The 121,896-nt window shown below is 29.4% G+C and overlaps 3 protein-coding genes across 4 annotated transcripts; all 3 read left to right on the forward strand.

Moving 5' to 3' along the window:
• Window positions 1-22,028: 22,028 nt before the first annotated feature.
• Window positions 22,029-97,030, forward strand: LOC129963818 (lissencephaly-1 homolog). 2 transcript variants are annotated; one of them, XM_056078391.1, is made up of 13 exons: window positions 22,029-22,187; window positions 22,923-23,097; window positions 82,628-82,706; window positions 83,198-83,272; window positions 83,396-83,602; window positions 85,020-85,116; window positions 85,270-85,341; window positions 85,465-85,567; window positions 88,696-88,792; window positions 90,713-90,844; window positions 93,219-93,320; window positions 93,406-93,562; window positions 94,651-97,030. In XM_056078391.1, exons 2-13 carry the CDS (start codon window positions 23,060-23,062, stop codon window positions 94,722-94,724), a joined length of 1,233 nt encoding a protein of 410 aa, XP_055934366.1. In that variant the 5' UTR covers window positions 22,029-22,187; window positions 22,923-23,059; the 3' UTR covers window positions 94,725-97,030. The 2 variants fall into 2 exon arrangements, with proteins under 2 accessions (XP_055934366.1, XP_055934371.1); XM_056078396.1 differs by lacking the exon at window positions 22,029-22,187 and adding an exon at window positions 22,258-22,402.
• A 7,489-nt stretch (window positions 97,031-104,519) lies between these two features.
• LOC129980620 (uncharacterized) lies at window positions 104,520-106,293 on the forward strand. The gene is made up of 2 exons (XM_056091004.1): window positions 104,520-104,869; window positions 106,092-106,293. Exons 1-2 carry the CDS (start codon window positions 104,600-104,602, stop codon window positions 106,215-106,217), a joined length of 396 nt encoding a protein of 131 aa, XP_055946979.1. The 5' UTR covers window positions 104,520-104,599; the 3' UTR covers window positions 106,218-106,293.
• A 3,923-nt stretch (window positions 106,294-110,216) lies between these two features.
• LOC129977868 (uncharacterized) lies at window positions 110,217-119,197 on the forward strand. Its single transcript, XM_056090590.1, has 5 exons — window positions 110,217-110,383; window positions 112,788-112,871; window positions 114,712-114,770; window positions 115,643-115,742; window positions 119,033-119,197. The coding sequence occupies exons 1-5, from the start codon at window positions 110,274-110,276 to the stop codon at window positions 119,112-119,114; spliced, it is 435 nt and encodes a 144-aa protein (XP_055946565.1). The 5' UTR covers window positions 110,217-110,273; the 3' UTR covers window positions 119,115-119,197.
• Window positions 119,198-121,896: the final 2,699 nt, after the last annotated feature.

Raw genomic sequence — 121,896 nt, forward strand, 5'->3', positions numbered from 1 at the left:
GTAATACATTTTATAGAGTTCTGTTATAGGGTGTTTGAGTACTCTAGTCCCCATATCCTGGTACGTGTTTACCCTTAAGACGGGACCAGTTTTGAGATGCCACAACTGAGCCCCCCCCCTTGTAACTTTTTAATACTATTAAAGGCAATTAATTAAGGGCAGTTTAATACTATTAATTAAGAACAGCAGTGAATTTGAATCTACCTAGTACAATCTTTTAAGTAATATAGCTTTTTACTTTTTTGTAAACACAGTATAGAGTAAGTATAGTAAACGTCAAAACATTCGAATTCGAGATTTTAACGAATCTCCACGCTTTGGACCTCCCTGCCTGTGACAAAGATAACTCAAAAAACACTTTGAGCTAGAGGGATGAAATTTGGTATATGGTCTTTATCAAATTTTGAGCAAAATCCGTTCAGAGGAAGTCTGTTTTTCTGGTTGTTCGAATATAAGTTAACACGATAATTACAAAACGAAGAGAGCTAGATGGATGAAATACGGCTAACAGATTTAATATCTATAATGAAGATAGTACATATAGAAGTTTGAGCTAAATCCAACAGGGGATGGATTGTCAGTATACTTGTAGAAACGCAATGACTTAACTATGTCAAATTTGGTACCCGAATTGTGTGATTACAAATGTAGTTCTGTGTCAACTTTTGTTTCAATCGGTTCAGAAAAACCGTATCTGAAACAGAAATTCGATTTTTAAATATTTTTAACGCATGTTGGGGATTAAGCGGGAAATAATTCGTCAAAAATGATACGACAGATTCAGTAAAAATACTGAATTCAAGGTTAGTATTTCGTCACTTTTGTACGCTAATGCTATGCAAGGCGTTCTCTGGGATAACACTTTTCTTGAGAGAATAAAATTCACTTCACAATTCAAGATAATCATTCCTATTGATTAATTCTATGTAAAGAAGTTGAATTTAAATCAATCTACCTAGCTTAATCTTTGAAGTAGTATAGCTTTTTTTTTTTTCATCATAACTATAAAATTATTTTTTCCAGAAAATAGCTTGGATCGAGTAGTATCTCACTTTGTAATCAGTAAATTGTTTTCTTATCAGTTGTTGGAAATCCTGGCTTTAATCTTCCGAGTCCAATTTTTCCATATTCAAATCTATAATAATTTATTCTCGCCTCTACAAATCGATAAGCATTGACAGTATTGAATTTTTGCTTTCTTACGCTTATGCTAATAAGACTTTTCTGTAAATACGAGGGTTAAAGCTCGTCGTTACCATTCCTGTCTGCGACTCCGTTGGTGTGGTGTAGAGAGGGGGGGGGGTGCCAGCTCAGGTGTCGTCCTCGTCATCTGACCGCGGTTCAAAATTACGAGGTCCGTCCCAAAATAGCCCTTGTGTTGCTTTAAACGGGACGTTAATATAACTAAACTAAACTAAACTAAAACTAAACCTGTCAGCGACTCCCTTTGTTTATATTTCAGTGTTGCTCTACAGAGGCTTATTTGCTATTACGCAAAATATTGATTAGATTTTAAATTGTTAAAGAAGCTGCAAATTTTGTCAATCATTGTTATCAAATATTAAACATTTTCAATTTGCATTTAATAGAGGTGATTAAATTTTTAATAAATAATAATTAATTTAATAATAATTGCCGAAACTTTCTAGCAATAAAGATGTTATCTCGAAAATAGCATTTGCGTACAATGTTTACGAAATATTAATCTTTGACATGAATTTACCATTTTTTACTATCGTGTCATCCTTGACATTTTTTTTTTTTTTTTTTTTTTTTTTTTGCCTATTCATCTGTGGCATGCAGTTGATAGTATCTGAAAACCGAATTTGTATTTTCGTTGCGTATTTCCCACCCGATTGAAATGAAAACTGGACCCAAAACTTAGGAGGGTGTAAGTACAAAATTCCATAGCAGACTTGATGTATTTGAATAATTCTGTTTTTTAGTGATAGCGTTTACATGTTTTTAAAAATACAGACCGACAGATGGTCAACCCATTGTTAGATTTGGTTTAAAATTCGATAGATGTTAACTCTTTGTGCCGAACATTAATTACCTAGCTGTCTTTTTTTTTTTTTTTTTTTTTTTTTTTTTTGTAACTGTTGTATATTCGAATAGCCGAAGAAAGAAATCTGTTCAGAAGTCTTCTGAACAAATTTTTTCCTCAAAATCTGAGAGAAATTTGCAAATTTACCAAATTTCGTTGAAGCGTTTGTCACAGACAGAAAGACAAATTGATATTTTCCTAAAATGTGATTTTCGAACTCAGGGAGTTCTAAACCGTGGAGATTCGACAAAATCTCGAGTTCGAATTTTTTGACGATCACTATACTTACTCTAAACAACGTTTATGGGAAAGTAGAAAAGCGCAAAATAGGTAAATACACTCATGTCCAAAATTAAGGTCACAAACATAAAATCTGCGAAAAATGAAAAACTATTCACTTTGTTGCCACGAAATTTGGCACAGAGGTACACTATGATGGAAGAAAGAACATAGACACATAACAACATGGAAAATATTTTAATTGGGAATTAAAAAACAGGGTATGTCAAAAAGTGTTACATTATGAATCAGAGAAAAAGCATTTATCTCGGGAAAAACCTGTTTGATATGGAGTGTGACCACCGTTCACTGCTATACAGGCTTCACAACGAGCTTTCATACTTGTTTATGAGGGTGTCAATAAATGTTTGGGACAACAAAGCCCATTCTTCCAAAAGCGCGACTTTTAACTCTTGGAGGGTATTAGGAGGGGGGGGGGCGTTACGCTATGCAATGGCTCTTTTGAGACCATCCCAAACATGTTTAATAGTATTGGGATCCGGAGACCTCGAGGGCCAGTCCATACGTCGAATATCCTATTTCTCAGGAAAATCATCAACGATCTGGGCTCTGTGTGGACGCGCGTTATCGTCCATAAATATGAAGTCTGGGCCAAAAGCACCCCTGAATAACCTCACATAGGGTTCAAGGATCTCATCCCTCTAGCGATGTGCATTGACAATACCCGCATGGAAGACGTGCAGTGATGTACGACTGCCCAACATTATGCCACCCCACGCAAGGATTCCTCTGCCACCAAATCTGTCGATTTCTTTTACGTAGGAGGGATGATAGCGAGCTCCTCGCTCTCTCCAGATGAAGATTCGACGAGTGTCCCTCTGTGTGCTAAATCTCGACTCATCACTGAAAAGAACATGCCCCCATTCTTGCTGTGCCCATGACTGATGAGTTCGTCACCACAACAACCGTGCTTTTCTGTTGGATGCTGTCAAAGGGACGCACTGAACTGGTCGCCGGGCATAAAGGGCCCTCTCTGCTAGACGTCTGTATACTATTTCTCTAGAAATTTTTATTGCACACGCAGCAGCAAAGTCAGAAGCAAGTTGAGGGGCCGTTTTCAGCCTATGCCCTCGTGCGCTTAATGCCAAATAGTGATCCTGTGCAGGCATCGTTGCTCAGTGACGGCCTTGGCTGACCTTCCTGGTTACAGTACCACTTGTTTGGAATGATTCCACAACCTGGATACCACTTTCAGGGCCACTTGTAATCATCGAGTTACTTCCGCTTGAGACTGCCCAGCTTCAAGCCTGCCAACGACTTTCCATCTCAAGGAATCGTCTAAACGATTATGAGAACTCATTCTCACTGGAAACAGGTTAAATTTTTTTGTTTTAATGCAATATTCATAAAATTGCAGACAAAATTCCCAAATGCCTAAACGGTCTAATTTCAGTAGTTCCTCAAAAACTAAACAACAATTTTTCCTTCAACAAAAGTTAATATCGTGTTACCGGTCCTTCATAATATATAAAATATAATTTGTTTAAATTTTACTGGTAGCCATTTAGAATTACTTTGAAAAACATTTTTGTGACCTTAATTTTGGACATGAGTGTATGTGCCTTTCGTATCCATTAATCTAGCCTCACCTGATCACCTTTATATACATACAAATAGACAGACAGAAGGACATTCAATACATAGACAGATTTGTCTAAAATTTAATACAGGCTTTTAAATCAACATCTAAAATATCGTTCCGACTTTTAATTTTCGTGCTCACAGACAAATGATGATGTCGTGTCCGCGTTACCACGGAAAGGGGTTGCAGTAGCTTCTGTGGGTAAACACAGATGAAGAACAACCATGTCCGAACCGGGGTTCGAACCCAGGACGCCCAGATCACGGGGAAGACACGCTACCCTTATGCCAGGACGCCGGCCACAGACAAATATAATTCCAAAAATAGAGAGGTTTAAAACTTGAAAATTTATAGTGTGCAAGAAAGTAAAAAGAAGTTAAACTATGCCATTTATTGCGTCTCTCCTTCCTTTACATCTTTTTTTTTTTTTTTTTTTTTGCATCTTTTTTTTCTAGTTGAATTTTTGGCCAATAACATGGCACGAAAAATCTTTCTTCCTTTTTTCTTTTCTTTTGTTAACATGATTATGTTTTTAGGTTGCCATATTATTTTTAAATCATATCATTCATGATTTTACTTAGATTTTAAATTAAAATTGAATCGAAATGACAGAATGTTTTTCTTAATAAATTCAGAACCCATTATTATGCAAAAATCATGTATGCATTCTTTTAAAATTCAAAGCATAAGCGTTTCATTAATACCAATTATATATCGATGCATTCTTTATTCTATAATTTTAATAAAAGTGTAAAGATATTTTTAAATACATTTTATAATATTTTCCATTGTTTTAATTTCTGTATTTATGCTCAGGCATGTTGTGATATAGTAAACATATTCATCATTACAATAATTAAGACTAAGATTTTTGAAACAATGCGAAGCCAGAAGACCAAGCCTTCAATATTATCATACTACGATGTTTCTAACTAAACGTTCGAATCTTCTTTAAACTTTTTTTACCTCTTAAAAAATGGTTACATCTAATATGTATGCATATGTTTTAAGCCCATCATTGTGTTTTAAAGCTATATACATTTTTAAACCACATTTCAAGCATTTTTTCAAGTACTTTCCTTGCATATTAGATCACTCAATAAATGGCGCTGGGATCCTACAATTGCTTTTTACCTCAAATGCGTTAGCTTATAGGTGTTAAAAGCGAGAATCACAATCGATAGCTTAAAATTTCTTTGCCCACTGCTGGTATGTGCTTTCCTTTTTGTTTCATTACTGATTTGAGTGTTATTATATGGTATTTTTGTTTTAGTGTTATTTTTGTTATTGTATTTTGCTTATTAGTGGTTATTTTCTTCTAATTTATTGTTTTACATTTTCCTTTCTGTTAAAATGGTATATCTCTCGGGCCTAATTTCAAGGGATTTTCGGGTCACGAGGAATCATTATTAGACTATCTAGTCTGTATTCCTTCACAGAAAAAATCCTTTTTTTGAATCTCTGCCTGAGGGTGACCCTTGAAAAAGTCTTCACGCCGGATTCTTTTTTATTTGGTTTAATTTGATTTTCCTATTTACTTGATTTTTATTACTTTTGTTTTTACATTTTTTCAACCTATATATATATATTTTAAATTAACGGTTTCTTTTTTTTTTTTTAGTCCGCATGAGCTTATATTAACGGTGTGCTGTTAACGGAATATTAACATACTTGATGTAATGTTTGAATTTTCAGTCTTTTATTTTTTACCTTATCGTATACTCAGTGTATTATAATAAAAGTTGTAAAAATAAGAATCGTCATCGCGAAATAATTAGAATCTAGAATTTTGAAGAATGTCCGCGCCTTTAACCTCCCTCAATCCGAGTAAACAGTTTTTATTTTCTCGTATGCGAAGTATAGAGAAAATACTATAATCGCAAAAAAAAAAAAAAAAAAATCGATTTTGAGATTTTGATGAATCTAAATTCTGTAAAACTCCCTGAGTTCAAAAAACACGTTCTTGGACTTTTTCTGTCTGACTGAGACTAAAATAGCTGAAAAATGCACTGAGCTAGACTGATGAAATTTGGGCATGAAATTTGCAGATTTCTATCAAATGTTTAGTAAAATCCATTCAGATGAAGTCTATCTGTTCAATTGGAACGCAGTAAAGTTAACCGATAACTACAAATCGAAGACAATAGATGGATAAAGTTTAGTATACAGATTTAACATCTAAAATATAAATATCGATCTAATTTGGGACTAAATCCTTTAAGGAATTAGCTCTGCACTTTCAAAAGCATGTAGACGGAATAGCTCAAAAATGGAATGACTTAAATATATGAAATTTGGTATGCGATTTTATGATAAGTTCTGTGTCAAAGTTTTCTTTTCAATCGGTTGGGAACAACATTCTAAAGCATAAATTTGATTTTCAAGTATCTATTTTTAAATATCAGAGATTAAGAGCCAAAAATATTGTCAAGAATCATAGGAAAGATTAAGCAACCCGTGGGAGTGCTCTCTAATAAAGGCGTTATCTCAGAGAAAGCCTTACCATTGGCGAAAATAATTACGAAATGCGAATCTTTGGCATTGGTCAATTTAGCATTTTTTCTGAATTTGTTGTGTGGTCTTTGGCGAGTTTTTTCGGCGATTTATCACTGGCATGCTGTATCCGAAAAACGAATTCGTGTATTAGACGGGTTTTTCCCTGCCGATAGAAATAATTTTACACAAAGCTACTCTTGCAGTGAAAAAATCCAATACCAAATTTGATTATTTAACTCATTCCATTTTTGAATGATGGCATTTATACATTTCTGAAAGTACAGACTGTTTATGTGATTTTATTATTTATAATATTTTGTTTTTATTTAATTACTTTATTTGTATTTTTTATTCTTTGTATATTTATTCATACAGTAAAGATTAATACTGAACATAGATGGCGCAGTATGCGCTAACCCATATGTATGTTTGGAATGTGGGGGAAGCGCACTTAAGCTGTTTTTGTAAACACTTGACCCTGAGAGTTGGTGTGAAACTGGTGCAAGTAGGCACTGCTCGATCTTTTGTTAGCGGCAAAAAGAAGTATTCGTTCGCTCTTTGTTAGCGGCAATTTCTACTTTAATTGTATATAGTATTATGTGTTACCTTATATATGTGAAGTCATCGTCCATGTGTTCTTATATGTGTGTGTGTGCAAAATAAATAAGAAAAGACAAGAAAGCATCTTTCCTTGGCTTAAATACACACAACCAGCTCTACACACAGACCGACGGACGGTAAACCCCTTGTTCGATTTTGCTCAAAATTTGACAGAAGTCTAAACTATCGACGTTAATTCTGTGTACCGTAATTTTATCTATCTAGCACTATTGCTTTTGTAATTATTGGGTTAATTTATATTCGAACATTCGGCCAGACGAACTTATTATGAACAGATATTACTCAATATTTGATAGAAAAAGGTCAACCGTCTAGCTCAAACCGTTTTTGAGTTATCTTTGTCACGGACAGATAAACTTATTCCAAAAATGTGTTTTTCGAATTCAGGAAGGTCTATAACGTGGATATTCCTCAAAACCTCGAGTTGACGATCTCGAAATCTCTGTTGACGATCTCGAAATCTCTGTTGACGATTACAATTCTTTCTCTACACTACGTATAAGATAAAGTAAAAATGCTAAATTCTCACTAAAAGTCAATATTTCGTAATTATTGTTTACTAAAGCAACGCAAGACATTCAAAATCTTACTCACTCAGGGTCCATAGTTTTATTCGGGGGGAGGGGGAGGAGGATAATTCCTTTTTTAGACAGTATGCGAGAAAGTTTTGAAGAGTCTACACCTGCGTGTTTAATCATGCCTTCTTCGAATATGATAACTAAAAGGCAAATGAAATTTAGTATGTGCTATTCTAAAATCATTGAATTTATCATATTTTGGGTAAAATCTGTCAATCTTTGGGGGAAGTTTGCCATCAGTCAGCATGCATCACGTGTAAACGATAGCTTAAAACAATTACTGACTTTGTGGATAAAAGTTGGCTTATAATAATTCATCACTAAAACCTTAGATGCAGTATATAAAATTTTGAACGAAATACGTTGAAAGGATTGACGATATATTTGTACTGGGACATATGAAAAAGATAGATCGAAAACGCCACAAGTTCGATAAATGAAACTTGATTTCAGTATGAAAATTATAAATTCTTGCCGCTTTTTTTATCCAATCGATAAAAGAGAAAAGTTCGAAACGCATACTCGATTCTTTTATTTGAACTACGAAGCACAAAACGCGCCACATTTTGTGATACGAAAGAAAATGGAAGTTCCGCTAGTTTTCTATATTTTCTTTATCCTTAAATTTCCCCTTCGTTGTATTTATCATTTAATATCCCATTCTGAAGCAACACCTTGGCTATTAGGGGGGAATCTCATATTTTAAGTCATAATCGGATGAGAATATGCGTGCACCAACATGATTTCCGTATTGCTGGGTAAAATTAAAGTATAACCCCCAAAAGACTTAACGTGCACGTTTATACAAAACAACTTGTTTTATTTTATAAATTTATTTATTCGAAATCTTGTAGGGAGTCCAGTTATTTCGAGCTTAAACTTCAGAGTTTGCTGTTAGCTTTGTAACTTCTTTGCTGTATAAAATTATTTACTTCCTTTTATATATTCAAAGGGTCATTTTATTTTGGTACTATTCTTCATTAAAGGTCACTGATATATACGGAGGCCATAAAATTACTTTCCATGTTTGGTAGAATCTGTGGATAAAAATAACGAACGGAATAAAACTAAATCTTATATACAGACTGTAGAAAACACGAAAAAAAGAATTACGCAAAAAAAAAAAAAAAAAAAAAAAATGTTGACGATATAATGTGTTACACTTAAAAATATAATCAGTACATAGAAAATGCAAAACTAATATTGATTAATTAAAAAAAAAGTATTTTCTGTGAGTTTTCATACTTTATATCATTTTTTCCTGAATTTGTATTTTTTTATCACTTATACCTTTTTTTTCACTCGAACATTAATGAAATTTTGCATAATCTATTTTCCATACTATACTGTTAATCTATTTGTTAATTCTGTTCTCTTTTGCTAAATTATTTTGCACAATCTAGTTTTTACTTTCTCATATTTTTTATTTTGTCAAATCGGAACTTTTCAGACATCTCTCAGTTCACATTTTTGGCATTATATCTGTCTACCTACGTGAAAACATTAATTGAAAATCTCTTTCATCTAAATGGATAAAATTGGGTATTTAATCTTCCCACCAAAATTTTAGGTTTATGTAAAATTTTAAGTGAAATCCATCCAGAAAAAGTATGTAACTTCAGGTATCCGAATGACAGATAACATAATAACTATGAAACGAAGAAAGCTAGCTGGATAAAATTTGGTGCACATATTTCGTATTTAACCCGTAACTGGAGACCGGAGTCAAAATGACTCAAAGTTGTTCATTAGCCCTGATTATCATGTGGTATTTTGTCCTTGAATACAATCATCCCCTCAGTACCTTCAAGTTGTTTTTTCAGCAGTGTGTTGGCTAAAGTCTAAACATGAAGACATGCGTATAGCCGCGTTATTTACTCTTTTTTCACCGTTTTTCTTGTTATTTATGGAGTCATTGACTCCATGTCTTTGAAAAATGCTTTTAATTTGAATAATGAAAAGAAAAAAAAATAAGAAAGAAAGAAATATTCTTAAAATAGTATTTCAAAATATTGTATTCTTCATTTTTGCTTGTTTGATTTTAACAGTTATTAACATTAGTGTCATTCCGTAATAACTAAATGAAGTAAATACTCATTAAAAGATTGTTTAGATTTTTCTTATAACATCTTTCCAACATTTAATGCTATAACATTTAACATTTTTAATATTAATATTTTTAATATTTTTGGTTAACTACATGATTTTCAGAGTATATTGTATTTTCAAAATAAATTCCAATGCTGTTTACAAAAGATAAAAAAGGAAAATAACAATGCTGACATTTTTGATTCCATTGTTTCTATTCGCGTGGGGTAGTTCAAGTCTCCATTTACGGGTTAAAGACTAAGTACCTTTCAGAATTGGAACAAAATCCGTCAAGAGGGTAGCTTTCTGTCCAGTACTTTCACAAGCATGTAAGAGATGATAATTAAAATACTCAATGATTTAAATAGGTATATTAGATTTGGTACGATCTGACAAATGCAGTTCTGAGTCAAATTTTGGTTTCAATCGCTAAGAGAAAACCTTCTAAAAATTCAAATTTTAAGGTACTATTAACCGAATGCCAGGGATTAATTGCCAAAAACAGAAAAAAAATCGTCAAGGGTAGCACAGTAGATTCAGTAAAAATGCTAGTTTCACGCCAGTTATAAATATTTCATAAATATAATTCGCCATACAAGACATTTGCATCCTCATCGAAAGTTCAAAATTTAATGCGTGATGACGCATGAAATTCACTAATTAGAAAGTAAGCGAGAAAGTTTTGCCGAGACCACTCCCGTTGATTTCATTTATTTCAGTTTCATAATTTTAGGTTCAAATGAAGACAGGATATAATTTCAGGCCCAGAACTGCCTCAAATCTACTGAGATATTCATTATTAATATATTCCAGTATGTTCTTTTCAGAAGTTCACATATTTGGAAAATATCCGTCCGTGACAAAGATAACTCAAAAACGGTTTGAACTAGACGGTTGACATTTCGAATATGGTCTTTACACCAAATTTATAGATTTCTATCAAATGTTGAGTGATATCTGTTCATCTGGCCGAATGTTCGAATATAAATTAACACGACAATTACAAAAGGAATAGAGCTATATGGAAAAAATCTATAGAATAGACACACCTGTCGAATCTTGAGCCAAATCCAACGAAAGGTTGATTGTTTGTCAATCTATACTTTCAGAAACACGTAAACGCGATAATTCAATTCTCGATACACAATGACTTAAATATATCAAAATTGTTGTGGGATTTTATGGCTATAAATGTAGTTTTGTATCAAATTTTTGTTTCAATCGGTTGTCAAAGACGTATCTAAAACACAAATTCGATTTTTGTTGTTGCTTATGGAACAAGCCCGCTGACAAAGTCAGTGATTTTAAGCTGAGTTTTAGCGTCTCTTATTTCAGTAGCGCCATCTAGGGCCATGAGTGCGTCTTAGCTACTCATCTGTCATAGCCCTTTTCACGGGGAGGACTTCATCCATACATTTCATTCACTCATCGACAGATCTTAATGTAGTGAATAGCTTATAAGCCAGTTAACAGCTACCCTACATGAGTAATTGTTTTTGTATTGTGGTCATGTTACTCGACTGTGAACCACAAGGTCCCAGGTTCTATCCTCGCTCATCGCAAATCCGGCGCATTGGTGACCTAGGACGATGAACCTTCAACCTTCGTACAGCTGTTGTGGCGCCATCTACCCACAGCAACCCGAAGTCGTCAGACTCACTTGATGCAACAGCAACCACTTGGAGCTACTCAAATGGGTACAAGACTCAACAGCTAATACATCACCACTCAACAGCCATATCGTTCGACTCACTGGAGAGAGAGTCTGTAGTGAATAGCTTATAAATTAGTTAACAGCTGCGTTACACGAGCAATTGCTTTTGTATTGTGGTCATTTTACTCGGCTGTGAACCACAAGATCCTTGGTTCAATCCTCGCATCACAATTCGCTACAGTAATTTAGACCTGAATCAGTGAACGATTACCTCTGATCCAGTACCCCCAGTAGTATCGTCCCAACTTGGAGGACTTTGTGGCTACGACTGAGTCCAACACCCTACCAACCAGCCTATCCTGGCGGATTCATTTTTTGTATACTATTAACGTACGCCAAGGATTAATCGCCAAATAACTCTGCAAGGATGACACGATAAGTTCAGTAAAAAAGTTAGATTCACTCCAAAAGTTAATATTTTCGAATGATATGTAAGGCATTCTTTGGCATGGCAAGTGTATTATAGAGTATGCGTGAAAGTTTTGGGGAGACCATTTCCGCTGGTTCTTTTATGGAAATCAACCTTTTCGGTGGCATGCGGCTAGAACACAAGAACTAGAAAATCGAATATACATATTTTCGGAGCCTTTCTTTTCCGATCAATTGAGGCTAACATTTGACATAGAGCTGCAATCGTAATCACAAAATGACATACCAAATTTCGTCTATTTAATGACATATCGACAGACGATCAACCCTTTGAGAGATTTGGTTTGATAAGAATACGTACTTTAGATTCTAAACCTGTAAATTAAATTTTATCTACCCATCTTTTTACATTTTTGTGTTTTTCAGGTTCACTTGCACTTCGATAGCCGGGCGGAGAGTCGTTCTCCGCATGGATTTCGTTCAAAATTTGAATGTAATTTACACTTCTATTTTTTATGATAAATTTCATCCGTTTTTCTGTATAATCATCCATTTTTCATCCTCAAAGTGTTTTTGAGTTATCGTGTACACAGATAGACAGAGCAACAGACAGATACAATTACAAAAGTGTCCTTTACTATCACGTAGGGTTGGAATAGCCTGGTTGGTAGGGTGTTGGAGTCGTTTCCCTTCGGTTGCGAGTCCGAACCCAGCCGGCCGGAGACTCCTCGAGTGTGTGGTGGCTGGTGCATGTATAAATCTGTCTTGGTCACAAAGTCCTCCATGTTGAGAGTAATACCATTGGGGGTGCTGGATCAGGGGTGATCGTTCTCTGATTTAGGTCTAAATTACAATCTGTGGATGAGTGAATAAAATGTATGAATGAAGTCCACCCCGTAAAAAAAGGTTGTGATGCGTGTGCCTAGATGACGCTACTGAAAAACTCTTGGCCCTAGATGGCGCTGCTGAAAAACAAGAGACGCACCCTTGGCTTAAAATCACTGACTTCTATAAAGTCAGTGGGCTTGTATATGACAAGTGCAATTAGAAACAACAAATATCAGGTAACTCTGAAACGTGGAAATTCGTCAAAACCTCGAGTTCGTATTGTTGATTATTACAATACATTCTCTGAGTATACTTCATACCTTCTTCTATTTTCAAATTAAAGAAGAATCGACTACAGATTTTGTTATTGAATGTATGAAAGATTTTGAAAAGTAGGAATTCACATGCGAAATTGAAAGTTTTGAGTAATGGCTCTTACATAAAATATAGAAACTGTTTCTCCGCTTAATATCCTACAGGTTTTTCATGATTTAGATTTAAATAATTCTAACCTAAACCTCAGTGTCGCTCTTGGAATATTTTTAATTATTTCCATTTCTACTGCTTAATGCGTGAAAATTTTTAGCAAATTGAAAAGAATAAAAAAATATTTATAATCTCTATTTAGATATAAAGAAGAATCCGTTTCTGCCATTATTTTAAAAGAATACAATATCATTTAAAATATTAATTTTGTTGGTGTAATTTAATGATTTTTCTGAAATGAAAAACAGAACAAGCTAAATTAAAAATCTATTGTAAAACATTTGTTTTTATCATTTTGACAAATCTAATTTTTTTAATTGGCTTAAATGCCATTTCTTGTATAGGACTGTTGATCCACAAAATTAAAATCATTGGCGTTGTATCACCCACAATTGCAATATATATATATATATATATATATATATATATATATATATATTCCCAAACCCTTAAATTTGTCTGATTTTGATTAGCTGTCTCCATGCGAATCAATTGCAAGCATGTTTCGAAAACTGCGAACGCGTCATAAGCGAAAAGCCTTATTCAAATCAAACCTCGAGTTTTTAATGAATATTTAAGTTATAGAACTTCTCAAGTCAAGTATTTTTCTTTTCTTTTTCTCCCATAGAACTTTTTTAGACTTTTTTTCTTCTGTGGGCCCTTTAATTCAAAAACACAAATAGCTGGAAGGATGAAATTTCATATTTAATTTTTGTTCTTAATATGAAATGTATGCATTATGTTCTAGATAAAATACATTAAAAGGAAAATCAGTCTGTCTGTATATCCGTCCGCTTGCATGTGAACATGATAAATCAATCAGAAGTGCTCTCTCCGAAATTTTCTTCTGTACCTGTTGATAAAGGTGCCATCTCTCTCTTTTCTTGAAAATCGTAGACCTTGTGCAAAACTGAAATTGCCACGAGTACTTAATGTAACAAACAATTTTCGTTCCAATGAAATTTGTCCTGTACGTCTAGCATAATTTACTGAATGTACTTTAATTTTTTCTTTAAATGTTGAAAATTAAAAAAATATCATTCCTACAACCGACATTCTTATTTCTTTATCTTTTTCAATTTTTATGAGGTTATTATTCCAACATTTCTTCTTATTTTAAAATAAGAACGCATTTAAAGATAATAAAAATATTTTCCATTAATTATTTTCCGGATGAATTCATATATTATCGCCACAATTTTGCTGGATAGAGATAATTTTTTTTCTTCACTACAAAAGGAAGAAATAATTGTGAAAGAAGTGGTGGTGAGAATAGAAGAGCTGCTGAAGTATAAGTACCTGAAGCCAATCATGAATTTAAATCGCAGCGGAAAATACAAAAATTATTGAGAAAACAATCAAAGTTTTCGTTGAGCAGAGCGACACAAAGTACAGATACCTTTATAGTCTGTATATCTTCTGTAGGCGGTTCAAGGTCACATTTTCTACCGCGTTACTGGTACCAGACAACCAATAACGAGGTAGAAAATGTGATCTTGAACCGCCTACAGAAAATACACAGACTGTAGTTATAGAGTATATGTTTTATATAGGGAAATAGTAAATAGTTCTCCTATGACAAACTGAAAATTTAAGAATGCAACCGGTTGTGATTTGAAAAACAGTTGTTTAAGTTCATGGGTATACTTTCATTAAAAATTTGCAGGCGAAACTGAAAAAAATTATATGTGTCCTATATACATAATATGACTTCAAAGTTGGAATGATCAATCTGAAAATTCTTCCTTTTTTTCTTCTTTTTTCTTCATATTGACATTGGATATGTATGAATTGCTTATTTCTGATTATATGTTTGCTTTTATATGGCATATGATAAATGTGATTCAAAATGCGTAAAAGAACTGCTATTTAAATGCTAAAATTTAGAATCAAACTTCATTTTATCTAAGTTAATGTATTTTGGAATTATTGCGTTGACACGCACGCAAAAGTAAAGACCGATAGATAGTGAATCCTTCGACGGATTTAGTTGCAAACCTTATACAGATATGCTCTTTAGATACTAAATCTATAACTCATATTTTATTTATCCAGCTCTTCAGGTTTTATAGTTATATTTTAATTTGTATTCGGTTAGACAGACTTCCTTGAATGGATATCATTCAAAATTTGACAGAAATCTAAAATTTGGCTCCAAAACCACATACTACATGTTATCCCATGTTACATGTCTAGCTCAAATCTTTTTTTTTTTCAGTTATAGGCAGACAGCAATGCGATCGCAAGACGTATTTTTTAAAAATATATTTTTTATTTAAAAAGGAGATCTGAAACGTGGAAATTAAAGCAAACTCTATTGTTCTGCATATTCGGTGCAATAGCCTCCATCAATCCATTCATCATCAATTTTAGATTCATTTCAACATTTATTACATTATCAACAATATCACACTCAACCTAGTGTGTGGTCTTCTTTTTTGCCGTTTTCCTAGTATTCTTAAACCTTCATTTTTTTTTTTACGTTAGGGATGATTCATCATATTTAGATATATGACCGAACCCTCTAATATAAGGGTTTTTTTACTGTTTATTGTCCAGATTTGTCATTTAATTTTTTTAATTTATCATATCAATTATCATATTTAGCATAAAATTGTTTTGATTTCGGATTGAATTTCTACTAAAAATACTGAAAACAAAGTATTTAAAAAGAGGTTTTTGTTTATATATTAGTTATTTTTATTTTATGATGATGTAGACAGAATAACCACAGAGTAATTACCCCGATGGCCACATGAAGGAATATGTGTGGGTATCTAATAAAAATAATTGAAAGCGATTGATATTTTTTGATGACCCATCCATTGCATCCAGTCACAGTCACAGCCGCTGGGTAACGACCTTCTTAGATGAGCCCTTTTTGGTGAGACCTGGACAGACGACGATAGTCAAAGATATTGAAAAATTATCAATACAACACTCTCTCTTTAGATATACAGAGGAACAGGCATTGATTTCACACATACCGGTCAAAGGAATAAATGCTGTTCTTCGCTCAAATCAGTTTATGGTTGGAGTTGTCAAAACAGATACCTATCTTAAAGTATTAAAAATAATACAATTTTATTATATGACCAGCCGCCTTTGGCGTCCAGCCGGTTCGCCAATCTAAATGTTCGTTAAAATTTTAATAATTAAATATTTTATGCAATTCCTACTTTAATAGCTTCTTCATCAAAATATTTTAAAACTTCAAATTTTGATTGTCATAATTCATTCATAATATTATAAAGGCCTTCAGTCATAACTTAATATGTATCTCTCTAATTTTCTGTTAGCACCCGTAGAATTTATGCTTTAAATTAAAGTGGAAAGAATTAATTTTCAATTAATATAACATTTTTTACTGAAACAAAGCATTTTTTTTATAATCTGATTACTGAAAATAGAGTCACTCAGTGTTTAAACTTTATGGGCACTAAAGAATATTTTTTTTAATTTATTTAATATCTCAAGAATTTGTCAACAAAATTTTTTTAGATTCATTATGAACAGATCGATTAATTAACAATGTTTAATTTTAAATGCATCAAACACTAAGAAAATAAAACGAATCGTTTAAAATAAACGGTTGAAAACAGGTTTTAAAAAAACTACTTAAAAAACGATGTACTTAAAACTATAAGGATATACAAAAATATATAACTAACATAAATACATTTTAATTACAATAGCATACAACGAACCTAAAAATAATTTAAATCCAGTCCGCTTCCGTTGATAATAATTGTCAACACAATGCGCTTGCGTGAATTTTCAACGCCAGTTACGTAACGCAAATACGTGATTTTTTCTACGCCAGTTGGGGTAACGCTATGCGGATTAGAAGTTTTTAATTTCCTTTATTCTGTTTTATTTAAATTCAAAAGTACTTCAGAATGAATCTGAAAGATCGATTCATTAACAATATTTAATTTTAAATGCATCAAACATTAAGAAAATAAACAGAATCGTTTGAAATAATCCGCCGAAAAATGTTAACCCTAGTCTCATTACTGTTGGGAGAAAAAAAAACTGAAGCCTTACTCATTTGGCGGTGGGGAAAATGGAATATTTTTTTGGCGGAAAAGTTGGCGGTGGGGAAAATGGAAGATTTTTTTGGCGGGAAAGTTAGTTTTTAATTAATAATTAAAATTCTAATTAAAAATTCGAAAAAAGGAACCCCAGGGGCACATTCCCAGCCTCCAAGGTATACACGTGCCAAATTTGGTAGCTGTAGGTTGAATGGTCTGGCCTGTAGAGCGCCAACACACACACACACATTGTGCTGTATTATAAGTATAGACTAAAGAGGGGTCAATTGTGTAACCTTAAAGTATTAAAAAAACATAAAAAGATGGCCAATAATAATAAAAAAATCCAATGATGATTTTTTACTAATGCCGCAATAAATATACAAATCATATTTATAGACATTAAAAACAAAACTAAAACTCGGTGTTTTTTTTTCTTCTTTATTATTTAGCTAATTTACAACAGGGTTGGCCTTAGTATGTACAGCATCTATTGAAATTTTTCGAATTAATGTTTAAATGCCGATTTATTTTTATTTATTCATTTAGTTATTTACTTAGCTTTAAAGAGGGAGAATTCTTCGTCGAATTTCTCGCTTGCGAACACGATGTGGCAGATACTGTGTTTCGCAGCGAAGTGAAAGGGACAAGTTTATGTTTGATACGTCCTCTTTTTGCTTAAATGAAGCCGAAATCTGATAAAGATCAGCAATAACAAAACAGCTTATCAAATTTTATTTAGTTAGTTTATTACATTTATGAATTATTTCCTTGGTATACGTTTGATGAATAATTTAAAAGAATGTTTTTTTTTTCCCCCTCACTCAGGAAGATTTAAAAAGTAGAAATTCATTAATATCTCGAGGTTGACATTTTTCGACCATCATTTTAGCTTCAGAATGAGAGAATTATTAAAAAATAATTTATTAAATTGTTAAATTCAATTTTGTATCCTGTAGTTATGAGTCTAGGGCACATCCCGAGCCTGAACAAAATCGAGTGTAAATAGCAATCTGTTCTAATTGGGAACAATTTGTTCATCAGTTCAAGACGAGTACTGATTGGGAAAGTGTTAACAAAGGCATCTAAAATGAAATAATATCTTATAATTTTCCCTCGCATCGATCTAAATTTTTATCTCAGAGTAAATTCTTTTCTTGTTCACTTGAAAATATACTCCAGTGAAAATCCTACCAACCCAACATAAAGCATGACTACAGTAAAAGAAGTTTACTTATTATGAATATGATCATTGTTTTTGTTTGTAAAAATTGCATATTGGAAAAACCAAATCTTCAAACGTCAACCCTTTACCTAATCGATATAGTTTTTATTTAATATGAAAGGGATACCTGGGATAGGGGTACCTCAGGATACCTGGATATACCATCAATGTTTCCTGACCTCATTCCTACCCCATTCATAAATAAGGCTGATGGGAGATTTCTCTCCCTTTTCTTTTCCATTTCTTCACTGTATTCTTCACTATCTATGTCTTCACTGTTGGAAAGAACCACTCCAGAATTTCCTAACTACACCCATAGCTCCTATTTTAAAGTATTTTGTATTTCGCATGAAAGCATATGACTCTTACATACGTTATCAATGGTTCTCTGCTCTCCTAAATTTCCGAGAGAAGTTTCAAAACATTATTTCGCTGAATTTTCTCTAAAAAGAAAGATTTTTACCGAATCCTTTAATTACAGTTACTGTGCGGATTTCTCGATTTTTTATTTCATATCAAATCTCTAAACTCCTCGTCAATGTCTGATCCCCACTTCCCTAAAGTTTTGAGATACATAGCAAAATAAAATTTTGGCTGATACTTAGTCCTAATAACAGGATCGAAATGATTAATTAATATCGTCAGCTTGTTAGTTTAAAATAGCACTTCATTTTGTTATAATGAGATACCGTTCATCAAACAATTGGTCGCCGAAGGCAGTTAGTAATAATATAAAAGGCAAAATCAATTGTGTGAATACAGTCATTTGAGGAAATGATGAGTTTGAATAGAAATTTTTATATTTCAATTTTTTTTTTTATTGTTTCTATTTTTATTCCTGATACTTTTTGATTAGCTGGCTGCAAGCGAAAAATCACCAAATAATTTAGATTTGCAACAACAACAACAAAAAACGTAGCCAAAACCTGCACCAATTTGCATACAAATCTAATGTTATAACATTTTTGGAAACGTTCGATGGCGCAGGTCTAAATTATTTGGCGACTTTTCGCTTACGCCCGGTTAACAAAAAAGTAATTTATTATTTATATTTGATATCTGTTATGTAGGTTTATTTTACATCAAAATCGTTGATTATAATTTGTGATTAGTTTAACATTCTCTGAGCCTATAATTTTAAATAATTTTTTTTGTTTACTTTATTTATCTATTATTTTTTGCAAACTTATAGTAATATAAATAATATAAATTAAAAAATATATTTCCAGTATGTAAAATTAAATCGTTGACTACAGTGTTACCCACATTCGGATGACGGCAAAGATCCTCATTCGGTGTAGAATTTGATGAGAGTAAAGCACATATATGTTTAATTTATATCTACTTGTTTTATATCATGTTGTTCACCAAGTGAATCGCCTGTGATTCACACCAACTATCTAATTACATATTCTCTTTTCTATTACAACTATTAGAGATAACGAAGAAGTGAGCATCTTATTAGATAGTTGGCTGAATCATGACAGTGAATGTGTTAAAAAAATTGAGGAATATGGGAGATCCCTATGTCTACTAGGAGACATAAAACATTTGTGTTTAATGGATGCTTGAAAGTCTATTGAATCGAGAACATGAGAATATACTTAAAAAAAGAAATTAGATAAAATAAATTTGATATACAATCTTGAAAAGAAAGTTGTAAATATGTATAAAATTTTTGAATCCAATTGGAAAAGGGCAGAGTTCCAAAGAAATGTTCATTTTTTTTTTTCATTATAATATGAAGCTTAACATGAAGCACAATAGACTATAAATATACGAGGAATTCAAGAGTCTACTCCTGAGTAATAATGTTAATCATATAATTGCAGCACTAATTATAAGTAAAAAAAATCATACTTTATGACAGCTTTGTTAAAAATTATTGTATTTGAAACAGTTTTTACAGACAAGGAATAATACCAGAAGCAAAAAACAGAGGCAATAATTAATTAATTATCTAAAGCGTCAAACTGCTAAGATATTTTTTGCATTAATTCAGTTAATATCTATAAAATCTTTAAAAAAAGAAGCCCATAACCTTATTAACTTAGCGCAAAGTGCCTAACACTATTGTTGCAGTACCTTCTCGATATTTTATGGTGCTCAATATTTCGGACAACATCCTGGAGATATCATGTGCTTACAGGGTTGTTGTTGTGTTTCGAACTATTTAATTAGATTCACGATTTATAAATTGCAGTTTGCAGGAGTCGAGATATTTGGTATACCCTTTATAAAATTCTAATTTAAAATAAATACGTTTTAATTTTCTCAAAAGAGAAATTCTAAATGAATAGACAAAAAAATTCTAAATGAAGGGTTGTTTCCGATTATGGGGAATATATTGATGTTATAGAATATTATAAGTCATTAGCTTGTTTTAGATGCGTTTGTCAGCATTTTGCAAGCGAGGATCTGTCTTTAGCCGATTAGGCTAATTGCTTCCAATTGGCTTGTGCTCTGGTGTTTTGAGTTTGCAATAAGTAGTCTTTCTATATAAGAAATCTACCAAAAAAGTATGCCTCGAGCTTTCTTATAAATTTCCATATGTTAGACCTCGAAGATTCCGAAAAATACATTTTTTATAATTACATCTGTGTTTTTCTATGATTCTCAGATTTCTGAATTCTGGGGGAGAGGAGGAGGGAGGAGATTAATGTTTGTTTGTCTGTGTAAGAACGGAACGAATGAGGATTGAAGTTCGGCATATTGTATTTGAAGAGACGAATAGAATTTGATTCAAATATTAAAATAATAGATTTATTTTAAAATTTGATCCATATAGGTGAAATATGAATAAAGTGTGAAAGCTGAAGGGACAATATTTCTGGATTTCTTTACATATAAACTAGATTGTTTTTATTCAACATGATATTTTTCTTAAATGTGGAGTCCATGTTCAATGCATTTGTTTCATTCTTTTTTTGAGACTCCGATAAGAAGAATAAACACAGATGTTACAACGGCACGAATCTTGAATTTCGTCTGTTTTAGTAAGTTCAAAGGATACAAATTTCAGAAAAATATCCAATAATGAAAATTAAGTACGGAATGTAATTTTATGTCTATGCTGATGTTTTTATTGTATTATTCGAAATCAATCAAAATTCACACTTCAGGAAATCAATTCTTAATCAGATAAATTCTTGTTGATGCTATAGAAGAATTTGAAATTTCAAGTTCTTGTTGAATGAGGAATGTTGATTTTCAAATGCCAACTTTCATAATAAGTGTTTTTCAAATTATTGATTATTAATACATTAATGATCATGGAATATATTTTTCTGATTCTGTTTTGTTCCATTTAATTGCTTGAAATTTAATTTTTTAATATTAAATCTGATGCATAACATTTCTGAGATGTTGCTGAACGTTTGAAGAAAATTGATTACAGTGCGACATTTCTTCAATATCTCACCAGATTCTTCTCTAACAAACATTTTCTTCCCTATTTAATAATACTACATTGATTTGATAAAACGCATCTAAAAAAGCTTTTGTTGAATATGTAAAATTTTTACTGTATTTCAGAGAAAATTTCAAAATTATATTTTTGTAAACGTAGACATTATAGTATCAAAGGACAAATCCCTAACGTTTGGGATTTAGGACAATTGCAGCGACATCTACTGTAGTTTTATTTAACTATTCAGATTCGTAAGAATACTTTATCGTACGTAAAATGAAGATTCTTGAATGTTTGTAGTAATTTAATGTTTACATATTAAAACTGTGATACAATATCTTAAAATTTCTTAAAATTTATTAGGTTTCTACTTCTTTATTAAAGTAATCTTCCAATGGATAAATTAAAAGGTAAGATATACTTAATAAGTTGATACTGTCTGGTCCAAGACCAAGATACAGATGTATCGATCGACTTCTCGGCATGCTAGCATGCCAACACTGTGCTAATGGCGTCACCGACTATGCGTGTCCATTTAAACTATTTTATGATTCAATAAATAATAAGCTATTTAACGCTTCTTCAAAAAATACCTGAGATTCCAAACATTAGAATGATTACTGAGGTAAATTTTTCTTGTTTTTTGGGTGGGATGTATCAATCCTTGAAGGTCACAATGTGTTCTGATGACAATTTTTACAGATACTTCAGAGATTTTTCATTTAATTTTAATTAATAACTGATTTCTAAATTATATGTATGATAAGTCATAAATGTAATAGTTTAGATTTCGTTTGACTTTTCTTTAGGGTTTTCCTGTTATGCGCAATTCAAAAAGGATTTGTTGACATCTGTCTGTCATAAGAAATGATTCATCCGTTAAAGATATATTTATTCATCTGATTTTCTGTTTGTATTTAATTTTATAAATGATTTCTGTATAGTAACTTATATTTCAATGCAATAATTCTTAAATTGTAGTTTCGTTTTGCATTTTTCCTTGTATAATCAATCTACCCTGCAACGATGAGTTCTTTGAAAATATGCTATGAATTTAAACAGATTTTCGTTATTTTTCAATCTATATTTATATAAAAAAGATTTTATTTTCTAATATTTATTTCTTTTCTTTTTTTTTATTACAGAGTTATTATGAAGACATAGCTGTTTAACCATTTAACTCTTGTGTGTTGTGATAAGTGTTTGGATAAAAAAATTTTTTTTTAAATTTCTTGGATTACACTTGACCGCTTGGAATCCCTGTTCTGGCTTGTGGTAAACTATGAAAATGGTTTTATCTCAGCGGCAAAGGGATGAGCTGTAAGTAAATTTTTATCATGATTTTTTTTGTGTGAATTTCTATGATTTTTTTCAGGATGTTGCCTCCCCTCCCACCCCTAAAAAAGACCAGTTTGAATCTGTATACTTTGTAATTTCTAAAAGTAACTACGTAGTTTTTAATCATTTTATTCGAAAAATCTTTTACTCTGTAAAAATGTTGTTATTCATGACAATGGGATGATAGGTGTTGGCTGCTTAAAATCATTATTAATGGTTGTGATTTGCCTGGAAATTATTTTAATGTGTCTTAAGTTAACAGCTTAATATAATTGTAAATTATTTAATAAAAAATATTTAACTGTTGTGGAAGAAAATTATTTATTTAATTGTTTTCAGTTGGTTAAATAATATCTTATGAATAGTAATGTAGTTGTAATGAAAATTATATTTTGTCTGATTAATTTTTGTATTTAAGTTATAAAAATTAATTCTATTTCAATGCTGAGTTTCATCATTATAATTAAATCTAAAAGTTAATTATTAAATATAGATTTTATTTTTGCTTTGAATTGAAATATGTGATTTTAAAAATATGCAAAAATAGAGGAAAATTTACATCAACTGTATAATTATTTAAATTATGAAGTGACAGTAAAAATAGATAATACTAAAATGTGATGCATATTCTTTTTGCATTGCTTTATTAGATTTCTATTTTTAAATTCATTTATTATTCTCTTTAAATATGAAGAAAGATTTTTTAAAAAATATTTTCTTGTACTCGATTAAGAATTTTGTTACAAATTTTTATTTAAAAATAAATATTGTAAATTATAATTTATTTTTATTATTTTCTTTAAATAAAGTTTAAAAAGAAATTTCTAAAATTATAATTAAAAGAATCTGATCCATGAAAAGATTTCTAAAATGTAATTAGACTTCATCATTAAAAGGACAAAATACAATCAAAATTTACTTGTAGAATGTGCCCAAAACTATTTCTTTCTATTTCTTTATTGAATTTATAAATATGTAAAATTAACCTCTTATTACAATCATAGTGAGTGAGAAGTGATTTTAGCAAAGTGCTTTCTAAAATATCTACTTTAAATGTAATATCTAATTAAAATGTATTTAAAATTTTTTCTTAAAGCTAAGGCAGTGGTTAAGGGCATTTACACAGTTCTTCAAATGTACTTTTTATTAATGATTGATTTACTGAGCATGTGAAGGAACTTTTGAGAAAAATGTTATCTAAAAAAAGGTTAATTTTTTTTTCCTTTTAAAGAGTATTTTGTTTTATAAATGTTTTTATGTATTAATTTTAAATTACATTTCTGTCTGCAGAAATTTAGGCATTAAACATAAATTTTTAATACTGAATTACTAAATTTTAATAATTTTCTTTTATATTAAGATGTTATAATTCTTATAAAATTAAGAATTTTTCTATATATCTTGAAATATTTCAAGAAAAATTTATAATTTTATTGAAAGATTTTAATTTTAGAGTGTCTTGAATCAGTATTTGTAGTTACTTAAGTTTGTTTATGTTAAAACTTTATTTGTTAATTTTATATATATTAGAACTTTAAGAAAATTCTTAGATAACTTTGTGTATTTGCTTCGTTAAATAAATATTTTTATATAAATAGGACTTGGATATACAAACCAGCTATTCGAAGGTTTTGTTCCTTTTATTCTTCTTGAAAGTTTATTTGAAGATTTTATTTCGATTGATTTTTTTTTACTTTTTAAAAATTATCTCTGCAAATTTTTACATTCAATCATTCTTTTAATTTAAAATAGGGAAACTATTTTACCATTTAAAATATTATTCTGATCCTATTTATTAGATGGATAATTGTTATTAGAATACATTTGAGGAGGATTCATTTCATTTTTTGGAATTTAAGATTAGGATGGATGCCTGCTTATGTTTTTCTAAAAATAAAGTTAAATACTTATGTAATGCACTTAATACCTTATTTTTGTTGTTTCTTTCTTTGTAATGGAAATAAAATGAGAATTATAAAAAAATGAGTAAACATTACTGTAATATTTTTAACTTAAACTCAATAAACATACAAGAAACATCAAACAAGTGCTTACCTTATGACATTGATAATGAATTTCTTTCAATTTTTTTTTTTTTTTTTCAATCCTGAACTTAAGCATTAGCTGTAGATTTTATTTTATTGTAAATATGTATCAAAACATAAAAGATATGTATTACTGTCTCATTTTTAAAAAAAATTTTTTAAATAGCATTGGATCACTGTTTTACCCAAAGAAAATTGTGCATGTGAAGATTATGTATAAATCAGGAATTTATTTTAGTAATTGTAAAATTACAAAATATTGATTTTAAGAAATTAAAAAAAAAATCTGAAACCTTTTGATAGTATTATTTGATACCTTGACTGGTTAGCATTTATAAGAGAATAATTGAGATCAAGAGGAAATGTAATGATTTTATAAGTGTCAAGAATTTAGTGTGGTTAAAGGCGATTATTAGTACCTATCAAAATATCCAGGTGAAGATTTGGTATTTTGATAGGTACTAATGGTTAAAATCCAAAAAGCTAATGGGATTTTGCTTGAGAATAGATAATAAAGTAGAATCAAATTAATATGCTATTGTTTGGTTATGAGTGAAATTTATAGTGCAGTGATATAAAAAATAGTTTGTAGTTTGTTTGTATTTTTGGTACAATTTTGGTACAAATTTGAGTAGTTTAAAAGTGAAGTGCACTTTAAAATGTAAAATCATATTAAACAAACATTATTTAGATTAATTTTTACAAGTAGGTAAATAATTAGAATGCTGGAAAAAAGACAGTATGCGATGAACATTGTTAAGGAACTCAGTATTTCTTACAGATTTATTTCTGGACTAAATTACATTTCAGATAGATTGACTGTGTAATTTGTGGGGATCATCACAGTGTGATTCCAAGATGATAACATTTTGCGAACTGTCTAAAGGAACTAGCAAGCATAAATGTTCCATTGGTAGATCAATTCTATGCAGGCATATAGATTCAGATATTGCGGTAAAGAATTGCAAAGCCTATACATCAAATGGATCTTTATTTCTTTAGAATATTCTGTTTGCCTCATTTAACATGCCTTGCCATCATGTACTATGTAGGATTGTCTCAAGATTAACCTGTACCATACCGTTCAGCTAGTATATTCATTTGGTGTAAACTCTGACATAAATTTTTTATATGCGTTGATCTCTTGTTTTTTATGCATAGCCTGCGACAAATAAACTGTCACTCATCAATTCAGTAAAAGAGGCATTTCTTTTTGATTGCTCAATTCAGAGCTAGTCACGATAAATAGGAAGGTGTGTTAATCTGTGTAGTGGACATACTAACTTTTCTGTTTGGATTACCTGTTATTAGTTGTAGATGCTGATGAATGTTAATTATCTATAATCAGCATTCTTTCCTTCATTTATCAATATGTATTTTTCCCTGAAGCAGTCTGTTTCAACAGCTTACATAATTCTCATCACAAAAAGCCTTGCATTATATTTTACCTTGTATTTTACTTTAATCATTTGTACTACTGTACTTGAAGCTGTACTGTATATTGATCTTTAAATGAAGCTACTTTTTCCACTTCTCTTATGTTTTGTCCACCAGTGTATTAGCAATGATTTGCATACCAAATGAATGCTATTCCATTTTGTAGAACCCTTGTAAATCTATCTAGTTTAAATGTCGTTACTACTTTTGGTATTTTTTGGAACAATAGTTTTCAAATCAGCAGTATTTATTGATTCACACCTGATCGTCTTTTTCTTATTATCTTTCCTCAAAGTGATGAACTTTAAGATGGGATAAAAGAAAAGGGTGTTTACTTCATTATTTTCTGAAAAATTTATTTAATAATATTATAGATATTTGGATGGTTGAAGAATAATTATAAGATTATTTACTGTATTTTTAGCTTCATGCTATTTTTTTTTATTTCCTAAACTTTAGCAAAAAATCTTTTTATTATTGTAGTTAAAAAAAAAAAAAAATCTCAGCTTTGTTTGATGTTTTTTGATGCAATCTCAAAATTTGGCTTACTTTTTAGACATTTCTCTAAACCTTATTTTGTAGATAGTCTGATTCTGTTCAGTCCTAAAATGTTCTTTTGCTAAATCTCTGAGTTTTAGATTTTTTTTTTCTCTTTCTTTCTCTTCTTTTTCTTTTTAATTTGGATGGGGGGGGGGGGAATGCATTGACACAGACACTTGGAATAAAGTCCAGTAAAAGAATATTTTAGTTAAAAAGCAATTGAATGAATTATCCAAAATGTTCGTCTTATGAATCAAGTTAATGAATATATATATAATATTTAAAATCTCCAGTTAAATAATATCTTTAGGCCAAATTGTAACCAATAGTAAAATCTGAGTTATAAATCCTGATTTCTTTGTATCTTTATTTTAGAATATGTTGTTAGTGCTAGAAATCTTTTAGATTAAAAATTTTAATTTGAAATATGAAATTTTAATTTTTAATGTTTATGAAATCTGTTTTCAAATCAAGAATAATTATTTGAAATATTATTCAGCCATTTAATCTGGTTATCCTTTCTTATAGTCTTTAGAGGTATGTTGACTTGTTGCTAGTTATTTGGCATGTTTACTTATACTTAAAAATGGGGGATAGCAGGAAGAACAATGCATGATAAACTACATTTTTTTGCAGCATTCATAATTATATTCATTTTTTTTATTCTCTGTATTTTAATATAATATATTTTAAAATATATTACTCTTAAGTATTACTATTTTCTAAATAATATCAGTAATTTAATTTGAATTAAAAAAAACATTTCATATTTTTAAAAAAATCTACTGCTTGGATATTGATTTATGCACTTTTCATTTTGAGTGAGTGTTGCAATTTGTAAGTACTTCAATAAATTTAATTTAATTGTATATTTTCTGAGTAGATTTCATACAACAAGTAAAAGAATTATTTCAAGAATTATTACATTTTAAATATATTTTTTAAGATGCATAGATATGCTTTTAATATTCTATTAATGACTGAAGCATTACAATACTATATAAGAATGAAATGGGATTTATTATCAGATATTTTGGAATTTTTTGGAGTGTCTAAATTTCATCAAACAGAAGTATGTGAATTTTTTAAGGACCTTATTGTTATTGGAATTTTTATCACAATTTGGATAAAGTTTTCTTCTTTTACCATAAGTTAATCTTTTAATTATCATGTATATAATTTAATGCACATTTTTATTTCAGTATATCATTTTAATGAAGTACTATTTTTTTCTCTCCACATCTGGTGTAAACTGTCTATTTTGTAATCTTTTTAAATCAGGTTTTATAAAATTATTTTCTGTAAAAATACTTGCTAAAAATGAAATATACGATTGCTTTCAATTTAAAATTATTTCTTAAAAATATTTAAAACTTTTTTATATTGCATGGGAAAATTTGCTAAAAAAAACAGTACATCATAAAGGGTGAAAAAAACAATAAATGCTGTTGAAGGGGTGAACAAATACTGAGCAAATGTTTTCTACATTTGCTCAGCAAATCTTCCCTATTGTGATTGAAATTTTTTGTTACTAAAAATATTTTGTAATTTTTATTTGATGCTTAAATAGTATAACTATTACAATTTCTGTCCTTTTTGTGTGAAAAATAGCAGACCCCCCCCCCTTTTTGTGTCTCCAGGCTGTTTCAAATATTATTTCATTGATTTGTTATCCTTTATATCCTTGCTATCCCTTTATATTATTTGTTATCCTGTTCATCCTTTATAAAAAACTATCTGTATGAGATTAACCATCTATAATTTTATCCCTTTTCTATCTTATTATTTTGCACACCTCATCATGATGACTAGATTGATTGTTAATGTAGAAAAGGAAGAATAAACTTAGCAAATGGTAGGAAGGAGTTACAGATCCTATGAATTGACTTGTTTATTATTAACTCCCAATTTTTTTTCCTATACTAACAGAAAATACCTTGCAAATTAGAAAAAGTGTTGTTATGCATCTAGTGTGTAATGTAAAATTTATTCATATTTATAGTTGAAAAGTACATGATTTGGTTGCAAACTCTTCTGCCCCTTTTAAACATTAGTATAGTTCATATTATCTTTTTTTATTCTTTACTTTTTTTCTAATGATATCGAAACGTTTAATATTAAAACAGAGGCTACCAATATCTTTCTAAAACAAAGTCACTTGTAAAAAAATGAGAACTAAAATAAAAAAAATAGTAGAAAAAGTAAATAAATTATGAAAAAAGCAAAGAATAATTAAAACATGACTGAAATGTTTTAAAAAAATATGGTAATACAATAATGTTACTGAGAGTTAATTTGCTATTTTTGTTGCCAGAGCATGTCTGAAATCAAATAAGTTTTTGGCATTTTGAAGTTGGAATATGTTAAATGGGATTAGAATTTGTGGCAAAAGTGAAAACTGAGTTTAATAAGAACAAATCAAAATTGAATGAAAAAAGAATGGAGAAATTTCTTTTGATATTATATCTGGAAAGCAGTTTTGTAAAATATTGTTTCTGTAACATTAATCTTTAAATTCTTGATTTGTTCACTGTAAATTTATTTATTAGTTTTCTCAATTTAAATGGATTATTAAAAATGGTGTTTATATGAAATAATTGGGAAAATGTGTGTCTGTATCTGTAAAAAAAAGTTCATTAGTTCATTTTCATTTAGTTATTTTTATTTGTCAGTTAATAGAAAATCTTTTGGATAGGAATTTTTTTTTTTTTTTTTTTTATGGTTCACGAGTTCTTTTCTTATTTTAACTTTGTTATCTCTGTGCCTGCAAAAATTAATCTTTTTCATACTTTTTGCTTTGCAGTTGAATATTCTGTTCACTTTGTTTCGGTCTGGTCAAATCCTTTTAAACTATCACCTTGTTTTTCTTTTCAGTATTTAAACATTCTTTGGGATTAGAAATGGTGTCAGATGAATTTTGATGAATCATCACCCATTTCTATAAGATATAATCAGAGTATCTTCAGGTTATGGAGAAGTGAGTGTTTCATGAGATTATTACGCTTGAGAAGGTTTTTAAAAAAATTATCTAAATATCTTTTTTTTTAAAAGTCGGTCTATTTTTTATTTTCAAGTTGCTTGGTTATTGATTTGCGCTAAGCTCTTTTTAAGAAATAACAAAAACATTTTGTAATTATTTTTATTGCTGATTTTTTATTATTTAATTTTTTGTTGAATAACATTAATATTTAATTTTAAAATAAATTGGCGAAATTTTTCTTTATTGCATAATAAACATCGTTATTTCCGGATTCCTCTACCACCGCATGTATTGATTGCAAAAGAGCATTCATTATTGTCAGTATTCCTTCTCGCATGACATACCAAATTACTTCTTTTTCAAGTGCAAATTTCGTTGTCATGTGTTATAACAGTTTTATCCTTTTTCTCCAGAAAGTTATAATTGTCCTGTGAAATCATATTGTTTCTCTTAAAGAAGTTTTTTCCTTCTTCGCGTGTACATAGAATCTCCGTGTGCCGTAAATGCCGACCTTCAATTCTGAAAGAATAGAATACCTTTTCCTTGTTGGTGGATAGACCATTACAGTTCTTCTGCGCCTATTCAGTGGTCGTAACACAGTGGAAGCAATTACATTCGTCGGCAAATGTTACTCACCTTTCGCTTTATTTTAATTAAGTTGAGCTTCACACAGCCCATTGTGATCGACAGTTAACGAGCTGTTGACCCTTGGAATGCTAATGTCCAGCTCTGTTGGGTTTTCTGCCATGCCTGTTGTCTTCTGCTTTTCGAATGATGGTTTGTCATTAGTTGACTCGCAGGACTGCTTTGATTGGAATTTAGTACCCTATCATTCTGTTATTTATCCATGAGTGGTCTTTCATTTTTGTTCAGAAATTCCTTAGGATTAAAATTGACGAGAGGTAATAATAATAATTTTGCCTTTTATTGTTGTTGTTCTGCATTGGGGATTCGTTGTTAGTCGAAATCGCTTGTTATGGTTTGTTAGTTAGGATGGTCGATGAATTCGATTGTTCTGAACTTTTTCTTTCCACTATTTATTTTCAGTTTATAGAATTAGAATGGAATTAAGTACTGTTTCTTGATGGTAGTCATTATTATTAAACTTAATTTAAAGCATAATTCACTGGGTAGGTATTTGCATATATTTTTGTATCTTTTTAGAATTTTATTCACGTTGGATGCTTGATTATAACATTTCGGGAGAAGAAACCTTAATTAATTTGTTTTAACTATTTATATTTCTTTAATCGGAATTGCTTTAAAGATATGATCCAGTTTCCTTATAATTACATATGCGAACGAGCATAAAAATCACAAAGCGATTAACACCAGTAAATCAGATATATTTGCATTTCAGTCATTTATTTAGTGCATCATTATGATGCATTAATCGTTTCCCTCTTCAAAGAATTAAATATCTAGCAATGACACCTTAAGTAACTTTTAACAGTCGCTATATGTTTTTCAAATTTTTCTGAGTTTTTCTATGCATCATTTAAAAACTTATAAATTAACGTGATTATTAACAGCTTTGATATCGATAAGCACGCATTTAATATATTTATATTGATACATTTAATAAACTACTTGCTGTTTAGATTCTTAAACGTTATTTGATAATTTTTAAAGTTCCTTTTTGAATAAAAAAAATCACAGCTGCAGTTCTTTGTGCTTTTTCTTAATGAGCATTTTCAGATTTTTAAGCTAAAATTTGAATATAAGATTAATTATAAATCATCACTTTGAATATACACAGCGGATCTATAATCCTTTGCTTGCAGTGACTCACTTTTCGTGTAAAGCAAAAAATGTCAACTGTCTTCCCACTCTTTCAGTACTTGATGTAAATGAGGTGCAATTTCTGCTACTGATGTCACAGTTATTCATAGAAATCTCGGATTTTATAGCGGGTATGTTTTTAATATGCAAACGTAGTCATATTATCGCTTCCAATCAGAAGCATTATTAAAAAGAATTCTTAAATATAAGAACATTTTCTCGAGAAGAAAAATAGAATAAGTTATTTTTTATCAGTGTTAGAATTTTCCATATGTTTTTATGAAGCTGCGATTTAAAAATTCCGACCGCTATTTTTGTGTCATTTATTGATGAACTTTAGTCTTTCAAGTCGTGACTTGAATAAAAATCATTGTACAATTAATTATATTATTTTCATTACAATCTTAATTGATGCGTTACCTATAAAATTTGAATTATAAAGTCAATGAACTATTTACATAATTCATTTATTCCGTAAAAATGAATTGTGTAAATAGTTCATTGACTTTGATTTGAAAGCAAAGTATGTTCACACCTGGATGTAAAATTTAGTTCTAGATTCCAATTATTACGATTGCAATAATAAGAAAATTATTTAAGCATTTATTAACTTTTAAGCAAAGTTAATAAATGCTTAAAAGAAATAGATCTATATTTTAATCATGGGAATCATCAAATTTGTGATCATACTTTTTTTTAATAGAATTTTTCGTTTTTTACAGTGCAATTCTTTCAGTCATTTTTTAGGATTTTTTTTTATAGAACAAAAGTAAATTTTGGCCATTTAATTTTTTTAAAATTTTTTTTGTATATGAAAACAACGTAGAGCATATATTACTTTCGTTAAAAAAAATTATTACAAGATTTTGACGAATCGCCAGTTTTTTATATCCCTTTAATCGGAAAAACACATTTTTTTCGAAAGTAAATTATCGTGTTTACATTTGCACAATGAAGTAGATGAATGGAATTTGGTATGGGATCTGTGCATGAAAATTTTGAAATTATAAGAAACTTTCGACCTTCAGCGAAGACTGGTACATTTCTCAAACACACTTTCTACTCTTAGTAATATGCCTTTCAAGAAAGATAATTCAAATATTCCAAACATTTTCAGATTGATATTCTATTTTTATTATTTCATTTACATTTTATTGGACTATTTTTAGTGATTAATTTTTATAATGGGAAATTTTCTAGCAAAATAATATATTCGATATTAACTTTTTACTATGGATTGCTTTAAGATTTGTTGATTATTCGATATCTATAGAAAAAAAAAAGCAAAATTACAATCAAATTGTCTTTATTTTCATCGATTCCGAATTTTTTGTAATAGTGACTGTTACATTTTTTTTTTTTTTATGTATATCAGATTGACTAACTCTTCTTATATAAGAATTTCTTTTCCCCATGAGAATGCAGAACGAATTTATTTAAAAAGTAAAACAATTAAATCAATTTCTGGTATCGAATTATGGCAAGAATTTTAATTATTGATAAATGTTTAACAGTTCAAAATAAGTTTGTTCCGATAAATGATTAATTCCTTATTCGGTTAACAGCGTTTTGCGCGGTATGTTTTCATACTTGCATTATCAAATTTTTTAAATGTCTTTTTAAGAGGTTAACACCCTTCCATTAACGTGTTTAGTGAACGTTAAATCGAGGATTTCGTCACATTTAAAGAGCGCTTGCAAGAAGTTATTTGATGCTGTTGCTGAACCATCGGCTCTTAAAAACTGATCTGTTCGTGAAGCTTGTTTTGATGTTCCTTCCTAATCGCGTAGTCGTTGAGTGATGCCACTTCTATCTATGTAATTGAAAGATGCGAAACAATGAGCAGCTGATATCATTTTCTTTTGTTTCTGCATCATCGTTTTTTGTCGTCTTGACTAGGAGAAATGAATGGTTATTTTTCTTTCTAGGTTTGCTTGATTTGGTTTAATCTGTATAAATAAAATTGAAAAACTGAAACGCCAATTATTTTGTACGCATCCAAACAACTAAATAGGGCTTCTACAAATTTTGATCAGAAATGCGATGAAGTATAAGGTAGATTTAACTGAATTGTCATTGTCATATTTAAATGACAATAAAAAAAAAGCCTATTACCAACCAGCATACGCAGTACCTCGACACCTACGAATGAAGTAATTTTTAAAATAACCTAATATAAGGAAAAAAATATATCTATTGAAAAAAAAACTTTCTTTAACTTCATTACTGTCGAAAATTATTTTCCTTTAACTTGAAAATTATTTTTCGGTTTCCTGTTTCTTAAAAATGGAATCAAAATATTGCTTCTAATAATCGATGATGATTTAAATTATAATTTATTATGTCTCGTTATATTTTCTTCTGTTAACTACTATTTAAGTTGTCGCTCGTAATATTTAATCTTATTTGTATGTTTTTTAAAAATATTTATATCTTATGGAAAAAGTTGTTTTCTAAAATTTTTAAAAATTGTTTCCTTGGTTCTGTAATTTGAGAAGAGACGCGGTTTTAAAATGCTTTTATTAATTATAACATATTTTCACATTTTAATGAAAAAACAAAGTTGTGCGCCTCAGAAAAAATTTTGTGTATTGTAATATTTTATATGAAGGTATCTTTTAAATTAGAAATATTTTGTATAAAAAGCGTTTTCTTACGGGCAACCTAGGACTCCACCGAGTCAAAAGTTATGAGAAGCTATTTAACGATTGATATTGAAGGCATTTTTTAAAAAAAAATTCTGTGTGTTATTTGATTTCGGTTTGTTTCCTTGTGTCGTTTGTAATTTGATTTGAAAAACAGGGATTTAATTGAATCATTCTATTACAAACTATTGCGAACGCAGATTGAAAATTGTATATACTACGAAATAAAAGCGATAGTAAAAATGCTATTCGGAGTTAATTTCATAGACAGCAATTTTTTGAATCTTAATTTTAACATTGGTAAAAGCATTTGATTGAATATTTAAATGGACGAATTTGAATTTCATCAAAGCATTAGAAACATTGTTACGGATTGTATATTAAATTAAATTTAAAAAGATTATTAAAAATTTACTTATATGAAAGTGATATCAATAAAAAGATAATTTCTTGCAATAAAAAGATAATTTGTAAGGTAATGTAAAAAAGATTCTTGCGAGATAATAATTTTGGACGATATAAATTTCAATAGCCAAATCATAATGATTATCTATCTCATGATGTCAAAACCCATTTTCTCATTCAATTCAACTTTCTGTATAACGCCCATTTCTTTCATTTTGGTTTCTTTTTACGATTTCTACTCTCTGATTGGTTGGAGTTTCTGGTGACGCGGCGAGTTCTCTCCCAAGCATTTCTAATAATATTTAGCATCTCCATTCATTAGATCTGCGAAACATTGAATTAAGAGCAACTGTAAAAACGTTAAGTGAAGTAGTCTGAAATATTCGTGTGGCGATTTGTTTATATTTAATTGTTGCCATTTGACAATAAGTAATAAGAACGATTTCTGTGCCGCACATGTTGGCATTATATATATAGGTTAGCAGTACCAGGAAGTATTTTGGGTATGCGAAAAAGAATTATTTTTATTATAAAATTGTATATCCTGTAAAACTATATATATAATGTATAAACATATACATTATTTTTATCACAAAGTTGCAAATTGACAGAAACTTTAATTCTTTTCTGTCATATCATTGAAATAAATTTGGTCTTCTCACATTGTTGTGTTGGCGACACAACACAACAACTTCTCACATTGTTTCGTTTGATTTTATTACGTAATCAAATGACGTAGTTATTTGTCTTATTTTTTTTCTAGCGGAAATTTTATTTTATTGATATGTTGAACCATAAAGCGAATGTTGTCATATAAATGAAAAGGCATTTCTCGCTCTCCATCGAAATGGTGGCCATGCCGCAGTCATTACAAATAAATAGTAAGCATCATTATTCAAAAGCTTTTTTGCGATTGCCTGTTTTTCTTAAAAAGATTTAATAATATAGTGGATAACTGCTAATTTTATAGCTGCTGATAATGGCGTTTTAAAATTCTTTTGGTATCTTCTATTCTATACAAATTCTCTCTCTCTATAATATATATAATTTTAAGTCTGTATTACTGTCACAACATTTATTTCCTTAGAGAATTTTGAATTGAGCATTGGGAATATTCTCCATCTTTCTCCTGTAAATTCCATAATGTAGATTATTTTGCGTCTAGTTTAATCTTCAAGTGAAGCTAGCGTATAGAAAGATGGTGTATCTTTAAGTTGTTAATCGATTCAAATTGCTGAAAGTTCACATTTGGAATATCAAGATCATATATGATGTTACACTCAAGTATCTATGGTTGTTGTATTTTTGATTTGTTACGTTCATATGCAATTGAAGACATGCATCGACAGATTAAACTTTTGGCGGTTGTGGTCCAATATTTGGTACAAAAATAAAATTCAGATGTACCAACGTGTGCCAAATTTTATCTTTTTTTTTTGAGCTGTTGTGTTTGCCTGCACTTAGATGGACAAGATAGGACAAACAGGTTTCTCACTGAAGAATTTCGTCCAAAACTTAATATGTAGTCACTGTGTTACATTGCATAATCCTCTTCACATATACAATTAAAAAAATACTCCATTTTTTTGTAATGTATAACTTTGAAAATCCATCCAAATGTTAAGATTGAACTTATTCACGATTGCAATACTTTATCGGATACAAAGTAAAAATAAGAGCACTGACAGTTAGAAGAATAGATCGAAAACATTTCAATGTTTTGAAAATTATAAATATTTCCAGTCCAGGTAGGTTAAATTCTGTCCTCTTTGTCTCGATATTTATTCTCATGAAATTCAAACTGACGACCATCCTTCAGACTCAATAACATATCCCATTGTGTATTGTTGAAACCATATGATCGTCCGTTATACATCCGTGTTGACATTCTTATCCAACAAGCAAATTTTAAACATTTTCTAAACATATAAAACTCTTCTCGATAGACATATATTTATGTCTTGTTTTATCTAGATCGGATTTAGTGTCTTTGTCTCCGTACGCACATAAATTTATCTGAATTTCATGATAGCTTCCTGCTGCTGTGGCTCAAGAAGTTATAATGTTATTTTTAAATACATTTATCTCAGTTTCTATTGTATTGAAAGATTTTTTTTTGTCCCTTTGCTTTCTATTGTTTATGAATTGTATCTAGAAATAGGTTACGAAAGCCTTATTTCAATATTTTGTTAAAGTTTGTATTAAAACTAATTCGTTATACTTTTTATGGTATTGTTTGACCCCGGACCAAAATTAAGCTAATCTTCTTTTCATTGACAAAATGTATATATTGTTTCCTTAATTTTTTTTAGGTAGATTCCTATAGGAAGACTACCTATGGCCATGGTTCTCATGACGAACTTGAGAAAATTTCTTCAGTTCTTTACCGATCATGGTCCCTTGAAACCAAAACCACCCTTCGTTCATCAATTATATATATAAATATGCATACAACACTTTGGTCATGTTGTCTTGTAAACAGGATTAAAGTAATTTTGTTTGAATTTTAAGTGGTGTGTTTGGAATATGTTGTTAGAAATGTAAAAATCTCGGATGGTAATAAATGGACCATCTAGCTCAAAGGGGAGGGGGGGGGGAGTGAGATTTTCATTTCACTATAACTTCCTTATTATTGAAGGTAGAAAAATAAATCCAGTTAGCCAAATGAGTGCCTCTTTAAGACGAACTACTTTTGTATTTAAAATTTTTCGATAACTGCAATATCTTAGACGTTAGGGACTGAAAAGGGATTTTCACGCCCTAATTTTGTCTGCTTCTAACATCAACAATTTATGTTGCCAGATAGTAAATCAGATCTAATGGAGTCTGCTTTTGCCTTCCAGCTTGCCGAGAGGATTTTTTTTTTAGTTGCTGTGCCTTTTTGTATTCATTTGTTGTTTAATCGGATGTACATTTAAGAATTTTTTTATTTTTAAAAAATATTATTCGTATTTTGGATAATTTTTAGAATTAAAAAAAATAAATACGAATGTGCTAATTTTTTTTTTTTCAATAAACCATTATTATTTTTTCACCTTATGAAGCATTTGAATTTTAAAATTCTGTTAATTTCTTGCGTCAAAATGATATAAGTTAGACGTTAACTGAATTCCTTTTTAAATGTGATCAGAATTCTTGAGTTTGGCAAAACCTTGTGTTTTGATGATTATTTTATTATTTATCTGTTGCAACTGCAGATGCAGTTTGGGAGCTCATTGCAGTTAGAAATTGGAAGTGAAATGAGTGAATGAATGCTATGAACTCCCCAAATTGGGTGTTAAACTTATAGAAGGGTGCACGAGGAAACAGAACCACCTCATGTCTTCGAAAATCTCCCTAGTTAAATCAGCTCAACCAAACAAATTTATTTAAAAGATTTGACAATTTTGCATTGCCCCTGATTTGAGCAGTATTTAATTAAAATATTTGTGTGAGTAGAGAGAAAGACACAGGTTTGAAAGTGAAACAAACAAGCAAAAACAAGCAACAACAACAAAAGAAAAAAAATCTTAAATATTTTGTTAAGTATTTAGCCTCGGAATTGCGGTATTTTTTGAGAATTTTTTGTTTATGCGTTTAATTCCGAACGCCTGCCTTTTCGATTAATTCCGGGACTTGTAAACGTCTTGGGAAATTTATATTATCTTGTTCACCATTTGTCAAGTTTCGAAACGAAAACATTCTGGAACTGCATTTTACTGCTATTTGTTTTATCTTTCTTCTCTGCAATTCGAAATTGAGGCCACATGTATTGATGGTCCATGTTCGAAAGTGGCTGAACTAAACGTGCTGTTGTTTCGGACAGCTTGGGAAGGGCAGGTGTGGATGTGGAATAGATAATTGAAAGTTTCTTCCAACACCCACGTGGGAAAATATCGCAGCTCGTGCGCGCAAAACCCCAAATAGGCTAAGCCTTTCTCGAAACGGGTATTCATTATTCGTGGCACATAAGTGGTGTTCTTATTTTCCCCTTCGCTTCACTCATTCACAGAACACAAACTGGAGTGTCTTAAGGTTGGTGGTACATGGCTTCCAATTGGTGTGTGGGTGGACCGGATTTCATGTCTTTCCGTGGTGGCTGTCCACTTCCTCTATCAGAGCTTGAACTTGGGCGTCCCATTCGTGCCTTAGTCCAGATTACGTATCGAGAAAGCATGTGACTTAGCTTTTAACCTTGGTACGGCGAGAGGAAGATAGCATTTGTTTAGGATTCCATTCTTCCTTGTGAGAAAGAGTTGTGCAACATCAGAGGGTGGTCGAAGGAGTTTAGAATTCAGTTTGAGTAAGATTAGACTACAGGTGATTTGACAACTGCTTTTGAAAGTGGTTTGTCGAGTTGAAGGAAGGACATGTGAGTTTTTTATCCTGCAAATTGGCTGGTAAATAAATTAAAATCTTTTTTCGATTGAGACAGCCTGGCTTTTGCAAAGAAATTTCCTCTCAGAGTAAAAAGTGTTAAAATTACATCTGTAATCAACTGAAGAGAGAGAGTTTCAGTTATTGGTACTATTCAAGTTATGTTTTTTGGAAATCTAACTTAAGAATACGACAAATAAATTGTGCTTTTTCAATATTTTTAAAAATTTCAATTTCCATTTTTTTATGTCGAATACTTTAGGTAATAAATCTAAATGATTGTTATTTTAAATAATTAAATCTTTCATTTTAGATATATTGCAGTGAAATATTTTCTTAAGTTTGTATGTTTCTAGCTGCCTGGGTAACCGAGAGGTAAAATCCTCAGTATAGAAGCTTTTAGGATGTTACTTTGTTTCATTTCGGGTTTCAGTATTCTATTAATTGAGAATGTTGCTTTTCTTCTTCTTTTGCCTTAAAGAGATAATCTCGAAATAAAAATAAGTAATAATAATAAAAACGCTAGAAATTCTTTTTTAATTCAGTTTAAACAAGCAATGTAGAATATACACGTCCTAGAGAAGGAAGTAAATGAATATATCATTAAAATCGTAAACACTGTGAAAATAATAAGTAAGGAAAGCAAATTTATATAAATAATAAAAATTGTAAAATTTCTATTTAATTGAAAGTTAGGGAAATTATTCATTTTATGTGATGATTATATAGCATAATCTATACTTATATAAAGCTCAATGTGTGTGTGTGTGTGTGTTGGCGCTCTACAGAAAAGACCATTTGACCTACAGCTACCAAATTTGGTACGTGTATACCTTGGAGGGCGGGAATGTGCACCTGGGGTCCCTTTTTTTTGAAATTTTAATTATTAATTAAAAACTAACTTTCCCGCCAAAAAAAGTCTTCATTTCCCCACTGCCAAATGAGTAAGGCTTCAGCATTTTTTCCCCACGCTAATGAGGCTTAGGCTTAACATTTTTCGGCCGATTATTTCAAACGATTCTGTTTATTTTCTTAATGTTTGATGCATTTAAAATTAAACGTTGTTAATTAATAGATCTTTCAGATTCATTCTGAAGTACTTTTGAATTAAAATAAAATAGAATAAAGGAAATTAAAAAATTCTAATCTGCATAGCGTTACCCCAACTGGCGTAGAAAAATTCACGCATTTGCGTTATATTATGAGTGAACTGAAATTTGAAAATATTTTAATGAAGAAGCTATTAAAGTAGGAATTACATAAAATATTTAATTATTAAAATTTTAACCAGCATTAAGATTGGCGAACCGGCTGGTCGCCAAAGGCGGCTAGTTCAAAATAAATTAATGTGTATAATATTACTTAATCATATAGTATGTAATTATGTCTTCATTCTCAAAAATAGACAGGAAAGCGAAGAGAACTGCTTAGTGTGCTTTTTAAAAAACTGCTAAGGTCTGACATACGCCTGCGGCTGTTGATTCTAAATTTTCCGAGAAATATTAAGAAGAGTTAAATGAATATGGTAGTTTATTCTAATATCCTGAAGCGTTCATTATGCTTTCTTATCCAGCGTAATCTTAATAAAATTGCTTTGTTGTATTTCCTGTATTTTGTAATGCGGAAGTATGTTAATGGGCGAAAATTAAAAGGCGTGTTAAACGATTTAAACTGAAAACGGTTGATTCCGCCTTGTCATAGTGTGGATTCGTTGCTTTCTTTTTTCTGTTTAAAAATAAACGTTATTCGATTTTTAAAATTTTTTAACGTTTTCTTTGATAATGTATTTTTAATCAACCGATTTGACCATAGTCCTTTATTTTTACTGATATTTTCTTGTACGGGAAATTAAATCTGCTTTTCTTTTGACTTATATTTGAAATTAGCTGAAAAATTCAATTCTGAAACCGCCTTTGCCTTGAACGCTTACCCCATATGTCATGTATATGGACACATCATATTTGTTCGTAATGTGTGTTATGATTCTAAGGCGGGGGTGGGCAGACTTTTCCAGGGTACAGGCTATTTCCAATTTTTTTCAAGGTGTTGCGGTCCACCTAATAGCGTAGGTCTAGGAAGCTAAAGAGAGAGAGAGAGGAAGAAAAAAAAAAGGTTTACAATATTTATTATAACTTAATAATAAATACGGAATATGTGCTTATCTGCATAACTACAAACATAATAATGATAGCAAGATACAAACATAATAATAGTCACAAATATAATAATATCCGTTGATGCATTTAATATAGAATAATTCGAAGTACATTAAAAATATTTTCATCTAAAGTTAGTTCTCATAATTATAGTTAGTATAGGACTTAATCTGCATACTGTCCACCAATCTTGAATATCTCGGTATGCAATTACTGCTAATTTTGCGCTGGATTCTAAATGTCCGTCTCCGAGACGAGGACGATGTGTTGTCTTAATTATATTCATCGTTGAAAATGCAGATTCGCACAGGTTGGCAGATCCAAAGGACGATGTTAAATGATATGCAACTTTTTTTTAAAAATTAGGATACTTTGCTTCGTCCATTAGATTCCAAAAGTTATTCTTTGGTTCTTTACTACGTGCTTTTAAAATTTTTTCATTTTGATGGGGAAAAACTTCGTTATCTTCAAGGGATAAAGAGAATATATTATTTATATTATATCGGTGTTCTTCCATAAATATGTTTCTTTTAGTGTGGCCATCTTAGGTCTTAGTAAAGGCCGTCACTCCAAAATTGGTGGTCCACGGTCGATCCCGATCGACTTAATGCCCATCCCTGTTCTAAAGGTTTAGTTTGAATGTTTTAAGCATACTCTGTAGCATTTTAAACAGTCATCTGCTGAATTTTAAGGTATTACATCTCAGCTTGTTGTTGTTACTTATGACACTTTTACAAGCCCGCTGACGAAGTCGGCGATTTTAAGCCGAGTTTGTACAGTGGCTTCTGAAGGTAAAAGCCCCCGAGCACCTGAGGGCAGAAATCTGACTTCTAGCTCATATGAAGATGGCACTCACACACTCGCTTGCACAACCTCTTTTTACAGTAGTTTTTTTTTTTTTTTTTCACTCGCCTCACAGATAGAATACAGGGTAAAGAACAACCATGCTCGAACACGGGACGCCCAAATCACGGAGAAGACGCGCTACCCCTAGGCCCTTGAAATAATCTAGCATATTTATTTCATTCACAATTTTCCTGTAAATAAATATGCTTTAATAAATTTTTTTCAATTTGGTTTCGATTGCTTTAAGGATAAATTAAACATTGCTGTTAAAAGTATTCAAAGCTGCCAAACACTGGTAGGAGTTTCCTCCCCTTTCTTTCCTTTCTTATAAAAAATGTGATTGATTACTTTAATTATGTACTATTATCAATAAAGAGAATAGCCGATGTGTGTTCTGAAACGTTTCAACCATTATTCGCAATGATGCAATCTATTGTAAACTTATTTCTCTGAAAGTAAGATCAGTTATAAAAGCTTTTTTTCGAGCAATTGTGCCACTTCGATGCGATTAATTCCATAATAAGTCGGGAACATTTTGACTGCCTCTTTAGCCACATCACAAAAGAAAACTATTTCAGTCATTATATTCAGCTCGGACTTTTCTTTAATGTAAGCTCACCAATCCATCTTCATCTTTAGAATCACGCTTTTTACGTAAACAAAACATTTCACGATAAAAAAAAAAATAAAGAGCTTGCATCTGAGGAAATGATTAGTTAATAGCTCCCACTGTGCATCTTTTATCCTCTCTGTTAAAAACCCTCTAAGCTCTCTGCTATCTGTTCGCCGAATCGCCCGTCTTCGCGCTCCAGCTAATGATCGCTCTCACGGAGAGAGCTTTTTCTCGAGCTGGGAATCAAATGCTGCAGGCATAATTAATGTACCAGATTCTGGATGTGCTCGAGCTCAACACATGAGTGGAGACATGAGTCATCGACTGCGCGTATCGTGACGTCTACGAAAGCAAGGCTTACTTGACGTGATGGAATTTGATTGTATTATGACGTGTTGCTGCTCGCATTTTTATTCTTTTTTTTTTTTTTTTTTTTGCTGGCTTACTCTCTTTTTCTTCTCGCTGCTGGTTTTGATATACATATTTGTCCCTTTTGCTGCTGCTGCTGTTATTATTTGGAATGTAGTAACGCTCTTCCCATTTTAGTTGCAGACGATTTCTTCATGATCTTGTGGATTTTAAATCAAGGGTTTCAGATGAAATTGCCTGATATCGTCTGCTATATTTTCGTTTTTTTTTTTTTTTTAGTATATCTAATAACAATACTAAAATCCTTTTTTTTTTCTTTCCATATAATACGCAAAAATAGATTTTTGTTTTAATTTAACCGAGCTTATACAGTACACTTCCGAGTATCCGGTTCGCTACTGTCCTGCTCCCATACTATCCGGTCTAGTTTTCTTTTATCGTAATTAAATGAGGAGGGCAAGACATCTATTGAATCATCTATTAAAGACTTTTTCAAGACATAAAAAATGGAAGTTTTGACTCGTATTTTAGCGTTACCTTTTTATATTTGTGCAATCATTTATCAGTGAAAAAATAAGTTTAAGCCGATTTTCTTAAGAATTCGGCCTATGATTTATGCTAATGCTTTGTTTATGTTTTCTGCATTTAAGTTGGGCATTACAGAATATAGCTTAAAATGTGAACAGTTCATATCCTTTAATTTATTTTTTCTCTAATAAATTCTTGAAACGTGCAGTGCAGTATATAAACATATATAACTACCAGTACAGAGCCTTCTATTTTAACTCGACGTGTTACTGCAACTGCTTCTATGATTCAAGGGGCTGCAGCTGCACTCACATTGAGATAAATGGAAGGCTTAGTACTCAATAAGAAGCTGAGAAAATACGTATTATTACAGTGAGTTTTGGTATAAAAACTTTGTCTTCTGGTATTGGTGGGCAAAGAAATGAGCTCATAGATGTTCGGCCTTTTTGTAATTCGACCTGTCCTTCCGGCACATTAGGCCGGATACCCGAGAGTGTATTGTATTTGAAAAAATTGATCATGTTATAGGCTTCTTAGTTTAGCTTCCTCATTGCTACATATTATGTACAAAACTGTTATGAAAAACAATTGAATTAACTGAAAATAAAATCCTATCATAAAATTGGCAATTTGCTGTGGTTTAATGTAGAGCGCGGACTTGACAAGACTTTCAGATTCAGAGTCTTGTTATGGCTTTGAGAAAACGGCATTACAATTCCTTGTGTACACAAAGATTTACTTTTTTTTTCATTGGATGCATTTTTAAAGATTTTAGTGTGATATTTAATGCTTGCTATCTCGTAAATGCAGTCTATTGTCAGAAAATTTTATTTCCAGACGTTATCTACTTTTATTCCAACTTCCACGATTTTTGTCAGTACTTATAAAATTGTAATTCCAGTAGAAACTGAAAAGAACATTGACTGCTTTAAGATATTATTTACAACTTTCCTTCTGAGGGAGGATTTTTTTTAATTTTATTTTTATATTTTTATTTTTTGTGTTTTAAAAAACTAATTTTAAAAATCCTTAAAAACGTGAGATTGTATTAATTTTCGCGAAAAATTCTCAATTTTAGAATACTTAATGTTTTCTAGAGATTAAATAAATTTCACTGGCTTCTATATATCCCGCATTTTTAATTAAAAAAGCAAAAACCTTTAATCCATTCAAAAACTGATTATCAAAACTAAAGCATTCATTATTAGTGTTAATCTGAAGAAATCTCTTCTTCTGTAAGGGAAAATTATTCAGTAATAAGTAGTTTTTATGGAAACTGCGTGCGATGAGTATCTCAACAATCTGTAAATGATATTTTAATTTATTGAAAAATATTTTTGTACTAAATGATTTATTCATATTCTGGGTAATGTTATTTAAAATTTCATCTTAAAATCACAGTTTTGTGAATGATCGTTTCCAGATAATAAGCATCTTTTTTGTTAATCAAGCATGATAAATTTTCCCTGTGATTAGCCTAGTTTTTGGATGTGTTTGTCCCGTCATTTTTGCTGGTTGATTGTTGTTAACAGCATTTCTGAATTAAAAATGGTTTACAAACTGCTGGTATGACACGTATATATTGAAAATGCTTGCAAATGTCTCGCTGGGCCTTTTTATTTCGAAAATCGTTTTAAAATAAGTAAAGTTCAGTATGAACACGAAGCCTTTTTATCCATTACGTTTCCTTTCTTTTAATATCCTCCCCCCCTCCCTGAACATTCCTACATATAAAACACTTAACGTACGTGGCACAGAAATCGCTCTTATTACTTATCACGGAATGGCAGCAATGAAATGTGAACAAATCGATGTGCAAAAATTTCAGCAGACTGCTTTATTCTGCGTTTTTTACAGCTGCATATAATTCAGCACTTCGCTAATTAAATAAGCTTTTTGTATAATAAATGCTGCTTGCTGTGTCCAATACTTCATGCAGTCAGAAGATGTAAAATAAATTCAAAATAAACTTTCATTGGAAAGTTTGATAATCGAGAATGAAATTAGCCTTAATCATCATTACAGTTACTCGCTACGACTTAACTATCGGAAACAGATGACTTCCAAAACTATTAATTTCTGAAAAATGCTTTTGCATTATCTTAAAACTACAAAAAAAAAAAAAAAAAAAAAAAAATTAATGATATTGATTTAATAAATTCTTCAAGTTTAATTTACAACGTTACGATGCTTTTAATGTTTGGTTTCGTTTGAAAAAAGCTTTTTAAGAGTAATGCTCACTTCAATTTTTTTTTTTTTTTTTTTTTTTTTAATGTTATGATATTCAAGCTTACCTAACAAAATATTCGGTCGCGTGCTTTTGCTAATGTCAAAAATTAAAATAAAAAATTACTTTTTTATCATTAATTCGGAAATAGGATTTTCACTTCCGCTTATATTTTATAATATATATACTTTTAATTTGTGTGCACAATAATTTGTTGCAGAATGATTCAATTAAAGTCCTGTTTTTTAAATTGTATCAAATAAACTGAAATTAAAAAAAAAATGTTTTCCATATTAATTATTTAATAACCTAAAAAAAAAAATCAACAATTTTGGCGAGCAAACTAATCGCCAAAGACAATTAAAATTTAAAAAAAATGACAATTAAAAAAAAATGCTACCACCTATTATCCTTAAAGAAATTTGAAAATTTTAGTCCTATTAATACCTCGTACCTATGGGTTCTAAATAAAGCCACTATCGCTGCGATTTCGTTTCCTTTTTAACCTTTTTAACTTTCGTAACATAACCTAGGTAGACCTTTTTTCCCTCTGTGATGTTTCAATTTGATTGCAAACTCGTTCTGTCCTTCGCAGTTAGGTGGCCGGCCTCACAGCTCAATGGCACGGAACGCTGATCAGCTGCTCTTCTGTCTGCCCTTTTTATTTTCCCTTGGAGTGAAAAGTAATAACGAGAGTACATCTATTCCGGATTCTTGTCAACTGGTGACCGGACTCTTTGTGCGGGGGATATCTGAATTTTGTCTTCCATTTAGCATGCAGATATGTGTCATGGAGGAAGATTCATGTTAGAAACTGTTCGATGTTTCCCGTGTGCCCATTTGTGATTTTGCAAAATCATTCGTACCTTGATGTTGCGTTTGAAGTTATTATCGTGGACAACCGTGACGGAATTTTTTTTTTTTTTCTTCTTTTGAGGTTGTGTAGGGAATGAAATCATTGATATTGATGTAGAAACGAAATATTCAGCATTGCCATGAATGGAATGCTGAAAGCCTATTTTAAAAGTCTTGCTTTAAATTAATTGATGTTAAAATTTGTAGTTACAATACATTAATGGCCAATGTGAAACCATATGCATGTAAAGAATGCATGTAAATTAAATCCTATTTAATTTCGTAATTTTTATCTTAATTTAATTCTAAATTAATTCTAAAATGTTCTCGTCTTTCCTGATCCAATTCCACCTTTTTTTTATTTAATTAATGCTAAACTAGCTCTGTAAAATTGCTGAAATCCGCACTTTCACACGCTCCAAGTGAAAGGATGAAATTCTGTCAAAGTAAACGAATTCTTTAAAAAGATACCTATGTTCCCCTTACTTAAATCGACACGTGTAAAGAATTTTCTATCAGAATCTCACAGTATGTAATCACTGGGGATAAATATTTCGGTCTCTTTTACCTCTTTCGCTCTTGTGTCGTGCTGTAGATTGGAGTAACTCATCGCTCCTTGCTTTTACATTAATTATGCCTCCCGGAATGGAATAAAAGAGAAGTTTAAAAATTCTAAGTGTCTGTCTCTTCGGCCACGTAACTGCTCAAAAATGTGTGTTTTACATTATATGTATATATATATATATATATAATATGTAACAATTCCTAATCTAATTTAAATTTTAATTAATTTCCAAATTTTCACCATAATTTAGTCCATATTAACTTCATTCTAAAATGGTCTCGTATTTTCTGATCCAATTCCATTTTTTTTTATTTATTTATTTAATGCTACGCGCACTCTATAAAATTGCAAGTCTCAGCATTTTCTCACGCTCCGAATGAAGGGATAAAAATCCTTAATGTTTACAAAATTCTTTTAAAGATGCCTAAATTTCTCTTTCCTAAGACTATCGTGTCAAAGAAATCCTTATCAAAATTACATAGTAAAACCATTAAAGGGAGAAATTTTGGCATCTTCTGCACTTGTGTCGCGATGTAAACGGACGTCAGTTTTATCGTCGCTTCTTCTACATAAAATGCCTTTCATAGTGAAATAAGTCAGTTTAAAATTTTAAAAGTTTCTCTTATTCGGCCACGCAACTACTACATATATAATATAAAATAAAATAAATTTACGAGTTTTCGTCATTTAATTTCATTAAGATGTACAAACTAGCACTGTCTGTACTAATAGGATTTTGGTATGATATATTAAAATCATTCAAATTCGCTTTAATCATTTATGCTTTTTATTTATGTAGTGTGTCATTTTAATGTCGAACAACACCACATATTGTTTCTGTTTTGCATCTTCCAGGGCATTAGATGAATAAGGGTATAAAACTGTGTAAACCTCTGAAATTATCATTTAGAGTTAATAAGAGGAGCCCAATAAAAAGTATTGTGAACGAATGTTAATGAGAGGTTATCTTGTATTAAAATTCTTGCCACATAATTTCTGATTTTGTAAACGTGCTTTCATTGAGTATATTCAGTTAAACATATTTGTTAGTTTGAAAACGAACGTAATGGGTGATAAAAACCAAAATCATATTTTAATTTTGATCTTTAGATATAGAATTTTCAGTGATAAATTCAATAATTTTTGTGCTATGAGTTGTTCAGAAATTCCACTGAATTATGAGATTTTAAAATGTCAGCTTTTTAAACCATGTATTCACCTACAAAATTTTATATCGATAAATAACATGAAATATTCATTTTGCCGCTTCTAATTCTTTTCTTTTCTTTTTAAATTATTTTATCCATGTAATTTAGGAAATAATTATGTAAGATGAAAGCATTTATTTCATATACGTGTAAATTTTATGAAGCCTTTTTTTTTTTTTTTTTTTGTACTTAAAGTGATATGATTGCCCATGTCGAAGTTTTACTTTAACAGGGATAGTAGTTTATCAGACTTCTGAACAGGTCGGATGGCTTAGTGATATTTTACTCTGTCCTGTTGAGGATTTTTAATCGTGTTCATTATCAGAAGCATTGATAAATCCGAATCGCTCCATTTATTTATTAATCATCGATCTGACGCGCCATAACCAAACATTAGAGGTCTTTAAATCAATTTTAGATAACCGAAAGCTAAGAAATAAATTCTAAAAGCCTATTTTTGCTTTCTGATATGATTTATAAAGAAAATATTGTAATCCTCAAAAGAATTTGTGCTCGTGATTTTGACCTATCCGAATATCCTAGACCTTCCGCAGTTTGAAAAACACATTTTTGACGTTATGGCTGTCTGTCTGTAAACAAAGATAAGTCATATGCTTGATTGTTGAAATTTGGTATACAATCTTTACACTGTTCTTTCAAGTTTTGAGCAAAATCCGTTCAGTGGAAGTCTGTCTGTCCCGCTATTCGAATATGAATATAACCACAAAATGAAGAGAATTTTTTGTACAGATTTCACATCAGTAGTGGGGGCCGCGGTGGCCTGGTGGTAAGGTCTCGGCTTGTGAGCCGTAGGGTTTCATGTTCGAGACCCGATTCCACCGAAGAACCGTCGTGTAAGAGGGTCTGTTGCACGTTAAATCCGTCATGCCACACGTCCCCCCGCTGGTCTGGTCTGGTGTGGCGTGGAGAGGGGGTGCCAGCTCAGGTGTCATCCTCGTCATCTGACCGCGGTTCAAAATTAGGAGATCCGTCCCGAAATAGCCCTGGTGTTGTTTACAACGGGACGTTTATATAACTAAACTAAACACATCAGTAGTGTAGACATCTGTGAAATTTTGAGCCAAATATAACAAGGAATGGATCGTTTGTTGATCCGTACTTTCAGAAATATATAAATGTGACAATTCTAAAACATAATGACATAAATATATCAAATTTAGAATGGGATTTTGTGACTACAGATGTAGTTTTGTGTCAAATTTTTGTTTCAATCGGTTGAGAAAAGCGTGTTTAAAACACAAATTCGATTTTCGAAAACTGGTTTCTGGTATTATTAACCACATGCCAGGGATTAATCACCAAAAAGGATCCTCTTCAAGGATCACACGAGTGGCTAAATAAAAATATTAAATTTATGCCAAAGATTAATATTTCGTAACTACTATGCGTCTTTGCCATGTAAGGTATTCTCTGGTATAACACTTGTATTATCGAGTATACGAAAAAATTTTTGGGAGACGATTTTCGTTGGTTTAATATTATTTTACTAGGTGAATGCTATATATAAATATCTAAACAAAAGATTCGAATGTCAAATAAATCTTTTGTATCGACCAGTTTTGTACTTTCTTCCTTTTTAAGTTAAAATAGCGGCTCCGGTGTGAGATTTGCTTTTAATTTTATATTTTTAATCTGCTTTTACTGAATTGTATATGTATTGGGTTCTATGCATAATCCGGAAATTTGGATGATATGGATATGACGGTCAGAGTACAACTTTTCTGATTAGATAAATCAAACGTAGGTGCTATTTTTAGAACCAAGTTATATAAAGGACATTCGTCTTTTGAAAAACAGTTATTTTGTTGAATTCCTTTGTTATTAAATAAAGGTTTTTCTATTGATTCTGAGAAAATCTGCTCTTTAATTGCAATTTATCTGAAATTTTGTCTTGAAATTTTTATTTTTCGTTCTTAGAATGTTTTAAATGAGCAAACGATTTTTTAAAGGAAATATTTGAGAATTAATAACGTAATTCTGGTTTAGCAGTCATTGAACAAAAAAATATTACAAGTGAATTATTTTTGCTAATCACCCAAGTATTGATAGTTACAATTCTTTAAATTAATACAGTGTGTAAGAATTTGTTTTCATTATTCAACTGGGTTAGATAACTTAGTCTTCGCAGTGAAAATTTTAAGTGAGTTTAAGGCTATAAATGTTTTATTCCCTGTATTTATTCGAAGTATATCAGTTAGCAATAATTGAATGATTGTATTCATATGATAGTTTTAATAGATTTGTACTTGTTGATTTCGGAATTTTTGGCGAACTCATTAAAATTTTTTTTATAAGCTTTATATTAACATTATAATAAAATCACTATAATTCTAATTTTTAAAAAATTATAAATCATAACCAGACATATACATTATATAGACTTAGTTATCGTAAAAGAATTGTATTAGGACTTTAAACTGACTACTGTGTCACTGCTTTATTCTGTTAAATCAAACAGCAATAACACAATCTCGTCGTGAAAAACTTTATAACGTGTTAGATACGAATTTACTGTTTATTAAATGTATTATTTAAAAAATATAATCATTAGAATTTTTACTATTATTTTTAATTTTTTTCTTTTCTGTGCACGTTATTAGATTTTTTTTTAAATTTGAATTTTTGGATTTTTTTTTTTAATAGCTCCAACGACTTTCGATTAACGACTTTCCAAATTAACGACTTTCGATTTTCCGTTGTGGTTAACTCATTGTATAAGTATGCAAACGCACTTCAAACTTCGATTTAATGTTTATAGGTTGGTAATTATCATAATTGTGCCCGCATGGTAAAAAAAATAAAATAAAAAGTGTTTAAAAAACATTTTACAATGCAGACATATCTTTAAATCTACGATGTTTTAAAGATAAATTATGTCTAATGTTATTATTATATATTAGTTATGTCTAAAAGTTAACGTTTTTCCTTAATAATTTCAAAGCATATTATTATGAGAAAACCATTTTTACACCGCTTCAGGATTAAAGAAATGAATCGATTCGAAGTCAAAGAAATTCATCCATTCATCCATCGAAGTTTTTCATCGATACCAGCTACTTTCGGTATATTTGTCCCTTTTAACTTTATTAAATTAAAAAAAAAATAATTTAATTATATGCTGCAACAACTTTTCGTTGTTTTATTTTCTGGAATTTATCCTCATGCGGTTGCGACTGTATTTAATACATTTGTATTTGTTTTGTCGTTGGTATGTAATTAAGAGCAAATTTTAAAAATAATATAAAAATGGAAGTATCAAACTCTAAACATAATTATGTTACGATGTTTGGGACTTAAGTTTTGATTTTTTTTTTTAAATTTTCATTCAAGTCTTGCTTTCATTCGAATTTTCGAATAAATCGGATTTTTAGATCGCTTCTAGTGAGCTCTTAGACGTTTTTGACTCGTGTGTAAGTAAACAAATGTAGAAATTACTTCTAATTTTTCCGTTTACAAGTTGGCCGTGTCATGTGACGAAAATGGATTGGATGTTTGTATCGCTTCTTTGCTTTAAATGTCCTTGGCTCAAGAATCCGTTTTTGTAGGACAGGGTAGTGTGCATGTTGGATCGATGTATTGCACTTTCTGATCGTGGCCTTGATTGCTAGGATTGCACCGAAAATTTTCATAAAACTGTTGTGTCTGAACAAAAAACACCTCAAATGGGTGCGCTTATCCGGAGAAAGTAATCGATCAGTTGTTACCAAACGCGCTGCATGAGTCATGTAAGCGGAATTTTCCTGTGTATCAAACGAATTGGAAGAAACGAGGTTGAGGAAAGGGGGAAAAAATTAATGCTAATGAGGATTGAAGTTGTTTTTCTCTGCGCTTGTCTTTTGTTCTCTACTAATTGAATTGATATGAAAGTGGCATTTGTTGTATCGCGATTTTTGAGCATTTAATTGAAGCTCGATATTTTGATATTTCTTCTTATCTAAGCTATATTTTTTATCTGCTTTTGGTTTCATTCATCAACATACGAATTAATTGTTTTAACATCGAAAATGCTTATTCTTCCGCCTGGCTTACAAAATGTGATTCACTTTAGAATGTTTAATTATTAATGAATTGTATTTGGCATTTATTATAGTATTTTATATTATTCATTGTAATAGTTTCGATGCAGTTAATAATTGTATAAAAACGTATTTTGCATAATAAAATATTTTTTTAATTTTAAAATCGATGACTACGTTGAAAAGGCGATTTTTTTTTTGTTGCGAAATTAAGAATTTTTTATTTTATATTCTTATTGCTTGAACAGGCTTCTGTATAATACCGTTAAAATTTTGTTTCTACTGTGGGAAGTGATTCTGATTTTTATATTTGCACTTACTTACGTTTAAATGTTATTTTACATCATTAGATACTATTTCCCCAAATTCTAGTCTTTGCTAGAATTTTCTTTTGAAAAACCTCATAAATGCAAATCTAATGCATATTTTTTTATCAAATTTGGTATGATAGTTTCTCTATGTTCTACAGTTCCTGAACTAAGAATAAATAAATTTAGCTGCAAATTTAGAACAATTTTCAGTTGTTTGAGTGCTCCACAATGTTTTAAAGAATATCGAAAATTTCAAGTTATTTATCAGTCGAACTTCAATATTTAAAGAATGGATGGAAATACAGCTTTTTTCTTTTAGCTCCGGAATTGGATAATATTTTGCTTAAGCTGTCTGCAAAATTTTAAGCAAATCATGTCAAGATAAACCTGTAAGCTAGCAGATTTTTGCTTTATACTTCTTTTTAGCGTCCCTCCTCAATAAAAACATTTTTTTTTTTTTTTTTCCAATTTGTTTAAAAAAATTTCTCCACATAACTGGCATATTTTGGCTTCATGGATGGTTTTTCAATCTTTTACGCGAAAATTCAAAAATACAACTATTTTTGAACTTTTTTCAAAAAAGAAAAAAAAAAAATCTATAATGTGGCACATTAATCGGTTCTCATCTGAATTCATGTCTTCAATAACATATCTGGAATCACTAAAATCTTGGATATAATGAGATTGTTTATGCAATTGCAATGCCCAGTACAGTGCGATTTCCAATTGTTTCTTTGTTCAATTCTCTTGCTATGAAAAAATATTAATAAAAGAAATTTTAAATAATAAGTAAACAATTTTGAATCCAGCTTTTGAATATTACTGATATACCACCTTTGGCAGGTTGGTTCGCCTGGAATATAGTTTGTGTTTTAATTCCTGTTGAATCTGTTATGTGTAACTCGATGATCATGGTTTTTTTTAAATAACTATTTATAAGCATCGAATTGTGTTTATTAAAGTCGTATTATTTGTTTTACAAATGCTCTATTTATTATGTTCAAGAATCTTCTTAGCGCAGTGGAATCTATTGACATCATATATCTTTTAATTGGTTGTTTTTAGCAGCACTGGAATTTTTCTTTCTTATTTCACATGCCATATGCGCAAATAGTAAACTCTTTCTTTCCTAATTTTCAACCGTATCAGAAATCACAAGATTGAGGAAACGGTGAAAAGGTTTAGATTTCATTGCAGCTGTGAATTGTTGTTGAAAATTATGCAATGATATATATATATATCAATAAAAGTCAGTGTTTTAATTTTTAAAATGGCGAAAAACAAAATCAGATTTCAGTATTTATCAGTAAAAATCAACTGCAATATTATTTTCGGAAATTATTGTTCAAAAATACCAAAGTATCGCTTAACTTTTACTTAAAAATTCAAATAAAATTTTTAAAAATTGTTTGGAGCCCATTTCCACCCTTTAAAATGTATTTGTAATTCTTTTCGGAAGCACGATTCTTGTATTCTTGTATGATTCGATTATTACGATTATTCTTGTTCTTATTCGATTCTTGTTAGAAGATATGCTAAAAATATATATATTTTTAATGAATTAAACATAAAAAAATAAAAAAAACATTTATACAGTAGAAACATTGGTATCATTGAAGAATAAGTTTTTGAATTTTATGATTACGTAAAAATCATTTTTGTTCTCTGTTTTCGAAAGTGAAAGAATAACTACATTTTATTTAATTTTTAATTGTAATTCTAATTATAGTTTTTAAAAAATAGCTCAGAGGTGCACATTCTTATCCTACAAAGTATATATATGCCAAGTTTGGTAACTATAGATCAAATAGCATAGCCTATGATGTCACAAATGTGATATTGGAACATATTTTCTATATTTCTTTTTTCATTATTAGCCGAGATTAAGACGGCGAAAGATTGCCACTAGACACTTATGTAATAAGATTGAAGATATAATTTCCGTTATGCTTTGCGGACGGTTCATTCAACATTTTGTCGCAATGACACATCCAAGTTCAAGGAGACGAATTTTATGTTTTATGTCAAGCCAGCTTGGGCATATTAGCAGAATTTTTTTTTAAAATTTTTCCTTAAGATATGGAACGAGACATCGAGGAATAAGGAAGTTGGAAGAAGAGATGTTTGATTTTTTATTATATTTTGTTTTTATGCTTTGCTTTTTTTTTTATTGCGTTCAGAAAATAGTATCCCCGCATTTGTTTTAAATGGCGGGAATATGCAAAGATATCTTTATTTAATTGTCTGCTTTCATATTTTTTTTGACATGTAGATTACTCGATTGATTATTTTAAATTTCATTTTGACTGATTTCGAAAATATTTAATTTTTCATACTCTGTGATAGATCGCAACGATCTGATAACAGGGTAAAAGCTCTGATTTTGTGAGCTTAGAGATTTAAATATAAATTTTGACACACACAAAAAAAAGTATCGCCCTTATTTGGTGCAGGTTAAAGACTCCTTGAACTTTTGAACTTGAAGACTTTTTGAACCTAGGCTCCATCGCTCACATACTAGTATGGTAGAAAAAGTTTGGATTGTATGTGCAGATTCAAGTGCAATCTTCGTAAATGATGTGATAAGATAATAAACAGTACTTAAAACAGTACTCTTAGTACAACAACATAACATTAAAACAGTACTTAAACAGTAGTCTTAGTACTTAAAGTGCTGTTCCACCTTAACGTTAAATTAACAAAACAAGTCAAATCAAATTTCATTTTTTCAGGTAGCATTTTCCCCCCCCCCTTCTTCTTTATATAGTAAAAGACGAATTAAACCTTCGACTCGGGACCTTTTTAGCAGTTGAAACCTAAAAATTCAGTTGTAGTAGTATTCCTTCTATAAAATTCTTGGAAAACATCTTGGCTTCTTTAACTTTTGGCTTCAGGGCTGAAGGATCGTGGGTTTGAGACCAGATTCAGTGGAAGATTGGGCGTACATATGGGTTTGGTGTACATTAATACTTTGAGAATTCCCGTTGGTTTATTGAAGGATAAGTTTGGTGAAAACGGGGGCCGAACTTGTCATTCGATCATAGCTATCCAAAATAATTCACGTATTTTTCAAAATGGGATATAATCTATGCAAAACCCAATTTATAATTTCTAGATTTTTGAATAAAAGTAAAATACTTAATTGTTTTTATGTGTTCATTTATTATTATAGTAATACTCTAATTCTATATCAACGGAATGTGTTATGATGCTTTATTTTATATTACTTCGGTTTTTTTTTTGCATTTCCCCCCATAATTTGTTTTTTTTTTTTTCGCAGCGTGGCAAATGATATCTTTGAACCTAAAATCGACCCCCCCCATTGTAATTTCTTGTTCCCTTAAGGAGACTTGGTTGAAAATTTAAGAATCCTTGAATAACACAATAAAAAAAAGGGGGGGGAATTTTTTTCTATTTTTTTTCTTTTTTCTTTTCTATTTTTATTGTTCATGAATATAGAAATGCTGAGCGCAATAAATGTAAAAGACTGAATTTATATCCTCGTATTTCTAATATATTTTTTTTATATTTAATAACCCCTATTCCGGATTTTGAGTTCCCAGTTATTGATGGGTGGGCAGTTACCAATCGATGCGTAATCGGAGGTCATACCCATCGTTATCGGTCGCGGGCGGACAAGTTAACTCGGTATCTTTGGTTGGCTTGGCAAACGCATCGCTAGATTAAACCTTCAGAATGAGTTTAAAAAACCCTTGGGATGCCGGGAAAAAGCTTTCTCCAATTGGTTTTTGTCATATAAGTGCCCAAGTTTACTCTTAATAATGTATTTTCTGTGTACTTATGAAGCAGAGTGCTGATTATTTTCAGTTCGCGAAATGTACTTTCGTTTCTTTTGTATTTAGGGTTACACGTAGTTTGTGCATGTATCTTCTGAAATATAGATAAATTTTTTAACTAATTGTTCTTTCATTTGTCAAATACTCTTTTAGTGTAAATGACTCGATTTCAGATTGCAGAAAATGTTACTTTGTATTATGCTTTCATATGTCTTTCGTCACAGTATATTTCATTCTTTAGTTTATTTATATTCCAGGTTTGATATTTATCTTATTTTTTCACTTCATTGAGCAGCAAAATTAGTGACCGAATAACGGGAGCCGTCAGTATGAGCTCTCTCTTTATAGGATTTACTATACTTCTCCAATATATCAAATCTTTCAGTTAGATCGGAAAATTCCATGAAATTACTTTTTTAAATAAATTCATCGATTTTTGTTTAGAAACATGAATTTTTTTTTCTCACTTTGTTCTAGTTCATTTATCTTGTTTGATTATTTTTTTTTCTGTTGGTCATATTATTTTTTTCTATTTTGAGTTTGATGAGAGCGGCTCATATGTCACAGTTGCATGGACAAATCACCGTGAATGACATCTAATGACATGATGTTCTTATACAGGTTTGTGATGTCACGACTTTCATCTTTTTGCACGAATCTAACTAAAAACGCTTGAGCTGTATCACAAGGCGGCATGAATTAATTGTATTTCTTAATGCATGCTTTGTGCAAGGATTGAGTCGAAATTTTTTGCATTCTATTATTTCTGAAGTTCTTTTATGTCAAAGTAAACAACCAGCCAAAATCTTTGTTTCCAATTTAGCCATTTTGACGAATTTTTTAATTTCACCTCTTAATATATTTGGAGAATCAATGTCCTGGTTAAATTGGTTTTTAAGAAATGTTTACTTTTTCGTATACATAATATAAATATTGCTGTCGCCAAAACGTTTGGCATCGAAATTTTGATTCATCTCCTCATTTCAGTACTACCTGGATTCTTGAAATTACGTCTATTGCGCTAAAAACTATCTATCCTAAAAATGCAACGAGCTAAAGGCGTACCATTTGATATATGGTCTTGCTCGCCAAATCTGCATAGTTTGATCTAATTTTGGATGAAATGCATTTATGCAAAAACTCGTTTGTTCGCCCATCCATGTCGATGTCAGCATGGTAATTCAAAAACCCATCTTAAAAAGGTGAATGAAATTAAGCATATAGGTTTATTATTGGAATTGTAGATGTCAAATTTTTGACAAACCTGATTATTGGAACCTGTTATTCGTAAATACACAGACAGTCATCCCTGAATGATCAGGAGTGCCAACCTGTGTATTTAAGAGTCTAACGACGTGCCACTATCTACTATACAAGCTAAACTCCAGCGGCTCTCACTATCTACTTTGCCAACTGGCCGGCTGGAACTTAATATTTTTCCCATCTACAGTAAACTGCTACTGTTTATTCTTTTAATTATTATTCTTATTCTGGTTTTGTTCTTTTTGTGCAAAAGAAAATTTTAGTCTTGTTCTTATAAATACCATGACATTTTTTTGAAGTTCTCGACATTTAGTAATCTTTAATAACGAATATGTGAATGTGATGGCTTGAAAATGCAACGGCTTAGGCAGAAGAAATTTGTTATGTGGTTTTGGTAACAACATTGTAGATCTGCATCACGTTTTGGATTGAATCTGTTAAAAGGACAGAATCCATCCCATACTCAATTTTCTTCGCCTCAAAACATTCTACTTTATGTTAGAATTTGAAAGAGTTGAAGAGAAAATCATTCCACTGTTTATTTTTATGAAATGCTGTATAAACAACTGCGTAAAGTTCAGTCATTGACACGCATGCAGTCTGTGTAATTCAAACAAATCTGTTAACAAAAAGAAAAACCATACATTTCATTAAAGTTCGGTCTTGAATAGTTTTGCCTAGCAGTCAGTCCATGACTGTTTCTTTGTGTATTGAGTAGTCGCATGTTTTCTCATGACACGTAATTTGGAGAAGTAATACAGTCAATTCAATTCGATTGAAGCGTCTTCGACTTAACTGTTATCTTGCTTTTTATCTTTATTTAAAAATCCTTGATCATGCACATCTATGTGGTAAATTTACCGTGAAATGTCTGTATTTAAATGTCCATGCATTACAGTTATTTAGATTTAAATGCGCTTTGAAATTTTGGTTAAATTATTCCTTTGTTTTTAAAAACAGTTATTTCCTGAAGTTGTTTTTGCCCTGTTTCTTAAAAATATTCTCTTTAAAAATAGTCAAAATATAGGATGCCCTCAATATCTCTTTGCTGTTCCATAAAATAACTAAATTTCAACTAACGAGATATCCTATTCAAATTCGTGTCATGTATCAAAGTTTATGATGTATTTTTTAAAAAATTATTTAATGTGTCATATTGATGAAAAAAATGGTTTTCGAATAAATCCCTAAAAAATGGCTTCTTCCCTGGTAAAAGGTACAGCATCTGTTGTGGTTTATTGAAACAAAATTTGATGTGTATATTCTGTGAAAATATTGAATTATTATGAAAAATGTCTCCCATCGTCCAGAAGAAATTTGACAGAGAAAGTAGCGGTACGATATCGTTGCTGCCATTGGTGATGCTATACTACAGAGAGCATGTAAAGAAAGCAGCTTGATTTGTTTTGTGAGACCAATGAAGTCCATATTAGGCTTAAGTGGATACTGTTTTGCTGTATCAAGTACAGATGGATACTGATACTTGATTGTAAATGACATTTTTGTACCTGATACAACTGGCAAACGATTCTTTTCAGGAACACGAGTATAAGTTCTGGCACTTGCATCGATATTAGTAATTGATATCAATATGATTCCAAATTTGAATTTTGCTTCATCGAAAAAGAGACATTGATAATGCGTCGGTAGCTTTGGTTTTGACGAGGATTGGCGGGTGGATGAGAAGAGAAAATAAAAGGGGCTTGGTAGAAGGCGAGAATTCTTAAGTGATATATTCAATATTACATGGAGTAAAGGGCATTTACGTTTGGGAATAAAACATAAATATAGTTAAATAAAACATCATATAATTGCTTCGCCGAGACTGAATGGCGAACTAGGCTGTACCGATTAATATCAGTCGAATTCAAAAACTGATACCAAGTTACATAATGCTCTCAGTGTGTATCAGTTTTGTGTACCTGATACTTTTACTTGAAACAAAATATCAGGTTGATATGGTATTAACTAATCCTGACCCCTATAGAACTGTATTAAAAGTGGAAAATACACATATGAAATCTTCAATGCCTATTCGTCTATTTTATAATAATTTTCATTGCATCCGTTTTCTTAATAAAATCTTGAAATCGTAGACTGTCGGTCTTTGTACATCCAACAATGACAAATATTGTAAGTTATCGATAGATTGTATCGTTGATTGTTATTTATCTTCGACAAGTGAGTTGCGTATTGCTGCGTCAAAGAAACCTTGAAGGTGAGACAAGGATGCGAAAGAAAATTATTCTATTCTTTTTCGAATGTATTTGCTTGATTTTTTTTATATTTCGGGAAGAATGCTGAAAATGCTTTTGTTAGTTTGCATCGTTGGCTGCCTGCGATCTGAGATATTTTAAGTTATCTGAAAGCTGAATTGCAGTGCATAAAAAATCAACTAGATAAACCTTGTATTTTTATTTTATTATTTTCTATAAACAAACATGTTTATTTTCAGGGCTTTTTTGTTTGTTTGTTTTGCGTCCGTTAAATGGCGCTTAGATGTGATGAATATTAGTGTTTTTAATGATTATGGGTACATTTTATTTTTGCAATTTCTTGTCAATGTTGTTTGCATTTTAACTTTGTTATTTCAACGTTTTCTTATAAAAGGAGAATTTAAATTGAATCATATTTGTTTGTAATTTTATATCTTTTTATTATGCAGCTATAAATATAGTTAATTATTCTAATTTAGAATAATTGATAAAATGGGAACATATGAATCGAGTTGCTTTTAAATTTTTGTTTGCCTTTGAACCCTGCTTTGTCTGCCCTCAAAATATAAGTCGCTGATGGAATTGTGAACACTCTACAAAATTACACACAAAAAGTGAAATAGGTACTCTGGCATTTATTTCGACTTCACGTGTTACTAACATGCTTTCTAACATTTTCTTCCACAACATTATTTTCCAGAAACAAGTTAGATGGCTCTAGATGTGCCCTGATGAGGATTGTATAAGAAAATTTCTTGTAGTCATGTCATGCGATCTCCAGATTTAAATCTCTTTGATATTTTCCCTTTTGGCTTATGTGATAGGTTATGTGTATCAGATGTGTCGTACTAAAGTGTAGAATTTACATCATCTGATTACACTCTTATTTAATCAATAACTCATTAGAAGTTTTCAAGAAGTTATAGAAGGGAGAGATTGGTAAGAGTTGTTTCATTTTTGGACATGCTATGGGCAATCAAGAGGCCTTGAATTAAACTTTATTTACTAGAATTCTGTTGTTTAATAAAGGTACTTCATTTCTGTACTTCTAGTTTTTATTCTCGGGCAATCTACTGGGTGCATGTTTGTGGTACATAAATATTGTTAGTTATAAACATTGGCTCATAAATGTATGGATCAGTATGGTTATATTTTTATCGAAATTGTTTAAAACGACATAGGCAATAGTTTTCATCTAAAGAAAGAATTTAACTTATTTTAATGTTTTAAAGTAAAGTCCAAAATATATTTCCTTTTACATTTTTTTGTTGTTGCTATTTTAATATTTGTCATTCATATTTTTTAGATGGGAAGCAAATGTGTTAATTGTACGTCTCGGATGGCATCGATATTTATCATATGTTTCATGGTTAAGTAAAACAACTTAACGATTTTGAATTCGGATTGTTGAATTACAATTAATTAAGCAAGATAAAACAAGCTTTCTTTCAAAAAGCATTGATGAATTCTAATTGCACAATAAATTAAATTTTATCGTTAACTCGCAAACTGAAGATTAAAATGAATGGCTTTATAGTATTGTATTGAAACCTTCATTTTTGATTATATATATTAAAAATTATTTATTGACAAATTAATTATTTTTATGTTTCTATTCATTGGATTTTCTCAAAATGATCGTTTCAAAGCTTCCCATTTCATTTGAAATGTAGGTTACAACCAATAATGTACTTAATCTTTAATGAACACATTAACATCGGAATTTTGACTATATTAATTCATAACACGAATTGTCGATGTTTTTTAACTTTTGATCATTAGTTTTAAGTGGCACATGCTCGGACTGGGTAAACTAATTTTTCAGCAGTGATGTTCTGTAATTGTTGCTAGGTTACCTGGCATGCAGTGTTGTGGGCCGTCGTGTTGGTTGATAGGAACGCCTTTGTATGGTGAAGTACCACTAATTGCTACGCCCTTTTTGATTCACAGACTCGTGTGCGCAGCGTAGAAAACATCTACATTTGTTGGTATTCGTTGCGTGCTTTGTAATGATGGTTTTTTTAGTGCCTTCTGAATTTTTCAACAATGTTTCATTTTTTGTGATTAAGATGTTCCGTTCCCGCATTTAAATAAAGTAGTATTTGATGAAAATAATAATAATAAAATGAAATCTACTTCGAAAATTTCAAGTTATCATGTGAGAATATCATTTTTTTTAAAAAAGTCACGTGGTATCAATCCGGCAGAAAAACGTGTTTTCACATGTCTCATTTTTCGCAGTCGCCAACATTTGGAAAAGCAATGGTTTTTGACCATCTCAAATCAGTCGAGTTCTAAAATTTGTTTCTTGAGGCCAGAATTTTTTTTGTGTGAGAAACCAGTTTAAACCGACTTTAAACAATCACGTGACTATCAAATTATGCATGCGTAGATATTTAGAAAACAAGAGTTCCTCCCCCTATTTCAAAATCATTCCAGCTCCAAAACTTTATCTTGAGGCCAGATTTTTAAATTATTTTATTTATCTATTTATTTATTTCGGAAAATCCGGTTTAAACTGGTTTGGAATAATAATGTGACTTGTATTGCGCAACCGTCAACTTTTAGAAAAGCAATGGTTTTTTCCCCCCATCCCAAAACCATTCGAGATTCAAAACCTTTTTTACTAGTTAGAAAAATGGTGGGGGGGGGGGCTTTCTGTAACTTTATATTACCTCTCCTCGCTGTTTCGCGTTCATTTCTATTTTCTTCTCTTTGCTTCTTCGGGCGATAACTTCTTACGACCATGCTCTTTCCTGACCAGACAGGGGAATCGGGTACATGGCGAACATTCGCGTCAAGTTGTAACTTTTTGTTGGCATTTCCTGATAACATTAAAAGCGAAAAGTTGATGTCACAAAAGTTCTAATTCGCTTATATTCTGCCCTGCATTTTGAGGCTTCGAAAACCCCAAACAAGAACATCTTCATGTTCTCGTATGATAATAACGTGACGGGATGTTTTATGCCGGATTGATGATTTGGGGCATATAAATCTGTATAATTTAGCCCTTCCTTCCCTTTTAAAAAATGTGAAATAAAAATTCTCTACTAGATGTGAACCACCATTTCTAATAAACTAATTCCGTTTCCTATTTTTCGATGTCCACGATGTCTTACGAATTCGAATTTGAAATTTCACTCGGCAACAATAACATTGTGAAACTAGCAGAAATGAGGTCTAAAATCGTGGCAGGAAGATATACTCGTTAAATTTCTCCTCATTTCGTTGGAATGTTTCCTGTTTGATCATTTGCTAACATTCCATTGTGACCGCAAGGTACAGCGAGTGTCCAATGGGAAGTCGAAGAATGTCAGGGGGGAAAAAAGCATTTTATTTAATACTTGCCACCTTTTACGACCATTTGTTTTGCCGAAAATATTAGTTGTGTTTAGTTTCAATTAAATCTGTTGCGCATTGTTCATAGTTTGCCCATTATTTTCATTTTAAAAGTAAATTTATAATATTAAAGTAATATTTTTAAGTATCAGATTGTATATGGATATATATATACAATTTGATATATATAGCCATATACAACTGATATATGTATCAAATTGTATGTATATTCATACACAATATTTTTATATCTTAGGATATAAAACTATTGTACAAACGATATTTTAACATCTCTTACCTGTTTTGTTTATTGCATATATGAACTTCCTTATAGGAGTCAACTCAAATGACGTCACATTTGCTCGCGAACGTAACTACCCACGTCATCTAACATCTAATTACACATTATCTAATATGGTAACTTTTTTTTTTTCTGTTAAGAATTGAACAGGTGATTCCAACAGTGAAGTGGTACGAAGCATTTTCTTCTTTATACTAGCACGTTTTATAATAGAAGATAACTAAAGAAAGAACATTGTAATCTATAAACTTTTAGTGACACATGATTAGATATTTATAAGCAATTACAGCGGTTTATATTTCATTGCAATAATAAGAAATATTTTCGAAAATTTTGCAAAAAAATATTTTTTAATATAAAATATGAAAGAGTGTTGTACAATTATTTATTTTCCCAACTTGAATTATTTTCTACCCTTTTAAATTTTAAAACTTGCACGGTAAAACAATGAACTTGGGAGGAATTAGAACATGAGAAGCCTGATTTTCCCCCACTTCATTGAGTTTAATTTCTGTAACTTTACCGTTCATATTAAGCTGCAGTATCACTTGAAAAACCACGCGGTTAAAATAAATGCTGCTTCAGCTAAATTTCGGTAAAATCTCTTTTTGAAGGGCATACAAATTCTTAGTGGTTTTAAGCGTCTCTCTCTGTCTGTTTTTTTGTTTGTTTCCAACTTTGCCATGTTGAGCGTGTTGCCCTGGTACTTGATCTAATTTGACAGCAATAGTTGCTAAAAATGAACTATTTGTTTTCATCATGAAGGACGAAGCCATAATTTAAAGAGAACTTCTCTTCTGCTCATGTATGAGAAATTTCATTATGTATTCTTAATTTGGAGATGGCGTAAAATCCATATTAATGTGATATTTTTGGAAATTATATGAAAACATTTTTATATTCTCTTTAAATCAGTGGAACACCAACATTCTAAAATCTGACCCATTAGCTCGTTTTAGTACCCTGAGACTCCCACATTTCGATGATTCTATTTCACTAAGGGGTGAGATGTAGAAAGATCAGCGCGCTTCCGGAATTTCCTTTATTCAGAAATGTAAACATGTTTCATCTTTTCCGTCACCCCTATTTTGTCGAATTAAACTCAACCTAATGCAAAAGCGCGGAGTGTTTTAGAATCCGTCCGCAATTACTTACCTACGGTAGGAATGTTGAACATTGAAGAAGTGTAGCTTTACTGAATAATATGAAAGACTCTGAACGTTTGCAACATTGCGTATTTTAGAAAATTCAAATAGAATCTTTGTTGGGCATGAAGCAAAAGGTGATGACAAATCCACAATTTTAAAAGTTTTCAGTTTCAAGATGGAAGGGGTTTCTGGGAACTAAGATGAATGAAAAACAAAGACACAAGTTCCGAACCGTAACTCAAAATCGGATTAGAACACATAATTATATTAACAATGATCAACCTGAGTAAATCAGCTGGTTGGTTGCATAAGCTTTGTATTTTTTTCCGAATATCAATTATTTGCGTGGGTGGGCACTCTGATATTCATTTTGGTTTGTTTTCAATAAAAGTACTTTGTGTGCCATCCGAAACTGAATTGTCCAGCTGATCTTTTCTCCTTGCTTTTGAGTGTTATTTTTGCAAACATGGAAATGGTAAAATCCACCTGCAGCTTTTACTTTGCCGAATCCCCAGAAATAGATTTCGAGTATGACCAGGTTGCTGTTTCACCATTTTTCATTTTTCTTCGCTTGCGAGTTTTCATCTGAGCTTACACTGAATCGTTAATTAGAATTTTACCTTAAAAAGATATATGACACGCATCTAGTTTGTTAATTGTATAGTATAAAGCGGACGTTTAAAGTAAAGTTTGACGTATTATTCTGAATACAATTTTTAAGTCAATTTATGCCATTTTGAATTTTCAAAATTATTCGTTTTTAAGGTATCCGATTAGGTTGGAAACATGAATTTTAATGAAAATTCGCATTTTTATGTTATTTATTTTTTGCAGTTTCAAAAAATAAGTACATTTTTGTTTCCAATGTTATCTTTATTTTATGTCTAAGCCAATTAGAACCCAAATTATAGCAAACTATTGACATGTAAGTAATGCTAATTTATATCGTCATATCTCAAAAAAAAAAAAAAAAAAAAAAAAAAAAAAAATCTAGATATTTTATTGAAATTTATAATTAATGCTCGTTATGTTATGCAAAATGTAATGAACTATGGATTTTATGTTGAAGAAGTAGATTTATGATTAATGTAAATTTTGTTGAAAAAAAAATTGTAATATTTAATAGATAATTTCGTATATTACATACAAAAATTTTATTTTGGGATATAATTCTTAAATAATAATTAGTCATATTCTAAGATATGTTACACGTGTAATGTTACAAAAAAAAAAAAAAAAAAAAATTAACAAATTTTCTTTTTGCAACAATGCCAATTTCTTAAATGCAAAAATGTACATCAAAATATGCCTTTTCTTCAAAAGCTACATATATATTTAAGTAATTTCTCTGTTATTAATAATTTTATCCTTATAAGAATAAAAAACACCATATGAGCATTAAAATATTTGTTTGTTTTTTATTAAAATTCCCCCTCCGAACCTAGTCGGAAACCTTAAGTTAAGCTGAACTTTAACATTTTTCCTTAGTAATAATATTTGTGAATAACTTCTCAAATATTATTGCGTTAAAATGATTTATATGCCATTTTATAGAGCTAACAGTTATCTTTTTGATAATATCTATTCGATTGCTATATAAGTTATTTATTTACATTTTTTAAAATTGTTTATAAGCATAAATTATAATTAAGTTTTCTATTATGAATAAATTCAGTTTTAATTGTTTCATCAGATTTTTCTTATCCATGCTTTGTCACTGTTAAAATTATGATTAAAGAGTTGCTTTCTTTGGACTTGAGATGGCGCAGTAGCCTAATAGTTAAGTCGGTTTCTGCACTAATAGATAAGTAGCCTTCAGGTTCGAAACCCGATTCTCCTAAAGATCCATGGTGTATATGACCCTGGGACATCATAAAATAAATGTCCTGGGTCAAACGTTCTTTCGTTGGAAAGGTGTGGATGTTTGGAAAGAGGGTTACCAACTCTGGTATCGTTCTCGTTATCTGACTCAGTTCAGATTTTATAGATCCATTCCATATACCATTCGTATTGCTTCCAAATGGAATTTTAATATAACTTTAGTATTAGTTTGTTTTAAGGTTTACATTATCGTCATGTGAATTTTATTATTTATGCTATTTTTAGTGCATCAGTTAACGTTTTAAAATTCACTACGTTGGAAAGAATGTAGAATGGAAAGAATGTACGTTGGAAAGAAAGTAGTAAAATCATTTAACATTGGATATCATTTATTTCATTTCCAAATTTAAAAAAAAATGTTAAAAATATAACGTTATTGTTTGAAAATGCAGCTGCATAATTGCATAACTATATTCCATGAATAATAAACTTGTAGAACTGGTGTAAAAATTATTACAGCCAATGCCAAAATAATTAGAAATTACCATATTTCGCATGTAGGTGGAAAAAGTAGAACAGAAGAGAGACTCTTGCCGCTAGCGATACAGCTATATTTGCTGAACGGATTTAAAGAAAGCTTCCGCTTACTCTTTTTATAACTGTAATAAATCATTTTTAGGACAGCAGTGTCTAATTCTATACGCCTCCGTCTATCTAATCGATTTGTAAAACGTCAGTAAAAAGGTGTGATAAAAAGCAAAGCAAAGGCTCCTTATCTAAACGATTTCACTGGGTTTTGCTCTTTTTTTAATCTCGCTTGTTGACATGTCCTTACGTTTCGATGGTCTAGACAAGGCCTCGTCATTTTCTAGTTTTCTGTAAAATGTGTCTGCATCTCAATCATGACTGTATATAATCTGAAAATTTGTATAAAAGGTATTAAAGACTTGTGACTTTCATTATACATGGTGTCCTCTCTAATCGTACTTCAATAGGTAATTTCTAAAGCATCTGTGCTAATAAGAAAGAAGATTGTGTGTGTGCGCGCGCGTGCGTGTGTTGGTTCTCTACAAGCCAGACCGTTTGACCCATAGCTACCAAATTCTGTCGATACTGCTACGTTCAGTAGTGGCGGGGTGGTCGGCTGTACGCAACAAGCTACCGAATTTGGCACGTATATGTATAGAAAGATGGCAATCGGCAACTTGAAGCGATTTTTTTAAACTTTTAATTAAAAATTAAGATAAAGTTAAACATTCTCCAGCGATATCTTCCGAAAATATTCTTGCACAAAAAGGAATTTTAATAACACTTTTGTAATGATATCAATTTAATAGTCGTGCAAAGTTTTCTTAAATTTGTGCAATAATATGTATTGAAAATCGAGCATATATCCCTGAAATTATATCCCAGAAATTCAAGCTGTTTCATCAAATATTTAAACCCTTGATTTTCTTCCATTGTGGAAAGCTAAAGAAGAGGGATACTGTTTAATATCTGTGTTATTTACATAACAAACACACAAACCAAAAAGCGATGTAACTACAATGTTGCAATCCTTTGAAAATAAATGAATTAACCATTTATATTTTTAATAGCGCTATGATGTCCTTGGATTGGCCTCCTTTAGAAAGATTCATTTATACAATAAGCCGAACTGAAATAAGACAAAATAACACAGCTTTAATATCAAATAATTTGGTGGAATCGTTGGCAAGAAATTATATTTCTACAATTTATCTGAAATTATAATATAATCAATATTCCCAGCGAACTTGCTGATTGATCGCCTAAGGCGATTATTTTAAAATAAGCATATTGTTTCTACTGAATATAAATTTTTTTAAATAATGTGGAAAAATTATATGTTGTTGTTTAAATCAATGATGCTTTGAAGAAGGAAGTTATGAAACTTTGATTTTCATTATTTTAGATCATTTCATCGATTGCATTAAGAAGATCATCCGATCAAAAGACTCCGTTTTCTCGAAATGATTGTGATTAATCTTAAAATAATGAAATTCAACGCTTCTTAAGGCTATCCATTTTGGTCGTAGTATTGTGAAACTTTATCATTTTAAAATGTTGCGGCGTGCCAATAACAGTGCACTAAATACAATTAAAATTGAACCGGAGGACCGTGTAAAAGCTTGTATTTCATAATTTTTTGGGCAGTGCATTCATTGACTCAAGGAACACAAAACGGTTCTTTTTGTTATTTAAAGGATTTTTCCATCGGGAAGTGCGTCTTTCTCTAACGGTTTAGAAATGAGTTATTAGGCCATGTTTTGATTGAACTCCTGTAATCTAGCCAATGCGAATGATGTGGGTTGTTCTTTGGAAGCGCCTAGGCTCAACGGCCTTTAATCTTCCGCTCGACTGGAATGACGAATAAGTGACAAGCAGAATATGTTGAACATAAATTTTTTTTTTAGAATTTAGATGATGACCCAGTAAGTTATTTATTAAGAATTGGAATTTATTAAGAAATAGTATGAGGATATATAAAAAAAGGCCCATTTAATCATTTACCATTTGCAACACAACACATCGAGATGCTTTTGTCACAGAACCCCCAACGACATGCTACACACGTCAGCAGGTATTTGTCACAGAAGTAAAAGCATTATCCGTCTATTTACTTCGCTATCCGTCAACTGAGATTGTTTGCCGATACACAGTTTACAGAAGCATAGTCTTATATTGAAAATTAATTCATTTAGAAAATATAAATCTTCTTCTGATTTCTGTAAGGTATCAGATACTTTACATGGTCTCGCTGCGAGTTACAGTGGACTGCTTTGGCAGACGCACCTGTGAATATCTTGTAACCGCAAGTCTTAATAGATGCAAAAACCATGAATTGTGACAGCGTGTTTTCCAGGTATTGCCCTTCGTGAGTGAAAAACGCATTTCCTCTAATATCTACGCACAGCGGCTCTAAATCGAAGTAATTAATTTCTATGTCGACTGCATATAAAAGACATGGGTATAAAAAATATTGATTGCAGGTTTATTCAATTATATTTACATCATGATTTCATGCGCAAGTTTTTAAGTACTTGAAATTGATTGGTTTATCTCGGTTCCTACTAGTCTGTTTTGCTGCATCTGAGTTAAGTTAAGCTGAGTCAATGCCCTGCTTTGTATCAACGTAAGGATTGTTTTTATCATGTGAGAACATGTTGTTTCGTTTGAGGTTTTTAAAGCCACAAAATGCACGGGCAGAAAATTGGCGATTTGTCGTTTTCGAGGCATTAATTTTTCACTTTTAGGGTTAGAAAATGTGATAGAAGGTTGTCACATTTGGCGATTTATTGCCAACGAAAAGTTACAACTTGGCGCGAATACGCGCCCGAAGAAGCCCGGAAATGAAAATGGGAATGAACACGAAACAGAGAGGAAGGGTATCGAAAGTTATATATAACCATCGTTTTTTAAATATCGAAGTATTTTTAAAACCGGTTTAAACTGGTTAATCAGTTAAATTAATTAAGGCTCACAGTGACTTAAAGAATAGTGTTCTCACATAATAACTTAAAATTTGCAACTGCAGATTTCATTTTTTTTTGGGGGGGGGATATTGTTGTTTGGAGTAGTAGTCTAATATTTTATTGCCGACTTACTATTGAGTGTTGTTACTCACGTTTGTCATTTTATTACATTAATGGAATCAAAAGTTTTTATCTAGCGGATTTATAAGCCGAAGACTGTTAAAAAAACATTATTTTACAGTGATTTTATTTAGCATGGAATGGAAGGATTTATCTTTTTAAAAATTTCAGCAATTTACTTAAATGTGGTGCTTGTTCAATTTGTTTTTTAATGAAATGTTACAAATGGAATTGTTTTCGCCGAAATATAAATTTCGTTTACATCATATAATGACACGCGTAAACACCTGTTCTCTCTCTCTCTATTTCACTCACACGCACACATATTGCGCTGTTTTTATATGCATATCTCATTTAGATGAAGCAATGGGATATAGAATTACAGCCGAAATCCCCTCTCTAATGTGGCAAAAATTACGTAATTTTTTTTTAGGGATTATGGATTTTCAGACAGTGTTTGTGCATCTAATAAAATTTGTATATGCCGAGCAAAAATTTTCATAATAAATTTATTTACATGTTATAATTAAGCAGCAACCATTGATCCTCTCGTAAGGGGAAAAAAAAAAGAAAAAAAAAATTCGATTAAAATAGAAAAAACTGTTTCATTGATTCTTACTGAAATAGAAATTTTTAAATAGCGGAAATCGTTTGCGAAAAAGTAATAAACATAGTAAAGGGATGGAAATACATAACACTTATGGCATTCCTTTCAAAGATACCTAAAATTCCCTTTCCTAAATTTACGCTTATTTAAAAAAAAAAAAAAAAATCTGAAAGAATCTTTTAGTAAAAGCATTAAGAGAAAATTTTCTTATACTTAGCTCTTGTTTTCTGGTGCGAACAGTCGCGTTCTGTCTTTGGTGCCCCAAAGACAGAACCGTAACCTACATGCCCTTACGTAGAGAAATAAATTAAATTTCCATCTGTCTTCTTTTCGGTGATATATATATATATCGTTTTTTTTTTTGTTTTTTTTTTCCGGGAATCTTCTAGTTCGAGAGTATGCATTTTAAAATTTAAATGTTTTCACAAATCAATACTGAAAAAATTCTGAAGCTGCATTTTCTAAAAATTAAAGATTTTATTATAATTAGTGTGCTGTACGAAATCAAACCCAGTTGCTGTTCATCGCACAGCAAATCCCATGTATCTAGGTTTAGATCGCAATAGTAAACCCGAATTTCATAAAATGGTGTTTGTTTTCTCGATTCCATTATTTCATCCATTTTTATTAAAGTAGGTAGAAAAAGTGGCCTCTTATGATATCTATTTTTCCTCTTTATTTTAACATTTACAATCATTAGTAAATATAAGTTAAATAAAACTTCTTATTTTTTTAATATTTATTTTCATTACTTCTAAAGATTCTTATAATATTCACAATTTAATTTTATAATAATTGAAGAAAGTGTGTAGGGCTGTATTGCATAGTTTTCCTTTGTTTTTTTTAAAGGTCGATTGGCGGGATCAGTTCATACTTTAGAGAATGCTATCTTATAGCATCTGGGATTGTCTATATCTTGTTTTTCTTCCCAGTTTATGTTTCTATTTTCTTTGTTGCATTTTATCATATCTGCATTTCAAATGAACATGAATCTAATTCCTTTTTCTTTTCCTTCAACCGTTATCATTTACGCTTACTAAGAATGTATGGCAAATTTTTTAATCCTGAGGGGAAAAAAATCTACTTTCAGAAATATAATTTTTTTTGACAAACTTTTTATCGCAGTCTTCCGTCAACACATGGAAGACTGGTATTAAAAGTTTGTCCAAAAGAGGGGGAGGGGCGAAGCAATTTTCTATTAACACATTCGTCATCTGATCGCGATTCAAAATTGCGAGATCCGTCCCAAAATAGCCTTAGTGTTGCTTTAAAACTGAATGTTAATATAGCTAAACTAAACTAAACTAAATCATCAATACATGAATCGTAAGTTGATGGAAATTTTTTCTAACGTGAAAGAGCTCTTCGCTGCGATGTCGTTTTTCACACTTTCAGCTTCTTGCTGAACTCGATTTACAAAATTTGTATGAGCTATCCGTCACTGTCTCCCTCTCGTAACTGGATTCTTTTCAACCAGCTTTCGTGACCACGTTCGACAATGATTCATGACTCACTTGCATCTGTCTTCTCATGCCCTTGCTGCCTGCTTTTATTGGCCTTTTGGAACTTTCTAACTTCATTCAAAAACAACTTTGATCCGTTTCGCTTATCATAATAAGACGGTCACGGCCAATTAGAAATTAGTTGTAGCATTGACTGTCTTCTGTAATTGATGTACTTTAATTCCACCTGTAATTGAGTATCAGTTATACTGAGATGGTGGTGCTTGGAGCTTGTTTCAAGGTAAAAGCAAATATCGTACATGAATAAAATCGCCTCTTTTTTTTTTTTTTTTTTTCCCAGTTTCATTTGAACTATTACTAAATTGCTATACTTTTGATGTTGAATTTGTGTCTTTATCTCTATCTTTAATTTTTCGTCTAAACTTTTTTCAATTTGAGGAAGAAAAAAAAAAAGTTTATTTCTCAGAAAACTTTTTAGAAGAACCGTTTATCTGTGGTGTTCAAGGTTTGAAACATGCTATTTCTCGATATTTGGTAGAATTTGTCACTCATGCGTATACATTTTTTGCATATTATAATATATGCATATCTTCCAAGCGAATAAGCAAATACCAGCTGGATTTCCTCATTTCCTGTCAGCTCTGCTATTTCAGTTATTTAGTTTGTACTCGATATTATGACTGGTAGAGTAAATTGATGTTCATCGAAACAATAATAAATGCTAAAAAGTAAATCTTTGAATTATTAACCATTTTTATATAGAATTACCAAGAACTCTTGTTTAGGATCTACTAAATCATCTATCCCTCCCTATGACAATTTTTTTTCTTCTTTTCTTACTGAAGTGAAGATTGGTGCGCATGTAGTTTCTAAATTGCGCAATTGGGTGATTTTTTTTCTCAAATTTAGCGCCAAAAGCAAAGCAATATTTTAAAAAATTGTTTTCTCGCACCTCAACGAATTTTCTCTTTTTTTAAACAAAGATCTTACCAAATGTGTTATTTTCTTAGCGCGCAATATCATGGCTGCAAGAGGATGGTTAAAAAGTCTTGTTTATTACTTAGCAGTCGTTGACCTCTCGAATAATTAGTAGTAGTTGTATTAATGTTTATTGGTTTATTTGCTTTTTAATATTGTATTATATTTGTGAAATTTCCGAGGAAGCCCGTGTCGCCTGTTTCATTTTATAATTTGTAAACAAATTTGGTCTTTCCTCTTTTAAATAGTGTTTCGATCTTTCTTAGTTTCCTTTAGATAGTTGGATTTTGGAAAGATCTTACATTCTTATGCACTTCCATATTTTCATAACTTCTTGCTGAAATTCTTGTTGGTTTGGGTATTTTATCGTTCAAATGTTTAAACGTAATCATGTGCTCTTTTTATGCATGATTAACTTGAATGCGCAATTTTAATCACGCAGAAGAAAAAAAATTCCCTGTAAAATGATCTGTTTTAGTTTGATTAACGTCTCGTTTTGAAGTTGTATGATTCACCCAAGACAACTATTAAGTATTTTTGACTGTTTCTGCCAGTATATACATTAACAGGTGGATGTATTTGGCATCAAAAGATCTTAGCGTGAACCATACCTGCTTAATGTCGGCTGCCAGACCTTTGATTCTCTAGTGCATATTATGCTGGGATTTTGCTATCAGGCTAGTGCTATTTCCGAAACAGAATTTGAGATCCCGTATCGATATATCAACGAATGCGTCTTGATGATTAATAATTTTTAAAGGCATGAGTCAGATAGGAACTGGCTGTTCTTCCCCCCCCCCCCCCCCGAAAAGAAACTTTGAAAATCTAAATGAGATAGCCGGACTTCTTGTGCCAATAACGTGTAAGTGGCAGCATGCCGGCTATCACTGAAGTTTTCTCATGTTTTTCTGATGCTATGTTCATTATCATCTTTATATTGTCACTTTATCTTTTTTTCATTGGCAATACCTTTTACAAGATAGAGGTTTTCAACTTTTTATGGTGCATTCGGAACTTTTTTACTGATTGAAAACCGATTTTACATCGAAAGACATGCCACTCGTGAAAGCTGTTGTTCATTTTATTAATAACTTAATTAACTGTTTTTATTTCAGTGAATTTTTTATACAAAATTTATTTATATTTTTTCACACACTCGCATATTTTCTTTTATTGCTAGGGAAAATCTCTTTCTTGGAGCAGTCTGTTTGATGAACTATTATTCTTATTACTGCATTGCAATTCGTTCTTTTCTTTATATTACATGATATGCCTTCGAAATATTGCTGTGATCTTACATCAGATAACTCAAATAATGATAAATTGAGGAAAATTACAATTATATTAATTCTGCAAGCCTCATGAGATATATTTCGGAACTCCTATTCGACTATTGATCCTTTCTGTTGCATTATCCTTATGTATAAGCTCTAATAGTTTTAACGCAAGTCAAAGTTTGAGAAATCACATTAGTCTTTTACGAACTACCCTTCCGCATTTGAAGATCAGAAGCATCGCATAACATTTAACGACAGTCGTGAATCACAGCGCTCTGGCACAACCCCCGATAGACGGGGGTCGTGGCTCTGGGCATCTTTTTCAGGGAGACGGTTGTTTGCTTGCTCGCAAACTGTTGTCATTTCTGATCCTCATAAAATACTCTACCCTAGCCCAACTGTTGAATCAGTCATTGTTCGGCTTGCGGCTCTTCGGGCTGTAAATCTTAGGCTCCCTTCATAAATTTAGATTAATTGTGGGAGGACGGCCGTTTCAGAAGCGGAGAATTTGCGTGCGGTGGGTGAGTCACGTCGGGCGAAGGCCAGGTGAAAGTATTGATGACGTTTCTACATGCAGAGGGCGCCGTTAATTTTTCTGGATCACTTATTTATTCTGAGTGCCAGTTCTTGGAAGATCGTTTTGGAAATGAGCTGCCATTAGGAAAGCACTTTTCCAGAGATGTTTCGAGGTTTCCCATCTAGATCTCGATTTCGATTGTTAAGTTTTCTGTATTGAAAATTTGCTGAGATCTGATAGCTTTTGTAGAACTTAGATTTTTATCGGCCTATTTTCTTATCGACATTCTTGTATACCACGCTGGATTAGTCATCGATATTTTTGAACGGTTTATCAAGATTGCTTTCTTTCGCATAAGTGATGTTGGATGCAATTTGCATCGTAAATTGGAAAGTTCTTGTAATTCTTTTAAACTCTTTTTTGCAAACGTGACAAAATTTTTAAGTACGCCACATTTTTTTTTTTCTATGGTCGAATTAATAAAAAAGAAATGCAGACCTAAACGTTTCAGATTTTCAAACTAATGTTAAAAAAGAAATAAAAATCGTTCGAAATTCGTTAAAAACCTACACCAGAGTCCTGCTCCCAAATTTGTCTTTTATATTGTCTAATTAAATAAAATCATGTCTTATGGGACTGTATTTGTATTGATTTATCTTAAGAGTCCGTAGAAATAATACTTTGTGTTCGTGGATGCTTCTAATTTTTGTGGTGAAAGCCAATGAATAAATTGATCTTGAATTTTTTAACTCTTTGTACTCGAGAGATGACTCATGGTCACCATTCAAGACGATGAATCATTTTGATGCTTTATTTATTTATTTTTCAATTTTGATTGTTAAAAATACCTACAGAATGGTAAAAAGATGTAAATTAACTTTTCGGGGAAATTCAACTTTTGAAGCAATTATATATATTCGGAACAATAAACAAGGCTTTGTATTAGGTGAATAATTTTGCATCGAATTACTTTTCCGAGTACAAAGGGTTAAAATTCTATAAGCTGTTGAGTGAATGCCATTCTGTTCCGAATATTAAATGGTTCTTTTTTTTTCTCAACCTGTTGACCTATGAAAATTTATTTAATTTAATTAAATAATACATTTTATTTGATTTATTATTATTTTAATTTCCAATAAAATATAACAGCAGTTGAAAAATTGTAGCGTTCTTAAATGATTTTCCCCTCTATTTCAGATTACTTAATATCTTAATTGCAAATTTAAAATTAAAAATCAGTAATTCTCTGAACTTCAACACGTTGTATGCGAAGGGGTTAATATACTAATTTTTTAGAAGTTGTGCTTTTCTGCAGATATATGAAGTGAAATCGTACAGTTTATATTTTGGATGGGGGGGGGGATATAATTTGGATATAATTTTTGTTCTAAATTTGATCTTTTACACTTACATTTAATTTTTATTACATTTACATTTTACATTTTAACAGCTGAGATTTTTGTATTGAGATTGAGATTCTGGTCTATAATCTACTCAAATCGAAAAATCGATCGACCAACCTACAGAATCATATATATTGAGTTAGTGTGCTGTGATGTTTCAGCCTGTTCTCTTAGATCAAATGAGGAATGTCTAAAAAAAGCAGTCGTGCATATTTTGTTCACGACTTTTGTATTAAGATGGATGTTTAGGAAAACTCCATGCCGTCTGTTGTTTGAACAATGAACTCTTCTGTATTATACATGGTCGTAGATCAGTATCGCACGTCCCCGATTGTTGTGTTGACAACTGTGATTATATCTCACCACCCTGAAAATAACCGCCTTGCAACATACACAACGAGTGCATCATTAGTCTTCGTACTCTATTCTCTTGTAAATCTCAAATCTTATTCTGTAAAGTGAAGGTTTTCTCTTTTCTTTTTCTGTCTCTGTATTAATAAGATCACCTGTTTTGAAAAATGCGTGAAAGAGGACACACGTTCACTTCCAAGGTTTTGTGAAATTCTATTACTCAAAATGGAGAAATTTCACTTCCAAGTTCCCTTGGTTATTGTCAACTGAATAGCTAATTTTATCTGGAAACTTAAAGAATGGACAAATCTCACCATATGTTGATGAGGTAAAAATTAAATAACCGGATTTTTTTGCTACTTTTTTATAAATTATATCGATTGTCTGCTATTTTTCTGAAAGATATGAGAATAAGGAAAATTGAAGCTATAGATGAACAAAAGAGAGTCGTTTGGAAGGAAAATTGTAGTATTTCCACTCATTTGTTGGTATTTTAAATAAATGTAATGAAATTGTCTTTCAGTATTAAGCTTGTACAAACAATAAGGGAATATATATTTATTTTGTAATGAATGCACTATGATTCCAATTTTAAGAACTATTTTATCTAGCTTCAAAGTGATTATATTTCCCTTTTTCTTATAATGGAAAAACTAAATACATTTATTGTAAAAATAAATATTTGTGAAAGAAAAAGTGATCATAAAAATTGGTTTATGGGGGGTGGACCCTTGTAACTATGCGTATAATAATAAAAAAAAAAACATTTGATTATTCTATTTCAGTACTTTTTTTTTTCTTTCTTTTAGAAACAATGCAACTAAAACATGAATTTTATATTTTGGTATTATTATTCAGTTTGATAAGTTATTTTTAAAATTTTGTTTCGGAAATTAATTTAGATACTTGTGATAAAAATCAGAAGTTACGAAATTTTTACCCCTTTTATGAAAGAGAATTCTCTTTGGCATTTCATGTTGAAAATTTCATAAAAAAATATTTTATTGCATTACTTATTAGAAGAACATTTTCGGCATCTGAGATTTCATAGTTCGATTAACCAAATAACCATATTATTGTAATTTTAAAAATAATAAGCTAAACTTCAGGCAATAAAACTCGGAAATTCATAACCATCTGAGGTGTTTCTTAGACAGTTAGGTGAAATTAATATTTTAAAATACTTTCAAAACAGAATTGTTATAGAAATAAATATCCATACTGAAGTTTTTAGCTAAAGATTAGCATATGCCTTGTTTCTAAAGCTAAACTTGTTTATCAATAATAATTTAATCTGAAACCGATTATCTGAGGATGCACTTCTATCGATTTTGAAATCGAACCATTTCATATTATATCCTGACTATTAAACAAAAATTGTAAAGAACATAAAATAATTATTCGTGGGAATGGATCGAACATGGGTTCTGAATAGGTCAAAATCATCTGTATAATATTTAATTTGGAACTGTGTGATTTTAATTAAACTTATAAATTCACCTTTTATGATTATTTTATAAATTTAACACCATAATATTGATATTAATAATAAAAACATAAAAAAAACATAAATGAGGGTTACTAGAACTACTTGTTTGAATAACTACGGGGGCAAATTTTGATTCCCAGAGCCGGTTTGTTGAAGAGTCAAAGTGGTTAGTGGCGTCAGGACCCCACAACTTTATGGGATATCTCTGTAGATATTTTTAGCGGTATTTTGAAACTTTCATTTTGCGTTGATTATAAAGGTCATACAATCGAACTTATTAAAATCAAGTAATACGTATATGGAGAATTTTCTAGAACCTTCCTAATGAATTACCATTTGATAATATTATTATGTTATTCTATAATTCTGAAATATTTGGAACCTTATAATTAAGAGAAAATATCCGAACATGTCATTAAATATTATTTAGATTTTGCTAAGAATTTTTTTAAAAGAAAAATTACTTTAAAATTTTTACTTTGCACTTTTTGTATACGCGATATATTGAAATCAACTTTTTTTAAAAAAAAGGTTATCTATACTTAAAATCTATACAAAAATTTCAGATTAGATTACAGTGTTTTAAAATATTTGGTATAAAATTTGGGATGGAAAAATGGCGCGAAGTTTGCAAACCTTAAAGGCCCCTGAAAGGCTTAAATCTGTCACTGTTGAATCTTGCATCAAAACCTTGTCTGGCTTAGTATGCAGTGATATGAAGAAAACTGCCTCTTCTTAAATACAGACAAATGAAATCATAAGGTTTCACTTCGGGTCAGGTGATTTGAAAGGGCTAATCCAAAAAATTATCCATAGGATGCCAATTTTTCAACCACAAGGGACTGGGAAAAAAGGAATAAACAAATCGTAGAGGTCAGACCTGGCTTCCGTTCTCTTTCGAAATTCGTGTCAGAACAGCTGCTTCGATCGACCGTCTAAATGCGGGCATCATTTTTCCTCTTGCTGATGAATAAATGCGATTCTAGTGGCCTTGTGCTTACAGACCGAGTCCGAATTTTTCTTTTCCACCTGCCTCTGGGCGAATTGGAAGAGAGGATCTCTCCTGAACCGCCGCTGCTGAGTCATTGATCGCTGACGTCCTCCAGTTTGATTTCGCTACATGCTTACTTGGCCCTTTTTTGTACCGAATAAAAGTATTTCACGTGAAGATCGCGACGTTGCTTGGCGAGGCTGTGCAAAAATCGATGAGTAGCCTTGATGAGTAAAACGACTTGGCCAGCGCGATCCGTCTGTGCCCGCGTAATCATTGTTTTAAAAATAGAACCTTCATTAATTTAACGAAAGTAAAATGGAAGAACCGAGTTCGTTCACTTTTGAATTTCTTAATGGTCGGAAATCGATTATATCAAAAGTTTTTTTTACAAAAAAAGCAAAATATGTCATCTGAAAATATTTTCCGTTCGTGTGCGTGTGTAGCTGTCTCGGTCTATGATGTGGTAGACATTTTTTTAAAATTAATATTAAATTTTATATTTAGAAAAGTGGATTTATAATATAAATTTAATATTAAAATAAAATAATAAATATTTTGTAAATTATGATTGATACTAAATTTAATTCTGCAAATTCTAAATTCTGTTAATTTTAAACTGCAAATTTTTTATATAATATGTAATTTATTCAGAATGATTTGTTGTTTCATATTATTTGCATAATATATAACATAATTATTATTTTTGTGTTTCTTTGAGGTTCTTTCTTCCAAAAACACAGTAAAAAAATCATCAAGTATTTTATTTTCACAACCAAACTTAGGAAAAAGTTAACACTATGATGATAATACAAAAAATTAAGAAATTATAAATATACTTTTTAAACGTTGCTATAAATAATTAAGGAAACATTTACACACTTATATAAAACCCATAATAAATATAAAACCGATACTAAACCCTATTGAACTGTGATGACTTGATGTTGAAGCCTCACATTTATTTGAAATACAATTCCACTGAAGAACAACTCTATAAAGTAGTTGTTGTTATTTATATTTGATGGATAAAATATTCTCTTGTTTGTGAGGCACAGAACTTTTTAGAGGAGAAAAAGTTCAAGCATCATCCTCATCATCTGACTAGGTTCAAAATTAATAATCTTAATTTTGGTTACAAAAAAAAAAAGTATAAATACAACTAAACTAAAACTCTATTGTGTTAGCTTAGGTCTATTCTTTATATAGCTTAGGTCTTATTTCTTTGAGGCCTGGAAATTTCAGATTCAAACATTGAATGATATCTTTCAATTACTGTAGTATGGAAGTTAAGAAAGTCTTTGCCAGCTCAGATGTTGCCTTCATCATTTAACCATAGTCCAGTGACCATCTCAAAATAGTTCTTATGTTGAAGATATAGCACAATATATTATGTTGATGATAGTTCTTATGTTCAAAATAGCACAATGATTAGGATATGTTTATTTTCTACAATGAATTGGATCATGTAAAAAGAGTTTTTTAAACAGTTGTTCTAATATTTAGATTTTTTTATGGATATTTCTATGAGGAAAAATAAAATATTGAAACATTTGTATTGACCATTCACATTGAAATCAATCCTTCTGTGATAAAATCTAATTTAAGTTTTAAATTGATGCAGTTTGCTTTCTGCTTTTTTTTGACAAATATTTTGAATTTTGTTGTTAGAGATTTTTTCTCATTAATGATTTTAGTTTCCTCTTCGATAATGAGTATGTACCGAAAAAACCTTATAACAAATGAAGTGCAGTGACTTCTACTACAACAACCTATCATTGATATTCTGTTTTTATTAAATAGCTAATGTTTTCTTGATTCTTTAATTGCAATTTTATCCAAGATTGGTTATGCTTATAATCAATTTTATTTTTAATGGCTTCTCCACTATTGAACTAATTAAAAATTAATTTCCCAGAAATACAGTATTTTCTTAGAAATATATTGTTATAGTTCTGAGTAGTTAATTCTTAATCGATTGAAATGCCATCAATGCAATTTTGTATCAGATATGCTATTTTTTATTAGATCATCATTCATTTTTGCAGCCACAAAAATATTTTTGTGTAAGCAATCTGTGTTAAAACTTATCTGTGATATATTTTTTGTCAAATTATTAATGTTGTATGGTTATTTTGTTGAGCTTCATGAATATGACTCATATCTCAATTTTGATTGCTGCTATGAAAATGAAATGTTGTGTTACTCAAGAAAATTCTTTAAAGCACTCTTAATAATTATTTAATTAGAAAAATCCTTTTGATCTATTGTATATTTTTATTTTATTTATCAAATTTAATTAAACTTTAATTTGTTGTGGGTGTGGTGCTCCGACAGAAAAAAAATTTATTTCAAGAATTTATAATAATTAGGCCTATTAAAAAAAATATGGTTATAGAAAATAAATAAAATTCAAAAAATCCTTATTGTATGCTATTAAAAGTGTGTTTTAATGTTTTTCTGTAAGCGGTGCTCTGTAGATGCAAATAGTTTTTGGATTTCAATTCAATTTCTGTAAAGAAATAACAAAGTCACATCATTTTTTCTATGACATAAACAAGAATTTTTGTATTAATTTTTTTTTCCATTCGTACTATTGTTAATTTTGGAAATAAGACTTTTTAACATTATTTGAATTGGACTAATTACTTTTTAATTAGAACTATAAACTTTTTATTTTAAAAAAATTTAGAGAAGTGTGTGCATGTTTTGTAATAACATATTCATTAAAAGCTGTTTTCTAGTTTTTTCATTCCTTCCTAACCTTTCATTCAGAATTTAAAATTTTTTATTAGTTGTTATTAAATCTGATTTAAAGATGTTGATTTTCAGTTTTTTGAAATATGTTATATTTTCATTTATCTCTTTTGAACAATGTTATGTTCAATTCCTGAAATATTTCAAATTAGGCTACAGTAAATATTACTAATACTAAAACTGTATTTATCTGATTAATTCATTTTACTACTGCATGTACTATATATAATTGTTTGCTGTTACAATTTACTGATTTTCTTTCCTTTAATTTTTAGGAACAAGGCCATAGCTGATTATTTGGCATCTAGCGGTTATATGGATGCTCTGGAAGCATTCAAAAAGGAATCAGATATGGTGAGTCATGGTGTTTTTAATTCAATTGTAATTCATACAAATTCAAAGTGTATAGCTATGCATGTTTTTGGAATTTTACATTAATCTTTTGCCTATCTTATGATTTAATAAGATATGATTCATCATTTAATGTTTCTCCTGTACATTTATGTTTATATTCAAAACTCCCCTCTGTATATCATAATAAAATAATGTGATGCAACTTTCATTTTTTAATGCTTCCAAACTTTTTAGAGGTAGTTTCATACAAATCACAATTTGTTTTAGATAAATTTTTAAAATGTAATGTTTTTATATTGTATGCAGAAATGAATGTTATTAATCTAGTTTAGCAGCAGCTATATGCATTTTCTTTCTTTTTCCCCCAGAAATGAATTGTTATTAATAGAAGCATTGTATATTTATAAAAGTTTATTATATTTCTTTATATTAATCAAAATTTTGTAAAACATTCTATATTCTAAAAAGAATTTTTTAATGTATTCTTTTAGCATGGTGAAGTGGATAAAAAGTACTCTGGCATTCTTGAAAAGAAATGGACGTCTGTAATTAGGTTACAAAAGAAAGTAAGTTCTGATAGTTTTTCATCCATTTATTCTACTTAAAGTTACTTTTTTTGAATTCTTATTCTACTTATAGCTACTTTTTTTAATTTTCAACATTTTATTCTTTCCTATTTGTTATTGTAGGTAATAGATCTGGAAGCTAAGTTAGCTGAAGCTGAAAGGGAGTACATAGCAGGTGCTCCTACTCGAGACAAACGTTCACCGTCAGAGTGGATTCCTAGACCTCCTGAGCGGCATTGTCTTTCTGCACATAGAGCTCCAGTGACAAGAGTTGTGTTTCATCCAGTTTATAATGTTATAGTTTCCTCTAGTGAAGATGCCACAATAAAAGTAGGCTTTCTTCTAATTATATTTATTTTGAAGCGAAGATTTTAAAATGAGTAGCAAATGATTCAATTTTTAATCTGATATCCAGTTTTCTTACTCTTGAGAATGAATAAACCAAGTTATTGTTATTCATTTTATTGGGATTGTTTAAAAATGTTTAGATATGTGTGTGTGAGATCAATTATAATAAGGATAGATCTAATTAGAAACTTACTATTTTCAATTCTTAGAAAATATTATATAAATTCATTTTAAGCATAATGGCTTCAGGCGCATTGGCTTCAAAAATCATTATAACAGCTCAATGAAGAAATACAGTACACTCCCTAGTATCCGGTTCACGACTATCTGTCTTCTGTGCTGTCCGACCTAGTTTTCTTTTATTGTAATTAAATGAAAGCAAGGCATCTGTTAAGGACTTTTTCAAAAACTAAAAGCTGTAAGTTTTGATTCCTATCTTAGGGTTACCTTTTCTTATATATCTATGTAATCATTTATTATTGAAAAATAAAATCAGTTTGAATCAATTTTCTTAAGAACTAGGCCAACAAATTTCTCTGTTTTGTTTATGTTTCCTGGATTTAAATTACGTATTGCAGAATTTCTGTTAAAATGTGAACATTCTATATGGCTTGAGATAAATGGAGGCTTAGTACAGAATAGGAAATGAGAAAATACATATTACGTAATATGTTTGGTATAAAAACTTTGTCTTCTGGTATTGGTATTCAAAGAAATGAGTTCTTAGAATTCCAGCCTATCCAGCTTTTCGTTATCCAGTCTGCCTCTCCATCACATTAAGTTAGATACTTGGAAATGTACTATAGTTGCATCCTTCTCTGATCCTTCTATAAGCATGCTCTTACAAGAGAAATTTATCCCTGTCATTAAAACTTAATATAGCTGATTTTTGTTAGTATTTAATATAATAAATTAGAAATTGATAGTTTGATAAGCAAAATTCTATTTAATTTCAGAATTAAATAGATTATATTTAATAAATTATGTATGAACTTGATAAGTTATATGGGAAATTTATATGCTTGAGGTGATACCTAGAGGACTGCTTTCACCATTTTTTTTTATACTTGCCTTCCATTTTATAATTACTTAGTTATATCTTTTGCACAATTTTTATATTTTTCTTAAAATTCTTTCTCAGGTTTTCAGTGGTTATCTTTAATAGACATTTCATTAAAGGGAAGACTTTTTATATGACCTAATCTCCATTACCATTTTAATTCATTCCACTTTTATATGCAAAAGAAAATTTGTCAATTAATAAATAGCATTTTTCATTTTTGTTTTCCTCTGTGATTTTTATTTGAAAATATCAAATATTTCTGCGTAATCAGGAAAATTAATATTGTAACTTCATAAATTCATATGCATTTTTTTAATGTTTTTAATTTATTTCTAGGTTTGGGATTATGAAACAGGCGAATATGAGAAGACACTAAAAGGCCATACTGATTCAGTTCAAGATATAGCTTTTGACCATACTGGTAAATGGTTAGGTAAGGAAATAATCAAGGTGGGAAAAACTATCTTGTCTCTTTAAGTATGCTCAATCCCCCCCCCCCCATCCCTTTCTTTTCTGGTTTTAAATTAGAATATAAAAGTATTTCATGTATGTGATATTAATATTAAAAATCCTTTTTTATCTATAGTTTCTTGTTCAGCTGATATGACAGTGAAACTTTGGGACTTCACACTTTTTGAATGTGTCAGAACTATGAGAGGTAAGTTGCGTGGTATTTTTTTGTTTTTGTATGTTTTCAAAAAATGGTTTTAATTAAAAATTGTATGTTTTTTTTCTTTTTCCACCCTTTTTTTCTTGATACATTTATCTTTCCTTTTGTTAGGACATGATCATAATGTATCATCAGTGACATTTCTACCCAGTGGAGATCACATAGTGTCGTCTTCCAGGGATAAAACTATGAAGATGTGGGAGGTATCTACTGGGTGAGTACATGTAATACCACATTAAAAATGTTGCTGCTGATTTTTATCAATTTATTTCAGTCAGTTAGTTACTGCATTAGATATTATTTTAAGAAACTCTTATCTTTTTCAGTGATAATTTCCTCTTATGAAAGAATTTAAAAATCCATACCTGCAATGTTCATTTCCCATTAAAAAGAAAAAATAAGGAAATATAGCAGTCAATTTAATTATGAGAAATCTAGCACTGGGTTTGATTTTATGTATTATTAAAATATAATTTGAAAAAATAAAGATGGAAGAACTTTGTGCAATATAATTATAACTGAATATATATATTTATAAGGAATTCCAGATTTGTATTTTCTCATTTCCAGATTTATGAAATGCACTCATTAAATTTTTCGAATATTGTTTCTGTGCAGATATACTTCATTCAAAGATGAGTTATATGGATGATATCCTTGAATGTTGTATATAACATATCCTTCATAACTTAAATGCTGTATACAAACTAGGAAATATTTATTCTCAGTAAGCAGTTTTTTTTCAAGTAAAAAAAAAAAAAAAAAAAAAAAAAAAAAAATCCTTTTAAAATCCTTTCTAACAGGTATTTTACTGATAAGTGTTTTGAACATAATATATTAAATAGGTGAACAGCTAATATAAAGTTCTTTATATTTAATATATTGCATCTTATATGTTTTAATGTCCATATTTCAGTTTTTGAGCAAAATGAAAACCCAATATTGTTAATAAAAAATATTTTATTAAATCAAAATATTCATATTGAATTTTTAAAAACTGTAAACAATACAATTCTTAACAAATCAGTGTAAACATATACCCCTTAAATGAAAGGAGGAAATTAAATATGGAACCAAGTAAATAAGCAATTCTGCGAAATAAACCAGTGAAAGCACAAATTAAAAATTAATTATTTAGTATTTTTCATCACTAATTAAATTATTTGTAAATATGCTCATGAATAGATTTATGTATGTCATAATTATTTCTTGAATGGTGGTTTTCTAGATTTTTGAAATGAGGTGACAGTCACCTCCTGGAAGTTATATCTTTTATTTTAAGTTTCTAATTCTTCTAATATCAGTTATCAGTTGAATGCATCATTTTAATTTTTTATGCATGGTTATTTCTTATATTGCTTGTCAGAATATCATTGTGTTGAAAGAAAACCTGATGACAAACAATGATAAAGCATTGTTTTAAAATGTACAGTATTAGCACATGTGCTAATTTAAAAAATTGTTTCTTATTTTCTCTTATTTCTAGAAATCATGTAATCTAATAAAAAAGTAGAGTTTTTCTGTTTAGGTGGTTGAAAAATATAATATTGAAGTAGATTCACATACAAATTTTATTATTATTATTATTATTTGAGAATTTTCTTTGAAAAGTTTATGAATAATAAACGTATTTGCAACATATGGGAATTCAACTAAGTAGTTGTAATAAAACTTTTTTTTTTTCTCCTCCATATGTCTCAAAGCATATTCTAATCTATATTAGTTTCTTTTAGTAACTTATTTGCTTTTTTGAATTTAAAAGGCAACAAAATGTTTTTTTTTTTTTTTTGTATGCACCATTTTCACAAAGATAAATTTCATTAAAAAATGATATTCATCCTTTCAAATAAAGTGTAGATATCTTCATTTTTTTTAGTATGAATGAATTGCATTTCTTTTAATCTATTTACTACACTATTTTGATGTTCCATACTTTTATTTCACCTCCTTTAAAAATGCATATGGTTATTTTAAAAATTGTATTTAGTTTCAGTATTAAAATTGAGAAATTTGATAGTGCTTTGCCTCACTGCACAGTTTTGACAACAATTATACAATATATAATGAATTATTTTATCTTGTTTCATGGAAGATATGTTGTGTATCTAATTTTGTTGCACATGGCTATTGAGAATGTGATGTGGAAAGGGTGCCATGTTGAGTATAATTTTTTTAGACAGTGGTTCAAAATTATGACCATTCCATGAAATGTCAAATATATATAATTAATATACTTGTCACTTTGCCTAATTAGCGGTTTTTCAAAAGACATTTGGAATAAAATTTACTAGATAAAAATCTGGGTAACTTTTAATTTTTTGATATTTCTTTGCAGTTTATTTCAGTCTATGGTGATATTGTCCCCTTTCCCCTTATTTTGTTTGCTCTCAAATCATCTGAATCTGATCTGAGGAGAGACAGTTTGTAAATCCTTGTCATAAATAACAGAAATGTTGATTATCAAAATCAAATTTCATTTCTTGACAAATTAGTAAAGTCCATCATTTTAAACTAATTATTTTGGAATCATTTTGCAAACATGTTAAATTCAAGAATATATCAAGTTATTGACTGATATTTTTTATGATCAATATTTTTTTAAAAAATCAACTTCTTTAATACAATACTTTAATTCCACAATTGTTTCAGACCTGACTCCTTATTTAATGTTATATTATCAGTTTAACTGAATTATTACTTTTAGAGTTAATGTTTCACAAATAAACAAACATTATCTATAGGAAACATATATGAGGTTTATATGACTCTTTAAATTATAAATTATATTAATAAAAAATGAATCAGTGTAATCTGATAAATAGTATTCAATTGACATGACCTTTCATTTGAGTGTAGTATAGTTATTCGTTTAATACTTAAGATAATGCAATGTAAAATTCCAGCTTGCCACTGAACTAATCCATAAATTCTTGATGTTAAGTCACGGCAGATAATAAAATAACTGCTGTTATATGTAAAAAAAATTATTCTTATTATGAGCAACACATGCTCCAACTTGTCAAAGCAAGCATATCCCAAGTGCATATTGTTAGAACAACTTATCAGATGTCCTTCTCTTAATTGAGGTGCCTCCCTACCAGAAGGATTAATATTCTAACTATAAGAATAGATTTTTCTATTGGTTAAATTATATAATTCAAACTAATTTATAAAATATATTTAAGTTTTTAACATTTTACAAGAATTAATAATTTAGTTGATTTTGATAGCTGAAATTATATAAATGCTAGTCATCAAAGGACTGGAGAAAAAATGGAGAAGGTAAAAAAAGAAATAATAATAATAAAATAAAACTGTACTATATCTGTCTTGATTTTACAGGTACTGTGTGAAGACATTTTCTGGCCACCGAGAATGGGTGAGGATGGTACGAGTGAATCAAGATGGTTCCCTCCTAGCTAGTTGTTCAAATGATCAAGTAAGGACTTTTTTCTCTTTTTGGAAATGATAGTTTATATATGCTGAATAATATTATTTGTAAATTGTATTTTGCAAAATTTTTTAGCAGCAGACTTAATAATAAAAGTTTTTTTTTCCTCCAAAATTTTAATTACATTTTAATTAAAAATTAATCAAAATTCTATTATTTTTTTAACAAATGTAGAATTTATCTGTGCAAAATACTATTTTTACACTATTTCCAAACTCAAAAAAATTAGCTTTATGCCAATTTTAGTTTTCAAAAATATCCTTTAATTTTAATTTTATCAAAATTAGTTTTAAATAAAACTTGATAATGATGCTTTAATACAATGAAACTGCAAGATAATAAATAATCAATATTAATATTTTATTGACTCTCATGTGATTAAAGAATAATAAATATTAATTTTTAAGTTTATCAATATCTAATGCTGTTAGAAATTTTGAAACATTGCTTGTGCTTTTTATGCAATAATTTTTTAATTTTTATTTTTGTATTCTTTTTGCAAATTGTATGATGTAAATGAATTGTATTATCAAGAAAGATTAATCGAAACTTGAGATACAGATTCTCACATCAGCCAGAAATGAAAATGAGTGACATTTTTTTCACTTTGGAATAAAGTTCTAACAGAAAATTGTCCGACTGAACAAAATATTATGCAAATAAAATCTAAATACACCCAGTTAAATTATTTCTATAATTTAATAATTTCGAAGGCTATATTTATTATATATTTTCTGTGTGAAGGCTATATTTATTTAGATTTCTGTGTGAATTTCAAAATGTATTTTGTAATCACTATTTATTTATTGTCTTATAAATGGTACTACTGGGAAATAGTATTTTAGGGATCTTTTATTGTGTTACTGATGGATTATAATTTTATCTTTTAATTATATTTTTATATTAAAACAAAACTAATAACTAGAAGCATTTTAGAGGTTACCAATTTATATAGATTAATAATATTCTACTAATTTAATTTATGTATTGGGCATAAATTTTGATAAAATAGCTATAGACAAAAAAAAAAAAAAAAAAAAAAACAGTGTGTATGGTAACTTTGTATTTCCAATCTTTCATTTTTTTTTTTTTTTTTTTTTTTTTTTTGCTGTAGTATCAAAATCAAATGAAATTGAATCATACACATTATTTAATTCAATTCAGCAAAATATATATAGTGGCATGAGCATAGATTTTTAAAATAACTGAAATCACATAACCAAAAGAAAAAGAAAAAAAAGTTCAATGAAATAGCATTGCCAAGACTGGGAAATGGACACCTGGAATTTGAGGGTAATTGTCAGAAGTGAGAATTTATGAATGTATCATGAAGTTTGAATCAGCTGATGAGTAAAAGTGTACTGAATTTAATTTGAACTTCCACAAAGTTAGTAGAACAGATTTTGAGATTAAGTTGCATTTTCAATTTTTTTTATATAATTTTTTTATTGATACGTTTAAAATATCTCATCATTGGATTGTGCAGTGATCATAGATTACTCAAATCAACAAGTTGCTTTCAATTTTATTTATTTGCAGTAGGCAGCTACATGCACAAAATTTATGACTTCATAAATACCAGATTTCAGTACTTACAGTTGTTGTTTAGAAGGTGTTAATACTTCTCTTTTATTTTGAGATTGAATTTTTTTAAAATCAGCATTTTGGAATTAACGACCTTAAATAATCCATTTATGAATGTAGTATTAGAATATGCTATGATATTTGTTTCTTGACTTTTTTCTTTACTTAATGTGCAATTGTTAGAAATATTTTTAATTGCATGGTTATCTGTCCATTTAATTCTTTTAAACATGTCTTTTTATCTTTATTTTATGTGTATTTTTATTTAAATGAAATTCTTCTACATTGTAGAATAATTTATATATTATAATATTTTAATTTTAGACTGTTCGAGTTTGGGTTGTTAGTACTAGAGAATGTAAACTAGAACTAAGAGAACATGATCATGTCGTAGAATGTATAGCTTGGGCACCTGAATCTGCTTATTCTGCTATAAACGATGCTGCTGGAATTGATGTAAGTTCTTTTATACATTTTTAAGATTAGAAATTTTCTTTTTATCATAAGCTATTAGATATAAGTACAGCATTATACTTGTTTAAGTCGGCAGTTTTTAAAAGATGTAAATTTTGGAAACTGAATCACATTTCATTTCATTTATTTTTTGCTTAAACTATAAAATTAAAATATTTCAAAATTACAAGCTGTCCTTCATTCTTTGCTTAACAGAACCTTTCTTTGGTACTTTCTTATTCTAGATATCTAAAGATAAATATTTTCTGCAATTCACACATTTATTTTCTTTATTCATGATTAATATTTCAATTCAAAGTAATTGAAATATTTTTATTTGACTCTTTAAAATTCTTAGCCTGAGAAATAAGATAGCTATTCAGAATAGTATACATACTTGAATAGTTCAATCAATACAAAACAGTATGGGCGTTTTTTTATTTCTTAGTTAAATAATCCAGAAACAAAATTGCATCGAGAAAGGTGATTTAGGAGATATCATTAATACTGAAATTTAATTTCTTGAGTCATAAAAATAGAATGTAATACAAGATTATTAATGTGCATGGAAACAAGTTTTACTTTATTTATTAATTATTTCTCCTCTTATTTCTCTGATTGAAATTTGATTTTTGTGGCATCTGTTTTTGAAATGCTTTGAATTTTAAATCACAGGATTTCTTAACTCGCAACCTATGAATAAATTGAGTTGTAAAAGTTCTTACAATTGTAATTTATTCATTAAAAATAATATAATTGTGCATGATTGGAAGGAACTTAAAATTTTACGGGAATTAATCTGTTCCTAATCAAACTTGTGGCTAGTAGTAGAATTTTTGTTTATTAAGATATACAATTTTGTATAAAATTCACGTATATGTAAATTAATTTGTAACAAAATTTATGATCTTATTATTTTGGTTATTAAATAATATTTTTTGATTTTATGTGCCATTTATTTTATCTATATTTATAAACTAATTTTTTTATATGATGTATGTTTTATCATTCAGAATTATATTGCACTGATAATTTTAGTACATTTTTAAGAACAGTTTGTTTAGAAGCATTTTTCAAAATATGAATACTAATATAGTAATAAATATAATTACTAAATTCTTTTATCAGCTTACAGTCATTTTGAAAGAGATTTTTTTTTTCCTTTCACAATTTAAATGTCTCACATATTTGTACACTTCATCTAATTATTTATTTAAAATTGTAATTTTGTTTTAACTTATAAATGTCTGATTTTGTTTTTAAAAAAATGATTGGAATGTTTATAACTTTGAATAGATTTTGAAAAAAAAAATGCTTTAAAATATTTTAATTTTAGCATTGCTTTTAGCTGAAATATGGTTTGTTGCCAAATGTAACCTTTAAGCTTTAATTAAGAAAAAATTGTCGGTGATATAATTCTGTTATATTAAATACAGCTGAATTTTAAAGCAATTACAAAAGTTACTCCTGAATATAATTTGTAATTTAAATGCAAAAAATAAAATAAAAAATGTATTGCTAAATATTTAAATAAAATCATTCTGAAATAAGAGATGTTTTAAAGTAATATCAAATATGAGTCTATTTTAGTTAAGAAATTAAGTGAACATTTTTGTGAAAGATATTTTTATTAAAGCATAGTCTAGTGCTGCATTTTGTTATAGCAATTAAGAAACTTTCTTTCCCTGCATATAATAGCATATAATTTTTATCTTCACTATTTAATAATTCTTTTATTTTCTATTCTGTTTCTGTTTTTGGAAAAAAGTTTAAATATGGAACTTGGAATATCTTGAAATTCAGATTTAAGTCAGATATTTTCAATAAATCCTAATTTTGTCTAAAGCTAAAATTGCTTAATGTTCAGTTGGCTTAATAAAACTTGCATATGTTGCCACTCGGCAGCTCACACAAATCACTGCCTGCAACGAATATTTTACAATCGAATGTCCAAAAGTAGAGATACATCTAATTTTAAATTCCTTTCTTTTCAGGTAGTAGTTTTTTATTCAGTATTAAGAAATAAAATATGGTATTCTCATGCATGCTGTTGGAATAAAAAAGACATTTAGCCACAATTTCAGTTTATTATTATTATTATTTTCAAAAGCACACTGATTTCAATCTATATATTGTGAAATGACGCAGTATCAATTTCAGTATGTATTTCATTGACCACAGCAACCAATGTTATTTTCATAATATTTTAGAGTAGAAAATTAGATATGTTGCTTAAAGGCATTGTTCAGCATTTCAGGATTACATAAAAACTGAATAGCATATTATAGTGAATAATGTATATGTATTTTTTCATATTATGGGAATTGTCTATTTTGTTGCATTTATCGACTTATATATTGTTTATATTTCATTTTAGAATAAGCATGGTGTTCGCACTGGACCGTTCCTGATTTCTGGATCTCGTGATAAAACTATAAAGCTGTGGGATATTAGTGTTGGCATATGTTTGTTCACTCTAGTAAGTCAGATTTATGATGGGAGTAATTTTAAGAATCCAAACTGATTGAATTTTTCCTTGTGAGCAATTATTTATCTTCTTGTAGGTTGGTCATGATAATTGGGTGAGAGGTGTGAAGTTCCATCCTGGAGGAAAATATATCGTCAGTGCATCTGATGATAAGACCTTGCGTGTTTGGGATGTGAAAAATAAGCGCTGCTGCAAAACGATTGAAGCACATGCGCACTTCTGCACGTCAGTAGGTAAGTGAAAATACAAGGATTTATTCTGTTCAACTTGTTTTTTTTTAGCTTTGAATATGTTTTATTAGAAGAAAAAACATAATTATTGTCTTTATTGCTACTGTATTGAGAAATACAGAAGCATTACAGTGATTACAAATATCTAAAATAAGACTAGAATTTAGTTGATAATTATAGTTTGAGGCACGGCAGAATGTATTTTTATCATATCGCTAAGATAAAATTTGAAACGTAATTTTTTTTAAGAACATTTTACAATTATGTAATTGAAGCAAATTAATGTTTGCCTCACTATACAAATTATAGTATATTTGTACAAAAAGTTCTGCACAATCAACCATTTGATTTATTCCATTCATTTTGAAAAGTAATAAATCTTTCCAATGAACATCAGATAGCTTATTAATGATTATATTACTATTATGGCTGAACTACTGATTGCCTTATATTTCTGAAATATGTATATTATGTACAAAAAGAGTAATGTATTTTAAAATTTTCTTCTCAAAGATATTAAATACTATTTTTGTTAGAAAATACTCTTTCCTTAAGTCATAAGTGTTTGTTGTTAAAATTTTTGAAAGTTGTATTACATGAAATCTATGTTCATTTTGGTTTGCTAATTGCTTTTGTAAACTTGTAATTTTTTTTTATATTAATGATTTTAATTTGCACATGACCTCATGCAAATAATGATAGCAAGAATATTTGCATGCGATTTTCATCTCTACTAATTTAATTAATAGATGCACCATTTTCAACTCTTAATTATGTCATCATGTTTTCAAAAAGTAATCGAATTTTAATAAAATATATCCACATTATTTTCAGCAATATTTATTATGTTTACAAAGACAAAAGTTTGAATAACTTTAAAGAATGGATTATTACACTTTTGTTTTGCAATTTACTTTAAATTTTTGTTGGAAACAGAATTAAAGAAAATTTTAGTCAATTAGTGCATTATGATTGAATTTTCTTTCAGTGAATTTAGCTGCAAAATCATGTAATTTATTAATATCGGAAAATTTATTTGCTGTGTGATGTTGTCATTCTTTCTGATATGATTGTTGAAATTTGTTTTTCAGATTTCCACCACTGTGCTCCATTTGTAATCACTGGAAGTGTTGATCAGACTGTGAAGGTGTGGGAGTGTCGCTAATGCTGCTGTGTGCATACTGGTACTTTCTATTAGCCAAAAAAATGTCATACATTTTTACAGCCGTAGCTGTCCACAACTGAAATTAATCCTAATATAGCTAAATTATTATGTTATTTTATTTTTTTAATTTCAGTGATGAATGTAAAACTTGTCTTTAAATGATATTAAATTCAGGAAACTGCTTCTTATTCATTGGATGTTGAAATGACACTTCATTCACTTGACTTCTTGAATTTTTTTTCCCCCCAGTAATCAAACATGGCACCTGTGGAGTATTTTCATACAATGCTTACGATACTTTGATCAATTGGACTATTCCTTTTGCTTCCCCTCTATGCAATGAATTAGGGATGCAGTTATATCAAAGTACCGTCATTCCCTACATTATTTCTGTCAGCTATTGAAACCTCTTGCTTTTGGCTGTAATCAAAAGTTCCAAGAGTTGATGCCTTCATTTGGTATTAAAATGAAGTGCATTCTGTAATCTGTTAAACGATGTGTGTATAGTATGCTTCCACCACTGTTATGCATAATCTCGTGTGATCCATGTATAGTAAGTGATCGTGCTGGTGTTTTCTCCCGAGCTAGTTTATAAGCTTTGGTTCAAGTGTCAACAAAATTTTTAGGTAATTGTACAAAATGACTGATTTTTGATTGGATGACAATATAATAAAAATGCAAATGCAGTTGAATCAAGTTACAATTGTCCTATTTTTTAATTTTTTTTTTTTCCCTTGCTTGGGATTTGATTATAAACAAAATGTAAATTAAGGATTTCTTGCCAATGGCTCATAATTTGTGTGTGTGTGTGTATCTTTTTTTCTTTCAAAATAGCATGCAAAATTTTTATTTTTCTCAAGGATAGCTTTTTCCTAGGTTTTGTAAAATTAAGATAGTTAATCACATGTAATTTATGTTTGTGTGGCCTAATTTAATGAGATCTGTTGTTTAAACTCACTGATTTTTATTGTGTAGAATAAAATATTTATGACTGTTGTACATATAATTTCATTTTATCAGATGAAATAAAGGCTTTTGTCAGTTGTAGAAAGTACTGTGATATGGGCTTGATTTTTAATAATAATTATTTTTTTTATCTTCTAATGCTTGCTTTCTGTGTTTAAAAAAATGTTCTTGTTGATAGATAATTTTTATCACAAATTTTGCTGTCTATTGTAGACACTTAAAGCTTTAACTTGCATCATCGTGATTTATTTTTGATTATTTTTCAAAATTGCAAATATAAGAAATTAATTCTACTTATTCGTGTGGATCTATTAAGTATGAATGTAATGTATAAATTCAAGAGTTGTAATTGTTATTTTTCTTCAACTTTTCTTAATTTATAAATGATTTTTTTTGTGAAATGCATAAGTGCATGATATCTTACCACCTCATGTTGTGCAATTACTTCATACAGCATTTGTGTTTTGCAGTGCTTTTTCTATTAAATACTAATTAAATATGTATGATATATATTTCATGAGACAGTATTGGAAAAATGTCCAACATTCATTCTTAACTTGTACCCATTTCATTGCAAAACCTGAGTAGTATTGAATAATATTAAGTAATTCTGCTGTAAAGTAATTAATGTAAATTAACTTCTGCACAAAAGAAGTCAGATCATGTTTTGTTTTGTAAAATTTCTAATTGCACGTATGACTTCAAAAAAAAAAAAAATGACAGTAATGGATGTTCGTTAGCAAAACTTAATTCCTCTTGCATAAACTTGAGGTCTCTTATCTCATTCATAACTGATAGTTATATCATCAGCTGCACATTATAGAACCATTCGAGGATTAGTACTGAAACCTTTAAATGAATGAAATTTCATATCGCAGAAACATCTTGTCTTAAAAGCAGCAAATAATGTTTTGCCTTAGAAGATTAATGATTATTTCTCCAAAGTTCTAGCTTTGTGTAGGAAAAAAAAAAATAATAATAGTGTAGTTTTTAAAGTGATTCCATTTGTACATATAATAATGCTTGATTGTGATTTAAGAAGATTCATTTTTCAAAAGTATTGAAGCTGAATATATATATATGAAGTATTTCTAGATAGCTGCTTAAAATTTGGCGGAATTGGAAAAAATAACTACTGTTGACACTTGCAGCAGTGTAAGTTTTTGATGCTTGCACTTGAAGATTCTGAAGATTTGATAACTATACAAAATACTGCAATTGAATAATGCAAAATTGTACATAATTGTGGCTGATAGGCCAATGCACTTTTAAAAATAACACCTGCATTGTGCAACTTTTGTGTTTATATTGGCTTAATAAACTGTATTGTCATGACTGTATTATATGTCTTGATTTATTATAAATCACATATGACTGTTATTAATTACACAACAAGATACTTTTTTCCTACGTAAAGTCAATCATTCATGATTCTTGAATATCCAAACAATCCTAAATTCTATTGCACTTTTTTAAATCGTAGTGAATGTGGCTGGGTGGAGGCGACTTGGGGTGAAACTGGCATTGAATGTTCCTGAATGACTGACCTAAATGGATAGGATAAAGGAAAAATAGAATGATCACCACTGCAGTGGCATGGCATAGAATTTTTAACTCTTTTATGTCATTTAATTCTTTGTACCAAGTATTTTACAGTACCAAAATATTTATTTATCTAAAAGGTAATAAAATTGATTATTCAGAATGTATATCGAAATTAAGATCTTGAATGCTATAAAAATGAATATATATTTAAATCTTGAATGCTATAAAAATGAATATATATTTAAATCTTGAATGCTATATTATTAAAGAATATAAAAAGCAATTTAGGCTGTGCATGTGATCCATGATAAGCAATTGAGAATAAAATTTGAGTGCAGAAATGACTGGATAAATATTTATGGTGCATGGAAAATTTTGTTTTTGTAATGGATGCAATGAATTATTTATTTTTATATTGCTTTTAAGTAATTAAGTTAGTTAAAAAATGTCACAGATTTTTCTTAAAATGGATTTATAAAAAAGCATGCTTTTTTTTTCTCAACAGAATGTGCTCAAATTTAATCTTATATTTAAATATTTAATCTTTTTTTTTTTAAACTAAAAAAGATGATTTTATTCGAAAAACCAACTGCACTCGTGTCATCTGTATACAGCTAAAAGTGATCTATCAAAAGAAAAGGAAAATTACACTTATAGATGTATTGTCAGTATGCCATATTCTGCATGTACATTGATATGCACATTTTTTTTTAATTACAAAAGTGATATCTTGTTACAATAAGTACACATTTACAGATTTTTCTTTTAACTTGAGCATTTTTACCTGTGTGCTGAATGAATGCAAGAAATAAAATGTTGCAAGAAGAAATTCAATGTTATCTGAATGACTGAGACTTGACTTCTTCAAATTCATATTAAAAGTGACTGTACATATTATTTTTTTTAAGTAGGACAAGGGTCTAATATGTGCACTGAATAATTTAGTCAAATCAAAACTGGTTGCCCTTTCTGGCTGCTGTCTCTGCACAAATATACACTTTGTGTGTATGTGTGTACACATAAGAATAAAACACTAGAGTCCTTAATTGTAGCACACAATTGGTGGAAAGTCACTATTTCAAACAGATTAAAATATTTTTCCTGGAAAACAAAGTTATGAATATAAAGAAACAGATGCTCTGGATTGCATCAAAAGTATAAGCAGAGTCGATGAAGATCAAATTCTTTTCAGATTCCAAATTATAGGACGATTTCAGAATGTTTACAAAATATTTTTTTTTTATTGCCTTGACAGAATTTTTTTAGGAGTTACATTAATTTCATTGTTTTAAAACTATTAATAAAGATTAAGCATTTTATTCTTTCCAGTAAAAATTGGCAGAAATAACTCAACAAAATAAACCAGCATGAAAACATCAGTAACATGAAAAATTACATCTTGTCCATTATTACCATCAAGATTCACTAGCCAACATTTTTTAATACCCATTGAAACAATTTCATCATGAAAAGTTCATGTTATATAGTTTGTTTATACACTAGAAGGAAAGGGGGGGGGGATCATTTTATCAGTTTAGTACTTGCCATGTGGCTATATATCTTGACCATTTCAAGTAATATCATTTTATAGAAATCTATTAAATTTCGTTTGTTATTTTCAGTGTTTCACTTCATTTAATTAAGTAAAATTATTAATTTTTTGTATACACAAATTTTTTTATCATTTTGAAATATTTTTATCTTTGTGCAATCAAATAGGGTTTTTTTTTTTTTTGATAATATTATCCAATTTTTCAAGTAATGCAAATGAGTTGGAGTTAATAATTTTTTTAAAATTATTATTTGCAATAGTGTTGTTTAAGATGATTATTAATGAAAAGGAAATTTTTGTATAGAGTGAGTTGTGTAGTAAATTAAAAAGAAGTTTTGCAGAAATTGCAATTTTTCAAAATTTAAAATAACCATATGAGATGAAGAATATGTTTATATTTTTTGAATGAGTACATACTCAAGTTGTGCAGTGTCATTAATTGGTGCCTTTTTTCTCAAATTAATTTATTAATTAAAAACCTTATTGAAGCATTCTCATTTGCCTCAAAAACTGGTGTAATTGAGAATGTGTGATGTCACTTGTGATCACTAACAAAGTGATTTGAAAATAAGTTTGAAATGATATGAAGCTACTGCATTTTGTCACGAATATATTGTATTATCTGTTCCCAACTGCTCCATTGTTTTTTTTTAGTTGGGGAAGGAGGGGATCTGTTTCATGGGATTTTGCTTGCAAACTATTAATTATCTTTAATACCAACAGTTTTGGCTAATTTATAATGATTCTGTCTCCAATTTTGCAAGGAAATAAATTTTTATACAAGCAGAAATTAATGAATTTTATAAGTCCTGTGAAAAAAAATGTCTATAACACAGAAACGCATATTAAAATTAGTAGAAACTCAAAGTTCAATTTAGTAGTAAAAAATAGAACAAATACAAACAGTTGAATACTGGATTCACCTTCTCCACTACATTATTTCGAGCAGAACATTTAATATACCTATTCAATTTTTTAAAACCATTTACACTACTTGAAAAAAGAAGAAAAAAAAATCACTATCAGGAAAAGCTTACTTCTTTGAATTTGGGCACTTTAACCCTTTGCTCTCCTGTTTGTTTAGTCTGACTTGACATTCTGAAGGAAGCATCGTTCTCACATTCTCGTCAGATAATGATTATTATAAACGGCTTATAATAGCAAAAAATTTGCATTCATTTTTATTGTAATAAACCTATAATTATTTTTCAACTTCTTAAGCATTAAAAAGAATTATTAATTCAAATACATATAATTATGCATCTTATTATTTTTCAGAGTGCAAAAAGTTAATCGATTGTGGGAAATTGAAATTGATTATTTATTACCAAAAGACTTCGTTTTACCTAAATTGATGCTTTTCAAACTTGCGACATCTAGTTCTCTATTATCTCAGCTTAGCAGATATGTGAACAATAGATTTTTTTAAAAGAACTGATCAAAATGCGCATCTTTGTGGGAAAATTCAGTTATGGATGATTCGAACTAAATTAATTCCTCCGTCTCCACGGTCTTTCTGCCTTATAGAAAAGAATCAAAAGCATCATTTTCCGATTCTTCGTCATTCATTTTTTTTCCCCTTCTTTTTCTTTTTCCATACCTGATACTTCTTTTCGAATCATTAATTTCAACTACTATACGTGAAAAATAAAATATATTCAGAGTAGTTACAATTAAAGTGCGTTTGAAGGACTCTAGAAGAAAAACTATTTGGAGTATGCCATACTACACAATGTGTCGCAAAAGTTTACAAAATGAATAAATCATTAAAATATATTAAATCAGTGTAATGTGCCACATATTCATATACAATTTTGTACCGATAAAAGTTGACTTGAAAGTATTGAAAATTATTATTAACAAAATTAACGCTGTCTCAGAAGTTTAGACAAAAGTAAAGTGAAACTGAAATAAACCATAGTTAAAACCCTACTGGCCATTCATTCTTGTTATTAGTTCTTAAGTATGTGTTTCCAGTAAAAGAAATTAAATCTTCATGGTTTGGGTTCGATTTCATAGCATATTTTCTCTTGAGTTCATTTACAGAATGTCATTATCTACTATTGTTGTAAACCTTGAGACACAAGATGCTCCAAAGATTCTCCATTTGGTTAAGATCTTGCCAGGCGAGAACTTTTATATTCCGGGAATTAAGCCGGACTTTTTTGCTGTTTGCAATGTAAATCGACCTCACTGAAATAAATGAGCACGGCCTCACTGAAATTCATATTGAGGACCATTTAAAAGCTCAGTAAATGACAGCAGATTATCTTCCAATGGTTTAGTTAAATATTGTCATGTTTGGGACAACTGATAAAGCGCAGAGATACTTGCCCATGCAAAAAAAAAAAAAAAAAACGTTATTATCCAAACCATCACGGAAATATCCTATTATGTACAACTAAAAATCAATAATAAGATTTAAGAAAAAAAATTTTTTTTTCGACGTCCGTACAAAGCCCAAGGACCTGCCTCATTAAGATTATTTCCCCCTTTCGCTAAATATCATCGATGTCATTCAGTTTATATGACATACGATTTGATTTCAAAGCCATAACAGTTTTTGAGACTTACGATATGATAAGGCTTTATTTTTCATTTTGCAATGAACTATTATTGATGCTTTCGAATTTCATTTACGAATCATATTTTAATATCTAGAGTTAATTCCGATAACTTGAATTTCACAAACACTCATTTGTTGCGTATTCTTCCAGTATGGATTTGGTGATCATCCTGTTTCTTCATCACACCAGCTTCCCAGATATGCATTTTGCTTTATATATGCATGCACTAAATAAAACTCGATATATAGATTTTTTGATCGATTAATAATAACCGAAATTTCCAAAATGAGCTTATTTGAGCAGCTTTCAAGTGCAAATTTTCATAACCTCATTCATTTACATTTATATCACTCACGGCATTTCGACTAACATGTTCTCTTTTTAATTTGAATTTGATAACAAAAATTTATAGAAAGTCCCAATAATTTTAAAACATTTGCAATCAGCAAATTCATATTTTTTTTCATCCAAAAGTTAGTAATAAAGCAAATAAAACAACAGTCTTTTGATATCTGTTTGATGGTTGCAATTGCATTTTAAAAGAATTTTTGGATATATTTAAAGGCTTTTATGATTCTGCTATCAAAATTCTAAATTTTAAAGCTGAACGTATCAAAGCACACATTTCTAAATTTTGCACTGCAGCAGGCATTTTTAGTTTAGTCATGTTAATCAATTTCTGCTTGGTGGTTAATAATGCTTCAAATTGGAGAAATAAATTTTTGGCTACGAAAATTGGCGGAATTGGTTCAATCGTTAAAGTTATGCCAAAGTTTTATTTTGGCATATATCTTGAAATGGAGAACAACAGGATGGCCGACCATTTATGAGTATTTAGATGTCGTCAAAAATTTTTGAAATATGCATAAAGGTTGTGGCTGGGGAGCTCTACCAGCGAGTTTTCTTCTCAGAAAATGATCAAAACATACAGTGTTTTTTCGATTTCTTTCTAAAATGGAGGATGGATAAGAACAAGCAAAACCATTGCATAAGATTTCATATGAAATAAAAGTTAGAGATATCGGATCAGTGATTGGAATTATATAACTGTTTGGCTGCTTTTCGTTATTATTTTAAATATTTAAATGTAATTACAAAGCTAAGTCTAGTAATAAATTTGGCGAATTATCGAAAAAAATCACGTTTGGCGATGATGTAATGATTTGAGTCTAACTACTTATTACCATATAATATTTGCAATCAAATTATTCACTTTAGAAAATCTCTTTTAAAAAATAATTAAAGTATAGAAAATTATTATAGAAGCATGCATATATTTCATTGAAATCATAAATAAAAAAATGTATAGTACTTTAATATTTTTTTTAATTAATGGAAGGAAATTAAGGAATAATTAAGAGAAACTTTAAATTATTGAAGAATAGTAAATAAAATATGTTGTAAGATTAATCTCACTGAAAGTAGATTCATCTTAGAAACGTCAGTGAATCACATGATCAGAACAGCCAATCATGTTCAAGATGGCATATATGGAATCGGAAAAATGTAGCCGCTTGTCATTTTATATTCCCCTCGAAAAATAGGAAGACAACATTGTGAAACATTAAGGTATGTGCCCACCTTCGGAGACTTCTTTTTTTTAATATTTAAATTTTCAATAAACAAAAGGTGTTTTTTTATATTTAAAATGGGGTATAAAACTTTAAATTTAAATGAAATTATTATTAATTTTTGAAATATTGGTAAATTTTAGTGAAAAATTACACTTAAAGTAAATCTTCTACTAAAAATTCAAATAGATATATTTCAATAATATTTATGCACTAAGTAAATAACACCCTTATCTGTGTTATCAACTAAAAGATTCGCAAAATTTTAAAAAGTTTTTGAACTATTTGAAATTTTGTGTCAAAATTCATTAAAAAAAAACATATTTTTTCACAAAAAAGCAATAAAATTTTTAAAAAATGATGATGGAAATTAGATATTAGTTCATAGTACAGATAAAATATATTTAAACATTTTCACAAAATTTCAAATCAATTTCTTAAAAAGATGCGTTTCGGTGATGTTTAGCGTAAAGCAAAATATTGAAAAACGCAATTTTTCAGAAAACAAATTTAAAGATTTTATTGCATCATAAAAAATTTTTTACTCCTTTTTTTATTCTTAAAATTCACCATATTTATAGGTCAAAACCTCTTTGACTTTTTTAACTAATTTTGATTTTTTTTTTCAGCTTTCAACTTTTTTCTGGTCAGTTTAGTGGAGGGCATGATTGACGTTTCGATTTCTTAATGCGCTCATCATCGCTTCCCATATAGATTTTTAAAGTCAGAGGATTAATTGGAATTTCCAAATGTTTAAAAATAGGTAATAGTCCTATATAGCCAGAATTAAACAATACGGCTGCCACAAATGCACTTAAAAACAAAGTTTCTTTTCCACAAAATGTTCTTTAGGTAATATTGACCACAAGATGTTGTTAAAACTTTCATTATTGTTCTGTGTCATACCATGCAAGCATTTTTTTAATAACTCTCTATCACAGAATTCTAAATCTGTTGATTTTACCACTTTCATGACAGAACTAGGAAGACCTAGTGATTTTTCCTGAATATTCTGTTCTGTTGCTCATAGCTTGCTGATATCGATACCAGCTGTCACTCTCTTCTGGACACTGCCTATGCATTCAGTTTCTACTGCTAGAACAGCAATAAAAAAAAGCAGCTATAACAGCAGATTGCATTTTTCCAATATCTCCAACATTACTACGGATAACAATCCCATAGTAATTTTGAAATTTATCGATAAATTTATCAGCTAATTTTTCTTTTCCACCGAGTCCTTTGGTCTTCTTTTTTAATTTCCTAAATCGTACTGATTGACCCTACTTTTTTTTGAACGTGCCCTATACATTCAAGTTTTGTAACTGTATCTTTTCCTTAGACATCCTTTACTTTCAGAAATGCCTTACGGCCGTATTCACCAACCGTTGTTAAACATCGGCTGATGATTAAACGCTGTTCAGCAGTCAAATCGGTATTCACCACACCAAACCCGTTGTCAATTTCCCCCTGTTTTCCCCCATTTTTTGATTCATGGACTTCCGATGATCACATTTGATCAACGGTTTTCCGCATGCGCAGTTCTCAAGAAGGACAACTGTTACATTAGTTTTCAAACAAACATGGACGATTTAGATACATTGGAACTATTGCAGTTGATATCAGATAGGAGGTGAATAATTTACACTGACAGAGTTTCTGATTTGGATTTGTTAGATGAATGTGATTTTGTTTCCAATGCATTTTATCTTTGAGAAGGAGAAATTAAGCATCAATATTTTACGAAACAGTGCTGTAACTACTGAAGAGAAATTGTGTATTGCCTTACGTTTTTTTGCTTCAGGAAGTCATCAACAAATAATTGGTGATTTCAATCAAACTATCCAGTCATCATGTTGCCGGGCTATAAATGAAGTATCTAGATGTATAGCTGAAATGAGGCCAAGATTCATTTACCTACCAAATAATGAATCTGAGCGACTTGAGGTATGTTTACATTTATCCCTTTTACATCGTTCATATGGGAATCCCTTTTTATTGTTATTATATCCGAGTTGATTTTTGATTATTATTTTCTGGAATTAAAATTAGAATCTGTCATTTGTATAATTCCGTGAACATTCAAATTTTTGAAGCAAAGGAATTATAATTAAAAGAATTTTCTAAACTTATTAATACCTTTTAGAAAACTCATCAAGTTTAGTACGATTATACTGTTTTTTGTCAATACTGTTTTACAGTTTTTTGTTCCTTAAAATACTTCCATTAAAAACATTTTATTGCATATTTTCTATCTGGTTAATCTAATGACTTGCTAATAAAATAAGTTATTTCATATCTATACATATTCATATCATTTGTGTAGTCTTATAGTTTTTTTAATTATGTTATTATGGCAATATAAGTTATTAAAAATTGATAATGTATGTATGTAATATTTTTTCAAATCATTTTTAATTAACTTTTAATATTACTTTTATAACTAGAATTCATCTGTAACAGTTTTTGCATTTGTTATGCTATAAGAAAATTTTCCCATTCTTTACATAGACAGTGTACATGTTAATCAATTTTAACCTTGCTCCTTTTATTTTTCAATTTTGTAAATCTGTAAAAATATAATAAAGAATTCAAGTATTAAAGATTATTTGCAATATAAACTTAACATTTTAATTATACTTTATTCCATATTGAAAAATCTTATTCTTCTACCCCTACCATTATACCACTGTATATCAAAGATTACGGCAGATTTTTGTATGAATAAAGCAAGAAGGGTTTTTGAGAAACAACCACCTAAATAATAAATATGTTTTCGTTGAACAAATAATATTTTAAGATTAGGAAAAAAAATATTCTTTCTGTAGAATATTTTCCAAAGTTATCTGCAATCACTTACAAATATTTTAGAATGCACATTTCTAGTGATTGAGAATAGAATATCTTATGTCTTTTTTTTATATATATAAAAAAGTTTTTTAAAAAGTACTGTATAAATGAATTCTAAATTTAGTTACAAAAAATGGAATTTTTGTCTTATATCAAATATTATAATATTTAAAAAATTTAATATTATAATCAAATAAATTATAATATTTGTGTTTATACTATCAATTTTTAAGTATGTCATGTAAGTATTATTGTTAAATTAGCAATTTTTTTCATTAGTTATTTATAATATAATTAATTCTTATTTCACATTTCTCAGATTAAAGACTTGCAAAGATATGGAAGAAATAAGGAACAGCCTTTTCCTCCTGAAAAAAAAAAAAAAAAGAAAGAAAGAAAGAAAGAAAAGCAACAAACAAAAAAATCTTTTTCATCTGTCTGGTGATGATTATACAGGATTGCTTTTTGTATTTTTGAAACTTTCCTGTATGACTCATTTCCATGATTGTACACTGTTTTCACATGGGTATATAAGTTTTTTTTTTTATGTTATTATTTATTTTATAGAAAAAGAATTATTGCAGTTTTTATTATGATTAATAATTAGAAATTTAAAGAAATTACTTTTGTTACTTATAAATTGTGTGATATAATAATGTGCTTAGTTACTCAATATAGCTAATCTCTTTTACAATATCAGTTTACTTCAGCTTTAATCTTCAACAATGTGTATAAAATTAACATTTTTTAAAGAAATCAAATTTTGACCTTTGTTATCTGCTGAAAATGATTACCAATTTTTATTAATGTTTTTCTTCTCATTACATAACAAATTTTAACATTATTTCTAATGTATTCTCTACCTGATTATTTTTTGAATTTATCTGTATAGAAATGACTAAATAATTCCTTATTCCCATCTTTGAAAATCAAATATATTTTTAATTTGATGTTGTTCTTTTTATGATTTATAGAAAATGACATGCATGTATGACTCATATCAGTGTAGTTATTTTTTAGTGGTTTTATGTGCTCATTATCTTATTACAATATGTATATGTATTAGAGAAATAAAAAGACACATATAGAAGAATTTTGTATTAAGAATCAGCATTAATGTTGCACCTCTATTGACACTTTCTTGTAATTCTTGTAGAAGAATTTTGAATTAATAATCAGCATGAATGTTATATTTTAAAGTACCTTTAATGGAACTTTGTTTTAATGCTTGTAGAAGCTGTAACTTCTCTGTCAGAATTTTCTTTTGTAATTCATATATGTTACTTTTCGAGTCAAATTTGAATAAAATAGATTTTTGTATACAGAAGTCCTTTTTTAATTTTGCATATTTTAAGACATTCTGAGAAGTGTGTGAAAAACAAAGAAAATAGATTAATTGTGATTTGAAAATTTTGGAATTTGAAAAACAAGTATAGATAATAACTTATCCGAGTTAATTCAAATTTCTACAAATTATGATGCAAATATAAAATTTTAAAAAAGAGGTTTTTATTTTAAAAATTCAACTTAATTTAACTGACAGTTTAATGTAACCTATTAGAATAATATTTAAGATGATTTCAAGAAAAAAAATTTTGTGAAAAATTCTTTTACTTTTTTGAAACATTTCAATTTGGATCATCTTTCATCAAATTTAAATATAGAAAGAGATTCCTTGTTTAAATACACAAGATCCTGAGTTGAAAAATTTGACAGTTAAACAAATGAAATTATGCTGACTTAACAGTATTTAGTTAGATGTTGTGCTCATAGGTTTATGATTTCAGGAAGTAATGATTGTCATGAAGATATGAATAATTAAAAACATCGTTGGAAATTAATATAATAAAGTGACAGATATTATTCAAGTATGAGTAGAAACTAAATGTTAAAATATCAAAAAATTAATAACTTTTTTGGTACAAAATCCTGGGAATAAAAAAAATAAATAAAAAAAAGGCAAAAACTTGTTGAAACAAATGGAATTTCACATTTACTTGAAAGAATTAAAATATCATTACTAGTTTCTGACAGGCTAATCAAGTTAAACTGTGTTGCTTTTTGATTAAGTTTGAATCATCAAGCAGAAAGTGTTAAAAAATTTATTGTTGGTTGTTGATGTTTTTCCACTCAATTTATTTGTACAAAAGTGAGTGGTGAGTGCTTATGATGTGCAAATTAATCATTTCTTTTATTCAAGGATAGCAATTCTAAAATAAGTATGGTTGTCATCAATATTTATATTATTTTTATGCAGATTTGTAATGGCAAGATTGTGAAGTACATGTTGTCAAACTGACAATTAACTCATTCAAATTTAAAGAGTTGTTAAATTCATTGTTTATAAAAAGTTTTAGATATGAGATACAAATGAGCTAATTCACTTCCACAATAATAAAATATTATAAAAAATTATTGCATGAATATTTATTTTGGCAAAAAAGGCTCTTGTTTTTCATAAGAATTCTTCAATATTCATATACAATTTTCACTGACTTTTGTTTATAATTTGAATTTTCTGATTTGCAGCATATATTCTGAATGTATATATTCTTCTTATATGTATATATTCTGACATTTATAACAATAAATTTATATCTTTTTTAACAAAATATATGTAAAAATTTAATATTCTGATAGTTAATAAAAGAAAATTTTTCCATATTTGCTTTTCGATGGAAATAAAAGCATACCACAGAATAAGTATTTTTTACTTTTATTCCGCTTTGAGGGAAAAAAATTATCTCAATCACTACTGAATATGTAGACAGCTAATACATATTTAAATATTGACACCAAAAACAATCTTAGTATTTTTTTTTAAATATAATATATTGTGGAAGTTTAAAACCTATTTGTTTAAAAATAAATGCTGAAAGTCTAATAACAATCTTAAAGAGAAGTTTGTAATATATGCTATAAACTTCATGCAAACAATTATATGGGATTTCCAGAGATATCATTGCAATTTAAATAACCTTTGGAAATTGAAATATTTTGTGTAAATGAAAATTACTTACTAATATGAAAGTCATAATACTTGTAAGCAAGATTTTATACACTACATTTTCTCCTCTTTTATTATATTAAAAATACAGGATACTACAATTTTTGTTAAATTCATTGTTTAGAAGAAACTTCAATGAACTCCTCACTTGCGAAATCAGTTTGCAGCAGTTTGTTATTTCTATTGTTTATGTATATACTCTATAATTATATAAAAAAATGTTTAAATATTTCCATAAGTAAATGAACTAATTTAAGGTTAATATGCATTTTTTTCAAAAATTTAATTCAGATAGACCTTTTGTAAAAGTTTAATTCATTGGAAAACTATTCAAAGCACAGCTAATATGCATATTCTCAATTCAAAAGAGAGCAAATGCTCAAATGTTTTATTACATAATAATAGAGTGGAAATTTAAAATATACTTGGTTAATAATGTATAGTCAGAGAAACAATCCTACGAAAAGCTATAATATCATGTAAGCAAATCGGTGAGATTATCACTAGGCAATATCACCTTCGTTTTCTCGTTTGATACTTGTACACATCTGGGAAAGAAACAAAATAACAACAAAAACACGAAACAGCGCCACCCATCAGCTGATAATCATGTGATATATATAGACCAATGAAGATCCATTTCCGGTTGAAAAAGGCAGAAAAGGCTGATTGTCGTAACCTTGATGCTTAGTCGTGAAATTACCGTTCGTGAATACCAATGATCATTGGTTGATGATTAATCGTTGATCATGGGTTGAACGATCCGATGTTTAGCAACCGGTTTGGTGAATACGGCCGTTAGAGTCACTATCCCCAAAATATTCGGTGTATTGTAACTCTCGTTTCAAAAATGATCTTTCAAATATTCTGTAAGCCCCAACAGCTTCCATATTTCCTGATGATCCCTTGTATAAAAAGAATTATGCTAAAATTTTGAACAAATCGATTGAAAAGAAGAACAACGCTTTTGAATTACGAGTGTAAAGAAGCTACAAACGATAATAGTATTGTCGTTCAGTTACTGAAACTTGAATAAAAAAAATTGCTGACAGATTTTAAAAAATAATTAAAAAAGGAAACGTTTATTTATATTTTTAAAAAAGATATTGGCATTTATATCGATTAAAAGTTACAAAATAGACGCGTAAATGTATTGTTTACATTTTTGCGTCCATTTAAATTCCCACTTCCGGTTGCAAAAAAACAACTTCCGGTTTATTAATTAGGCTGTAACTTTGCTTCTAATTAACGTAAGAGAAAAAATGAAACAGTTCTGGAATCGTAAATGTATGGGCTATAAAACGAGCACATAATAAAAATTTTCATGAAAACGCCTATTTTAAGGTAGACACATACCTTAAACAAACAGGATGTTTTAAATTTAATTTGAATGGCAACACAGAATTTCTTTTCATTCACTGTAACTGCAATGTAAACAAATAAACAGTTCAACGTGAGTTTACGAATTCATTACAACTAATTTGATGATAAAGGATGGGGAAAAAGAAAGATTCTAGAAGTAAATTTGCTGCAGCAATTGATCCGCGTTTCACTGGTATTTTTAAAGACCCAAGCAAAGAGAATGACATATCTCGAAATGGAAGGTATTAACAAAATATATTTCCTTTACTTACATGAAAACATTCTTTATATCGAATTGTTGTAATTCTCCTACTAATAGAAGCGTACTTTTTTTGAACGAAACGAATATGTTTGAAAATTTTTGTTAGGAATTATCCAAAGAAAATACGGAATTAGTAAATGATATTAAGTAAACCATAGAAGTAAGCTGTTCACTGGATAATTTTTGAAAGTACATTCCTATTTAGATCCACAGTTATATACATGACATTCTTGAATTTCATGTGGTTCTGGAAAAATTTGTTTTCAGCTAAGCTGTGTAACATATTATGCACGTATCCGATGTATAGTTATTGAAAATTTCATTACACTTCTTTTTGAATCTAGCCTGATATGAAACTACAAATATTAAGAGTTTAGAAGATTAATAATAAGAGAAATGTTTAGAAGATTCTTTTTTTTTATTTCTATATATTTTCATGAAAAATATAGTGTTTAATCATAAACACCTGGAAATAATCAATAGTCATTTTACTTTTGTTTTGAAGGCTTCATTCAGCAAGGTTGGGGTGGGTGTATTTTACAAGTATTTTCTTTTTTAATTTTATAAACAACTGAAAATTTTCATATTTTGGAGTTCTTATCTTTATGACTTAAAAGAAATGAAGCATAATTTTTGAAGTACTTAGAATTTCTAATGTTCATTTTAAATCAGTTTTAAAAGTTATCCTCATGAAAACTTCCATTAATGTTGAAAAAGAAACGATCCAAAGTATAAGGAGAATATTAATATTTTAATTTTATTTTTTAAGATAATTAAGTGCATTTCTATAAAACAATTTTGTTAGGTAATATACAATTTTTGTTTATTTACTTGACTCTTAACAGTCTTTGAGTTTAATATAGTTAAGACGTATTGTACAGGTCTCTTATAAAAATCATTCATATGTCACATAATGTTTCTTTTTTATCAATTTCCTAATAATTGCAGAGTTAAGAAGACATTTACCTGTACTATCTAAAGAAAGTGCTCTATTTCTTTTCATTCAAGAAACATAATTTCTGTGTACTCATTTATAGTTATTTCATTATTACTAGCTTTTTTTACCTTCATTTCAAAATGCCTTCTATGTTAAATTATACTCTTACATCTCTGATATCTGAAGGTAATGAAAACCTGGAAGTTATGGGTAAGTTGAGCTGGGTTGATAGTAAGACAGAAAGTTAATATTTCATTTATATTAACTTTGTCAGTTAGAGATTAGCAGAAAATGGAAACACTTTAAGAAAAGAATAATCTCAAATACATACGTTTTAAAAATAAAAGAAAACCTGCTCTTAGAATTTTGTTAAATTTTTAATTGATTTTTTTCTCTAATTATTAGTAATAGTTAGAGACTCTAATTATTAGTAATAGTCTCTAATTATTAGTATTAGTAATAGCTTATTAGTCATAGTTTTTAATTTATTCTTTGCTTTCTGATATTAGCCTCTTAACTATTGATGGTTTGTATATATATACCTTTAACAAATACTGTCATCTATAATTTGTTATTAGTCATAAAACTGCATTCATGATATGGAATGCAATAAGTTGACTTTGAGAAAAGAAATGCCCATATCTTAGAATACAGAATAGGTGTTTGTGTGAAAGTAGTAATTAGCATGGATCGGTAGGTTTAGGCAGTACAGACAAGGCAATTACTTAAACTTTCATTGGCAGCTAATAAGATTAAATTATTTGAATTCTTATAAGTACTGAAAATGAATCAAAATAAAAATTATTTTTTAATTAATCGTGGTTCTTAATTTACAGCTAAAAATTATTTTTAAATTTATTGATTATGGCTATTAATTTACTTTTAGATAATTTTTCAACTATAATTAATTTGTTTGCAATAAAATTTTTTTTATTAAAGTAAGCATTGTAATAATTTATTGTAATTATGGAATAGGTTGCATATATTTTTTAAAAACTCTATTTTCTTATAACTCTTTTTGTACTTCTGTTATTTAAAAATAGTTCTAGGCTTTGTATCTAACAAACTACATTCTCATTTATTCTTGCAGCACTTTTAATATGTGAGAATATTTAATTCCTTTTGGATATTTATTATACTATTTTACTTTTTAAAAAAATATTGGACATTTATTAACCTATTTTACTCTTAAAAATATAAAAATGTTTTTTTTTTTTTTTAAATATATATTTTACTTACCATTCCACTTTTTTTATCAAGAAAATATTGTTTTAATGATTCAAATACCAGACACTTTTGCAATGTGGGAGTACTCAAGACATGAAAGGTTGTAAGTAGTAGTTTGAATAGAATGAATTACAATGTATTTTCACTTGATTGAATATTTATTTAGTGATGAATTTTTATTCTTTTTTGTGATAAGTATTTTCTTTTTTTAAAAAAATAGTATTTCTCAAGAAAAGCAAGCCTCAGATAATGATAAAGGTTTTCGAGATTTTCTATCCAAAAAGCTTTTTGAATATTTAGAAAGGTTAGTAAAAATTTTTGGTTCTAATATGAAACTTATTTTTGTAAAATTAATTTTTGAGTAATATTCTGTTTATTTGACTACTATTAAAATAAGTACCAAATGCTTTTATAACTGTCATAAATCAAACAGAAGATATATTTTTTGATTTACAATGAAATTTTGTATTTATTTTTTTACAATGTACAGTATTATATTTTGCATATAAAAGTAAATAAAGTTACTTATTTTCATATAAAACATTTGTTCTATCAATTCAGTATTGACAAAGTTAAGTTAGTTGTAACTATTTCATAATTTTACATACTTTGTTAAATTGTATTGATAAATTTTGTTTGTTTAATTGAAAACAAAACTGGTTCCTTTATATCATTAAAAATATTTTGTTTGGAATTATGGAATATATTAATTTTTCATGAGATTTTAGCTATATATTGCAGTAGAAGAATTGAACTCTCATTTAGAATTCATCTCTATATAAATACAAAATTTAGAGATTTTGACTTGTTTATCAAGAAAGATTATACAGGGTTTTACAAAACAATTACAATCAGTTATATTTATTACTATAAACAATTACACCAATTCAAAAATTGTACTTCTTATAGGACTATAACTTTTTTCAGAATAAAAATTTGAACATCATACAGAAAAGAGCTTAACAAGCATGTGCTTGCATATGCAATAATTGCTATATATATTTTTTCTTTTTGATATGGCAACAACCATGTGGCAGTCAATTCCACTATTATTCTCTAGGCATCTTTTAATTTTCTCACCTTTGCCTGCAGAGGAGATGTTAAAGCATGATCTGTGATATCTCAATGATATGAAAATGTTAAATGTCATTTCAAAAGATTTTATGCCCATATGCATGTTTTACAAGTGACTGTTAATTATGCATCAATGACTGTGAATATGTTTCATCTGTCAGGTATGAAATAAATGATGCATAAATGGAGCTTTAATGACTTAAGAATATCACATTAAAAATAAGCTCCCTTCTACATTATGCTCAAAAAACTGTTTGTAATTTTATTTATTGTTATTCACAATTAAATCTAGACTGGTTTCAGGCTTCTCATGGTTCATTTTCTAATTCAAATGTACAAACTGCTAATTTAGATTGCTTAAATCTAAAATATATTAAATCACATTTAAAAAAATACTTTGTTTAAATTTGTAACTATTGTACAAATTAATTTAAATTTAGTCTGTGTGATGAATATGTATCCAAGTGATAATGTACCTAAATTTATAATATTATAGTATTTTTTTTCTCAAATTTATTACTGCATCTTTTGATTTGCATTACTTTTTGAAACAAGGAACATATGTCCTGTACCACTCTAATTTTGACTTGCATATTTGCCTATTCCTCAAAAGTAAAGAAAACATGCCAATAAAATGTATTCATTCATAATGGGAATATATCATAATGGAATATAATTCTATCATTATGGAATTATTTGATAAATAATTCCATTATGCTAAATAATAAAATAATCATTCTCTAAATTGGTGAATATGTGGTCATGACAAATAAATCTTTACTTTACTTGAAGATACTTTAAATAAAATGGTATTTTGTTTAATTAAATGAATCTTGCAAATAAAAGTTTCAGATCATTAATTAGCTTTCAAATTGCTTTTAAATGTATATTTTATTATTTTTCTTGCAAATATTTGACCTTAAATGCATGTAAGAAAATTAGATTTTTTTCATTTTAATATTAGCTGATTTTAATTCATCATAGACTCACTGCTGACCAATTTAACTAATGGTAGATGTTTAGTGTAGAGTGGTAGGAATATGTAACAATTAATGTTTTCTCTTTATTAGCAATATAAAAGAAGTTGAGGTACCTCAGGAGAAAGATGATTTTATTCAATTTGAAATTGGTAAGACAGATTAATCTGCTTAGTTGTTATTTTAATTTGCTTCTGTTAATTTTGATGTTTCCAAATCCTTTAAAAAAAGATTCCTTTTAAACAATTTGTTATTTTATTCTTTGTTAAGTTATTTACTTTTTCTTGACTCTTTAGTCTGTCTTTTAGGTTATAAAAATTGTAAACTGATATTTTTATATGTGTGTAAAAATGATTTTCTTCTTCTTATTATTGCTTGCCTTATTTGATGTAAATTAAGTTTTTTATCTTTTGCATTCAGCAAAACTAGTGATTTGAGTTTCCATGTTTTCTATTTTCATTTCATTTTATGTTTATGTTTTAAAATTATTGCTCAAATGCAATGTGATTTTATGTTCAAAATATATGTTATATTTATTTTTAAAAACTATTTTTTTAAATCAGGTTTCATAAGCTATTAGTTTTTGAAATCAAGTGTTATCACATGAATAAACTTTAGTGCTATGAAAATATTCTCATTTAATGTTTCTTTCAAGATCTTCAAAATTAGATATAAGAAAATTGAGAAAATATCTTATTTATTATTATCATTAATAATAATAAAAATCATTATTCTAGTCAGTCGTGTACTGATGTGTATATTTGGATTCCTTAAAATCTTTTAAAGTTGAAGTGAGGTTGCGAGTGAAAAAAAATGTAAGAATCTTTACTTTAAATATTAATTTTTTAATGAACAGTAATAAAAATGTAATATACTTTTGAACTAATGTTTACTTAAAAAAATAATAATAAAAAAATTTTTTTGGTATATCTTTTCAAAATTCCTACTGAAATTAATATTTATTTTTACTTTTTATTTTTATTTTGTATGTTATTTTTTAAAGATGTGAAATGTTACCTTTCAGATGATGTGAGGTTGTTACCGGGCTTTCCAGTTTTATCCGAAGATCAATTAATCACTTCTGTAGAGACAGCTCCACCAAAGAAGAAACGTAAAAAAGAAAAGTTAGTCAAGCTTTCAATTTTGATTCTATCTTTGATATTATGATAATTGTAAGTAGTTACTTATAGTATGAGTTAAAAATACATGTACGTGCATTATGTATTGTTGTTTTCCGAAGGTAAGGCATAGCAAGTAGAAGACCATGTGATAGTTCAACAGATTATGTGCATATTTACTGAGGAACAAGTCATTTTTATTCTTTTTTCAGAAATGCAATTACAGTTAAATAAAGTTAATTTGCATAGAACTAGATATAACATATATAAATTAAAGAACAATAATTTTGATAGTTTTATGCTAATAGATTTAATAATATATTAAAAAAACATATTTAAAACAGAAAAAAAAACTACTAATAGCATTATGAAAATTATAATCTTGGCAATAAACCTGTTCATTCATTTATTTTGTTTCCTTACAAACTGTTGTCCAACATTATAAGTACTATCCAGAACATAATACTTTAACTCTTTAATGGTCAATTTGTAAAGTGTTGATGAAAAAATAAGTAGTTTCAGACTCACTTCAGTTGTATTGGCTTTTGAATCAGATGATAAACAAAACTTTCTTTCATTCCTGAACAGTATATCTCCTCACTACTGGATAGTTCAGTTACAATTGTTTACAACATTTTGTATATTTCTTTTTTGCTGTTGTTGGAAGTATTCAATGGAATACATATAAGTGATTTATAAGCAAATAAACCAAAATAGATTAATCTTGTAATAATAAAATCTAGTATTTTGCTGTAAAACATTTTTTAAAGGGTAAAATACATCTTTCATCCCCCCCCCCCTCCAAAAAAAAGGTGCTGTTAACTTTTATTAACAAAAATTTTATTTTGCTTCGAATTTTGAGCATATTATCAGTAAGTAATGTTTGTTGTCTGTACAATTTAGTTGTATAAAAAAATGTACTTAAACGAATGCTTGGACAAGGTTATTTCACAAGCAAATATAAATAGTTTGCCTCTTATCTAATTAATGTTCTAAGACTGGTAAATTATCCTGAAATAAAATTATTTCCCCTTATTGTGAACAGAAAATTGAGGATTAAGTGTTAAACATTGTAACTGCCAAAAGTAAAAACATTGGGAAATCTCTAAAAACTATTCAGAATAGTGACTTCTTTACATGTGTTTTTGAACTATTTAGAGGACTGTTAGACTGTTTCTGCATTTATTGCATAATAAAATGTTGCTCATGATGATTTAAATCTTTTTCACTTTTTATCTTTAATTTAACTTTAATTGAATAATTGTTTAAAAACAATATAAATAGTAAGAAATATGTGTAATGATGCTAAGAAAACCATTTAGATAGGGCAAGAGGGTGGGAAAGAATAATAAATGAGAAGAGTATCAATTTGTGAGAACCAATGATTAGGAATGAGATTGTACCTTTCCAACTAGAATTTCTAGAAATGCTGTTCTTCTCTCATTGTGAGATGCAATGTCATGTGCACTAACTAATTTAAAGCAAATGTTCAAGCTTTTCTGCATTGCTTATCATGCAAATCATATTTTAAATCATGATACTTTGTCAACTGATAAATTCACATTTACAGTATGTGATTTTACAAATGTTTTAATAGATATTTTCATTTCATATTTTTTTTAAAAATAGGTGGAACAGTGAAAATGACATTTTTTTTAATTAAAAAAAACAGAATTGTTTAAAATTGTATTAAAGAATGAATTTAAAAAAAAAATTAAAAACAGATTATTTTATTACAAAATGAGAATTTTTAAAAAAATAGCCTGTTTAAATTATTTGAAGAAGATTTGGGAATATTTTTTTTATATCATTTTAATAATGTTGGGAAAACAGCCATTTGTAGACTTGATGAATAGTGAAATAGGAATGAATATGAATAGTGAACCTTCATTGAAATGATTAAAAATGTCATAGCAAGCTAAACTTTAAAATATTTTTATAGTTTTCTTAAAATCAGAAAAATAATTATAAGGCAGTTAAGCGGGAGATATATTTTCAGCCATAAGACGGGATAAAAATCACTTGTATGCAATAATATTTTCGAATGTTATCTATCACAAGAAATGTCCAATCTTTTCCCAAATGTTTAATTCATTAAAATATTGGTTAAAATAAAAAAAAAAAAATCTTCAAAAATATTCATTTTTACTCTTTAAAGTATGTTTATTCCAAAGTGCAACTATCTGTCCTATAGGGTGTCAAGGCACTCAAATTTACTTTTAATACCAATAGAGAATATCTTGAATTGTCACTATAACTTGCTCTGATGAATTGGCGGGTGAGATTTTAAAATTATGTGATATCAGTTTACGTATTTGTAAACATAATTTTGCAGATGAGTCGCCGAAAAACAGAAACTTTTGAAATTTTAACGATTTATTTCATCTTGGGAGTCATATTATGTACACAGAAAAAATGATAGAGGATGTGTGAGTCTATACCATGATACAAGTGCAAAGTGGCAGACATTTTTTTCCTTTAGCAATTGTACTATGAGATTCTGATAGGAATTTCTGTGGCCTGTGTCAATTTAGGCAAGGAAATCTTAGGTATCTTTTTTAAAAAGATGTGAAGGTGTTAAAGATTTTTATCCCTTCATTCCTGGTATGGGAATGATGGAATCAGAAGTTTTATTAAGTGTGTGTTTTAGAAATAAATTAAAAAGTGGGAATTGTATCAGGAAATAAGAGAACATTTTATAATGCAGTTAACATGGGTTAATGCTTTTTCCACTGCTTTTTTAAATATCTTAAGATAAAAATTCTGGAAACTAAGATTTAAATAAAATTAAGAATATTATTGCATATTTATCTAAAATAAAATATTTATTTTGATGGTTCAGGACATGAATAGTTTAATCAGATCTGGTTGCATTTGACTTCTTTATGCCACTAGAGTCACCAAAAAAAAACACAAGTTTTTAAATGCAGTAATTAGAAGTTGGGAGGTAAAAAAATGAGATGAATTCAACACATTCATATTTTATTACAATTCTGTTATTTCCCATGTCTTACTTTCCATTTCATATTTTTTACTCTCTCAGGAAATACGTTTATCTGTCTGAATTCGAAGATCATCTGCCAGTGCATCAGAGTATTGTTATACACAAGTTAAAAATATGAAGCAAATGAATATAATTTTGTAATAAATGCAACTTTGTAGTTTCAGTGGATAATCTCTGACTATGAGCTCATCCACTGCTTTTTTTTGTGCAGTAATTTTTTTTCGTTAATATTTATTTGAGTCTTATTTTCCTATTTAAATATCTGTGAATAATTTAAAAAAATCTTTTCTAGGAGAGATGAAAAGGATCTTTTCAAGCAAGTAGCTGTGACAGCAGATTTCATTAAACAACAAGCAAAGATATTTAATTCTTGATACGTACTGTGATATTTGCATTGTAAATTTATCTTATTTCATTTGTTGTATGTTTATATACATAAAAAATATTTATAAATTTATGTTGTCTGTGATGTGTCCATCTGTTTGCAGGTATAAACATATATATTCTTAATAAATTCTTATATTATTATATTCTTAATATTCGTAATTATCATATTCTTAATATTCATAAAATATGTTATCCTTTTTTGTTTGACACCCAAAGACAATATATTTACAAAAGTGTTATGGCTTCAATTTTGCTTCTCAAAACTATTTTAAATGAAATGTTTGTTTCTGGAAACTCCTTCATTGGGCTCATGCACCTTCTTAGTGATGTCGTCTGTGATTTCATCTAAAATTTAAATTGTAATGCAAAATTCAAAATGTTGAAAATTCAAATAATTCTATAATTTGTTTACTAACTAAAACTTGCTCATAAAAATAAGAAAGTAGAAGCAGAAGTATCAGAGTATTATGTGTGTTGCCAAAAGTGTTTTAGAATTTACTTAATATCTTAGAGAAATTTTAATTTATTAATAACAAAGATTGAATGTACTGCAATAAATAAGTAAAATTATAAACTGATAGAGCAAGAGTATAATTTACAAAGCGAAACAGTATTTTTTTATAACAATGAAAATTCAATGAAATTAACAATTGTTCAATATTCTATTCAAAAATATTTTTGTTGTTGTTTCTTATGGCACTTCCCAAGGGCAAGCCCGCTGTTCGAAGACGGCTGAATTAAGCCTGGATGGGGTGCGCCTCTTGTATTTATAGTAGCGCCATCAAGGACCAAGAGAACGACTTAGCTACACACACGTCACAGCCCTTTTTACGTGGCTGACTTCATTCACAGATCGTAATTTAAACCTGAATCAGAGAACGATCACCCCTGATCCAGTATCCCCAGTGGTACTACTCTCGACATGGAGGACTTTGTGACCACGACAGATTTAATGCGCGTCAGCCACCAAGCACGCGGGGAATCTTTGGCCGGCGGGGTTCGAACTCGCAATCTAAGGGACGCGAATCCGACGCTCTACCAACCAGGCTATCACGGCCTTAAAAGTATTTTTAAAATAATGAAATTAAACATTTGTGAGAAGATCTCTCAGTTTTCGATGATTGACATACTGCTTCATTGTCGAAATATGAAATGAAAATGAAACACTAGTACATTTATAAGGTAAATCTAACTCCAAATTTTCATTTAAAAAGAAAAACAAAACCTTCTCTTTTTTCCCCACTCCATTGCCTGCTCTAATCCCTTTCTATTAGACCAGGGGTTTCCAAACTTTTTCCGATTCTCAATGCCTTTACCGAATCTAGATTTCCGAAATGCGACGTGTTAAATTGTACCAAGAACTTTTTTAAAAATTACAACCAACTTCGATACAGGTTTGATAAAAATATATTGCACAAATTTAAGTAAATGTGTGCACAAATCTACAAGAGGGATAATCTCGCTGTACGGAACATGTACTGTTGGATGAATTTGCAGAACATATATGTATGGCTAGTTTATAACTATGTGTGTTTCTATTGAGATGCTACTTTTTACATTCACATATACGAAGAGAAAATAATAATCGTTAAATAAAATTCAAGCTACAGATTTTTCCAAACGTCTCCTTGTTTTAAACCTTCCGGATTTTGGAAAACACATTTTTGGAATGATGTCTGTCTTGCTGTGAATGCGATAACTCAAAAGCACTTTGAACTAGAAAGATGAAATCTGACATAATACCAAATCTGAAGATTTCTATCAAGTTTCGAATGGAATCAATCCATTCTGAAGAAGTCCGGCTGGCTGAGTACTATACAAAATACTAACTATATAGCTGAAACTTGGTATACAGATTTAGCATCTAATTTTTAGATTCGTGTCAAGTTTAGAAGAAAAGCGTCAAGGAGCAGACCGTCTTTTTCATGCATGTAAACTCAATAATTCAAGAATGCAGTGAATGAAAGTGGCTCTTGATCAATACATATTTTCTCTTATTTTGGAGATAAATAATATGGGCACAACTATCCTTATATCCTTTTTCGCATTAATTTTGACATTTTCTTTTTACTTTCTCCTATACGTAATATGCGAGAAAGAAGATACATGTATTTATATTTTTAAAAGCCTTATGGTGTCATTTGATTGTGTTTCTGGAATTCGGCAACGTCCGGATGTTTCGGAGTTCCGCGGTGCGACGAAGCGGTCACGAGCACTTCCACATCATAATTTGGAATAGTTACTTTAATTTGTAAATTTAAGAAAAAAATTAAATTTAATTGAACTAGTTTGGATGAGGGCAACAAAGTTCTAACGTCATGAAATTTGGTATAATTTTTAGATTTAAACTTTTAAGATATAATTATTAATTTAAAATAATATTTAGTTTATTTATGGGGTAAATCGAACTTTAATTGAATGACGTTGCACTTGCCTTTTTCTATGGGGACTGAATTAGTCATTTTGAATTATTTATTTTCGAAAAATTCCAGAAAATTTCATGCGTGTAGCTAGCTTGTCATAGCTATCTAAAGCCTAAACAGGAATAATTTTGAGATTTAATCCACCAGATTGATAACAGAGTTAGTGAATTCACAATCTTTTGACTGAAGGAAAGTGGATGCAGACATTATCTGTTGCAACCTTACAGGGCCGGCCATCTGGAGGGTGCTATGCACCGGGGTCCCGTGAATGAGGGGGACCACACCATGATTAAGAATTAAAATAGTGTTCTGAACAATAATAGCTTTTACACGTTCTGAAAATTTA

The sequence above is a fragment of the Argiope bruennichi genome, chromosome 1 (genome assembly GCF_947563725.1).
Source record: "Argiope bruennichi chromosome 1, qqArgBrue1.1, whole genome shotgun sequence".
NCBI classification, from domain to species: domain Eukaryota; kingdom Metazoa; phylum Arthropoda; class Arachnida; order Araneae; family Araneidae; genus Argiope; species Argiope bruennichi.

Bases quoted from the DNA above. Each gene is read 5' to 3' on its own strand.
- LOC129977868 (XM_056090590.1), top strand. From the start codon at position 110,274: ATGGGGAAAAAGAAAGATTCTAGAAGTAAATTTGCTGCAGCAATTGAT. The intron at 110,384-112,787 runs GTATTAACAAAA...TTAAAAAAATAG, and splicing joins GACATATCTCGAAATGGAAG to TATTTCTCAAGAAAAGCAAG. The intron at 114,771-115,642 runs GTAAGACAGATT...GTTACCTTTCAG, and splicing joins TTTTATTCAATTTGAAATTG to ATGATGTGAGGTTGTTACCG.
- LOC129980620 (XM_056091004.1), top strand. From the start codon at position 104,600: ATGAATGTGATTTTGTTTCCAATGCATTTTATCTTTGAGAAGGAGAAA. The intron at 104,870-106,091 runs GTATGTTTACAT...CACATTTCTCAG, and splicing joins ATGAATCTGAGCGACTTGAG to ATTAAAGACTTGCAAAGATA.
- LOC129963818 (XM_056078391.1), top strand. From the start codon at position 23,060: ATGAAAATGGTTTTATCTCAGCGGCAAAGGGATGAGCT. The intron at 23,098-82,627 runs GTAAGTAAATTT...TTTAATTTTTAG, and splicing joins CAGCGGCAAAGGGATGAGCT to GAACAAGGCCATAGCTGATT. The intron at 88,793-90,712 runs GTAAGGACTTTT...TTTTAATTTTAG, and splicing joins CTAGTTGTTCAAATGATCAA to ACTGTTCGAGTTTGGGTTGT.